General features: G+C 33.5%; 1 protein-coding gene and 1 pseudogene across 1 annotated transcript; both read right to left on the bottom strand.

Moving 5' to 3' along the window:
- Positions 1 to 24,189: 24,189 nt before the first annotated feature.
- On the bottom strand, positions 24,190 to 64,826 carry LOC134240214 (uncharacterized; annotated as a pseudogene).
- Positions 64,827 to 67,963: 3,137 nt separating this feature from the next.
- Positions 67,964 to 91,005, bottom strand: LOC134240215 (uncharacterized). Its single transcript, XM_062722314.1, has 7 exons — positions 90,990 to 91,005; positions 85,043 to 85,295; positions 81,227 to 81,519; positions 80,929 to 81,019; positions 78,113 to 78,274; positions 70,837 to 70,935; positions 67,964 to 70,118 (listed from the first exon to the last, which is right to left on the bottom strand). The coding sequence occupies exons 2-7, from the start codon at positions 85,281 to 85,283 to the stop codon at positions 69,874 to 69,876; spliced, it is 1,131 nt and encodes a 376-aa protein (XP_062578298.1). The 5' UTR covers positions 85,284 to 85,295; positions 90,990 to 91,005; the 3' UTR covers positions 67,964 to 69,873.
- Positions 91,006 to 111,110: the final 20,105 nt, after the last annotated feature.

The raw sequence follows: 111,110 nt of genomic DNA, 5'->3' as shown, positions 1-111,110 counted from the left end.
CACAGTATCAATGACAGTATTGTGAGTTATATGTTTAGAGTAGAGATAAAAGCTTGAGCATTTCCTGTCCAGAGAATTCTGTAGAAATTTATGTCAACCATTCTTTCCTTTGATGTTACATTTGAGTTTCATTGGATATCTTTATAAATAGGGGCGGAGTTTAGGGGAAAGAGATGAGATGTGAGTTGTGTATCAGAAGAGTCTTAGTTTTGATAGTTTAGCGATTAGATGTAACCTTTGAAATTCTTTGAATAAAAAGTGAAAACGAAAACATGTAGTGACGAGTAATATTTTGAAGGACAATTCATCATCGTCACAAAAGCATTTTATTGTTTAAATATTCAATGCACAATGTTACATGAAGGAAAACCCTATTATTGACATTATCAATCCTACAAGTATTAGAACTGCTAGGAGAGTTTGTAACTTTTTGAAAAAGTGCTTTGATATTAGGAAAGAAAACCTTCAACAAACCTGATATGCTTTCTTTGATATTTTATTTCATGTATGTTAATTGTTGTATTCATGACTATATGCCAATGTATGATGCTGTTGTCAATAAATGAATTGAATTGAAATTCAGGTAGACCCCCCTTTCCACACACACTCGAGGAAAAAAAAATCTAGATTCACGCTTCTTATTATAGGGTCTCATCCGAAGGACTGATATTTTTTTATGTATAGAAATAAGAAAAGCATTAAATAAAATCATTAAATACTGTAATATTAAGCATAAGTGCTCTAATTTCAATGATATTTTCTTTCTGCCTTCTTTATTCTACTGAATTCTTTTATTTTGCGCTTGACGTAACAGTATAAATGACGTAACAATAAAGATGACATCATAATAACTTAGCGTGATATAACAACAAAGTCAGAATAAACACAATGGGTTGCTACTGTATTAAAGCTGCGACTTTTCCAACTCCTTTTCGCACCAAAAAACAGCAAAAGAGGCTGCGAAAGATACTGAAGAAGAACGGAATCAAAGCCAAAGTGAGCGGGGGAGGCGTTGCCTTTGATATTCCTGTAACTGGTGGAGGAGAGCCAATGTGGCCTAGCGTGTCATTTCCGAAAACAAGACTCCAGAGAAAAGAGAATGAGGATGAAGTTGCTTTAAACCGTAAGAACAACGTAAAAGTATCTGTAATTTACCACCACAACAAGTTCTAACAATTAAGGAAACTTTTTACTTATCTATAATTCATTAAAGTATGTATAGATAAAGAATAAATACTTACTTGATGTTCAACATCTGATTTTTTTTTACAGGTAAAATGGAGCTTGCGATGATAGAGAAGCAAGAGAGAGACAGAGAACGAAGGGAGGAAATAGAGAGGAGGAGGAAGGAAAAGTTGAGGAGACAATCGCTACATCGCCAGACCAATGATAAACTCAGTGTCATGTTTCAGCTGCTGGAAATTTTACAGTGATTCAGTTTGGAATGTCTTTTTTTTAATGTTTCAATAAAAGGATTTTTCTTGATTCTTTTAAAACTGTGTTCCTTTTCATTTGAAGTAATTTATTTATAGCAAAGAAAGATAAACTGCAACCAAATAATGTGACATAAAAACATTACCATTTTAAACAAAAAAAACTTCAACCGTAAAAAATAACTAACACAAATTATAAACTGTACTAATCTACCTCTTTTTCGCAAAATTTACAACACGCGAAAAAAACCGGATATACGGTATATTGACCCATTTTTAAATGAAAGATTACTGTCATGGTCAGTAGTTATACTGGTATACTACATAATGTAATTACAGTCTCGGTAGTAGTAAAAAATACGTTCTCATAAAAATATTATTAATCTCATTAGGCTACTTTCTATACTTTATTTTTTGCGCAATTTACCGGGGGGGGGGGGGGCACGTTTTGTATACCAAGTGCAATCATTCTTTAGAATCAAACTGCACCTCTACAGGACATGCCCAGACTCACTCAAAAATATGATCGTGTTGCTGTGAAGAATGTTAGATGACTAGAGTTCAGAAATCAGGTTTTGTATTAAACGAATCATTTTGACTCTGACATGGCCGCACAAGAATGACATTCAAAATTCTGAAACCTTTTTGCATAGAACTTAAAAAAGTAAGATTAACCAGGTTTTTGAAGACAAATGTCTATTATCGACGATACACCTCATCGCCTCAAAGGGTGAAATGAAATATATTGAGATACGAGGAAAAACAAAATGATTAAAAAAAAACATAGGTAATCAGAGATTACAGAGCTCATCTCAACGAATGTTGTCTTTAAGTAAGGCAAAGTCACACAATTAACCAACAAAACGTGTACATTCCAAAAATGAAAATATTTAAGCAATTTTAATCTGATACTTTGAAATAGAACTATATAAAAAATTCGAACTACATGTAGTTCTTCTTCATGAAAATGTAATTAAAATCCAGCATCTGAAGCAAAATTGGGAGTTTTTGTGCATTATTTGTGCAAGTTTGGTTTATACAATGTTATATAAACCTTAGATTTTTTTGGTAATAGACCTGCATCTAAAAACTTTTACTTGGTCCATTATCCACAAAATGTGTGTCATATTCAGCATCCGAAGCAAGCCCGGTAGTGTGCATCCTAAGATATATAGTACATGCAAGTTTGCTGATTATAGGGCTCATAGTTAATTGGAAGTGAAACTGCACCAAAACATTAACCTGATCACTCAGCTGGAAAATGTAGGTCAGATTCAGCATCCGAAGCAAACCTGGTAGTACGCATCCTTAGATGTATCATCCATGCAAGTATGGTCATTATAGTGCTCATAGTTACTTGGAAATGAGACCTGCACCAAAAGCTTAAACCTGTTCACTCAACTGGAAAATGCAGGTCAGAATCAGCATACGAAGCAAGCCTGGTAGTGTGCATCCTAAGATGTATCATCCATGCAGGTTTGGTCATTAAAGTGCTCATAGTTACTTGGAAATGAAACCTGCACCTAAAACATTAACCTGTTCACTCAACCGGAAAATGTAAGTCAGATTCAGCTTCCGAAGCAAGCCGGTAGTGTGCATCCTTAGATGTATCATCCATACAAGTTTGGTCATTATAGTGCTCATAGTTAATTGGAAGTGAGGCCTGCACCAGAAACATTAAGCTGATCACTCAACTGGAAAATGTAGGTCAGATTCAGCATCCGAAGCAAGCCCGGTAGTGTGCATCCTTAGATGTATCATCATGCAAGTTTGGTCATTATAGTGCTCATATTTACTTGGAAATGAGACCTGCACTAGAAACATTAACCTGTTCACTCAACCGGAAAATGTAGGTCAGATTCAGCATCCGAAGCAAGCCCGGTAGTGTGGATCCTTAGATGTATCATCATGCAAGTTTGGTCATTATATTGCTCATAGTTACTTGGAAATGAGACCTCCACCAAAGGCTTTAACCTGTTCATTCAACTGGAAAATGTAGGTCAGATTCAGCATCCAAAGCAAGCCTGGTAGTGTGCATCCTTAGATGTATCATCCATGTAAGTTTAGTCGACACAGGACTTATAGTTCCTCGGAAATGAGACCTACACCAAATACTGCACCAAAAATGTTAACCTGCCCCCAAAACAATAACCTGGTCATTCCTTTGCTGAAATTGCAGCATCTGAAACTTTGACTGCTACCATGAAACACACTAGAAGCATCTTCCATGCATGTCAATATAGGACATAGAAGTGCTTAAAAAACAAACTGCTCCAAAAAACTTAGCTTTAACCTGGGATGCCGACGCCGAGGGTATTATATAATCTCCTCCAACTTCGTTGAGGTGAGCTAAAAATCAGAAAAATAGCTGCAGATCTGTAGCGTTTTGGTTTTATATATTTTTCTTTGACCATAACGCTACAGATCCCGTAATGCAAAAAAGGTGCAATTTACGGTGAAATATTTTTTTACTCTTTTGGGGAGAATTTCTCCACTTAGTTTCCAGCATTGGTCAATTAACTACCTTTCACTCCCTAATTCCAGACACATTCTGTAGCCAATATGTATATTTTATCCACCTTCCAACCCTTTATAGTCGTCTCTACAGGCAAAAAACTCGCTTGAAATGAATTTTCAGCAATCTAACAAATAATTTTAATCCAGCGAGTTTATCACTTGTAGAGACGACTATAAAGGGTTGGGAGATGGATAAAATACACAGATTAGTTAAATAATGTGCCTAGAAATAGGGAGTGAAAGGTAATTAATTGATCGATGCTGGAAAGTGGAGAAATTCTGAAAAGAGCGCAAGAAATATTGCGCCGTAAATTGCACCTTTTTGCAATACGGGTTCTGTAGCGTTATGGTCAAAGAAAAATATATAAAACCATAACGCTACAGATCTGCAGCTAATTTTTTGTCATTTTGAATTTTCCCCCCGATAAAATTCACATGGCTTGGTACAATTTTCTAAAGTGTACATTATGCTTTTAGCACCAAGCTAATATGCATATTCTGGAGTCTTTGTTATTTTATTGAAGTATTACTAATATTTGCCAAGTCTATATTTGTCATTTTCCAAGTTTTAGGAGAAAAAAAGTCTAAGAATTATCAACTTTTCTAAACCTGAGACATGATATTTAGTCATCTCCATAGAAAAAAAATGTTTGCATCATCTGTCATTAATTAAACAATGCGAATCAGGAGCATCCGTCGCAAACTTGGACCTTTAAAACATCAGAAATGTGATCAGGTGCCATTGAGGAGTGAGCATCTCCTGCCGACCGGTCACAACCCTGTGTTCTCCTTGTCATGGTCGGGAAAAACATGGAAAAATCCGTCGACAATTCAGTGTGTAAATACTGGGGCCAGTCAGCATTTGACTTAATGATTATTGTATTTTAAACAAGACTGCTGGAATTCTTGTTTCATCAACTTGTTTGTGAATAACTACCTCTTAAAAGAACTTTCATACGTAGAGCATACTCTCCAGTATCGAACCAGTCATAAAGGTATCATACTACTTATAAGTAATAGGAGTTGAAAAGTTTAAGTCACCAGTCGGTTGGGAAAGGGCAACCAAACAATATTTAAAGAATTGCTGTCTACTTAGAAAAATATGCCAGGGCATCAACAATAGTTGGAGACGGAATAATTTGCATAAAGAATGAAGCCCGTCGTGCATAAATTATCTAATTTTCCCTCTATCAGTGATGTCCCTGGCATACTTGACTAACTAAACAGTGATTTATTATATTTCCATTTCATTTTGAAATAAAATTGTAAATTTAAAAGTTTAAATTTAAATTACTGAGGCGGCCCGTGTCAATTTCAATAGTCCCTGGCTCCCTGCCCACTATCGTCAAAGCCACACAAGATTTAGTTTACATGCATATTAGGCCTCCTTAGCTCCTGACCTAGATTGCATATGAAATTTACATTCCAGTAGAATGATAAAGAAATCAACTGCACTAACTTTAAAAGAGTTATCACAGATCGAGAGAAAAGAAATAGAAATGTTTCATCATCTGTAAACTAGATAAATTCATAGCAAGAAATACAAAATTTATTGATTATTGATTAACATAAACACACTAGATTTACAGCAAATTAATTTATAAAAATAAAGAATTCTGAATACATATAATATATGACAAAGTTATTCATCTTTAATCCTAAAGCGTAATACAAGACATGGATATGTCAATCTAAAATGATTATCACATAAATTGTTGATGGACAGGGAGAATGAATATAAGCATCAGGATTGAATTTTTCTGATGACCGCCTTCAAAATAAAAGAAAACCAAACATACCTTGTATAATATCACACAGCTACAGACTAAGTATAACTGAACATACAATATCTAATATCGCACAGCTACTGATAGAGTAAAACTAAACATACAATGTATAATATCACACAGTTACTGATAGAGTAAAACTAAACATACAATGTATAATATCACACAGCTACTGATAGTGTAAAATTAAACATACAATGTATAATATCACACAGCTACTGATAGAGTATAAGGACAAAATTAAATTCTTTGACTTAAGACAAACATGTTAAAACAGACAGCATCAGTTTTGTTTGGGCGTCCAACAGGCGCTACAAATAGCAATACTGCATCAAGTTCTACATATGCTGAATGATATGTATGGTTGCATTTTGTTGCCAAAATTTTATTTTCTTTCAAACTTGTTGAGACCCAAGAGAAAACTTAAACAAATACAAAGGCAAGGGAAACCAAGGCTAAAATAATGAATTATATGTAGTTGAGATTTTTAATCACTATGATATCTGAGATACCTATGTTAAAGATAACAAAGTTCACTGTGTAACAATGCATAAATACATCAACACATATTAAGTTAAATTATAGACCTATAGAATTTCTAATTTTTCCTTTGCCAATGCCAGTCTTAAAATTAATTTAGGCATCATGTTTGGTTGAAAAGACAGTTGGCATTGACTATGGATGTGATGATGTTCATGGGCCAGTAATTTTGATGTTGAATTTACAAAGGTGTCATAGCAAGTTCAATATCAAAATTTTAACATGTACTGCTCTTCCCTTGTTTAGCCTTATATATATCTGTAAAAACATTGTCTTTCACAAAAAATAAAACATTTCAATGTGGGAATATATACATAAAACTACATTTTTTTTTAAATTTCACAAAAAGCACGTGTGTGTGTGTTTTTTAAATCAGCTGTCTTAAAACACAATGTGTCTTGTAAGTGTATGGCAGATACTAAGCAATGGTTTATATACAACAATATCTCCTTTTATGCTGACAGTGTTCTGAGATTGAGATAGCTGCCAGTTGGTTTCTCTCAATAAGTCCAGAAGGTTTACAGGCATCTGATCCCCTCTTAATTCTTTAAATTTTTTGGAAAGATCACTCCAAACATGGCTTCCCCACACAGAATTAAATCCTGCTGCATAGCCTGAAAAAAATATGGACTGTTCTTAAACAGGTTGGTACCAATCGCCCAAATGGGATATAATAGTCCGTTTGGGATATAATATCCCAAATGGGCTATAAAATTACAGTGCAAAAATTGAAAATTTTTATTTTGGCAATAAATGTCATAAATCCGCATCAATACACTTAAAAAGGAATAACTTTTGGATAGCAAGTTTTATTGCAACCCTACAGTTTGTAAGATTGATCCCCAAGAAGTTAAGGAACTTCCGAGGGATCAATCTCCTAAACATGGGACATACAGGAAAACTTGTCAACCAAAAGTTATTCATTTTTAAGTGTTTTCATGCGGATTTATGATATTTATTGCCAAAATAAAAATTTTCAATTTTTGCACTGTAATTTTATAGCCGATTTGGGATATTATATCCCAAACGGACTATTATATCCCATTTGGGCGATTGGTCCCAACCTGTTAAATGCATACCATTTTGTACCAGGGTATAAAAAAACAACACAAGATGTGTTTGTGAAAAACTAGGCGCCCGGCAGCAACAAAGCTATTTTTAGCATATAGGTCACAGTCAAGATCACAAGGTCATTGACCTTGGTGCCATTTGAAAGAACTTAATTCGTGGAGTAAGCATACCAAATATGAAGTCTCTTTCTCCTATGGTTCAAAAATTATGGCGCAGTTCAAAGAGCTAATTTTGGCATATAGGTCACATTCAAGGTCACAAGGTCGTAATGACACTGGTGTCATTTGAAAGAGCTTTTAAAATGAATGGATTATGTTTTATTAATATACTAAATATGCAGTCTCTGTCTCTAACATTTCTTTACTACTTACCAAATGGAGTTGAGAACACTATGACACTATCATCAATGCAGGGAGGACAGTATACGATTTGGTCCTCAGAGGGAATGGGTGGAATTGTCACTGAAATATCAAAGATATGAAAGATAAGATTTCATTGAGACTGGAGAAAATCTCACAGACATACCATTAATCTGTTACAGAAGATAAATTTTAAGCAAATTTGCGCATGCATTGCATTCACCAAAATTTGTTTTCTTTCATAAAAAATGTTTTTATTTAAATGTTACTAATAATAAAGATTACATCGATTTTTTTATTTAAAGTCCATGTGTAATTTAGTAAAATGTTCTGAAAACTTTCAACAGTTTATATGTTTTATCGCTTTTCATATTTCTATCTGACAATTTATCATTGCCATCGTTTAATATTGTATACACGAGTACATGTGTAAATTTTTATGATTTGTTTCAAATGACTATTTGCAAAAATTTTAGATGTAAAAATTCATTCACAAACTTTTGACCCTGAATCGTTAGGTGGCAGCGAGGCTGAGAATACAGCATGGGATATCGCTGCAGTAAGTGGCTTATATCCACATGGGTCTTTTTATTTACGTCTCTGCTTTGTTCATTATTAATCAGAATGACCTGGAAGTCACCATTCCAAAATAAAGAGCAGAGGTATAGATTTGAAATATGTTCACTTCAGATGTTTTGGTGTATATTTTAGCATAATAAATGATTATTCAATGTTTATTTTTTTTCATACAGGGATAACTTGAAAGAAAATGTGTTACTGTGCCCATTTTGAGGCAATACAACAAATTAAGATGTGATTACTTTTCAGAACACCTCTGCTCAGCTGAACATGTAGGAGAATATGTGATTTTTAAATTTTAGCTCCTCCCACTTCTTTTACACTCCAGACCTGGGTTTAAAACATTGACTAAGATTAAACAAAATGACATGCAGAATTATGTATCTTAATGTAGTCTAATTGATACCAGGTTCAAATAAAACGGGAAATAATTCATTTGAGCTATGGTTGAATTTTGAAAACTTGGTTACAGACAGACAGACTGACAACCCTTACCAAACAAAAGATGTTTGTAAAACACTTAATATGCCATACTCCCCCAAATAATTTTAATTTTTCCAAGTTAAGGTAGGATTCTTCTCATATTTCTAATATTTAAAAATTGATGAAATTTTCACAGAATCAAGAAGACAATATCAGCAAGTGATAGTATCAGTGAAATTAAATTTGACCGTTTTATATTAGAGGCAAGGTCAGGTCAAGGTCATTATCTTTTTCTTTGATATTAAGAATAAAAAATAACTGTTGCCCATCATGTGATACCTACTTCTATTTCAAAAGTTTAATGATTGTTCTTTTTGCATAAAAACATATTATCATATCGGGGCTATAGCATGATATTACCAAATTTACATGAATAATTTAACTTAATCGGATATTGGCTAATCCGAATTTTCTCTGTTTTTCTTAATTTTTTAGAATATATAATTTATTTTCATATGCTTCCTATATTTAACTTTTTCTTATTTTTACATATAATAAAGTGGTCTTATAAATGTACAAAATGATACAAAAACAAAAAGTTTTGATTGTTTACTAAGAGAGAAAAAATGCTTTTTATGGATTTTTAGCTCAAATCTGCACTTTGATAGGAAGCGTTTAAAAGCTAACAAACTTCTAGTTTGTTTGAAAAATTATATTTATTTGATATATTTTGAAAGTTTAGTCCCTCATTATTAATTTAACTTACATTTGAAATTTTCTCCAAGTCTTTGATTGTGTAAAAATTATAACTGAATTCATTGTTCTATTATAATTTTGAGAGGCAGAAAATAAGATATTTTCATACGCCACCATTACGCCAAAAATATAGTCCCTGCTAGTTTTCAAACACAGTTTCCCATTTCTATTTAAAGTTGTACAATTGTGATCAGGAAAGAAAAGCATGGTTTTTAAAATTCCTTACACCTCAATATATAAGACATATAAGCAAATATACGTTGAATGTTTCATCTAGTCAGAAACCAGAGAAGAATCCTACCTTAAAGGGGTATAACTCAAAAAAAATGACTCCATCATATCAACAGTGGACAGACAGACAGAATGACTAACTGACAGACAGCAAATCAATGTGTCTCACCTTCTTTGAAGGGGGTATAAATATAAGCTCTTTTTGTCTTTGGCCAGTCAATCCAAATTTAAAACTACAGAAAACCATGATATCATCATATTAAAACTTGCCCGACACACTGTCTAAATCTTCTCCAACAAAAAGTTGTACACCTACATCCACCCCTGGATTTTCCGTATTATGTTTTGATTCATCTCTACATGCCTACAAAGAAATTTTTGCTCTCTATAATAATGTAAAAACAACAAATCATATAGAACACTAGCAATAATAACTTTAATTGGAGGAAATTTTGCCTTGCCTTTCTTTAACAACATTCCGACCCACAAAATTATGGTGTCACAGAAATTTGGTGTTTTACAATACTTACAAATTTATTTTTTTTAAAGTACAGTTGTACCTGAATAAAGAATATTTTTGGTATTCCTTTTAATTTTTGATCTCTGAAGATTTCAACTATTTCCTGCACCGAGACGCGTTCATCTTCAAAATTTGGTGAGAAATTGTTTTTGCCTGGTTCTGGGTGTGTCAAAACGTAATCCTCGTATGTTATCACATTGCCTGTCTGTCCGTTTTGCGGTAGAATGACTCCATGGGTAGATACTGTCACCAAGAGACATCCACACGATTCTTCACAGCAAAGTTTTTTTTAACTTCAACATGTTAAACAAACATATAAGAACTTTTAATATCACATTATCAAAGCACAAAGCCATGAATTCATTTAAATCAGTCTTAAAAAAAAACAAAAAAGTTAACACCATGTTTACATTAATTTTCCTCGATCAATATCTTTTATCAAGTTAAATAACCAATCAGTCATTTTAGTATTTATAGTGAAAAATAACCGAATTGATTATCATTAATGAAACCACCACCACCATCCTTGAACAAAAACTATTCAACACTAATCTACACTAGGTTTTTGGGGAAACTACCCTTTCTGGAGAAATTGGGAAAATTAGCCAGGGTCTGGGAACCACTCGAGTGAGTGCAGGGCAAGCCCTGCTTGGGGAACAATTGAATTTCAGCATTTTTATGATATTTTTCTCATATACTGAAAAAATTTACTCTAAATTTTCAATTTTTATGGAGGAAAAAAAATTTTTTTTATTGGTTTTTATAATTGAAAGGGTAATATTTCACTCATCAAATGGGGAAAATTAGATCTTATGGGGAAATTTCCTCTAGGGGGAAAACACTGAATATCATAAGTAAATATGCCCTAGATTAACCCCTGCCTGTCAAAATTACACTACCAGGTGACCTTGAGTTACAGTCCCTGAAACGTTCTACTTTTCCACCTGAACGGCAAAAGAACGCTGAATGAACGGTGAACGAACGCAGAGTGAACAGTGAGTGAACGATGTGAGAACGCTGAACGCAACTTGGTGAACAATGTGTGAACGGTGAACAATGAGTGAATGCAGAACGCCAATGGAGCGTGAGCGCAAAGTGAACGGTGAACGAACGGTGATTGCAAGATAAATGATTTATTCAGAATGCCTCCGATCTTTTCCTTGCCTTGAAATTATTCTATTATTCTATAATACTAAATTCAGGTGCTAAAAACTAAAATAAACAATAGATAAATAAATAAATTATAATAAAAACAATTTTTTCTGCACAGACCTATGTTTTAAATTGATATTTTAATAACATGATTTTAATTGCCGTAAAACATGTGTATATTTGTTACAGAATGCGTGTAGTTGAAATATAAAATTAATTTACTTATATAGTAAATATGCTTATTCTTTTAACTAATAAAATAATGTGGACTTTAGAAGATAAAACTGGTACTTATAGAATTGATGAATTATATTGTACCCGGTTCAAACAACCATACATGCATTTCCGTGCCAAGGCGATTCTGAGCAAAATAACGGATTTTTTTTTTTAAAATTCACAATTGTCTGTTAACGTATTGCATAAAAACACTAGTATTTTGTATTTTAAATATTCTATTTATGTGTCATTCTAATGCAAAGTATTCTATATTTATGTGTCATTTTTATTCTTTTATGATGATTATTTTAGCTAACTTCTACATGTATCTGTAGACATTAATTTCCCGGCCTTGATTATCCTCGGACAAGATGATGGAAAGAGGCATTCCAACTATTATTAATAGAATAAATTTTTAAATTAAACTGAATACGTAATGTGCTGTAATAGTTTTTATTGAACAGAGAGAGAGAGAGAGAGAGACCCAATGTGTATTGTAACACAAGAAAATCAGTCTCGTAAAACAAGCATCAAACAGTCATTAAACACTAGTATTTCAAAATACACGTATACATGTGTCGACAGTAGTCATGGTAGTATTTTAAATTTGGCAGGGAATATGTTTCAAATTCAATTTCAAACTTAATCCTTCCAAGTATATATATTCCCATCATTTATTTATTTTTTTCTGCAGGAATGCAAAAATCAGATCCCTCCACCCCCCCCCCCCCGGCGCCTTTTCTCCCGAAATCAAATTCTTAGTTAGTATATCCAGAATATTAGACGTTGCGCACGGTGTTGGTACTATAATATCTAACTCTTTATGTCGCAAAGAAATTCAATTTGGCGGTTTCACAATGTCGTATTAATATTAAAAATGAAATTATTCGTGTTATCCAAAGTAATAAATAATTCTTAAAATTTTCTTTTAAAAAGTTTAAAAATATTTCAACTATAATGCAACATTATTCAGTATACCGATATACGTTTTCACTTTTAAGCAACCTCGGATGTAAAGCATGCTATACACAGAGAGAATCGTTTGGTGTAATTATTGTTAGTCCATCTTGTATTTTTTTTGTAATCTCAACTTTGCTACAGACTTTCAGCAATTAATAATTAATAACATTATGTAAATGTGATGTTTTTAAATGAATTTTTAGTCAGTTTTATTTGATGAACTACACAACTATTTGTAAACAACTTGATAATAGAAATTTGGTAATAATAAAACAAAATATTTTATTTCTGTTTTAGAGACAAAACAAATTTTGTAAAGTTTTAGTCCATGAAATTGATGAACTGCAAGTATTAATTTCAAAGCACACATGATTTGATATAGAAAAATTGTTGATTTAATTAATGTTAATACAAAAAATGAAATAAAATACTAATTTTTTTTAATAGTTGTATAATTTATCATAATATCGAGATACGTACGTAATGTATCATGCTAATATATCTAGATATTACGTATCGTATCGCAAGATCTCCTTCTTTACATATTCTTTTCATTATTTAGAGAAAATTCTTGCTTTTAAAAAATTAAATATTTAAAGTTAATTAAGGTTCATAAACCCTCTGCCAACTCATATAAAATGTTTCTATAAATCTTATGATTTTCCAAAAGAAATGTATAGCCTTAGTAAAATACAAACAATTATAGCATGGCTTGAGGGACAAAATTGGACAACAAAAGCACTCAACTTGACAAATTTATAAAGGAATAATAGACATTAATGCCAGTAAGAGTTATCTCTCTTATCAAAGTATCAATATACCTTAAAAGATTAAAGTACACATATATGGCACACCGATACAAAATGAGGTGGGGATAATAGTAATTTGTGTATGCATGACTTCTCATCGGCCTTTCCCCAAAATATTTTAGTTTTACCAACAAATCCCTCTGTTTTGTGTAAAATATCAAAGATTTCCAACTTCATGAAAATTTGATCGTTCTTGAGACTTAATGTGTTCAACATTAATATAGGTCATGTTAAATTTTGCAAAATCTATAAAAATATTCTAATAAATTATTCTACTGGTCTGAAAAACCTAGGCCTGAACAGTTTTAAGATTAACATTTCCTCAGCACATAACATTCTCTAAACTGTGCCAACGATGTTTTTTTTTCTTCAAAGTAAAATAACACACAGCTGGAGATCATTAAAACTTGACCAGGTGTCATTTTCCTCGTCTATTTTAGTTAGTTAAAATCCCTCCCAAAAACTTGCTCATGCCAGTGATGGTATCTAGATGTGTTTATGCAATTTTTTTCTTCTTTGTCTTCTCTATACTGAAAAATTATCTCTTCCTTTCAAATTTAAATTGCTTTTATTGTCGATTTTTCTCTAATTCTTCACATGGCTCGTTTGCTATAAATAGCGACACGCGACTTTTAATACAGACGGGAGATAACTCTTAAACTTTGACTCAAATTTTTGTTGAGTAAAAATACATGAAAATACATTTATTAACACCCAAAAATCAAAATAAAAAACACCGGGGCTGGACATTTTGAGCGGGGCGGTCGGGGATGAGAATCTAAAGATTAATTTTATCTGGCCTTACCATCAAAAAGATAAGTCTTTTCACTTCGGAGTTCCGAATGACAATGAAGACTGAACGATAAGTGAACGGTGAACGCAAGGTGATTGCAAAGTAAACAGAATGAAAAGCGAACGGTGAACGGTGAACGTTTTGTGAAGGGTGAACGCGAGCGCACAGTGAACACAGAACTGTGAACAGAGAGTGAACGGTGCACGCAAGCTGAACGAACGGTGAAAGAACGCTGAACGAACAGTGAGCGAACGGAAAAATGGGAAAGTAGAACTTTTCAGGGACTCTATGACCTTGACTCTAATTCCAAATATATCCTTTGGAATAGAATAGAATTATATTCCAGCTATTCTGCAAACAAAGGTTCCAAAAACATGTCCATGAACATATGGCCTTGAGATACTGTATACAAGGTTATTTTTGCCCCGCTTTATTTTTGCTCTTTCACACTTCAAACAATTTTGCCCCATTTTAGATTTGCCCAGTTGCAGTTTACTGTATTCTTTGAATTTACCCCCTTTTAAATTGGCTCAACCAAGGTTAGGGCAAAAATAAAATGGGGCAAAAATTTCCCTGTATACTTTGTAAGATATATCTCTGGCTGAAACGTTTCCACTTTGATGTTTGGATACATGTTTGATATAATCAGTGTATAGTGAATTAAGACAAACAGTGAAACATTGACGTACATTTTTTTAATTCCTCCAAAAATTGGGTCCTGGATAAATTTCTTGTCAACTTCACATTTTTTTGGCCAAATGGATAAATTTCAAACTTTAAATCTTCCAACATTCTAACAAAACTTTGCCTCTGCTGTATAATTGCGATTCCTCTTCTGAGTCCATTATCACCGACTGAAAAATCCCAATCAAAGTTAATAGCTTTCCATGGTTTTCCCTTCATCACTTCATAAGCACCAGAATTCATCCTGAACTGAAAATAAAATTTTAAAAATATGTAACATACAATATACATGTATCATTGTAAAAAGATAAAAGCAATGAATAATTATTTTTTTAAAGATATAGTCTCATAACTGAAACGGAGTGTGCAAACAAATTGTCACATGAGTTATGAAATTTTTTTTACACACAATGTTGCAGTTATGAGACTAAATCTTTCAAAAATAATGATTCATGGCTTATATTTACATTTTTTAGCTCTCTACCTTGACTACAAATGTGATTTATATTTTAAAAAACGAAATAATTATATATTATATCCTTCATGTAAGCTACAGTTAATGGAAGAGCCAAAGTAACAGCTTCTGGTCAATGTGAGTGTGATTTTCACTGATGACTTTGCACATCATAGGGAAGTCAAACTAAAACACATGCTTGAACCTTTTGGCACCCTGTCAGTGTAATGGTGTTCTGAATGCAATAGATTACCTTTCACTTTAAATGCAGAAAAAGTGTAATGTAAATATCATGGTTTTGACATGGATATTTAAAATGTAACGTTATGTCTTAATATCGTGGCACAGGTCCGTACATGAACAGGCCCCTATTTTGAGATTCATTATTATCATTATCTTGTCATGATTTAAATATGATTTTATTCTGATAGTGTAGTATTATATTTCTGTATTCAAATAATCCTTCTTACGAGAAACATAACTATAAAGCTTAGATTAATAATTTTGAAAAAAGTACAAATATTGTTTTTAACAAAGCAAAATTCTACTTTCGGTTTACCTGAAAACAGTTTGAAATAAAAAAAAATATGTGTAGAATCTATAAACATGATAAATAATAGCCAGTCTCTATTTTCGCAGTTATGATAAGGCTGTCCGAAGGCTAAAAATGTCTTAAAAATATACATTTTATTTTGAGCTAGATTTTAATTTCAGTATGTTATCCTTGTTTGAAATTGCAGTCAACTTGAGATAACAGTTTAATCAGGTATTATAATAAAGCATTTCTGTGATGTCAGGTGACTGTGTTGATCACGTGACGGACATTTTTGATATTCTTAAATGTTGCACACAAATCGCATCGGCACAAGTGCATAACACAATTATTGTGCAAAGTTTTTTACATAGATCAATTCATCGTGATCCATGGTACTTAAAAAGTGCTGGGGGCAGGTTTAATTTTTTTTTCTTAAGAAAATATTTTACGATAAATTAAAATTACCAACGTAAGAAGGGGTATTTTCCACTCTTTATAACGATTTATACAAAAACGGATAAACTACAAACGACCCCCCAGCAAAATTCAGTTAGAAGACATAATTCTCTTTTAGATTCACGCAGAATATCTTCAATTTATCCTTGTCTTTCACTTGTGCCAGTCCAATATAAACACGAGTTATAAATTCTAACTCTGTCTACGGATGTGAAAGGGGAGCTTTTCAAACATAACTGTTTGCTATTGCTTGAATATATGCATATCGGACATCCAAAAGGAATAGAGATATTTAAATAGCAAATGTTAATCATTATAACAGTACACACAAGCTGAAAAAAACAAACCTTACTCTTGAATTAAACACAAATCCTCATAATAAATCTACATGCCGTGTAATAATTATGACACTTCCCCCGTCATGTCAGCTCAAGTATGCAGTGACTTGACGTCATATTCTATTATGACGTCATATCTAGGTAGTTCAGAGAAGTTACTACAGTTTGAACAGTTTGATATTTTACGGGCAGCCTTATCCTAGCTGCGTTTTTCACAAACTCACATTGAGCATGTTGAGATAGATAAATAAAAAAAGAAATCTACAATATAAATGCTCAGTTTCGTGAGTCTTTACTTACAGATGATATTGCTAAGTACTGAGTGGTAAGCGGTACTTGAGTGGACTTACCGCTTTTAGCACTGACGGTGTAATAATATTTCGCATCCTGTCCCTTCGAGACCTTATAACAGACATAGAATACTCCAACAAGGATACGTACAATTGGAGAAACTACGATAGTTCTATATTTACAATGAAGTCCATTTTCAGACTCTATACATCACAGCCCGTTTGATTAATCTTTAATTTTTGTTTTAAAAGATATTAAATTAAACACTTTTAAATGCTTTCAAAGGATTTACCCCCCCCCCCAACCCAACACGTTTTAAAACGTTTGGGAAAGATGTCTTTCTGGGGGATTTTATTAAATTCAGGTAGACCCCCCCCCCCCACTCGGGGAAAAAATTCTACGCCTCTTATTATATGGGCTCATCTGAAGGACCGGTTACCGGTATTATTATAAATAAATAATATAAGTTTAAAATAAAACCAGTAAATACTGTAATATTAAGTGATATAATTTCAATGCATATTTTCTTCTGTCTTCTTTATTCTATCATAGACCAAAAGCGCTTTAGGTCTATGATTCTATTGATTTATGCTTATTTTGCGCTTGACGTAACAGTATAAATGACGTAACAATTAAGATGACCTCATAATGACTGAGCGTGATATAGCAACAAAGTCAGAATAAACACAATGGGTTGCTTCTGTAGTAAAGTTGCGCCTTTTCCAACTTCTTTTCGCACCAAAAAACAGTAAAAGAGGCTGCGAAAGATACTGAAGAAGAATGGAATCAAAGCCAAAGTGAGCGGGGGAGGCGTTGCCTTTGATATTCCTGTAACTGGTGGAGGAGAGTCAATGTGGCCAAATGTATCGTTTCTGAAAGAAAGGCTCCAGAGAAATGAGGATGAAAATGAAGTTGATTTAAAATGTAAGAAGAACGTAAAAGTATCTGTTATTTACCACCACATTAAGGGTCTAAGAATTTAGGAAACTTTTTACTGATCTATAATTAATTAAAATACGTATAGAAAATGAATAAATACTTAAGCTTGTGTTCAATATAAGATTTTTTTTACAGGTAAAAGAGAACTTGCAATGATAGAGAAGCAAGAGAGAGCCAGAGAACGAAGGGAGGAAATAGAGAGGAGGAGGAAGGAAAAGTTGAGGAGACAATCGCTACATCGCCAGATCAATTATAAACTCAGTGTGATGTTTCAGCTGCTGGAGATTTTACAGTGATTAAGAGATCGACTGCAGAGAATGTCGTTTTTTCTATTGATGTTTTAATAAAATGATTTTTTTACTCATTTAACAGAATGTTTATTCTTTTTTGTCTGGAAGGATTGCATGATTGATTTATATTGCTTAATGTTCACTTCGAGAATTTTTCATACATATGCAGGGAGACACCACCAATTGCCAGTGGAGAGCTACAAATTTTGCCCTATACTTCAATCGGAGTTCCTCGGATGACTCGTACCTCGCACATAACCTCGGACGTCAACGGTGATCTTCCATCTTGCTGATTCAGTCATGTGATCATATTTGAATTTCATTCAAATATTATACTTTTGAAATCCGAGTTACTTTGATGCACGCCCAACACTGTGTTCTTGCCTTCAAAGAATACTAACATTTGGTTGTAATTAACACGAGGAATTACACAAATCAAGAAACCTTTTCTAAGAACTTTAGGCAGAGCGAAATATTAAATGAGTGACAAGGCAGTTTCCGGCGGAGAAATGTAGCGACCTGATGCGTATTCCTCCACCTATCACATCCGAGGTTTGAATGGAGCGTAGCGGAGTCAGCCGAGGATTGCCGATTGCCTATACTTGGCACTGAGGGCCATTGAGCAGAGAGGGATCTTTTTCGTGCCAGCAACTACTGCGACACGCAACTCCTTACTCCGCGAGCAGACGCTCTATATATTGCGCCACTGGCAAGAAGGCGAAATTTAGAATCAAATCTACAGGACATTTCCTGACTCAGTCTACAATAGCATTATGTTACTGTGAAGAATGTACATGTAAGATGAATTCAGAAAAGAATCATTTTGACTCAGACATGGCCGCGCAAGAATGACATTCAAAATTCTGAACCTTATTGCACTGAATATCAAAAAGTAAGATTAACCAGGTTTTCGTAGAAAAAAATGTTTTTTATCAACTATACACCTCATCACCCCATAAGGTTAAAATGAAATATATCGAGATAAATATAAGGAAAAACAAAATGATAAAAAATTAGGAAAATAACATGGACTGGTTATTTTTCTTAAGTTTATATTATACTTTTAGCACCAAGCTAAACATGCATATTCTGGAAATTGTTTCATCTGTAAACCTTTACTGAGTTTGATTTGTCCATATTTGTTATTTTATTGAAGTATTTCTCATATTTTCCAAGTCTATTTCATTTTCCAAGTCTTAGGAGAAAAAATTCTAAGAATTATCCACTTTTCTAAACCCGTGAAATGATAATATGTCTCCTCCATAGAACATGTTTTTGTATCATCTGTCCTTAAACAATACGAATCAAGAGAATCCGGCGCAAAGGAGTGAGCATCACCTGCCGACCGGTCACAACCCTGTGTGCTCCTTGTCATGATCGGGAAAATACACGGAAAAATCCGTCCACAATTCAATGTGTAAATACTGACTTAATGATGATTGTATTCTAAACGAGACTGTCGTAATTCTTGTTTCATCAGCTTGTTTGTGAATAACTACCTCTTAACAAAACTTTTATACGTAGAGCATGCTCATGCGTATCGAACCAGTCATAAATGTATAATGCTGCATATAAGTAATAGGAGTTGAAAAGTTTAAGTCATCACGTTTTTCATAGAGCTTTGTTGTTAGATTACCATTATCGTCTTTTTATGGTAAAATATATAAATTGTAAACAGATGTGTCAGATTCTGTGGTATTTTATACTTCAAGCTCACCGGGTCATATCGTATCGACATGAGAATGGAAATATCCATTTAGAATTGACGATACGTAGTCGATTTATCTAACTGTCATGCAAATGACCAAAATAAGGTAAGTAAAAATACAAGTTTAATTTTTATTGAAAAAGCAGCTGTCAATGATGTCAAAAAGCCTAGACATTAATTTATTGTCGAGAATGGTCATACATGTATATATAAAGTTGTAAAGTCGTACGTTTTAATGTTGTTGATTTTGGTTAAATTTTGTGATTTCAAATTTTCCAAAAGTTCCTTGAAACTTTTAGGTAGTCAATAATTCACCTCGTATTAGAAAATGTTCATACATACAACATACTCTTGCGTATCGAATCAACTGAGATGTACCCCGTATGTAATGAAGGTATATTGCTGCATAAGGGAAGCTGAAGGCTTATTTATTAAATTATATTGTACAGGAACTGAGATTTAATTTTACAGTCCAAATGCAACTTGTACTTACCTGGTATATATAGCACCGTGTCTAAGTCTTGAATATATTCCTAACAACCAATTTATGAATTTGATTTACTTGAATATCTTGTTGGTTTCCGAAATTCCATTAAAAAATCCTTACAAACAACTAAGATATACAAGTTAATGTTAATTCCTCACTAAGATACCAGTTTTAACAGAAGTGAACCATATGGAGAAACTTCATGAGTACTATTATTAATGTGCAACTATTTATTCGAGATGTGGTGTAAATCAGATGTGGATACCTGGTTTTGCTGAAAATTTTCATTCATTATACCAACTTGTAAAAACATAAAAAAGTCAAAATTTGAATGGTCAGAAGAACATCGAAATGCACTTGAAATGATCAAACAATGCATCATTCAAGCTTTGACATTAGCGTACCCAAATGCACAAGATACCTTTATTTTACATACAGATGCATCAGATAATTCAATTGGTGCTGAATTATGTCAAATACAAAATGGTAAAGAACAAATTGTAAGTCTTGCTAGCAAGGTATTAACACCAGCTCAAAGAAAATATTGTACCACTCGAAAAGAACTCTTGGCAATTATTAAATTTACAAGACAGTTCAGACATTTTTTGTCGGGTAATACCTTTATTCTAAGAACCGACCACAATGGTTTGATATGGCTCTTAAATTTAAAAAGTATTGAAAGTCAACTAGTAAAATGGATTGAGGAATTCTCACAATATAACATCATTTTACAACATAGACCAGGGAAAAACCACAGTAATGCAGATGCCCTTTCCAGAATACCAGATAGTGTAGATATTTGTAATGAATATAGACCTGGAATAAAACTGAGTCAATTACCTTGTGCTGGGTGCCATTTTTGTACTCGAGCAAAACAACAGTGGACCACTTTCGAGAATGATATAGATTATGTTACTCCTTTAACAATAAGATCAGTTGACAGTGTTGATAAAATTGCTCTCGGGTTGTCAGATATTTTTGACCGAGAGGAATTAAACAAAAATCAAAATGAAATACTGTAGAAGTACTTTTTTCCGCGTGGTATAAATTTACGCTAGGTACGCGGTCACAAAATTTCCGCGGAAATTTGTCCAAGTGTACTTAATATAAATGTAAGGCATATAGTGACAATCTAGAAAATCCGCGTAATTTTCTATCCGCCGTGCGCGGATTAAATAGAAATTGAGATTCCGCGGAATTATGACCCCGTGGAAAAAAGTACGTCTACAGTAGTGATATTTACAAGGTCAAGGCCTGGATAGAGTCTTGGATAAAACCATCTCAGAAAGAGTTGTCATTAAGTAGTCCCAGTGTTAGATATCTTTGGTTAGGTGAATCTCAGTTACACCAAAAAGATGGTCTTCTATATTACTTATTGGAAGATCAAATTAATCCAAGATATTTGTTTGTAGCTCCAAAAAATATGCAATCGGAAATATTTAAACATTGTCATGACTGCAAAACAGCACAGCATTTAGGTCATACCAAGACTTATGAAAAATTGAAACAATGCTCAATTTGGTATGGTATGTCACAAAACTCTAAACTTTATGTTGAAAGTTGTAGTGTATGTAACAAAAATAAAAAGTCCAACATCAAAGCTAAGGCTGCTCTAGGTCAATATCATGCAGGTCATCCTCTTCATCGTGTACACATTGACATACTGGGGCCTCTTCCTGTAACCAAAAATGGAAATAAATACATTTTGATGATCATTGATCAATTTACTACAGTATATGGTTAGAAATTGTCCCATTACCAAACCAAAATTCTGAAACAGTAGCTGAAGCTGTAGTTGATAATTTAATATCTCGGTTGCCCTACAGAGTTTCATTCTGACCAGGGTAAAAATGTTGATGTTGTACTCGTGCAAAAATAGCTAAAACTAGGACAACACCCTACCATCCCCAGTCTAACGGTCAAGTTGAAAGATACAACCGTGTAATACTACAGAGTATTCGATGTTATTTAAAAGACAAACAACATGAATGGGACCTCAATTTACAACAAATTGCAGGTGCTATTAGAGCTACTGAAAATAGACAAACTCAGTTTACACAAAACTTTATGTTTTTAGGAAGGGAGACAACCCAACCTATAGATTTGATACTAGGTACATACAACTTGAACAACTCTGAGAAAGAAATTCCTGAATACTTACAAGATTTGAGGTCTAATATTACAGAATGTCATCAAATTGCAAGAGAAAATATTTGTAAAGCCCAAAATAGACAAAAGCGATACTTTGATACCAATTTATACCAAAGTACATACAATTTAGGAGATGTGCTGAAAATTGATTCAGCTACAAAACTGGGTCAAAGTTCAAAATTAAAATTTCCTTGGAAGGGTCCATATATCATTACTGAGGTCAAATCTCCTGTTTTATTTAAGATCATTGATAAGAAAAACAGAGAATCTGTAATACACCATGACCGTATTAAGCTCTGTAGAGATCTAGATCATCCCGGCTGGGTAAAAAGATTCAGGAATAAATTTTTCAATCTGAGTGATGAGTGTTTGAAGCAGACAAATTGTCCATCCTCAGCCACAACATCTGAATCTGATGATGTGATCTCAGATGTTGCAAACCTTTTTGCTAGGGATGATGCGTCGGATGTTCTGATGCATCATCAAAACCTCAATACCGCTTCAAGTTCTCTTTCTACAGAAAAAGAACAGGTTAAAAGAGGTCAAAGGACAAGACAAACACCCCGTTACCTATCTGACTATGTTCAAGATTAAATTAGCAGAAGTGCATGTGAATTAATACTAGTAACTAACATGTTTTATCAACTTTATTCACTGTTTTTAATGTTTTATATATAAATAAAAATTAAAGCAAAAACAAAACAAAGAAACAAAATAATAGATAAATTAATTAACATTAAATTTAGTTTTTTTAAAGTGTATGTTTATTTCATTTTACTATTTTATGAGATATGAGACTATGAAAGACTTAGTCTGTGTAGGTGTGTGCTTTGCTTTTTTAAACACGTTACCTGAAGTTAGACCGAATTAAAAATAATGCTTGTTTGTCCTCTTCTGACTTAGGATGAAAACATTAGGTCAGTAAAGAGGTAAAGAGATGAGATTTTTTTTCAAACCATAAAATAGCTTCAATGCTAAAATTGCAAAATCTATTTCTATAGAATGCTAAAAAAATGCTTCCTGGTTCCTGAACCATTTTTTGCCAGTCGGTCAGGAAAGGGCAACCAAACAATATTTAAGGATCACTGTCTAGTTAGCAGAGTATGCAAAGGACATCAACGATAGTTGGAAACGTGGGATAATTTGCATAACGGGTGAAGCCTGTTATGCATAAATCATTTCACGTTTCCATCTATCGATTATGTCCCTGACATACGCTACTAAACAGTGATTCCTTATTTTACCATTTCATTTTGAAAATTTAAAAATGTAGACTGATAGATTTAAAGTAATTAAAAAATGAAATTAAATTTTAATAGACACCGCCCGCTGACATCAAACACAAAGACAGCCTCACAAGATTTCCGTGCATATTAGGCCTCCTTGGTTAGGTTTCCATACAGGTAAAAATTTGACCACCATTTTGAATCTAGCTATCCTCCAAAAAAGGAGGCCGACCAGACCTATTAGCATCACACATAAAGACACACACGATTTATATCCACATTAGGCCTCCTTATCTGCCCTTGATGAAAATAACATTCCAGTAAAATGATAAAAATCAACTCCACTAACCTTCAAAGAGTTATCACAAAGAAATCAACTAGAAATAAAATTATTTCATCATACCGGTATATACACGAAGTTATATCATAGTATGAAATAAAAAAAATTACTGATTAACATAGGTACACTAGATTTTCAGCAAATTTATTTATAAACATAAAGAATTCTGAATGCATATAATATATGACAAAGTTAATCAACTTCAATTAAAAAGCATGATATATGACATGTATAAAATGTCAATCTAAAATGGTTATCACATTAATTGTGGATGGACAAGGAGTATGAATTTAAGCATCAGGACATTACCGCCTTTAAAATAAAAGAAAACAAAACAATGGGAAACATACCAGTTGTATAATATCACACAGCATCTGACTAAGTATAACTGAACATACACATGGCTACTGACATAGTATATGTGCAAATTTTGAATTTTTTTTATCTCAAGACATTGAAACTTAATCAGTTTTGTTTTTGGGTGTCAAACAGGTGCTACAAATATATGCTGCCAAAATATCAAGCCAATGATTACTGTAACTCTGTTACATCTTTCCATTACACTTGACCAATAACATTCGAACCCCAATATCTGTCATACCTTGAGGAACCCCAATATCTGTCATACCTTGAGGAACCCCAATATCTGTCATACCTTGTGGTAGGTACTTTGGGTGTCCTGTCAGTTTCCATATTAATAAAAAAAAGTCATAAAACATCAATGATGGTAAAAGTCACCCACACAGTGCAAGACATAAAGTTCTACATTTCAATGCTAAATGATTTTGTATGGTTGCATTTTGTGCTGCCAAAATTTTCTTTTCTTTCAAACTTGTTAAGACCAAGAGAAAACTTAAGCATATACAAAGATAAGGGAAATAAAGGCTAAACAATGAAAATGTAGTTTGGACGTTTTAATCACTACGACGTGTCCGTGATATTTGAGATGCCTATGTAACTTATAGTAACATAGTATGTTCAAGATAACAAAGTTTAACTGTATTACAATGCATGAATAACACCAACATTTGTTCAGTTAACATTTAGACCTAAAGAATTTCTTATTTTTCCTTTGCCAATGCCAGTCTTACAAATTTAGGCATCATGTTTAGTTGAAAAGACAGTTGGCATTGACTCTGGATGTGATGTACATGGGCCAGTAATTTTGATGTTGAATTAACATAGGTGTCATAGCCAGTTCTGTGATATCAAAATAGAAAAAAATGCTCCCCCCTTTGTTTGGTCCTATATCTGTAAAAACATTGTCTTTTACCAAAAAAAATCTATGTGGGAATATACAAAACTATCAGTTTTTAAATTTTTTTTCACAAAAAACATTTCTGTGTGGGAATATAGAGAAAACTATGTTTTTTTAATCAGCTGTCCTGTCAAACACAATGTGTCTTGTAAGTGTGTGACAGATACTGAGCAATGGTTTATATACAACACCCTCGATAGTGTTCTCAGATTGAGAGAGCTGCCAGTTGGTTTCTCTCAAGAAGTCCAAAAGTTTTACAGGCCTTCCTGCTTCTTTAAATCCCTCAAATTTTTTGGAAAGATCACTCCAAACATGGCTTCCCCTTCTAGAATTAAATCCTGCTGCATAACCTGCAAAAAACATGGACTGCTGTTAAATGCATACAATTTGGTCCCAATTAAGGTATAAAAAAACATCTATATATTAAAATCATATAGGGAAACCGTAAACTAGAGAAGATCTTACATGTATACAAATATTAAACTTTCCCCACAAGATGCGTTTGTGAAACCCTGATGCCCCCTTATGGCAGGTTTTACGCAGGATTAAAGTTTTTTAAATGCCAGTCAAATTACAAGGTCAAGGTCAAAGGGTCAAAATTGTTGGTATCCTAGCTAAGGAAGGTCTTGTTATATAGAAGTTACCTGTGAAATATGAACATCCTATTACTAACTGTTCAAAAGTTATGGCAAAGGTCAGAGTTTTTAAAAGTGGGTCAGATTCTTACATTAAGGTTAAAAGGTAAAAAATATTTGGTCTTGTCACAATGAATATACATGAAGTATGAAAGCCCTAGCAATAACTGCTCAAAATTTATGTCCAAAGTTAATGTTTGTAAATTTTCAGTAAAAGTGCAACAAACTCCAAGGTCAAGAGGTCAAATTTGCGGTACCCAAAAGAAAGAGGTCTTGTCACAAGAAATACACCTGTGAAATATAAAAGCCAAAGTCTATCAACTGAAAAGTTATGGGCAGTGTTAAAGTTTTTGCAAACAAACAGATGGACAGGACAAAAACTGCATACCCTTAAATCATTGATTTATACAGGGGCATAAAAATAAGCCCTTTTTGACAAAACACATTTCTTTGCTACTTACCAAATGGTGTTGAGAACACTATGACACTATCATCAATGCAGGGAGGCGAGTATACAATTTGGCTCTCAGGTGGAATGGGTTCAATTTTAGCTGAAATACCTGAAAGATTAGATTTCAATGAGACTGGACTGGAGAAAATATCATCGACATACATAATATTGATCTGAGAAACCCGAAATAAGACTCAGATCAAACTTAAAACAGGATATGTCATTGTCACCATGGCATTATGTAACAAAGAATCTGTCATGGATATATGCATCTAAACAAAAATTAAATAAGAGATCAGAATGGCACTATATAACAAATATTCTGTGAAAGTCTCATTAAATTTAACTTATTGGTGTAAGAGGAGCTGGGGATAAGAGATGGGTAACAGATGGACAGAAGAATGGAAACCAAACCACTACACAGTGGAGCCTTATTTATCTGGACGCTTTGGTTCTTAGTCAATTTGTCCGAATATGTTATTGTTAAATCGTACAAATACGGAAGCGTCCAGATATCTGAAGGTCCACTGTATATACTCCCACCCCTCTGCTTTTCAAGCAGGCAGCAGTTGTTTAATATTAAAGCAAATACCCGGTATTAAAAATAAAGACATGTACAATTCTGTATCTTGATGTCGTCTAATTGATTACCAGATTCAAATAAAACTGGAAATAATTTGAATGAGCTATGGGTTGAGTTTTAAAAAAATCCATAAAATTTCAGTATGTGCAACAGTTGTGAACATGGCGAAGAAAATGAACAGAAACTGCAAATAATTTTTTAAGTCCATGGGGCATAACTCAGTCAAAAATGGCTTGCTTGTATCCAACACAGAACGTAACCTAGATATTCTAATGATAAATCTGTATACTAAATTTCATTTCAGTATGTGCAACCACTTTGAAGAAAATGAACAGAAACTTGAGGGACCGACAGACAGACTGACTGACAGACAACAGTAAAGCATTGTGTCCTCCCTTCTTCAAAGGGAAGCATAAATATATAAGCTTTTTTTTCTTTGACTACTTGATCCATGAATTTAAAACTACAGAAAAACATGATATAATGAAAATTAAAACTTGCCAGACACACTGTTTTCTTCTCCAACAAAAAGCTCTACATCATTATTATCTGATTCCTGATTTTCTGTTTCATGTTTTGATTCATCAATGTCGGGAGGTTGGTGTACGGTTTGGTTTTCTGGTGGGGTTGATGAAAATTCAACTGTAGTACCTGAAAGATTAGATTTCAGTGAGACAGGAGAAAATCTCAGACATACCCTAAATCTGGAAATTTTAACTGTAACAGTTACGCAAGTAGATAAATTTTAAGCAAAAACTTTAATATTTTTCTAAAATAATAAATCAACAACAAGCAAGAGATATTTGTAAGACACTTATGCCCCCCTCCCCAAAATAATTGGAATTTTAATATAAGCAACTCCTGCAAAGAAAATGGCTCAATCATACTTAGAAGAGAACTCGATCTACATATCCTTATAATAATTCTGTATACCAAATTTCATTTCAATATAAGCTAACTCTGCAAAGTAAAAGAAACAGAAACTGCAAATTATTGGAATTTTTCTAAGTCCAAGGGGCATAACTCTATCCAAAATGGCTAGCTCGCACCCAAACCAGAATTTGGCCTAAGAATTCTTATGATAAATCTGTATAAAAAATTTTATTTTAATATAAAGAACCTCTGGAAAGAAAATGAGCAAAAACTTCAAGTATAATCGTATTTTTTAAGTCCAAGGGGCATAACACTGTCCAAAATGGCCCAATTGTACCCAAAATAAAACTTGACCTAGATATTCTCATGATAAATCTGTATACCAAATTCCAATTCAATATAAGCAACCTCTGCAAAGAAAATGAACGGAAACAGCAAATAATTGGAATCTAAGTGAAAAAAGATATAGAGAGATTACATATGATCAGTGCCGACAAAGCAGATAAAAACATTGTCTTTATTTGTAAGGCTCATTATATAAATTGTACATGTATTTTAAAAGAATTTGGATTTAATTCTACAAGTGGTAATCTGACTTATACTCATAGTTCCCTTTCTTACAAGGAAATTCTTCAAAATCATATGTCAGTTTTGAATATTTTTAATATCCCAATGATTTTGAATATTTGCGGAGATTATTTATTCTTTAATGTACTTATTTATGAGTAAATGTGCGCTTAACAAATACCATATATATATTGGATTCCAACACTTCTGAAGAATCTTACAAAGATACATAGCGGGTTCCAGTAATTAGTCAACCAAGTCTGTTTCTTTACTCCTCACAAAGATATTAACAGTAGTGCAGGGGCAATTTCAAGAGTACTGTGCAACAATATGTTCAAGAAGTGGTGTGAATCAGATGTGGATACTATTAAAAATTCCAGGAACTTTTGGACCATTTGAAATCACAAGATTTTACCAAAATCAACAGCTTAAAAACTTACGACTTTTCAAGCAGTCCCCATTGGTCATTTGCAAAATCATTTTATTCAAAAACATTCTGATTGTACAAACAAGTACTCTGAAGTTGACATCAAACATTCTGATTGTACATACAAGTACTCTGAAGTTGACGTCAAAAAGGTGCTTGAGTTTCTAATTGACAAACATGTGTATCTATGTTGTGTTTGGAGACCAGGTCTTCCAACAATCTATTGGAACTCCCATGGGTACCAATTGCGCCCCATTATTAGCAGACCAACTTTTGTATTCAAATGAAGCAGAATTTGTGCAAAGTCTTATGGGTGAAAAGAAGAATTGCTGTAGCCTTCGACTTGACATTTAGATATATCAACGACGTATCGTAAGTTAACAATAATTTATTGTAATTTACATTCTTATGTTGATATAAATGATACCGTAGAGTCTGACACATCTGTTTCATATTTGGATATTTTACTTGAAAAAGACATTAATGGTAATCTAACAACCAAGCTATATGATAAACGTGATGACTTTAACTTTTCTATCATCAACTTCCCTTACTTATGCTGCAATGTACCTTCGTCACCTGCATACAGATTTTATTTATCTCAGTTAATTTAAAATGCAAGAGCATGGTCTACATATGGGAAATTTCAAAAATGAGGTAAATTATTGACAAACAAGTTGATGAAACAAGAATATCAACAGTCTCATTTAAAGTCACCATTTTGTATGTTCAATGGTCTACACAATGACCTTGTCAGCAAGTAATCATTGAGTCAAATGCTGATGGACATTTTTAATACTAATTGTTAGTCCGTTATTTATACACTAAATTGATGACAGATTTTTCCGTTATTTCCTGATCATGACAAGGAGCACACGGCGGGTGTGACCAGTCGGCAGGGGATGCTTACTCCTCAACAACACCTGATCCCACCTCTGATGTTTTGAGATCAGTGTTTGCTCTTCTCCAATTTTGTATTGTTTTATGGACTATTGATCATGAATACTATTTGCTATCTCAATATGTTTCATTCTAAGTACAAGGGGCATAACTCTGTCAGAAATGGCTCAATCATACCCAATATTTCACTTGACCTAGATATTCTTATTATGAATCTGTATAACTAAAACTTATGTCAATATGTGCAACCTCTGCGAAGAAAATGAAAGGAAACTTGGTGGACCGATAAACAGACTGACCGATTGAATGAATGACCGACAGACAGCAGCAAAGCAATATGTCCTCCCTTCTTCAAAGGGAGGCATAAATATATTAAGCTCTTTCCATTTTTGACCAATCGATTCATGAATTTAAAACTACAGATAAACATTATGCAATGAAATTAAAACTTGCCGGACAAACTTTCATCTTCTTCTACCACAACAACCTGTACACCTACATCTACCCCTGGATTTCCCGCAATTTGTTTTGAGTCATCTCTACATGCCTACAAAGAAATGTTTGCACTCTAAAGTAAAAACAAACCAGAAGTCTCTGTCGAGACTGTAGCTCTACTGGTTTGTACTTATAACAAAGGATGAGAAAAGAAGCCACTGCCGTCAGACCAAAACTGTAGAAAGAGTAGCGTTTTAAAGGAATTTCACAGACATTTCTATTTTTAGTAACAATGGCAACACTGTTCATCAAAATCAAAAACCGATGCACTATTTTATATATCTTAGTGTAGTCTACTTGTGTGCCAAGTTATATTGCAATCAGACCAAAACTGTAAGAGGAGTAGTGTTTTAAAGGAATTTCACAGAAAATTCTATTTTTAGTAACCATGGCAAAACCGTTCATCGAAATAAAAAAGAAAACGTTACACTATTTTATGTATATTTGTTAAGTCTCCTTGTGTGCCAAGTTATATTAAAATCAGACCAAAACTGTAGGAGGAGTAGCGTTTTGAAAAATTGTTTACAGACAGACGGACAGCTAGACAGAAAGTAAGGGTGGGACGATATACCGATACAACGATACAAACCGATATTTTCCTCTAAGATACAGTTTATGATACAAGCATTCAAATATCGGTACGAAACGATACACGAACAACTTATTAAAAAATTGAAAATGAAAGTACCTGTCCTTTGAAAATGGCGGCTTGTACGAAGTGAAGAGATTATTTTGATATTGAAGACACACTTTAGAACTAATAAGTCGTTGATTAGGGGTAAAACGTTTTCACTTTTAAGCAGGCTCGGGAGATTGGACAAGAAAAGTTCAGTATGAAATGCGTTCTATACACAGAAAATATCGTTTCCAGAACAATTGATGTTATAAATTGTTAATCTATCTCATACTTTTTTTGTAATCTCAACTTGGCGACACACTTTCAGCAATGATTTAATAATAATGTAAATATGATCGATGTTTTTAAATGCATTTTTGGTCCGTGTTCTCTGATGAAATACACAACTATTTGTAAACAAATTCTGAAGAGTAATAATAGTATGTACATGTATCATTGTTTTGTAGAGTTTTAGTCAATGAAATTGATGAACTTCAAGTATTAATTTCAAAGCAAAGTTAACATGATTTGATGTAGAATAATTTGTTGATTTATTATGTCTAGACAAAAAAAAACTTATTATTTGGAATAGTTTTATAATTTATCATAATATCGAGATACGTATCGTATCGTGCCAATATATCGAGATACGTATCGTATCGCAAGATGTGTGTATCGTCCCACCCCTAACAGAAAGACGGACGACGGACACCTTACTATCACATAAGCTCTTCTGGTCTCTGACCAATAGAGCTAACAAGAGGCCCATGGGCCACATCGCTCACCTGAGTAACTTGGGTGATGCAGATCTTTTTTTAAAGATTTGTTCTATATATATTTCTATGTAAAACTTGGATTCCCTATTGTGGCCCCGCCCTACCCCAGGGGTCATGATTTTAACAATTTAATATCTACACTACCCAAGGATGCTTCCACATAAGTTTCAGGCATCCTGGCCCAGTGGTTCTTGAGAAGAAGATTTTTAAAGATTTGTTCTATATATTTCTATGTAAAACTTGGATTTCCTATTGTGGCCCCGCCCTACCCCAGGGGGTCATGATTTTAACAATTTAATATCCACACTACCCCAGGATGATTTCATATAAGTTTCAGCTTTTCTGGCCCAGTGGTTCTTGAGAAGAAGATTTTTTAATGACCCAACCATATTTTTGTATTTTCTTGATTATCTCCCCTTGGAAGGTATCTTGGCCCTTGATTTTAACAATTTAAATTTCCCTTTACCAAAGAATGCTTTGTACCAAGTTTGGTTAAAATTGTCCCGGTGGTTCTTGAGAAGAAGTTGAAAATGTGAAAAGTTAACAGACGGACGGACGGACAGCTAGACAGACAGACGGACAACAGGTGATCAGAAAAGCTCACTTGAGCTTTCAGCTCAGGTGAGCTAAAAATCAAAAACAGAACGCAGACAATAATAACTTTAATTATAGGAAATATAGCCTTGCTTATAGCAATTAAACAACATTCCCCCCAAATTATGATGTCACAGAAATTTGGTGTTTTACAATACTTACAAGTTAAATATTTTCAGTGCAGCTGTACCTGAATAAAAAATATTTTTGGTATTCCTTTTAATACGTTTAAATCTGAATCTTTGAATATTTCAACTATTTCTCGCACCGAGACACGCTCATCTTCAAAATCTTGTGAGAATGCATTTTTGTTTGGTTCTGGATGTGTCAAGACATAGTCCTCAGATGTTGCCACATTGCCTGTCTGTCCGTTTTGCGGTAGAATGACTCCATGGGAAGATACTGTCACCAGAAGGCATCCACACGATTTTTCACAGTCTTTCTTAACTTCAACATGTTAAACAAACATATAAGAACATCTAATAGATATCACATTATCAAAGCACAAAGGCATGAATTTATTTATATCAGTCTTAAAGAAACAAAAAAAGTTAACAACATGTTTACATTAATTTTTCTCAATATCTTTTATCAAGTTAAATAACCAATCAGTCATTTTAGCATTTATAGTGAAAAATAACTTTAGGCTAATTGATTATCATAAATGAAACCCCCACCCCCACCCTGGAACAATACCGATCAACACTAATCTACACTCGGTTTTTGGGGAAACTACCCCTTCTGGAGAAATTGGGAAAATTAGCCAGGGTCTGGGAATCACTCGATTGAGTGCAGGGCAAGCCCTGCTTCGGGGTCAATTGAATTCAGCATTTTTATGACCATTTAAAGTGCATAAAGTAGCAAAGTAAAACCATATTTCTCATACACTGAAAAAATTTACTTAAAATTTTCATTTTTTATGAAGGAAAAAATATTTAGGTTTTTATTATTGTAAGGGGAATATTTTACTCATCAAAAGGGGAAAATTACATCTTATGGGAAATTTTCTCTAGGGGGAAAACACAGAATATAAGTAGTAAGTATGCCCTAGATTAATCCCTGCCTGTCAAAATTACACTACCAGGTGACCTTGAGTTATGACCTTGACTCTAAATCCAAATGTATCCTTTGATCATGAATAGAATTATATTCCAGCTATTCAGCTAACAAAGGTTCCAAAAATATGTCCACAAGCACATGGCTTCGAAATACTATATACATATACAGGGTTATTTTTGTCCCACTTTATTTTCGCCCTTTCACCCTTCAAACATTATTGCCCCATTTTAATTCGACCAGTAGCAGTTTTGTTTAAGAAATTATACATATTCTATGAAATTTGCTTATTTTAAATTTGTTCAACCGAGGTTAGTGAGAAAGGTAAAAAAAAAAACAGGAGCAAAATTTCCCTGCTTACTTACAGCAGATAATTATATCTCTGGCTGAAACAATTCTACTTTGATGTTTGGATACTTGTTTGATATAATCAGTGTGTAGTGAATTAAGACAAACAGTGAAACATTATGACTTACATTCTTTCAATTCCTTCAAAAATTGGGACTTGGATAAATTTCTTGTCAACTTTACATTTTTTTGTTCATAAATTTGAAACTCTAACTTTTCCAACATTCTGATAAAACTTTTCCTCTCGTCTATAATTGCAGCTCCTCTTCTGAGTCCATTATTACCGACTGAAAAATCCCAATCAAAGTTAACAGCTTTCCATGGTTTTCCCTTCATCACTTCATAAGCACCAGAATTCATTCTGAACTGAACCTAAAATTTAAAAATATGTAATGTACATTGTATCATTGTACAGTGCTTACAAAAGCAATGAATCATTATTTTCGAAAGATTTAGTATCATAACTGCAACATTGTGTGCAAACAAATTGTCATGAGTTATGAAAAGAATGGGTGGACTTAACTGCCCAGAAAAAATGCTGTAAATTTAAGTTCCATAAAAAGTTTATTTTTCCTATCATATAAACCCCCAACATCTTAACTGTGTATTTATGGTACGGATGTGAATTTAAAATGCTCTTTTCGAGGTAAACTAAATAAATATCGAAGGCATGATGCCTGAAGATTTCTTGAATATCAATAGATAATCAGGGTCACGCATTTTTCATCGTCTGAATACATAGTCAGCGCATGTTTGTCGGCTGTTCTTACGAAAACTGTAGTTGTATATTAATAAAAATAATGACATATTAAAAGGAGAAGAGCCGACAAACGTGCGCTCACACCTAATTTAACAAAAATCCTTGCTCAAAACAAACTTCTCTCTTCCATTGTTACGACTTCCATTGACCTGTAGGCTGTTAAATATTACTCGTGGAAACAGTTACATAGTATTCTTCAACCTGACCTAGATATAAATCACTATGTTTGGTGCCGTTTTTAGAATTTAGCACATTAAATGTTGTTTTAATTTTGCGTGTCCTCACATTTTTGAAAATCATAATGACAGCGCCAAAAATATGCCAAACACGTATTCGAATTTCTAGAGAGAGAGAGAGAAATGTCAACAATGACAACGATCGATAGCCCCGCCTCCTATTAATATTGATAGCGTGACCTAAAAACCACTCCGGGTACATGTCAAATTCTGGAAGACGTCACTAATGTATCGTTGCTTCAATTTTGATTCATGGCAACAAGGCATTGCTTTTGTACATATGTTCTAGCTAAAATAACCATGTATACGTTGCTCTTTCTATTGGTTGTAATATATTTTGGATTCACTTTATTTTCAACTTGTTAGAGTAGTCACAAAAAGATCCAAAATAGGGCGTTAAGTCCACCCATTCTTTGTTTGCACACACCATTGCAGTTATGAGACTAAATCTTTAAAAAATTATGATTCATTGCTTATATTTATATTTTTTTTAGCTTTCTACCTTTACTGCAAATGTGATTTATATTTAAAAAACTAAATAATTATGTATTATCCTTCATGTAAGCTACAGTTTATGGATGAGCCAAAATAACCGCTTCTGGTCAATGTGAGTGTGATTTTCGCTTATGACTTTGCACTTCATAGGTGTTCAACGATTGTGAAGTCAAACTAAAACATATGCTTGAACCTTTTGGCACCCTGTCCATGTAATATGGTGTTCTGAATGCATTGGATTACATTTCACTTGATATGCAGAAAACGTGTAATGTAAATATTATGGTTTTGACACGGATATTTAAAATTGATGCCCTGATAACGTGACACATGTCCGTACATGAACAGGCCCCTATTTTGAGATTCATTATTATCATCATGATCATTATCTTGTCATGATTTAAATATAATTTTATTCTGATAGTGTAATATATATTTCTGTATTAAAAAAATCCTTCTTACGATAAACATTACCATAAAGATTAAATCAATAATTTTAAAAAAGTAAAACTATTTTTTTTAACAAAGCTAAACATTCTACTTTCGGTTTAACGTTACATGAAAACTTTTCGAAAAATATGTGTAGACTCTATAAACATGATAAATAAAAGCCAGTATCTATTATTTTTCACAAATTCACAGTGAACATATTGAGATTTAAAAAAATCTACCGCATAAATGCTCAGTTTCATGAATGTTTACTTACTAATGATATTGCTACTGAGTGGACTTACCGCTTTTATCACCAACGGTAATAATATTTCGCACCCTGACCGTTCGAGACCGTATACCACCACACACTAAAAAGAAGACATGAATACCACAAACAAGGATAACAATGTGAGAAGCTACAGTAGCTCTATACTTAACAATAAAGTCCATTTTCAGACTCCATAAATCACAGCCCGTTTGATTATTCTTTAATTTTTGTTTAAACACGAAGTAAAAGTGACCATACGTATAGGGAAACTTCCCCTTTGAAAACAGAGACCTTCCTGAAATCTTTGTTATGTTGGTATGAACAGTCCTAGGTATATATGCTTTGAAAGTATTTAAACGAACCCCAAGTTTTCCAATGGGAAAGAAGTCTTTTTTTTATTATTATTTTTTTGAAATTCTGTTAGACCCCCCTTTCCACACTCACTCGAGGATAAAAAATCTAGATTCACGCCTCTTATTATAGGGTCTCATCCGAAGGACTAGTATTTTTTTAGGTATAGAAATAAGAAAATTATAAAATAAAATCATTGAATACTGTAATATTAAGTGCTCTAATTTCAATGATATTTTCTTTCTGCCTTCTTTATTCTACTGATTTCTTTTATTTTGCGCTTGACGTAACAGTATAAAGGACGTAACAATAAAGATGACGTCATAGTAACTTAGCGTGATATAGCAACAAAGTCAGAATAAACACAATGGGTTGCTTCCATAGTAAAGTTGCGCCTTTTCCAACTCCTTTTCGCACTAAAAAAACAGCAAAAGAGGTTGCGAAAGATACTGAAGAAGAACGGAATCAAAGCCAAAGTGAGCGGGGGAGGCGTTGCCTTTGATATTCCTGTAACTGTTGGAGGAGAGAAAATGTGGCCTAACGTATCATTTCTGAAAACAAAACTCCAAAGAAAAGAGAATGAGGATGAAGTTGCATTAAAACGTAAGAACAACGTAGAAGTTTATGTAATTTACCACCATAACAAGAGTCTAACAATGAAGGAATTAAAGTATGTACGATAAAGAATAAATACTTAGTTTGTGTTTAATATATGAATTCTTTTTTTACAGGTAAAAGGGAGCTTGCAATGATAGAGAAGCAAGAGAGAGCCAGAGAACGAAGGGAGGAAATAGAGAGGAGGAGGAGGAAGGAAAAGTTGAGGAGACAATCACTACATCGCCAGACCAATTATAAACTCAGTGTTATGCTTCAGCTGCTGGAGATTTTACGGTGATTCAGTTTTAAATGTCGTTCTTTCAATGTTTCAATAAAAGGATTTTTCTTCATTCTTTAAAAATGTGTTCCTTTTCATTTGAAGAAATTTATTTATAGCAAAGAAAGATGAGCAGCAACCACACTATATTGATCCATTTTTAAATGAAAGATTACTGTCATGGGTAGTAACTAGTATACTAATTACAGTCTCCGTAGTAGTAAAAAAAAATACGTTCTCATTGTTTAAAAATATTATTAATCTCATAAGGCTACTTTCTATACTTTATTTTTTGCGCAATTTACCGGGGGCCACGTTTTATACACTAAGTGCAATCATTCTTTAGAATCAAGTTGCACCTCTACAGGAAATGCTCAGAATCACTCCAAAATATGAGTGTGTTACTATGAAGAATGTAAGATGAGTTCAGAAATCAGGTTTTGTATTAAACGAATCATTTTGACTCTGACATGGCCGCGCAAGAATGACATTATTCAAAATTCTGAAATCTTATTGCACAGATTGAGAACATAAAAAAGTAAGAGTCTAAACAGTTTTTTGAAGACAAATGTCTTTTATTGAGTACACACCTCATCGCCCCAAAAGGTGAAATGAAATAATATTGAGATATGAGGAAAAACAAAATGATAAAAAAAATCTGAAACATTACAATGGCTGTTTTTTATCATTTTGAATTTTTTCCCGATAAAATTCACATGGCTAGGTACAATTTTCTAAAGTGTATATTATACTTTTAGCACCAAGATAACATGAATATTCTGTAGCATTTGTTATTTTATTAAAGTATTACTAATATTTGCCAAGTCTATATTTCATATTCCAAGTCTTAGGAGAAAAAAGTCTAAGAATTATCAACTTTTCTAAACCTGTTACATCATATTTAGTCATCTCCATAAAAAAAATGTTTGTATCATCTGCCATTAAACAATGCGAGTCAGGAGCATCCGTCGCAAACTTGGACCTTTAAAACATCAGAAATGTGATCAGGTGCCATTGAGGAGTGAGCATCTCCTACCGACCGGTCACAACCCTGTGTTCTCGTTGTCATGATAGGGAAAAACATGGAAAAATCCGTCGACAATTCAGTGTGTAAATACTGGCGCCAGTCAGCATTTGACTTAATGATAATTGTATTTTAAACAAGACTGCTGGAATTCTTGTTTCATCAACTTGTTTGTGAATAACTACCTCTTAAAAAAACTTTCATACGTAGAGCATACTCTTCCGTATCGAACCAGTCATAAAGGTATCATGCTACTTATAAGTAATAGGAGTTGAACAGTTTAAGTCACCAGTCGGTTGGGAAAGGGCAACCCAAACGATATTTAAAGAAGCACTGTCTACTTAGAAAAGTATGCCAGGGCATCAACAATAGTTGGAGACAGAATAATTTGCATTAAGAGTGAAGTCCGTCGTGCATAAATTATCCAATGTTTCCCTCTATCAGTGATGTCCCTGACATACTATACTAACTAAACAGTGAATCATTATATTTCCATTTCATTGTGAAATAAAATTGTAAATTTAAAAGTCTAAATTTAAATTACTGAGGCAGCCCGTGTCAATTTCAATACTGGTAGTCCCTGGCCTCCTGCCCACTATCGTCAAAGCCACACAAGATTTAGTTTACATGCATATTAGGCCTCCTTAGCTCCTGACCCAGATTGCATATGAAATTTACATTCCAGTAGAATGATAAAGAAATCAACTGCACTAACTTTCAAAGAGTTATCACAGAGAGAAAAGAAATAGAAATGTTGAGACCAAGAAAAAACTTAAGCATATACAAAGATTAGGAAAAAAAAGGCTAAAAAAATGAGTATGTAGTTGGGAATTTTTAATCATTAGGACATGTCCATGATATCTGAGATTCCTGGTCAACATAACAAAGTTCAACTGTTAGTATAACAATGCATGAATAACACCAACACTTATTCAGTTAAATTTGAGACCTAATGAATTTCTTATTTTTCCTTTAATTTATTTAGGCATCATGTTTAGTTGCAAAGACAGTTGGCATTGACTTTGGATGTGATGATCGATGTACATGGGCCAATATTTTGATGTTTAATTAACAAAGGTGTCATAGCCAGTTCTACAATATTAAAATAGCACTGCTCCCCCTTTGTTAGGCCTTATATCTGTAAAACATTGTCTTTTACAATAAAAACTCATTTCTATGTGGGTATATACAGAAAACTATATATGGATTTTAAAAAAAAATCACAAAAAGCATTTCTATGTGAAACATAGAGAAAACTATGTTTTAAAAAAAAACACAAAAAGCATTTCTATAAGGGAATATAGAGAAAACTATGTTTTTTTTAAATCAGCTGTCCAGTCAAACACGATGTGTCTTGTAAGTGTATGACAGATACTGAGCAATGGTTTATATACAATAACTTTTCCATTGCCATCGATAGTGTTCTCAGTTTGAGATAGCTGCCAGTTGGTTTCTCTCAATAAATCCAGAAGGTTTACAGGCCTTCCTGCCTCTTTAAATTCTTTAAATTTCTTGGAAAGATCACTCCAAACATGGCTTCCCCTTCTAGAATTAAATCCTGCTGCATAACCTGCAAAAAATATGGACAGTTGTTAAATGCATACAATTTGGTCCCAAGGTATAAAAAACATCTATATAAAATCATATAGGGAAACCGTAAACTAGAGAAGATCCTACATGTATACGAATAAACTTTCCCCACAAGATGCATTTGTGAAACCCTGATGCCCCCTTATGGCAGGTTTTAGGCAGGATTAAAGTTTTTAAATGCCAGTCAAATTACAAGGTCAAGAGGTCAAAATTATTGGTATCCTAAGGAAGGTCTTGTTATATAGAATACACCTGTGAAATATGAACACCCTATTACTAACTGTTCAAAAGTTAACTTATTGCAAAGGTCAGAGTTTTTAAAAGTGGGTCAGATTCTAACATTAAGGCCAAAAGGTACAAAATATTTGGTCTTGTCACAATGATTATACATGATGTATGAAAGCCCTAGCACTAACTGCTCAAAATCTATGTCCAAAGTTAACATTTGTAAATTTTCAGTAAAAGTGCATCAAACTACAAGGTCAAGAGGTCAAATTTGCGGTACCCAAAAGAAAGAGGTCTTGTCACAAGAAATACACCTGTGAAATATAAAAGCCATAGTCTATCCACTGAAAAGTTATAGGCAGTGTTAAAGTTTTTGCAAACAAACAGATGGACAGGACAAAAATCACATACCCCCAAATCTTTGATTTATACAGAGGCATAAATATAAGCCCTTTTTGACAAAAACACATTTGTTTGCTACTTACCAAATGGTGTTGAGAACACTATGACACTATCATCAATGCAGGGAGGTGAGTATACAATTTGGCTCTCAGGTGGAATGGGTTGAAGTTCAACTGAAATACCTGAAAGATTAGATTTCAGTGAGACTAGACTGGAGAAAATACCATCGACATACATATATTGATCTGAAAAACCCGAAATAAGACTTGGATCAAAAAGTAAAATAGGTTGTCATTGTCACAATGGCATTATGTAACAAAGAATCTGTCATGGATACATGTGTCTAATAAAAAATTAAACAAGAGGTCAAAATGGCACTACATGTATATAACAAATATTCTGTGAAAGTCTCGTTAAATTTAAATACTCATTGGTGTAAGAGGAGTTGGGGATAAGAGATGGGTAACAGACGAACAAATGGATGGAAGGATAGATAGATGAATGGAAACCAAATCACTATACACCCCCATCCCCTCCACTTTTTAAGCAGGGTTTTTAATTATAATAAAAAATACCCAGTATTAACTTCGATTAAAGATAATAACATGCAGAATGATGTATCTTGATGTTGTCTAATTAGATACCAGGTTCAAATAAAACTGGAAATAATTTGTATGAGCTAGGGTTGAGTTCTAAAAAAATCGATTACAGACAGACTGACAACTCTCTCACAAATAATTTTAATTTCTCTTAGTCCAAGGGACATAACCCTGTCAAAAATTTCTCAATCAAACCTTAAACAGAGCTTGACCTATTACTTTCATTTCAGTATGTGCAACTGCTGTGAAGAAAATGAACAGAAACTGCAAATAATTGAAATTCACTAAGTCCACATAACTCTGTCAAAAATGACTCGATTGTATCCAAATCACAACTTAACCTAGATATTCTAATGTTAAATCTGTATACCAAAATTCATTTCAGTGTGTGCAACCACTGTGAAGAAAATGAACAGAAACTTGGTGGACCGACAGACAGACTGACTGACAGTCAACAGAAGAGCAATATGTCCTCCCTTCTTTATAAATATAAGGTGTTTTTGTCTTTGCATAACCAGTCAATCCATGAATTTAACAGTAAAAGAAAAACTTGCCTGACACACTTTTTTCATCTCCAACTAATAACTGTACACCTTCGTCTGATCCCAGATTTTCCGATTTATGTTTTGATTCATCAGTGCCAGGAGGTGGGTTTGTGGTTTGGTTTTCTGGTGGGGTTGGTGGGAATTCAACTGTAGTACCTGAAAGATTATATTTCCGTGAGAATGGAGTAGAAAATTTTAAACAAAGGAGTATATATATATATATATATATATATATATATATATATATATATATATATATATATATATATATATATATATATATATATATATATTTAAGGAATCACTGTCTAGTTAGGAGGGTATGTCAGGGCATCAACAATAGTTGGAAACATGGGATAATTTGCATAACGGGCGAAGCCCGTTATGCTTAAATTATCCCATGTTTCCCACTATTGTTGATGTCCCTGACATACCCTCCTAACTAGACAGTGATTCCTTATATTTCCATTTCACTGTGAAATAAAATTGTAGATTTAGACTTTAAAAATGTAGATAAATAGATTTAAATCACATGATGACTTCCATGCCAATTTCAATAAGTACTCGCCAACCGACGTCAAACACAAAGGCAGCCGCACGAGATTTACATGCATATTTGGCCTCCTTAGCGTCAGACACAGAGACAGATGCGCACGAGAATTGCATGCGTATTAGGCCTCCTTAGCTCCCGACCTATCGACCTGCCTAATTTACATTCCGGCAGAATTATCAAGAAATAAACTACCCCTAACTTTCAAAGAGTTATCACAGAGAAAAAAATTAGAAATGGAAATATATATATATATATATATATGATAAGAGCCAATTCTGGCCCCCTAAAAATCAACATTTTAGAATGACATTCAAATATGTTTAATTATGTTCCCCAAACGAAGTTGGGGAACATATTGTTTTTACTCTGTTTCTTATTATTATTATTATTATTTTTCTTCTTCCTGGGAAAATCTTTTCCGCGAATGATCTTGTAAACTACACGTCCGACCTAGGTGAAACCTTTTTAGGATCAGTAGGCATGTTATGTAGATTTGCGGAACGAAGGTCATTTTGCGCGCACGTGCTTGCAAGAGCGCGCACGTGCAATGCGTGAAATGACCAAAATAATAGAAACAGCCGTAACTTTTTTATTTTTTGATTATATGCTTTGATACTCATAATATAAGTATATATTAGTAGTATAGACGTGTTGACATAGTCAAAATAGCAAGATCTCACGCGCATGCACGTGCGCTTCGCTCTGATTGGCTGAAACTAAAGTCTCAATATCTTTCTTGTTTTTCGTCACAATACTTTGAAATTTTGAACTTAGTCACACAATTTGAAGATCTACAGCATGGTATATAATAATTTTCATGAAAGCACGTACATGCGCATGTGTTGCCAAGAGCGCGCACGTGCAACATGTGAAATAACCAAGACCATGGATGAAGCCGTAACTTTACTTTTTCTTGATGGAATTTTTTGAAACTCACAATGCATGAATATTGTAGTAGTATGGACAAGATGACATGGTCAAAATTGCAAGATCTTACGCGCATGCACGTGCGCTTTGCTCTGATTGGCTGAAACTAAAGTCTCAAAATCTTTCTTGTTTTACGTCGTAATCCTTTGAAATTTTGAACTTAGTCACATATAATGAAGATCTACCGCATGATATATAAGAATTATCATGAAAGCACATAAATCCACGTGTGCTGCAATCTGATTGGCTGAAACTTTACATGCCTATATCTTTCTTGTTTCTCAACAAAAGAGGATGAAGTTTAGAATATGAATAAGTATTATGGATTCCTACATGATATTGATATCAAAATTGAATGCAAAGGACGTGCTTGCATGCACATGCGCACACGCAATGCGTAAAAATGAACAATATGTTTAAAAAACGCTAAAATTTATATTTTTATGACTTTTAATTGATTTGTGGAATATAAAGATATGTTATTGGTTTAGACACCTGTCATGATCACCTTGCATGTGCATGCACGTGCGTTTGCGAACAATGCGTGAAATGACAAAAAGTTGATATCATGGTAGCTTTTAAATTTTTTTTATGAAATCCTGCGATACTAAGCATATTGAAAAAAGTTTTAAATTAAATTTGCACAAAAAGGGAGTTGGGAAGCGTTTGGGGAACATCTGTAACGGTCCCCGTTACAATTAGAACTAGTTGATATTTGTTTTGAAGAAGAGATCATATTAGAAATATTTCTAATATATTTTTCACATTTATATGCACTCTCTAGCTGTAAATGACATGAGAAATAATGCTATTTTTGCTATCTAACAAAAAAACCAAAAATATGCCTTAAAATTTTTCTTGATATTTTTTTCTTTAATATGGGAAACATAGAGCGCAGTGTAGAACATACATATTTTTTCTGTCACTTATCAGTATTGGATAGATACATCTTTGGTAAAAATATAAGGCTTGTTCTAGGCTGTGCTCTATATTTTCTGGAAGAAAAACTGCTTGAAAATAAGCAGTTTTATACAAAATATACTAAAATAGCGGGAAAACATGACATTTATGATGTCATATATATTTCTAAAATAACGGCATTTTAATCAAAATGAAAATGACCAATAAAGGTCGCATATATATAGCTGTACAAATTAAAGCTATATACATGTATAAAGTAAAGTTAAGATATTCATTTTTAGGGGCCAATTGAGACACTTACCATATATTGCTCTTCGAAATTGCATTGCATTCGCAAAAAATATAATAATTTGCTTGTAAGGCTCATATATAAATCATTATAGTACTACGTGTATTTTAGAAGAACTTGGATTTAATTCTACAAGTGGTAATCCAGGGAGTAAATTCTTCAAAATCATATGTCAGTTCAGAATATTTTTAATATCCCAAAGAACAAGAATGATTTTGAACTACCATATTTTATTGGATTACGAAACTTTATAAGAATCCTTACAATCAAAGATACATAGCATGTTCCAGTAAATGTTTAACCAAGCCACTTTCTTTACTCCTCACTAAGATATTAACAGTAGTGAAGGAGAAACTTCAAGAGTACTGTACAACATTTTCAAGAAGTGAGGTAAAGCAGATGTGGATACTTAAAAATTCTAATTGAAGGAACTTTTGGACCATTTGATTGATTGTATATACTGTTTAACGTCCCTCTTCAGAATATTTCACTGATATGGAGACGTCACCATTGCCGGTGAAGGGCTGCAAATTTGGGCCTATGCTCGGCACTTAGGGCCATTGAGCAGGGAGGGATCTTTATCGTGCCACACCTGCTGTGACACGGGGCCTCGGTTTATACGGTCTCATCCGAAGGACCGCCCCATTTAGTCGCCTTTTACGACAAGCAAGGGGGTACTGAGAACCTATTCTAACCCGGATCCCCACGGGACTGGACATTTGAAATCACAAGATTTTGTAATATTCCGGAAATTTATATTGTAATCATTCGGTGATTAGGATGTGAACGTAAACATCCGCTTTAAAAAGTATATAAAGCCTGAATCGCAGTATCAAGCGTTCATTTTTCGAGTTCCAGCTGTGAGACAAACAAGATCGTGTGCGAACATAACTGTGGTAAGTGAGACTTGCAAGAAATAAAGTCAGCTTACATAAGAGGTCGACCTGAAAGAAGTAAGGTCTAGTCTACAAAGATTATTATTAAAAAGGCTGTTGTGTTTTCTGAGTGGCAAGCCACTCAAAGGCTGGCTAACCAGGAACGGAGGTTAGCCACCACACTTGTAATTAAGCTTGTTGACCCGTCTGGCAACCAGGCTGTTGTGTGCAGTTTGTCTGCCTGAATAAGGCTAGCAGTGTGCACAGCAGTTGAAGGACTGTCACTTGTACTGATTGTGTCCTGAATAAGGCTGCAGTACAAGCGTCAGTCCGAGGTTGGCCAGTGTAAGGGATAGCCTACCCACTGCCATTTGCTTATTATCATCTGTAATTATTTGATTCAACTTTAAATATTGTCGTCGTGATTATTAACCTAGATAAGGTTGGCCATTTATTTGTGTATTTTGAAGGCCTTTGTAATCAATCATTTGTCAATCATTTATTAAGAAAAATTATATCATATTGGAAATCATCCCCCAAAACCTTGAATTGACAAGGTACGACCCCGATTGCTATTATTATTCCGCTCGACACATTACAATTTTACCAAAAGCAATAGCTTAAAGACTTCTGACTTTTCAACTTTATACACTACCATTTCCCATGATAAATTACAGTCCAGGCTTTTCAATATCATTGACAGCTGTTTTTCAATAAAACTGAAACTCATAAATTTACTTACCTTGTCATTGGTCACTTGCAAAATTATTTAGTTAAACAAGAGATGTTTGTAAAACACTTATGCCCCCCCCCTCCCCCACAAATTGGAATTTTTCTAAGTCCAAAAGGGCATAACTCTGTCAATTATGGTATGATCATACCCAAAACATAATTTGACCTTGATATTCATCTGAATAATTTGTATACTAAATTCCATTTCAATACGTGCAACCTCTCATTAGAAAATGAACAGAATTGCAAATATTTGGAATTTTTCTAAGTCCAAGGGGCATAACTCTGTCAATTATGGTGCGATTGTATCCAAAACAGAACTTGACCTAGATATTCATCTGACTAATCTGTATACTAAATTTCATTTCAATATGTGCAACCTCTCCAAAGAAAATGAACGGAAACTGCAAATAATTGGAATTTTTCTAAGTCCAAGGGGCATAACTCTGTCAATTATGGTGCGATCCTACCCAAAACAAAACTTGACCTAGATATTCATCTGACTAATCTGTATACTAAATTCCATTTCAATATGTGCAACCTCTCCAAAGAAAATGAACGGAAACTGCAAATAATTGGAATTTTTCTAAGTCCAAGAGGCATAACTCTGTCAATTATGGTGCGATTGTACCCAAAACAGAACTTGACCTAGATATTCATCTGATATACTTGTATACCAAATTTCATATCAGTATGTGCAAGGGTTAAGAAGAAAATGAATGGAAACTATATGGACCTACCGACCGACAGACCTACCGACCGACAGACAGCAGCAAAGCAATATGCCCTCCCTTCTTCGAAGGGGGGCATAAAAACATTCTTATTGTACACACAAGTACTCTAAAATTGACATCAAAAAGATGCACAAGTTTCTGATTTACAATATCTATGCTGTGTTAGGTGACCAGGTCTTCAAACAATCTATTGGGATTCCCATTGGTACCAATCATGTCCCATTATTAACACTTTAACAGACCTCTTTTGTATTCATACGAAGCAGACTTTTATGCAAACAAAAGGGACTGATAATTGTATAATTAGGGCCTGTTATGAAGATATGGTTTTACGTAACGATAAGTGGATTATGTGTATTAAAGAAGAGTTGGAGAGACTAGGTTTGAGCTATTTATGGGAATCTAACATTGTTGATAATTGTACATATAAAATAATTGAACAAAGGATGACTGATATTTATAGACAAAATATTTTTTCATTTGTATCTTCATCTTCAAAAGGACAATTGTACCAATATGTTGTGAATGATTTTGTCTTACAAAGATATTTAACAAAACCTATTGATGATAGATATAGGAGAATGCTTACCAAGATTAGATTATCAAACCACCAATTAAAAAATGAAACTGGTAGATATAAATAATACACTTAGATCTCAAAGAATTTGCACACTTTGCGCCTGTAATGATATTGAAGATGAATTTCATTTCATATTAAAATGTCCATTTTTTGAAAATTTGAGAAGTATGTACATTAAGAAATATTATTATGTCAAACCAAGTGTTTTTAAAGTTGTATGTTTAATGAGTAGCGAAAATGTTAAAGAATTGTCTAATTTGGGGAAATTTTTATATAAAGCTACTGCTCTATGAAAGTCGAATTTGTAACTACTATTGATATCTATATCCTTTGTGTATTTTTAGCTCACCTGAGCCGAAGGCACAAGTGAGCTTTTCTGATCACATTTTGTCCGGCGTCCGTCTGTCCGTCTGTCTGTCTGTCCATCTGTCTGTAAACTTTTCACATTTTCATCTTCTTCTCAAGAACCACTGGGCCAATTTCAACCAAACTTGCCACAAAGTATCCTTAGGTGTAGGGGATTAAAGTTTGTTCAAATGAAGGGCCACGCCCTCTTCAAAGGGGAGACAATTATGAATTAGTGAGAAAATAATGGAATTTTAAAAAAATCTTCTTCTCAAGAACCACTGGGCCAGGAAAGATGAAACTCAGGTGAAATCATCCTCAGGTAGTGTAGATTCAAATTTGTTCAAATCATGACCCCCGGGGGTAGGGCGGGGCCACAATGGCCGACCCAAGTTTTACACAGAAATATATGGGAAAATTCTTTTAAAATCTTCTTCTCAAGAATAACAAAGCCATGATTAGTCATATTTATATGGAAGCATCCTCAGGTAGTGTGGATTCAAGTTTGTTCAAATCATGACCCCCGGGGTTAGGGCGGGGCCACAATGGCCGACCCAAGTTTTACATAGAAATATATGGGAAAATTCTTTAAAAATCTTCTTCTCAAGAATAGCAAAGCCATGATTGGTTATATTTATATGGAAGCATCCTCAGTAGTGTAGATTCAAGTTTGTTCAAATCATGACCCCGGGGATAGGGCGGGGCCACAATGGCCCACCCAAGTTTTACATAGAAATATATGGGAAAATTCTTTTAAAATCTTCTTCTCAAGAATAACAAAGCCTTGATTGGTCATATTAATATGGAAGCATCCTCAGGTAGTGTGGATTCAAGTTTGTTCAAATCATGACCCCCAGGGCGTTGTGAGGGGCCACAATGGCTGACAAAAGTTTTACATAGAAATATAGCGGAAAATTCTTTTAAAATCTTCTTCTCAAGAATAACAAAGCCATGATTGGTCATATTTATTTGGAAGCATCCTCAGTAGTGTAGATTCAAGTTTGTTCAAATCATGACCCCCGGGGGTAGGGCGGGGCCACAATGGCCGACCCAAGTTTTACATAGAAATATATGGGAAAATTCTTTAAAAATCTTTTTCTCAAGAATAACAAAGTCATGATTGGTCATATTTATTTGGAATTATCCTCAGGTAGTGTAGATTTGGGTTTAAACTTTTCAGTAATAAACTAATTTCTGCTTTTATGCTAGCCACAGTGTTCAGGTGAGCGATGTGGCCCATGGGCCTCTTGTTGTATATATAATATTTATTCTGTTCTCTTTATTGTGTTTATATGTTGTACATGTAAATCTGATGAGCCTTTGGCTTAAAGAATAAAAGAAAGAAAGTGTTAATCAAAAAAAAAAAAAGAGGCCCATGGGCTTTATAGGTCACCTGAGTATCATGCGACAACTTTCCAACAATTGAATTTTATTCAAGTTTTGAAGTTTCATGTTTGTCTGGAGGCCATGAAATTCACAATTTTGAAAGAGGCACCATTGCTTATCATAATTATACATTCAGCATGCTTATTTTGGTTACTTAAAATCCAGAAGTAGATCAAAGTAACAAAGAGAAAATGCATTTTAACTTTTAGTGAATTTCAGGGCCCCTGTGCCCCTGCTTCTTCTGTTAGGGTTGGTCCACAGTTGAACTCCCCATCCCACTGAACCACTGACCCTGGGGCCACATCTTTCAAAATTTTGGAAATTTAAAAAAATTATTTCATCATGCTGTTAATACCAAAGTGCAGACTTCAAAGCATTAAATTATTTCAGACTATGTTATCTCCTCCCCAAAGTACCTCTGTCCCAGGGGACAGGAAATTAACCATTTTTGGAAGAAGCAGGTTTTTTTTCATAAATATATACTAAGATCATTGGCATTATACCCAAAAACAAAGGAAAAGATTTTCAAAGAATTCAAGCATTTTCACTATATAAACATTAGAGCCCCCCCCCCCCCAACACAAGAATCTCTTACCCAGGGACCCTGAAATTCAAAAATCTCAAAGAGGCATCCTTCCTCCTCATAACTATGTACATAGTTCATTGGAAAAATACTCAGGTGCAGAAAAGAAGAGTTTTAAAGAATTTATGCATTTTCAATATATACCGGTATTCAATAAAGCCCCGCCCTAACACCAGAACCCCCAACCCAGGGGCCATGAAATTCACAATTCTGGCAGAGGTAGCCTTATTCAACATAATTATGTACTTGGTTAGTTTATTTAATACTCAGGAGCAAAAAATAAGATTTTCAAAGAAATAATTCATTTTTACTATTAATCTATATAGCCCCACCATAGCACTAGAACCCCTGACCCTGGGGCCATGAAATTCACAATTTTGGAAGAGGCAGCTTTATTCAACATAGCCATGCACTTGGTTAGTTTACTTAATGCCCATCAACAGAGAAGAAGAATTTCAAAGAATTTATGCATTTTCACTATATAATCTATATAGTCCCGCCCTAGCACTAGAACCACTACCCTGGGGTCATGAAATTCACACTTTTGGAAAAGGCAATCATTTTCAACTTACCTATGCACTTGGTTAGTTTATTTAATGCCCACAAACAGAAAAGAAGAATTTCAAAGAAATAATGCATTTTCACTACATAACCTGTTTAGCCCCGCCCTAGCACTAGAACCCCTGACCCTGGGGTCATGAATTTCATAATTTTGGTAGAGGACTCAATGCTGATTACAATTATACCAACAGTTTAACTGCTTTAGACCCAGAAGTAAAGAAGAAGATTTTTAAAGATTGCACTAATTTTAGTGGTATTTGCCCCTCCCCCAGGCCCCAGGGGGGCAGGGACCATGAAATTTACAATTTTTGTTCCCCTTCACCCATAGATGCTCTATGCCAAATTTGGTTGAAATAGGTCCAGTGGTTTCAGAGAAGAAGCTAAAAATGTTCAAATGTTAACGCACGACGCACAACGACGGACGAAAACAGATAGCAATAGGTCACCTGACTAAACTCAGGTGACCTAAAAAAGAAGAAGACACTTGCTGTAGCCTTCAACTCAATATTTAGATATTTACCGATGTATTGTAAACTAACAATTGTAATTTCGATTCTTATGTCGATATAAAAGATACCACAGAGTCTGACAAATCTGTTTCATACTTGGATATTTTACTTGAAAAAGATGTTGAAGGTAATCTAACAAACAAGCTTAATGATAAACGTGATAACTTTAACTTTTCTATTTAACATCCCATACTTATGTAGCAATATACCTTCATCACCTGCATATGGATTTTATGTATCTCTAATGATTCGAAAAATAAGTGCATGCACTACGTATGAACAATTTCTAAAATGAGATAAATTATTGACAAACAAGTTGATGAAACAAGAATATCAAAGTATCATTTAAAGTCATCATTTCGAAAGTTCTATGGTCTATACAATGACCTTGTCAGCAAATACAATTTATCAATGAGTCAAATGCTGACTGACGTTTTTCAACTAACTAATGGTCAGTCTATTATTTATACAATGAATTGAAGATGATTTTTCTGTTATTTCCCATTCATTACAAGGAGCATATGGCGAATGTGACCGGTCAGCAGGGGATGCATACTCCTCCATGGCACCTGATCCCACCTCTGATGTTTTGGAGGTCCGTCTTTGCTCTGCTCCTATTTTGTATTGTTATATGGATGTTTGATCTTGAATACTGTTTATTACCTCCATATGTTTCACTCTAAGCCCAAGGGGCATAACTCAATGGTACTTAAAACTTAACTTGACCTGGATATTCTTTTGAAAAATCTGTGTAACCAAAATTCATTTCAATATGTGCAACCTCCACGAAAATTGAGAAGAAACAATGTGGACCAACAGAAAGACCAACTGATTGGCTGACCGACTCACAGACGGCAGCAAAGCAATATGTCCACCCTTCTTCAAATGAAGTTATAAATATAAGCTCTTTTCGTTTTTGACCAATTGATCCACAAATTTAACACTACAGATAAATTTGTTATGAAATTAAAACTTGCCAGACACACTGTCTTCCTCAACAATAACCTGTACACCTACATCGACCCCTGGATTTCCTGCAATTTGTTTTGAGTCATCTCTACATGCCTACAAAGAAATGTTTGCTCTCTAAAGTAAAAACAAAAAATCATATAATAACAGAACACAGACAATAATAACTTTAATTATAGGAAATTTTGCCTTGTTTATAGTAATTAAACAACATTCCCCCAAAATTATGTTGTCACAGAAATTTGGTGTTTTACAATACTTACAAGTTAAATTTTTTAAGTGCAGCTGTACCTGAATAAAGAATATTTTTGGTATTCCTTTTAATTTGTTTAAATCTGATTCAGAATCTCTGAATATTTCAACTATTTCCCGCACTGAGACACGTTCATCTTTAAAATTAGGTGAGAATTCGGTTTTGTCTTCTTCTGGATGAGTCAAGACATAATCCTCGTATGTTGCCACATTGCCTGTCTGTCCGTTATGTGGTAGAATGACTCCATGGGAAGATACTGTCACCAAAAGGCATCCACATTGGTCTTCACAGCAATGTATTTTAACTTCAACATGTTAAACAAACATTTAAGAACTTCTAATATCACATTATCAAAGCACAAAAGCATGAATTCCTTTATACATGTGTCAAATAAAAAACAAACAAACAAACAAATAACTTAAGAAGTTAATACCATGTTTACATCAATTTTCCCCAATATCTTTTATCAAGTTATATAACCAATGGATCATTTTAGCATTTATAGTGAACAATAACCTAATTGATAATCATTAATGAAACCACCACCCTGGAACAATACCGATCAACAATAATCTACACTAGGTTTTTGGGGAATCTGCCCTTTCTGGAGAAATTGGGAAAATTAGCCAGGGTCTGGGAACTACTCAAGTGAGTGCAGGGCAAGCCCTTCTTTGGGGTCAATTGAATTTCAGCATTTTTATGACCAAATTTAAAGTGCATAATGTAGCAAAGTAAAACCATATTTCTCATACACTGAAAAAATTTACTTAAAATTTTCAATTTTCATGAAGGAAAAAATATTTAGGTTTTTATTATTGTAAGGGGAATATTTTACTCATCAAAAGGGGAAAATTACATCTTACAGGAAATTTTCTCTAGGGGGAAAACACCGAATATCGGTAGTAAATATGCCCTAGATTAATCCCTGCCTGTCTAATTTACACTACCAGGTGACCTTGAGTTATGACCTTGACTCTAAATCCAAATGTACCCTCTGATCATGAATAGAATTATATTCCAGCTATTCAGCTAACAAAGGTTCCAAAAATATGTCCACAAGCATATGGCTTTGAGATACTATATACATATACAGGGTTATTTTTGTCCCACTTTAATTATTTTCGCCCTTTCACACTTGCAAACATTTTTGCCCTGTTTTAAATTTGACCAGTAGCAGTTTTGTTTAAGAAGTTATACATATTCTATGAAATTTGCCTATTTTAAATTGGTTCAACCGAGGTTAGTGGGAAAGGAAACAAGAGGCCCATGGGCCTTATAGGCAGGGTAGAGGAGCAAAAAATGAATGTCAACTAATCAGTAGTGCCCCTTTCACACATGAACCCCTGACCCTTAGGCCTAGATCCAAACATTGCATAATTTTTAAAAAGGCATCCTTGCTTTTCAAAAATATTTGATTAATAACAAGGAGCAGATTTCAAACAATTCATTCATTTTTAGTATATAAGTACCCCCCCTCCCCTTCCCCTGTCTATGGCCTTGAAATTCACAATTCTGGAAGATTAGGACCCTTGCTCATTATAACTATATAGGTATGTTCACCTGCTTAATACCTAGAAAGGAAAATTTTCAAAGAATTTATTAGAATTTCACTATAAAATCAATAGAGCTCCGCCCTAACACCAGAAACCCGACCCTGGGGCCATAAAATTCATAATTTTGGAAGAGGCATTCTTATTCATCATTACTACATGTATATACTTAGTTAGTTTATCTAATACCTAGGAGCAGAGAAAAAAAAATCTAAGAATCCATGTATTTTCACTATATAATCAATAGAGCCCCGCCCTAACACCAGAACCCCTGACCCTGGGGCCATAAAATTCACAATTTTGGTAGAGGCACTCTTGCTCATCATAACTATGCACTTAGTTAGTTTATTTAATACCTAGGGGCAGAGAAGAAGATTTTCAAAGAATTCATGTATTTTCACTATATAATCAATAGAGGCCCGCCCTAACACCAGAACCGCTGACCCTGGGGCCATAAAATTCACAATTTTGGTAGGGGCACTCTTGCTCATCATAACTATGCACTTAGTTAGTTTATTTAATACCTAGGAACAAAGAAAAAGATTTTCAAAAAAATCATGTATTTTCACTATATAATCTATAGAGCCCCACCCTAACACTAGAACCCCTGACCCTGGGGCCATAAATTTCACAATTTTGGTAGAGGCGCTCTTGCTCATCATAACTATCCACTTAGTTTATTCATTTAATACCTAGGAGCAGAAAAGAAGATTTTCAAAGAATTCATGTATTTTCTCTATATAATCCATAGAGCCCCGCCCTAACACCAGAACCCCTGACCCTGGGGCCATAAAATTCACAATTTTGGTAGAGGCACCCTTGCTCATCATAACTATGCACTTAGTTTATTTATTAAATACCTAGGAGCAGAGAAGAAGATTTTCAAAGAATTCATGTATTTTCACTATATAATCTATAGAGCCCCACCCTAACACTAGAACCCCTGACCCTGGGGCTATGAAATTCACAATTTTGGTAGAGGCACTATTGCTCATTATACCTATGCACTTAGTTGGTTTATTTAATAACCAGGAGCAGAGAAGTAGATTTTTTAAAGAAAAAATGCATTTTCCCTATATACTTATTTAGCCCCGCCCTAGCACTAGAACCCCTGACCCCAGGGCCATGAATTTCATAATTTTGGTAGAGGACTCAATGCTAATTACAATCATGCCAACAGTTTGACTGCTTGATGTCTAGGAGTAAAGAAGAAGATTTTCAAAGATTGCACTAATTTTGGTGGTTTTGGCCCCACCCCTCAGGCCCCAGGGGGGCAGGGATCATGAAATTCACAATTTTTGTTCCCCTTCACCCATAGATGCTTTGTGCCAAATTTGGTTGAAATTGGTTCAGTGGTTGCAGAGAAGAAGATGAAAATGTTCAAATGTTAACACACAATGCACGACGACGGACGAAAACAGATGGCAATAGGTCACCTGAGTTTACTCAGGTGACCTAAAAAATTAAACAGAAGTAAAATTTCCCTGCTTAGGCCAAAGTTATTTTATCTTTAGGTTTACGGATTTTTTCAACCAAAATGTCCATTGGGTGGCGACAAAATAAAAATAAAAATAATTTGAAACTTCTTTCAAATGGAACATCGCTGATTTCAAAAAACACCACCACCCTTGTTTTGAATTGGTACAGAAAACATTTCCTGAAATTGGAAAAATATTTGTGGTAAAATGAGAATCAAATAAAAGGAACTACAAATGATTTTACTGAAGGTTTACTTCAGATCTTATATGAAATTATTTAAAAAATATATTTTTTTAAATATTAAAGATGTTGATCATAGAATATTGGGAACATATGACACATTTATTTTTTTTAAACAAAAAACCAACTAATTTATTTTGATTTAGATTCATAATCTTGTAAACTATATTATATTAATTATATATTAATTATCAAATCACATATTATCTTTCCTTCTTTTAGTGAACCCTAAACTGTTGTCTATTTCCTTTTATTAGCATGACCTTATATCTACCAATGGCGGTCAAAGTAAAATGTCAACAACAACTTGAACAAGGCATGTACCTGGGACCTATAACCATGAAAACGATCTATTTTATCTGGTTATATATTTTTTTTCAATGTTTCATACACTTATCACACAAAATTTAGAATGTGTCTGGGTTTGGTAAATAAAATTCAAGTTAAAAAAAACGTACATAATTTTTGTCCATGCAGTTTCAACCTATCAATTTTTTACTTTTGAATTGGAAGAAAAATATTACATAACTGTTTTCCTTTTTTAGATATCTGTAATACTTTTTCAAGAAGAGAATTGACAGTATGGCATTGTTTTGAATGAAATTTACATGAGGGACGTCATTTTTAACGTAACGTCATAACATCGTAAAAAGTCCTTTGCTATGGAACTTTCTACAGTACTGCTTACTTTTGTACACCCGAGCGTTACAATAGTTCTTTTGCTATACATGTAATTTAGAAGTATTCAATACTCTAGACATAATATGACACAATTATTATCTGATATACATGTAATAAATTCTGAAAAGTTTTCAAATTTTGTGACTGGATAAATATAAACTGAAGCCCGGCGCATTAATAGTTTAAAAATCTTTTTTCTACACAATAATCTGGGTCTATTATAAAGAAATAGAATTATCAAAGTGAGTACATGTAAGTATGTTTTTGTGTAGTGACGAACCACGATTAATTCGTGCATTTTGACAATGAAATATATGTCTTGCAGAATTCGTGAAGTTTTAAAGAAAAAAAGGGGCGGGTGGGGGGGGTAGCTAACATGAATTTGATTTCAAAGATAAGTATATATAGATTGTAGCCCTAAATTCGAGTTTTTCTAGTTATATTACCTGCTATATCATAGTCCGCTAGATAATTTTGATATCACACGAATTTGGATTTAGATTTTTTTTTCTTTCAGGTATGTATCTTGTCATTTAAGCAAAGTTATACAGTGTATTTATGTAATTATCTATTTTTAATTCTCATATTCTATATCGCTATCACTTCTATTTTGTCTTGGGGGGGGGGGGGGGGGTGGTAAGACATGCGTTTTAATCCTTTAATCTTAAATTATATCATTGTGTACTGCATTAAAAAAATCTGCGCCTATGTTTATTGTTGAAAAAATCAAGCATTTTAATCAGCAAAGGATTGTTGCTTGTCTCCAATATTACACTCGTGTGTATATAAAAATATTTAAAATCGCCATGCACACTCAGCATGGTTAGTACTATGTACCCGGGAATGGGACGAATTATAATATATTTCGACCACTTCCTCTACTTTTTCAGAAGATATTTTATCGCCGTTTTTTTCCCTTCCTGCACCTTTATCCGTGAAAATCACTACACTGCCACAGTTCTTTTTTTATATTTGAAGCGAAACCAACCTAACTACCAGTCATAGTGGAGGGGCATCCTAAGAAACAAAGTTACATGTCCCAATTTGCGTTCACTGTACTGAGATATGTAGGTGCTTTGTATATAAAATAGAGTGAAAATGAAAGCTTAATTTTTTATCACTCATTTTTAATAATTGCCATCCCCAAGTAACACTTTCACATCACTTCTGCAGATTTTTCTTTTATCTGTAGATAATTCAGTGATATGTCCGATCCATGTTATGTCTGATCACTAGATGTGATTGAGAAAGCCGCAAGGCAAACCAATTACTACTAAAAGTGAATTAGGGTTCAAAATCCATGTTTATTTTTATTCATTAAATGTGTGCAAATCGTGAGTCTGACACCTTTTTATTTTAATCGTATAACCTCGGTATTTCCCTGAAAATGTATTCAGATGTTACATAATTTAGGACGCATTTGACACCTTTTTATTTTAATCGGGTAACCTCGGTATTTACCTCAAAATGCATTCAGATGTTACAGAATTTCGGACACATTTGACCAGTTTCTATAGTAGTTACGAGACGTACTTCTTCTATAATGTTTACGTGTATGGATAGATCATCTCGAGTTATTCAATTTCAGAGTTATTAGATTACCAATAGATTTTTCTATTTTTTTTTCGTTCCGGAAAAAAATCTGCGTCTTATTATTTTTTAGAGGTACATGTATGCCCTCCCACTCCCCCTTCTGCACAAACTTAAAATAACGTAAAAACTGCCTCTATAAATAAGCTCATTTCAAAATTGTATAATACTTTTAATTCATGAAATGGTTCTAATACTTCATAAAGGACATCGTCAAATATGTAAGTTGATCCTGTAAATTAGGAAGTCCAAAGAAAAAAGTTCTAAGACATCGTAAAAGGTTAATAAAGAAGGGAAAAGCTACGGAGAGAGAGATGGCGAGAGAGAGAGAGAGGAAGAGAGCGCAAGCGTTTTAGAGCTTAGAGTTTTAAAATGGAAATGGAATCAGCCGAGGTTTGCCGAAAGCTCTCGGTCAGTCAAAGTTAACGGAGATGACCGAGCGACAACCGTGGTAGGGCTAATGCCAGTAAAAAGCTAATGTAGAAATACAAAATTGAAAAGAATTATACGGCCTGATAGGTGTAGATCAGTTAACTGTTTAAGATTGTTGCTAAAGACGATGAGCTTTTTAGAAAAGCTCTACTTGTGTACTTTGTGAATAAATAAAGGTTTTTGACAGGAACTATTTTTTTCATGGCATAAGAGGCTACTTCCTGTAGTGCACTCGAGGTGTTTATAAACACAGTGAAAACACGTGGATTTGAGGGTAGCCGTGTTTGCAGATGGAAAAAGTCCCAAAATGCCGTGTGGGTACCCTGTTTTTTGGTGTCAGCTAATGTGACAGGTAATGTTTAACACCTCCTGCTAAATATTTTTTCATGTAAACAAATACCCGATTTATAACGATTTTTTATTCTATATAGAATTATATAGTGAAAACAATTACCGGTGTGATACCTTTAAAATAAAGACATTTGCCGCCATGTTTACACGTTTCTGTTTATAGTCACTGAAACGTTTGAAAGAATGGGGAGTTTTATTACATGTTTGGGAATCAGACGCATTATAAATACTAAAACCCTGATGATCAGTCTTTAATTTTCCAGAAAATTATCGAAAGTGGTGATGAAATCCATTATTTTTATTTTCTAGACCCTGAAAAAATCGGGTCGGCGGATCCGTAAACCGAAAGATATAACAAGAGGCCCACGGGACTTATAGGTCACCTGAGTATTGTGTAACAACTTTCAAACAATTAAATTTGGTTCGTGTTTTAAACCAGAGGCCATGAAATTCACAATTTTGAAAGAGACACCATTGCTAATCATAATTAAAAATACTCTACTTACTCAATACCCAGAGGTAGATCAGAGTTACAAAGAGAAAATGTTCTTCCACTTTATAACCAGTTGTGCACCTCACCCAAAAAGAACCACTGACCTTGGGGCCACATATTTCAAAATTTTGCAAATTTTATCATAAAATGGTTGATTAATACCAAAGAGCAGGTTTCAAAGCATTATTTTTTTTTCAGATTATGTACCCCCTCCCACCCACCCCCCCTCGGGGCATAAAAAAAACCATTTTGCTAGATGCACCTTTCTTCATCATAAATATATATACTTGGATCATTGGCATAAAATTCACAATTATGGAAAAGGCACTCTTGCTTTTCATAACTATATGCTTAGTTAGTTTATTTAATACTCAGAAGCAGAGAAGAAGATTTTCAAAGAATAAATGCATTTTCACTATATAATCTATAGAGCCCCGCCCTAACACCAGAACCCCTGACCCTGGGGCCATAAAATTCACAAATCTGGAAGAGACACTCTTGCTCATCATAACTATGTACTTAGTTTATTTAATACCCAGGAGCAGAGAAGAAGATTTTCAAAGAAATAATGCATTTTCACTATATAATCTATATAGCCCCGCCCTAGCACTAGAACCCCTGACCCTGGGGCCATGAATTTCACAATTTTGGTAGAGGACTCAATGCTTATTACATTCATGCTAACAGTTTGCCTGCTTGATGTCCAGGAGTAAAGAAGAAGATTTTTAAAGATTGCAATAATTTTAGTGGTTTTGGCCCCACCCCTCAGGCCCCAGGGGGGCGGGGACCATGAAATTCACAATTTTTGTTCCCCTTCACCCATAGATGCTGTATACCAAATTTGGTTGAAATTGGTTCAGTGGATTCAGAGAAGAAGCTGAAAATGTTCAAATGTTAACACACGACACACGACGCACGACGACGGACGAAAACAGATAGCAATAGGTCACCTGAGTTACTCAGGTGACCTAAAAACTGTGGCCTTACTTACAGCAGATAATTATATCTCTGGCTGAAACTATTGTACTTTGATGTTTGGATACACGTTTGATATACTCAGTGTATAGTGAATTAAGACAAACAGTGAGACATTGACTTACATTCTTTCAATTCCTTCAAAAATTTGGACTTGGATAAATTTCTCGTCAACTTTACATTTTTTGTTCATAAATTTCAAAATTTAAATCTTCCAACATTGTAATAAAACTTTGCCTCTCCGGTATAATTGCGATTCCTCTTCTGAGTCCATTATCACCGACTGAAAAATCCCAATCAAAGTTAATAGCTTTCCATTCTTTTCCCTTCATCACTTCATAAGCACCAGAATTCATCCTGAACTGAACCTAAAATTTAAAAATATGTAACATACATGATTGCGCCCATGACAAAAGGATCCTTATGGCATTTATGCTAAAACAGAGAAATAACGTCATAAAGATGTGACGTTGCAGACTGACGGTGAACTTGTACGCAGATTTTTTTAACTACGTGTTTTGACGTTTGACGCATCCAGAGTTTATATCGCTGTTTCCAACATGTGGAATTTATTTTCATGTATAAATTAATTTAATCAATATCTGAATCTCCTAATCCACTGATTTTAATAGATATAAATTAAAACATTTAGAACTGGTTTCTTAACAAACATTATTAATTAAATACGTCTCTATAATACCATTAGTTTTCCTAAATGCGTAATTAAATGTATAGAAGCTGTAGACAAGGTGTTTTCTGATAGCATATTAAACCTTTATACTCTAGATAGATTTTATTTACATATTTATACCATTTTTAGAATACATCTTAGACAGGATATATCGTAAAAAATATTGCAAAGGAAAATTATCTTCCTACTTCTTTGAGATCCGCTCCACCACTCTCAAATACAAATCGCTTCGATCACATGTAAACATTGATTCATCGGTGCATACTGCTTAAACTGTTGTTAAATTGTTTGTTCAAATGTTGAAACTAAACATACATCTTCCACGTTTTTTTTACAAATCTATCAAGAATGTGTAAGGACGATAGTTAAGATTATTTGTATTTTCTATAAATAAAAATAGGAGAGATAACTCTGATGTCAACAATCGATGTAACAGGGGTACCAGACAGGGACATTCATTATTTTAACTGCGTACTTTTTCACATTTCAGCTGCATGTTCGCATGAATTTTCTCCCGGATTATAAAAGAGATATTATATGACCAAATAAAAAAAAACTTTTAATCGTCATCATAATTATGAATTTTTAAATAAAAAAATATTGTTGTACTTTGGGAATAAGGTTATTGTAGAAAAAGGAAAAACAAAGAAGAAAAGAAAAAGAAAACTCCAAAATTGAACAGACTTTATTTTTTATTTTCAAATCTCTTATATATAGCTTTTTTCATGAAATAATTTCATGACGAATTTCATTTTTTAAAAAATAATAAACATGTAAAGCGTCTACCTTATAATCATGATTAAATTAATTAAAATTTAAAAATGTTGTTTTGTCTTATATTCTTGTTGCACAAAGACACTTCAATTTACAAAAATTAAAACAAGCAAAAACAACCGAATGAAAAAAAAATCTTAATGTTCTAACTTTAATAGAGCTGGTCAAGTAAATCTGATGAGAGAGAGAGAGAGAGAGAGAGAGAGAGAGAGAGAGAGAGAGAGAGAGAGGATGTAGGGTAGATAAAAATATTTATATTGAATCTATTTATCTAATATTGAGAAATGTGAAACTCTATTGAAAAAGATGAGTATTCAAAACAAATGAAATAATAAATGAAAGAAAAAATCATTTTTGTTCTCTAAAATATATATACATGTATAGCTATTTATTTTCAAGATCTCTAAGTTTAATATATATGTAACTCTTTTACACGTAAGTGTTGTTGTTGTTTTTTTCATACGGAGTTCAAATGTTTTAAGCATTATCTGCAAATTAATTCTTTAAGCCATGCCGAACTTTGTTTTTCATAAAAGCTCGATCACCATTGAATGTCTCTTAACAGATCAATTATCATGCTAAAAACTCAATCATCACTGAACTTATAATCTTATTGCAGTTATCAGTGTGGAATAATATATTGTTTAACCTGCCATCAAATTATGGATAAATATTATTTAATATGCTCAAAAATTATTTATTTGTTTTGGTTGATAAAAAAATCTATATAAGTTCAGGGTCTGATTTTATTTCTACATGTAAATGCTAACAGAAAATAAAATTCAATGCTGAAAATACATGACATAAAACAGCAAATATGCTTGCATTTTGTTTTATTTTGGCTGCAGTGCAGGGGATGGGTGTGGGGGTGTCCTTATATATTTCCGTAACATGTAGGCTTTACAAGGCTTAGCATATCCAAGCTTCTGGCACCAGGCACGTAGCATCGTTTTTGAAAGTGGGGGGGGGGGGGGGGGCAGAGATTTTTTTTTTACTTCTCTGAAAAAGTTGACAAGCAAAAAAAAAAAGGGTTAATGTTGCACAAGGTCGAAAATCCTAGTTAGAGGCCAACTTTTTTTTCAGTACCAATTTTTATACTACGTTTTCCGTACATAACTAATAGTGTGTGTGTGTGTGTGTGTGTGGAGGGGGGGGCAGACTTTCAATTATCAATTCCTATAGTATAAGTGAGGTTGGGGAAAAAAGTGAAGGGCCAGGCCCCCTGTCCCCCCCCCCTTGTTGCTACGTCCCTGGGCACGGGACCAGAATAGAATTCATACTCTTTTAAACTCACTTTATAGAATAAAAATTAGAAAACATTGGAATGAAGGGGATTTTTTATTAATTAAGTCATAAATAATATGATGATTTTCTAAGATGTTTACATCCCTACAAAAATCTGACATTTCAAAGCTCAGCCAGTTCACAGACAATTGTCAGGAAATATATTAAACAAAACAGTCATATTCGACTGACTGTATATTTAGGCATAAACAATTACATTTATTAATCTTTTACCCACCCGTACCCCCCAAAAAATTATATATATAAACCGTAAATGGCATCTTTAATTTAATTCTATGGGTGTGCTTCTAAAACCATCCAATTCATGAAATAAAACCAGATTTTTTTTTATTTTAGGGTATCATTATATACATGATTAACAATACTGAATTCATAGCAATTCAGTTCCAGGTGCATAGTGTTTATAATCGCTGTGCGATTTTGAAAATGGCAATGCTCAGAATTAAAGGTACAAATATAAGTAATGAAAAATAATAGGCAGCATTATTTCAAACCTAAATAAAAAAAGTGAATCTGCAAGTTGTAGGGTTAATGGTACTGGGTGCACCTAAAACTTTTGAAGTAAAAAAAAATATTTTTTTTTATTTATTTTAACTCGTGTTCACAAGAATTGTAAGTTTCTGCCATTTAGATTCCCCCCCCCACATAATTCTACAAATGTTAATCCTGGGTTTATCTATTGTGTAAATGATTGCGGATTATAACTGATTCATTTGTTTGTAAAATTTCCACCTTTTGATTGCTTAATATTAAAATATTTTTACTGCTAGACCGAAAAATATTTCGTGTATCATTTATATTTTCAAAAAAGCAGTGTCATTATTGACCCAATGCAGACAGAACCTTATAGATGCAGTGAAGTAACCGAATTTCCTTTTTATTTACTGTCTATTGTGTATCGTAATTACATGTTACATGTACCACACTTCACAATTTTCCTGTCTTTATATAAAATTTAGAAAGAAAGAACAATCAAATAAATTTTCACTTCGCAGTAGCATTTAGGTAGCGTAATGTTGTAATTAAAAAAAAATAATTTTCACATATATGGTAACCAAAGATATCTCGTTTATGCTGAAATCTTGACCTATCGAGAGCAATGTTTAAATTAAAATAATTTTCAAATGAATTCTACAGGCTTATCAAATGACTCTTGCATGGATTACCAGTAAATATTTTGTTTGAGAAAATAATTGTTTCAAAACAAAAATGAATGGATGTTGCCCGCTGTTCAGGTTTCCCCCTGGTGTCATAGAAAAGTGAAATCTAAAACAAACACTCACTCATAATACATGTATTATACACCACTGATGAATCCATAATATATATAACTATTAAATAATTATTAATAATTAAAAGAGACAATGAGATAAACATAATGTGCATGGAAAAATATTAAATGTTATACAACTATTAATCACTGTAGTAAAATTACAGAAGACAATCATTTAACGTTCACTCTGAAAACGTTTGACGTTGTTGAAAAACACGACGTCATTATTAACCTGTTAAAATATATTTGATAAAAATGAAGAAAAAAACCCACTTAGAGTATACGTAGGACTATAGAAATTCATATTTGACAACTTCTAACTTTACTCTATCAGAACCCGTGAAAAACTCAAAATGCATGAACATTGCCATAAGGATCCTTTTCACATGGGCGCAATCACATTATATCATTGTACAGTGCTGATAAAAGCAATGAATCATTATTTTTTGAAAGATATAGTCTCATAACTGAAACGGTGTGTGCAAACAAATTGTCACGAGTTATGAAAATTTGTTTACACACACTGTTGCAGTTATGAGACTAAATCTTTCAAAAATAATGATTCATTTCTTAAATTTACATTTTTTGGCTCTCTACCTGTCTACCTTGATTGCAAATTTGATTTTTATTTAAAAACCTAAATAATTATGTATTATCATTCATGTAAGCTACAGTTAATGGAAGAGCCAAAGTAACAGCTTCTGGTCAATGTAAGCTTTTCGCTTATGACTTTGCACTTCATACAATAGGTTCAACGATTGTGAAGTCAAACTAAAACATATACTTGAAACTTTTGGCACCCTGTCCATGTAATATGGTGTTCTGAATGCAATAGACTACATTTCACTTTATATGCAGAAAACGTGTAATGTAAATATACTGGTTATGACACGGATATTTAAAATTGATGCCCTGATAAGTGACACAAGTCCGTACATGAACAGGCCCCTATTTTGAGATTCATTATTATCATCATGATCATTATCTTGTCATGATTTAAATATAATTTTATTCTGATAGTGTAATATATATTTCTGTATTCAAATAATCCTTCTTACGATAAACATAACCATAAAGATTAAATCAATAATTTTAAAAAAGTAAAACTATTTTTTAAATTAACAAAGCTAAACATTCTACTTTCGGTTTAACGTTACATGAAAACTTTTCGAAAAATACGCGTAGACTCTATAAACATGATAAATAAAAGCCAGTATCTATTATTTTTCACAAATTCACATTGAACATGTTGAGATAAAAAAAAATCTACCGCATAAATGCTCAGTTTCATGAATGTTTACTTACTGATGATATTGCTACTGAGTGGACTTACAAGTTACCGCTTTTAGCACTAACGGTGTAATAATATTTCGCACCCTGTCCCTTCGAGATCGTATACCACCACACACTAAAAAAAGAAGACATGAATACCACAAAAAAGGATAACAAAGGGATAAGCTACAGTAGTTCTATATTTTACAATGAAGTCCATTTTCAGACTCCATACATCACAGCCCGTTTGATTCTCCTTTAATTTTTGTTTAAACACGAAGTAAAAGTGACCATACGTATAGGGAAACTTCCCCTTTGAAAACACAGACCCCTCCTGAAATCTTTGTTATGTTGGTATGAACAGTCCTAGGTATATATGCTTTGAAAGTATTTAAACGAACCCCAAGTTTTCCAATGGGAAAGAAGTCTTTTTATTTATTTTTTTTTTTTTTGAAATTCTGTTACACCCCCCTTTCCACACACACTCGAGGATAAAAAATCTAGATTCACGCCTCTTATTATAAGGTCTCATCCGAAGGACTAGTATTTTTTTTAGGTATAGAAATAAGAAAATTATAAAATAAAATCATTGAATACTGTAATATTAAGTGCTCTAATTTCAATGATATTTTCTTTCTGCCTTCTTTATTCTACTGATTTCTTTTATTTTGCGCTTGACGTAACAGTATAAAGGACGTAACAATAAAGATGACGTCATAGTAACTTAGCGTGATATAGCAACAAAGTCAGAATAAACACAATGGGTTGCTTCCATAGTAAAGTTGCGCCTTTTCCAACTCCTTTTCGCACTAAAAAAACAGCAAAAGAGGTTGCGAAAGATACTGAAGAAGAACGGAATCAAAGCCAAAGTGAGCGGGGGAGGCGTTGCCTTTGATATTCCTGTAACTGTTGGAGGAGAGAAAATGTGGCCTAACGTATCATTTCTGAAAACAAGACTCCAAAGAAAAGAGAATGAGGATGAAGTTGCATTAAAACGTAAGAACAACGTAGAAGTTTATGTAATTTACCACCATAACAAGGGTCTAACAATGAAGGAATTAAAGTATGTACGATAAAGAATAAATACTTAGTTTGTGTTTAATATATGAATTCTTTTTTTACAGGTAAAAGGGAGCTTGCAATGATAGAGAAGCAAGAGAGAGCCAGAGAACGAAGGGAGGAAATAGAAAGGAGGAGGAAGGAAAAGTTGAGGAGACAATCACTACATCGCCAGACCAATTATAAACTCAGTGTTATGCTTCAGCTGCTGGAGATTTTACGGTGATTCAGTTTTAAATGTCGTTCTTTCAATGTTTCAATAAAAGGATTTTTCTTCATTCTTTAAAAATGTGTTCCTTTTCATTTGAAGAAATTTATTTATAGCAAAGAAAGATGAGCAGCAACCACACTATATTGATCCATTTTTAAATGAAAGATTACTGTCATGGGTAGTAACTAGTATACCAATTACAGTCTCCGTAGTAGTAAAAAAAAATACGTTCTCATTGTTTAAAAATATTATTAATCTCATAAGGCTACTTTCTATACTTTATTTTTTGCGCAATTTACCGGGGGCCACGTTTTATACACTAAGTGCAATCATTCTTTAGAATCAAGTTGCACCTCTACAGGACATGCTCAGAATCACTCCAAAATATGAGTGTGTTACTATGAAGAATGTAAGATGAGTTCAGAAATCAGGTTTTGTATTAAACGAATCATTTTGACTCTGACATGGCCGCGCAAGAATGACATTATTCAAAATTCTGAAATCTTATTGCACAGATTGAGAACATAAAAAAGTAAGAGTCTAAACAGATTTTTGAAGACAAATGTCTTTTATTGAGTACACACCTCATCGCCCCAAAAGGTGAAATGAAATAATATTGAGATATGAGGAAAAACAAAATGATAAAAAAATCTGAAACATTACAATGGCTGTTTTTTATCATTTTGAATTTTTTCCCGATAAAATTCACATGGCTAGGTACAATTTTCTAAAGTGTATATTATACTTTTAGCACCAAGATAACATGAATATTCTGTAGCATTTGTTATTTTATTAAAGTATTACTAATATTTGCCAAGTCTATATTTCATATTCCAAGTCTTAGGAGAAAAAAGTCTAAGAATTATCAACTTTTCTAAACCTGTTACATCATATTTAGTCATCTCCATAAAAAAAAATGTTTGTATCATCTGCCATTAAACAATGCGAGTCAGGAGCATCCGTCGCAAACTTGGACCTTTAAAACATCAGAAATGTGATCAGGTGCCATTGAGGAGTGAGCATCTCCTACAGACCGGTCACAACCCTGTGTTCTCGTTGTCATGATAGGGGAAAAGACATGGAAAAATCCATCGACAATTCAGTGAATAACTACTTCTTAAAAAAACTTCCATACGTAGAGCATACTCTTCCGTATCGAACCAGTCATAAACGTATTTAATGCTACTTATAAGTAATAGAAGTTGAAAAGTTTAAGTCACCAGTCGGTTGGGAAAGGGCAACCAAACAATATTTAAAGAATCACTGTCTACTTAGAAAAGTATGCCAGGGCATCAACAATAGTTGGAGACAGAATAATTTGCATAAAGAGTGAATCCCGTCGTGCATAAATTATCCAATGTTTCCCTCTATCAGTGATGTCCCTGGCATACTTGACTAACTAAACAGTGATTCATTATATCATTTTGAAATAAAAATGTAAATTTAAGTCTAAAAATGTGGACTAATAGATTTAAATTACTGCAATTCCGTGTCAATTTCAATATTACTAGTAGTCCCTGGATCCCTGCCCACTATCGTCAAAGCCAGACAAGATTTACATGCATTTTAGGCCTCCTTAGCTCCTGGCCTATATTGCATATGAAATTTACACTCCAGTAGAATGATAAAGAAATCAACTGCCTAACTTTCAGACTTATCACAGAGAGAAAAGAAATAGAAATGTTTCATCATATGTACATGCACTAGATAATTTCATAATAAGAAATACAAAATTTATTGATTATTGATTAACATAAACACACTAGATTTACAGCAAATTTATTTATAAAAATAAAGAATTCTTGATGCATGTAATATATGACAAAGTTATTCAACTTTAATCCTGAAGCGTGATACAAGACATGGATATGATGTCAATCTAAAAAGATTATCACAAAAATTGTTGAACAGGGAGAATAAGCATCAGGATTGAAACAAAATAAAAGAAAACCAATATACCATGTATAATATCACACAGCTACAGACTAAGTAAAACTGAACGTACAATGTATATCACACAGCTACTGATAGAGTAAAACTAAACATACAATGTATAATATCACACAGCTACTGATAGAGTAAAACAAAACATACAATGTAAAATATCACACAGCTACAGACTAAGTATAACTGAACTTACAATGTATAATATCACACAGCTACTGATAGAGTAAAACTAAACATACAATATCTAATATCACACAGCTACTGATAGAGTAAAACTAAACATACAATGTATAATATCACACAACTACTGATAGAGTAAAACAAAACATACAATGTAAAATATCACACAGCTACAGACTAAGTATAACTGAACTTACAATGTATAATATCACACAGCTACTGATAGAGTAAAACTAAACATACCATGTATAATATCACACAGCTACTGATAGAGTAAAACTAAACATACAATGTATTATATCACACAGCTACTGATAGAGTAAAACTAAACATACAATGTATAATATCACACAGCTACTGATAGAGTAAAACTAAACATACAATGTATAATATCACACAGCTACTGATAGAGTAAAACTAAACATACCATGTATAATATCACACAGCTACTGATAGAGTAAAACTAAACATACCATGTATAATATCACACAGCTACTGATAGAGTAAAACTAAACATACAATGTATAATATCACACAGCTACTGATAGAGTAAAACTAAACATACAATATCTAATATCACACAGCTACTGATAGAGTAAAACTAAACATACAATGTATAATATCATACAGCTACTGATAGAGTAAAACTAAACATACAATGTATAATATCACACAGCTACAGATAAGAGTAATACTGTAAACCAACTATTATCTGCAATGATTAATTTCCGCGACTGAGGAAACATTCTCTACAAATCCTTAGCAAAATAAATGGTTTGTGGCGATTAATATTCACTTCAGGTCGCGGAACTTGCAGATATTTCTCGCGTGTGAATAAAAGTTGGTTTACAGTAACTAAACATACAATGTCAAATGTATAATATCACACAGCTAGTGACAGAATTTAAGGGCAAATTTTGAATTCTTTGACCTAATGACATGTTGAAACTGAGAACATCAGTTTTGTTTGGATGTACATTAGGTGCTAACAAATACCTGCATATTGCATAAAGTTCTCCATTTGCTGAGTGATTTTGTATGGTTGCATTGCCTAAATTTTATTTTCTTTCATATTTGTTGAGACCAAGAAAAAACTTAAGCATATACAAAGATTAGGGAAAAAAGGCTAAAAAAAAAATATGTAGTTGGGAATTTTTAATCACTAGAATATGTCCATGATATCTGAGATTCCTATTCAACATACCAAAGTTTAACTGTTGGCATAACAATGCATGAATAACGCCAACACTTAGTCAGTTAAATTTTAGACCTATAGAATTTCTTATTTTTCCTTTAATTTATTAAGGCATCATGTTTAGTTGAAAAGACAGTTGACATTGACTCTGGATGTGATGTACAATGGGACAGTAATTTTGATGTTGAATTAACAAAGGTGTCATAGCCAGTTCACTATTCTACAATATCAAATTGTAGCACTGCTCCCCCTTTAATTGTTAGGCCTTATATCTGTAAAAACATTGTCTTTTACAATAAAAAATCATTTCTATGTGGGTATATACAGAAAACTACATATGGCTTTAAAAAAAAAAATCACAAAAAGCATTTCTATGTGAAATATAGAGAAAACTATGTTTTTTTTTTAAAAAAAAAATCACAAAAAGCATTTCTATGTGAAATATAGAGAAAACTATGTTTTTTTTTTAAAAAAATCACAAAAAGCATTTCTATGTGGGAATTCATCGTATAGAAAACAACATGTTTTTTTAATCAGCTGTCCTTGTCAAACACAATGTGTCTTGTAAGTGTATGACAGATACTGAGCAATGGTTTATATACAACAACTTTTCCATTGCCATCAATGGTGTTCTCAGATTTAGATAGCTGCCAGTTGGTTTCTCTCAGTAAGTCCAGAAGTTTTACAGGCCTTACTACTGCTTTAAATTCTTTAAATTTCTTGGATAGATCACTCCAAACATGACTTCCCTTCACAGTATTAAATCCTGCTGCATAACCTGAAAAATAGTTAAATGCGTATGATTTGGTCCGAGGGTATAAAAAAAAACATTTATATAAAATCATATAGGGTAACCTAAAGTAGAGGAGATCTTATATGAATATCATGTATAAACTTTCCCCACAAGATGCGTTTGTGAAACCCTGATACCCCTTTGTGGCAGCTATTAGGGAGGTTTGAAGTTTCTCAAATGCCAGTCAAACTACAAGGTCAAATTTGTTGGTATCCCAAGAAATGTCTTATCATAAAGAATACACCTGTGAAATATAAAAGCCATATTCCTAACTGTTCAAAAGTTATGGCAAAGAATAAAGTTTTTAAAAGTGGGTCACTCTAATGTTAAGGTCAAACGGTAAAATATATTTGGGCTTGTCACAATGAATGTACATAAAGTATGAAAGCCCTATTACTAACTGTTCAAAAGTTATGTTCAAAGTTAAAGCTAGTTTGTAAATTTTCAGTAAAAGTTCATCAAACTCCAGAGTAAATTAAAGGTCAAGAGGTCAAATTTGCAGTACTCAAAAGAAAGGTCTTGTCACAAGAAATACACCTGTGAAATATGAACGTCATAGCCTATTCACTGAAAAGTTATGGGTAAATTAAAATTTTTGCAAACAAACAGATGGACAGGGCAAAAACTACAAACCTTTGAATCTTAGATTACTGGGGCATAAAAATATGCCCTTTTTGACAAAGCACATTTCTTTACTACTCACCAAATGGAGTTGAGAACACTATGACACTATCGTCAATGCAGGGAGGTGAGTATACGATTTGGCTCTCAGGTGGAATCTGTGGAATTTTAGCTGAAATACCTGAAAGATTAGAATTCAGTGAGACTAGACTGGAGAAAACATAACAGACATTCATATATTGATCTGTTAAACCCGAAATAAGACTCGGATCAAAAAGTAAAATAGGATGTCACAATGGCATCACATAACAAAGAATCTGTCATGGATATATGCCGGATAAGGTTCCATATGTAAAATTATCAGACTGTTTGACATATAGAAGTGATGTCCAAAAGTTAGAACAGTAATGTCCAAAAGTTACCTGTAGGAATCCGATAATTACACAGTGAGAGCTCAGTCATCCATTGTTTTCTACCCATCTGATAAGTAGATAGAAGAAATGAGACTATCACAGTAAAAACCATGAAAACAAAATGACACCGTCACAGTAAAACCATGAAAACAGTGCGTGAACTCGTTTCATTTCATTCATTCAATGGCAGTTGTTCAGCTAAGCAGGACAGGGGGCAGTGGTGAAGGATTTTATTTTTTATTGAATTTTTATTTATAACATGTATGTGCATAAATTGACATTGCTACAGACATAATTTATGGTGATATTTTAACTACACCATGGAAAGTAAAAATGTGCATTTTTATCCTGAAGTTTGAGTTTATATAGTGGAAATTCTAAGGTTTAAAAAGTGAGGCCATCGGGGAACAAAATTATACTAAGATTTGCAGATGCTTTTTCAGAAATGGATAAAGATTCACTTATTCAAAGTGCTGTATCAAAAAGACTTTTTAAAAAATGGATAGTATTAATGTTGAGGAATGTTTAAACTGGAATTTTTTTTCATGGATTTGCTTTTTTGTAGCAACTTAATTTTCTTGTGTTTGCTTTCCATCAATTTTTTTTCTTACATTTTTTTTTGGTTTCTGGACATATTTTACTTTTATTTCATACTTCTTTTTTGTTTATTTGTTTATTTAAATACCGTCCTATTTTGTTTTCATTGCCGTCCGATTATATATTTATTGGACAAGTAATTATTATCTGATGGCTTCAGGTAAATATTTTTATAATGCAAGAACAAAGGCATGACATCACAGAAATGTTTTAAGTGAAAGTACATGTATATGATTAAATTTTATTCAGTGGTATAAGAGAAATTGCAGATAAGAGATGGATACCCTTCAATATTATAGAAAGAATGGCAGATCAATGTTCCACTATGGGAAACCGAAAATATGTGTCCAGTCAAAATATAAAATAAAAGGTGTCTAATGGCACTATGTAACAAATATTCTGTGAAAGTTTCATTAAATTTCATTTAGTGGTATAGGTCCTGGAGGAGTTGCAAGATAGGAGATAGGTACCCGAAAACGTAACAGACAGACGGATGTACAGCTAGACAGGTGGACGGACACCCCGATCACTAACCTCCTACTTTTCAAGCAGGGGGTATTAACAAGAGGCTCACGGGCCTTATAGGTCACCTGAGTATCGTGTAACAACTTTCAAACAATTAAAATTGGTTCGTGTTTTACCCCAGAGGCCATGAAATTCACAATTCACAATTTTGAAAGAGGCACCATTGCTTATAATATCATAATTATAAACTTAGCATGCTTACTCTATTTACTTAATACCCAGAGGTAGATCAGAGTAACAAAGAGAAAATGCACTTCCACTTTCTAACCAGTTATGCATCTCAACCCAGGAGAACCACTTACCCTGGGGCCACATATTTCAAAATTTTGCAAATTTTATCATTAAATTGTTGATTAATACGGAAGAGCAGATTTCAAAGCATCAATTTATTTTCAGACTATGTAACCCCCCCCCCACTCCCCTGACCCAGGGGTGCATAAAAAATAACCATTTTGCTAGATGCACCTTTCTTCATCATAAATAAATATATACTTGGGTCATTGGCATATAACCCAGGAGCAAATTTGAGGAAAAGATTTTCAAAGAATTAATGCATTTTTCACTATATAATCAATAGAGCCCCGCCCTAATACCAGAACCCTTGACCCTGGGGCCATAAAATTCACAATTTTGGAAGTGGCACTCTTGCTCATCATAACTATGTACTTAGTTAGTTTATTTAATACCCAGAAGCAGAGAAGAAGATTTTCAAAGAATAATGCATTTTCACTTTATAATCCATAGAGCCATGCCCTAATACCAGATCCCCTGACCCTGAAGCCATAAAATTTACAATTTTGGAAGAGGCACTCTTGCTCATCATAACTATGTGCTTAGTTAGTTTATTTTATACCCTGAAGCAGAAAAGAAGATTTTCAAAGAATAAATGCATTTTCACCATGTAATCAATAGAGCCCTGCCCTAACACCAGAACCCCTGACCCTGGGGCCATAAAATTCACAATTTTGGAAGAGGCACTCTTGCTCATCATAACTATGTACTTAGTTAGTTTATTTAATACCCAGGAGCAGAGAAGAAGATTTTCAAAGAATTCACACATTTTCACTATATGATCAATAGAGCCCCGCCCTAACACCAGAACCCCTGACCCTTGGGCAATAAAATTCACAATTTTGGAAGAGGCACTCTTTCTCAACATAAGTATGTACTTAATAAGTTTATTTAATACCCAGGAGCAGAGAAGATGATTTTCAAAGAATTCATGCATTTTCACTATATGATCAATAGAGCCCCGCCCTAACACCAGAACCCCTGACCCTGGGGCTATAAAATTCACAATTTTGGAAGAGGCACTCTTGCTCAACATAACTATGTACTTACTTAGTTTACTTAATACCCAAGAGCAGAGAAGAAGATCTTCAAAGAAATAATGCATTTTCACTTTATAATCTATATAGCCCCGCCCTAGCACAAGAACCCCTAACCCTGGGGCCATAAATTTCATAATTTTGGTAGAGGACTCAATGCTCATTACATTCATGCCAACAGTTTGCCTGCATGATGTCCAGGAGTAAAGAAGAAGATTTTTAAAGATTGCACTAATTTTAGTGGTTTTGGCCCCACCCCTCAGGCCCCAGGGGGGCAGGGACCGTGAAATTCACAATTTTTGTTCCCCTTTATCCATAGATGCTATGTGCCAAAATTGGTTGAAATTGGTTGAGAGGTTGCAGAGAAGAAGCTGAAAATGTTCAAATGTTAACGCACGGCGCACAGTGCACGGCGCACGACGCACGACGACGGACAACAACGGATAGCAATAGGTCACCTGAGTTTACTCAGGTGACCTAAAAATATACATGCAGAATTATGAATCTTGGACAGTTTGTAATTATATGATTTAAATCATACGAAAGCTAAAAGAGAACTAAGATCTTAAAAGAACTTGACAATAATTTCTGTTTTAAAATTTAATTAATTATACCCCCGGTTTGAAAAGTGGGAGGGTATACAGTAATCGGGATCCGGGATGTCCATCTGTCTGATATGCTTTGGGGTACCCATCTCTTATCCATATTTTCTCTCATACCACTAAATGAAATTTGATGAGACTTTCACAGAATCTTTATCACATATTGCCATTGGGCATCTTCTATTTTACTTTTTGATCCGAGACATATTTTGGGTTTCTCATGGCAAAACATGGACACTGCAATTATATTCATATGGGAGATGGGGGTATAATTTAGTGAGCTCATTGCTCACAGTACCTCTTGGTTGATAGTAAGAAAAACTAGAGGTACTTGTGAGTATTGAGCTCACTAAATATGCATTCAATCAAAGGATGATGTGACATAACTGCTATCTGGGGCCCCTTTTTCCACGACGAATTATATTTAATCTACAACGATGTTGTTAGTTTTCAAACATGAGTGAATCAATACGACTCCTTTTGAATAGTTTCAATAGTTCAGACACATTTTCATTATAAGGAATACTGCATTATCTTTGATTTTTTATACCCTATCACATCTAAATTTGGCCAGGTTTGTGAGAATATTTTCTTTTATGGCAAGAGAATGGGCGGGTCTTAGTACAATAGATGGATATGCGTGTCCGAGAAGACCTTATATGGCTATTGTTATTATTTCGCACTTAGTCGTTGTCCAATCCGATGATAGAACAAGAAAACATGCTGGTTTACTACGTGTACATTTTATCGCAGACACGTGGTTTAAGTAAATTTACCTGTTGTCCTTTTCTACATTTCAAACTTTTATAATGGTCACCCAATGCTGTTTACACTTGAAAATACGCATGGATTCTCATCACTTACGGTTTTTAGGACAAGAAATTCATATGAAACTTGTATTCACCGATACTCGGGAATACGTGTAGACCCAGCGAAGTGCTCACCAAACACGCTACAAAACTTTTAAATGTATATCATGTATATTCTATCAATTGTTTGTATCTGTATATTAATTTTACCGTGGTCTCGGAAAAGGTACATATGTAGATCCGTGTCTAATGTGTGACTCAAATGCATAAAAAAAATGTCGGAAAGCAGTAAAATTCCAAGCATGATTCCATAGTATTTTTGAGGTACTCACTCGTAACGAATTTCATTTAGCTGATTGGTCAGTTAGAAAGTATCGCTTGTGCCTCGATTAACATATGAATTCATTCTTGCGTCAGAAAATCTAGTTCCGTCGATCTGGTTATAATGGGAAAGGCCAACTAGATTTTACAAATTTTTAAAAAATAGCATGTGAGCGCAGTTAGGTACAATTTTCTCCTTTCACATATAGGTAGATTTCAATAAAATACAGTGACAAGCCAAAGGAGAAAATTGTACCTATCTGCGCTCGTATATTTTAAGGGCTTCAAAGAGTGGGGCGGGGTTAAAATGCAATGGGAATTGAATGTAAACATGACACCCCTACCCCAATAAAAGATTTATACCTTTCAAATCACGTTGCTATTTTTGTTAAAAATAGTATTCTATAAAAGTACACATATCAGTGATTAGTTACATACAAAAAATTGAGTAAAATTCTGACATTAAATTTTTTGTCAGTATACGAGGGGCCGCAAGTCACCTCATCCTTTAAACAGAAGGTGTACAATGGTACTATTACTAAATATAACAAATATTCTGTGAAAGTCTCCTTAAATTTCACTTATTGGTGTAAGAGGAGTTTTGGATAACTTGAGAGATGGGTACAGGATAGACAGATGAATGGAAACCAAATCACTACAGTGGAACCTCATTTATCACTATACATTGGTACCTAGTCAATTTGTCCTGATTTGTGAAGCGTCCGGATACCTGAATTACCAGTTAAACAAGACAAAATAACATTAAAAAATTCTGTTCCCATGAAAAATCCTACAGATACTGAAGCGTCCGCTATCTGGTGTCTGGATATCTGAAGGTCCACTGTATATACCCCCATCCCCTCTGCCTTTCATGCATGGTGTTTAATAATAAAGAGAATATCCAGTATAAGATTAGATTAAAAATAATGACATGCAGAATTATGTATCTTGATGTTGTCTAATTGGGTGCTAGGTTCAAATAAAAATGGAAATAATTTATATGAGCTAGGGATGAGTTTTAAACTAGAAATATGTCCATAGGAAATGAATGCCCCGCCGAGGATATATTAGTAAAGCAACATGAAAATTCGTATGTGTATGAAATTTGATCAGTTTGGTTCAGGTAGGGGTTATAGTTATTTGGGAATGAAAATATAGGTCAGATCCAGCACCCAAAGCAAGTCTGGTAGTGTCCATCCCTAGATGCATCATCCATGCAAGTTTGGTTTAGGCAGGGCTTATAGTTACTTGGGAATGAAAATATAGGTCAGATCCAGACCCAAAGCAAGTCTGGTAGTGTCCATCTCTAAATGCATCATCCATGCAAGTTTGGTTCACGCAGGGCTTAAAGTTACTTGGGAATGAAAATATAGGTCAGATCCAGCATCCGAAGCAAGTTTGGTAGTGTCAATCCCTAGATGCATCATCCATGCAAGTTTGGTTCAGGTAGGGCTTGAAGTTACTTGGGAATAAAAATGTAGGTCAGATTCAGCATCCGTAGAAAGTTTGGTAGTGTCAATCCCTAGATGCATCATCCATGCAAGTTTGGTTTAGGCAGTGCTTATAGTTACTTGGGAATGAAAATATAGGTCAGATCCAGCATCCTCAGCAAGTCTGGTAGTGTCCATCCCTAGATGCATCATCCATGCAAGTTTGGTTCAGGCAGGGCTTACAGTTACTTGGGAATGAAAATATAGGTCAGATCCAGCATCCGAAGCAAGTCTGGTAGTGTTCATCCCTAGATGCATCATCCATGAAAATTTAAATTGGATAGGGCTTATAGTTCCTTGGAAGTGGACCTGCTCCAAAACATTAACCTGGTCACTTATCTGGAAAATGTAGGTCAGAGCCAGCATCCGAAGCAAGTCTGGCAGTGTTCATCCCTAGATGCATCATCCGTGCAAGTTTGTATCAACATGTGAAGTTTGATAACACCATCTTGAATGGTATGTTCAAATCTGAGCAAAACACTAATTTAAGAAAAGTGAGGTCAAAGTCAAAGGAAATGTCAGGGTCAAAAAATGTTGATGCAGTTGCATAGTTCTCATCAATATCTATCAGCCTATGAAGTTTGATGAAAATATCTTGGATAGTTTCTTTGAAACTTAGCTTTGAACAGAGCTAAACGCAAAGTGTGACGAAAGACGGAAGGACAGAAGGACGGAAAGACGGAAGGACGGAAGATGGACATGACAAACACTATATGCCCCGGCTATATTCATGGCGGGGCATAAAAATCAGTTACAGACAGACTGAAAACCCTTACCAAACAAGAGATGTTTGTATAAACACTTATGCCCCTCTCTTTTTTTAGTCCAAGGGACATAACTCTGTCAAAAATTTCTTGATCAAACCTTAAACAAAACCTGACTTAAATATTTCTAAGATAAATCTGTATACTAAATTTCATTTCAGTATGTGGAACTGCTGTGAAGAAAATGTCGAACAGAAACTGCAAATAATTGATATTTTTTAAGTCCAAGGAGCATAAATCTGTCTAAAATGGCTTGATTGTACCCAAAACAGAACTTATCCTAGTAGATATTCTAATGATAAATCTGTATGTGCAACCATAGTGAAGAAAATGAATAGAAACTTGGTAGACCGACAGACTTACTGACAGACAACAGAAAAGCAATATGTCCTCCCTTCTTCAAAAGGAGGCATAAATATAAGCTCTTTTCTTCTTTGACTATAGTCGACCCACGAATTTAAAACTACAGAAAAACATGATGTAATGAAATTAAAACTTGCCTGACTTACTTTCTTCTTCTCCAACAAATAACATCACACCTTCATCTGATCCCGGATTTTCAGTTTTATGTTTTGATTCATCAATGCCGGGAGGCGGGTTTACGGTTTGGTTTTCTAGTGGGGTCGGTAGAAATTCAACTGAAGTACCTGAAAGATTAGATTTCAGTGAGACTGGAGAAAATATAGACAAACCATAAATTGGGAAATTTTAACTGTTACAATGATAAATTTTAAGCTTGCATTGCAATTGCTTAAAATATAATTATTTGCTTGTATAAGGCTCAGTATATCAATTGTACATGTATTTTAGAAGAACTTGGATTTAATTCTACAAGTGGTACTGGGGTAATCCAACTTATACTCATAGTTCCCTTTCTAAGGAGAAAATTCTTTAAAATCATATGTCAATTTTGAAAATTTTTAATATCCCAAAGAACAAAAATGATTTTGAACTATCACATACATATTGGATTCTGAAACTTCATATGAATCCTTACAAACAAAGATACATTGCGGATTTCAGTAAATGTTCAACCAAGCCTGTTTCTTATCTCCTCACTAAGATATTTGCAGTAGTGAAGGAACAATATATTCAAGAAGTGGTGTAAGTCAGTTGTGGATACCTAAAAATTCCAAGGAACTTTCGGACCATTTGAAATCACAAGATTTTACCAAAATCAACAGCTTAAAAACTTTTGACTTTTCAACTTTATTCATAACCATTCCCCACGATAAATTAAAGTCCAGGCTTCTCGATCTCATTGACATAAAGCTTAGACGAGTCGCTTTTGAGCTCAGACTAGATCTCACTTTTCCACTACAATATTCCTTTGGTATAAGTGAGATTGAGACCAAAACTGAGTTTGTCTAAGTTTTATGGCCCCCAGGCCTGCTTTTCAATGAAAATGAAACTCATAAATTAAAGATATATATGCCGTATTAGTGTTTTATTTTTAAAGAAATAAATAAATGTGGTATCTCATCAAGTTATATAAGTTACATACTTTCTGCAAACAAAACAATCCCACTCAATCACATCAAAAAGTGTAAATGAAATATTATTTAGTAAAAATTATTTTCTCTCCGAGTCGGATATTAAACTTATTGAAATATTCATGCTCACAGCAAACAATGGTCCAATCTCATGAATGAGCCGAAAGGTATGATTGGCTACTGTATGTGGATTTTTACTACAAACACGTGCGTTAGGGAAATTTAGGATGCGATTTCAAATGAATGCTGGAAAGCCAATTTACAATTTTTTGAACATGTTTGAGAAAAATACGAAGAATAGATACTAATTAAGAATTCCCATGCTCACATTAACAAACAAATTCAGTTTTCCTTCTTAAAAAGTATTTTGAAATACCGCTCCCAATGTCTCTTCAAGTAAACAAGACTCCAGTTTTTAAATTCGATATTCGTAAATTTGCAATGTAACTGGTTGAGTTAACTGTTGCTTAGTTATTTGTTACTAAAAATTTAAAGTTCATTCATTTATAAAAAGAAGAAAAGACTTAAGTTGCACGTTTTTTAAAAAAAAAAATCCCTCTGTATTAATTTCATGTGCATTGATCGTAGAACGTGTGTTGAGTAGCATACTCGTCTGTGTGTTTCGAAGTTGTATACATGTACTTTGTAAACATTTTCAACACATGAGCACATCTCAGAGTTAGTTGCTTTTTGTACCATGGAATGATCACGTGAAATTGACTTTTCACTGAAATCACAGCAAGGAGAAAGCTGTAAATAAACAGACTTGTACAATGGGGCGAGGAAAACCCTAATTTTTATCATTGTTAATCATTTGTATGTATATGTGAGCATGGTAGATATAATAATGTACATAATGCATAAGCATGTAAAATGCTTGGAAAAACGATCACGTCAATTCTTCATAAATATGCATTAGAATATCATGTTCTTTTCCTGACCAGTACTTTGTTAATAACAAATAATATTTCGTCGAATTTGCAAGAATGCTTCATTTTTTATAGCTTATCATACTTCAGGAATTTTTGTTTGGTTTCAGTTGTGCAAAAATACGGCATATACATCTTTAAACAAATAAGTTGATGAAACAAGAATTTCAACAGTTTTTTCAATAAAAATGAAACTTGTGATACATGTATTAAACAATCAAGTTAATGAAACAAGAATATCTACAGTCTCGTTTAAAGTAATCATTTCATAAGTTCTATGGTCTATACAATGACCTTGTTAGGAAATATAATATATCATTGAGTCAAATTCTGACTGACGTTTTTCATACGAAATGTTAGACTAGTCCATTATTTATACATTGAATTGTCGATGTATTTTTTCATTTCCCTATCATGACAAGGAGCACACGGCGGGTGTAACTGGCCTGCAGGGGATGCTCTCTCATCCATGGCACCTCATCCCACCTCTGATGTTTCAAGGGGTTGTATTTGCTCTGTTCCTATTTTGTATTGTTTTACGGACTTTTAAGCTTGAATACTGTTGGTATCTCCATATGTTTCATTCTAAGTGCAAGGGGCATAACTCTGTCAAATCTCTCAATTGTACCCAAAATTTTACTTGACCTAGATATTCTTATGATAAATCTGTATAACACTGAAATTCATTTCAATATGTGCAACCTCTGCAAAGAAAATGAAAAGAAACTTGATGGACTGATAGACAGACTGATCAACTGGCTGACCGACCGACAGACAGCAGCAAACCAATATGTCCTCCAATCTTCAAAGGGAGGCATAAATATAAGCTCTTTCCGTTTTTGACAAGCCAATCCACAAATTTAATACTACAGATAAACATGATGTAAAGAAATTAAAACTTGCCGGACAAACTTTCATCTTCTACAACAATAACCTGTACACCTACATCAACCCCAGGATCTCCAGAAATTCGTTTTGAGTCATCTCTACATGCCTACAAAGAAATGTTTATTCTCTAGAGTAAAAAAAAAACCAAATCATACAGAACACAGACAATTATAACTTTATTTGGAAGAAATTTTGCTTTGACTTAATTTAGCAATTGAACAACTATGATTCCCCCAAAATCATGGTGTCACAGAAATTTGTGTTTTACAATATTATATTTACAAGTTTTATTTTTTTTAAAATGGAGCTGTACCTGAATAAAGAATATTTTTGGTATGCCTTTTAATTCTGGATCTTTGAATATTTCAACTATTTCCCTCACTGAGACTCGTTCATCTTTAAAGTCTGTTGAGAATCCGTTTTTGTCTGGTTCTGGATGTGTCAAAACGTAATCCTCGTATGTTTCCACCTTGTCTGTCTGTCTGTCTTGGGTTTCCACATTGTCTGTCTGTCCGTCTCTTTGTTCATTTTGTGGCAGAATCACTCCATGGGAGGACACTGTCACCCAAAGGCATCCACACGAGCCACCACAGCAAAGTCCTTTAACTTCAACATGTTAAACAAACATTTAAGATCATCTTACATCACATTATCAAAGCACAAAACATGAATTCATTGAGATCATTTAAAACATTCATGAAACTTTTTGTAATTCTGTCCACCACCATCACTCTCTTTCAAACCAGAAGTCTGTGTCGAGACTGTAGCTCTACTGGTTTGTACTTTAAACAAAGAAAGGTGGCAATTGGGACTTGAGACTTCACAACAGCAATAAATAGAATAATGATCATGTATCTCAGTGTACAATACTTGCATGCCACATTATACATGTACTATAATCAGACTAAAACTGTATTTGGAATTGCATTTTTTAAGTATTTCACAGAAATTTCTTATTTCTAGTAACCACGGTAACACCATTCATCGAAATCAAAAACCGATAAACAGAATTTGTATCTCAGTGTAGTCTACTTGTGTGTCAAGTTATATTGAAATCAGACCAAAACTGTAGGAGGAGTAGCATTTTGAATGTTTTTCACAGAAATGTCTATTTTTAGTAACCACGGCAACACCGTTCATCGAAATCAAAAACTGATACACAGAATTTTGTATCTTAGTGTAGTCTACTTGTGTGCTAAGTATATCGAAATCAGACCAAAACTGTAGGAGGAGTAGCATTTTGAATGTTTTTCACAGAATTTTTTATTAGTAACCACGGCAACATCATTCATCAAAATCAAAAACCGATAAAAAGAAATAGGTATCTTAGTGTAGCCTACTTGCGTGCCAAGTTATATTGAAATCAGACTAAAATTATAGGAGGAGAAGCATTTTAAAAGTATTTCACAAAAATGTCTATTTTTAGTTACCACGGCAACACCATTCATCGAAATCAAAAACCGATATATAGAATCATGTATCTAAGTGTAGTCTACTTTTGTGCCAAGTTATATGGAAATCAGACTAGAACTGTAGGAGGAATAGCAATTTTTTTGAAAAATTGTTTACAGACAGACAGACGGACACATTACTAATCAAATAAGCTCTTCTGGTCTCTGACTAGTAGAGCTAGCTAAAACAATAGCGATCTATTTACCTACAGTATACACATATTGTGGCTCATTGTCTACTTGACAATTGTTGCAAATTTTAATGTCATTATTTTTTTTATTTAATACATCTTTTCCCCATATAATGACCATAAATTAATGTTTTGATCAAAATTCAAGCAACATTACCCAAAGATGCTTGTGATTTCTTCTGATCTATAATGTCATCATTTCATTGACCTTACCAGTGCCAGTGACCTAACATGACCTTGAGATATGACCTTGGGTCATGATCAGGATACAACTTTAGATCATTAATGACAAGAGGCCCATGGGCAACAATGCTCAGTTACTTTGGCCCTTCTGTTTTTCACTAGATTTACCCCTTTCCTTGTAATACTTATTGTGGCCCCATGTTTTTATTACATTAAAATTTAAACTACCCTTGAATATTTCCCTATATGTTTCAACTTTTCTGGCCTAGTGGTTCTTCAGACAAGAGGCCCATGGGCCACATCGCTCACCTGAGAAACTTTGGCCATGCTGTTCTTTAACAGATTTCCTTCCAACAGGGGTCATGATTTGGACAATTTATAATCTACACTACCCCAAGATGCTTTCACATAAGTTTCAGCTTTTCTGGACCAAGGGTTCTTGAGAAGAAGATTTTCAAAGATTTTTCCTATATATTTCTATGTAAAAATTGGATTCCCTATTGTGGCCCCACCCTACCACCAGGGGTCATGATTTGAAAAATTTAGAATCTACACTATCCCAAGATCCTTCCACATAAGTTTCAGCTTTTCTGACCCCGTGGTTCTTGAGAAGAAGATTTTAAAAGTTTTTTCCCTTTATATTTCTATGTAAAACTTGGATTCCTTATTGTGGCCCCGCCCTACCCCGGGGGTCATGATTTGATCAATTTAGAATCTACACTACCCCAGGATGCTTCCACATAAGTTTCAGCTTTTCTGGCCAAGTGGTTCTTGAGAAAAAGATTTTTAATGTTTTTTCATATATATTTCTATGTAAAACTTGGATTCCCTATTGTGACACTGCCTTCCCCAGGGGTCATTATTTGATCAATTAGAATTTACACTACCCAAGGATGCTTCCACATAAGTTTCAGTTTTTCTTGCCCAGTGCTTCTTGAGAAGAAGATTTTTAAAGGTTTTTTCCTTTATATTTCTATGTAAAACTTGGATTCCCTATTGTGGCCCCGCCCTACCCCCGGGGGTCATGACTTGAACAATTTAGAATCTACACTACCCCAGGATGCTTTCATATAAGTTTCAGCTTTTCTGGCCCAGTGGTTCTTGAGAAGAAGATTTTTTAATGACCCCACCCTATTTTTCTGTTTTCTTGATTATCTCCCCTTGGAAGGGGTCTTGGTCCTTGATTTCAAGGATGCTTTGTACCAAGTTTGGTTAAAATTGGCCCAGTGGTTCTTGAGAAGAAGTTGAAAATGTGAAAAGTTTACAGACGGACGGACGGACGACGGACAACGGGTGATCAGAAAAGCTCACTTGAGCTTTCAGCTAAGGTGAGCTAAAAAAGATTTTCAAGGGATTTGCTTGTGTATTTTAATTTGAAAAATTTGGTTCCCTATTTTGGCCCCATTCTACCCCTGGGGACCATGATTTGAACAATTTAGAATCGACACTACCCCAGGTTGCTTCCACTCAAGTTTTCAATTTATTAACTTTTCTTGTCCATTGTTTCCTCAAAAGAAGATTTTTTAAAAAAAGATTTTCATGGATATTTTTACTTGAAACTTTGATTCCTCATAGTGGCCTCGTCCTACCCCAGGGGTCATGATTTGAAGAATTTAGAATCCACACTACCCCAAAACACTTTTCACATATGTTTCAGCTTTTCTAGCCCAGTGGTTCTTGGAAAGATTTAGAATATTTGGAGATTACCCCAACCTATCTTTGTCTTTTCTTGATTATCTCTCCTTGTGAGGGGAGGGGGCTTAATTTTTACAAATTTATTTCAAATGGTACATCTTCAGGTTCCAAGTTGATAGCCTGTCAACATTGCACTACCTGGTGACCTTGACTCTTAACTCAAACATATCCTCATAAATAGCAATATACTCCAGCTATTCAGTTGACACAGATTTTAAAAAAATATATCCACATTGAAGCATATGGTTTTTAGATACTACATGTACATGTTTCAGGTATATATACATATACAGGGTTATTTTTGTCCCACTTTATTTTCACCCTTTCACACTTGCAAACATTTTTGCCCCATTTTAAATTCGACCAGTAACAGTTTTGTTTAAGAAATCAAATACATATTCTATGAAATTCGCCCATTTTAAATTTGTTCAACTGAGGTTAATACTAAACGTCAAAAATAAAACAGGAGCAAAATTTCCCATGCATGCATAAAGTACATATATGTAGATATATATCTCTGGCTGAAACAATTCTAATTTGAAGTTTGGATACATGTTTGATATACTCAGTATATAGTGAATTAAGACAAACAGTGAAAAATTGACGTACATTTTTTCAATTCTTCCAAAAATTGGGTCTTGGATAAATTTCTTGTGGACTTCACATTTTTTTGGTTATCAAATGGATAAATTTCAAACTTTAAATCTACCAACATTCTAGTAAAAATCTGCCTCTGTTGTATAATTGCGATTCCTCTTCTGAGTCTATTATCACCGACTGAAAAATCCCAATCAAAGTTGATAGCTTTCCATGGTTTTCCCTTCATCACTTCATAAGCACCAGAATTCATCCTGAACTGAACCTAAAATTTAAAAATATGTAATGTAAATTGTATCATTGTACAGTGCTTATAAAAGCAATGAATTATTATTTTTTGAAAGATTTAGTCTCGTAACTGCAACGAAGTGTGCAAACAAATTGTCATGGGTTATTAAAATTTGTTTGCACACACCGTTGCAGTTATGAGACTTTATTTAAAAAAAAAATGATTCATTGCTTATATTTATATTTTTAACTCTCTACATTGACTGCCAATGTGATTTATATTTAAAAACCTATTTATTGTCCTTCGTGTAAGCTACAGTTAATGGAAGAGCCAAAATAACAGCTTCTGGTCAATGTGAGTGTGATTTTGGATTATGACTTTGCACTTCATAGGTGTTCAACAATTGTGAAGTCAAACTTAAACACATGCTTGAAACTTTTGGCACCCTGTCCGTGTAATGTAATGGTGTTCTGAATGCAATAGATTACATTTCATTTGATATGCAGAAAACGTGTGATGTAAATGTTATGGTTTTGACATGGATATTTAAAATTTATGTCCTGATAATGTGACACATGTCCATACATGAACAGGCCCCTATTTTGAGATTCATTATTATCATTATCTTGTCATGATTTAAATATGATTTTATTCTGATAGTGTAATATATATTTCTGTATTCAGATAATCCTTTTTACGATAAATATAACCATAAAGATTAAATCAATAATTTCAAAAAAAGTAAAACAATTTTTTTAACAAAGATAAACATTCTACTTTCGGTTTAACGTTACATGAAAACTTTTCGAAAAATATGTGTAGACTCTGAAAAACAAGTCTTAATCAATTTTTATCAACTTTTTTCATTGTAAACATAACAAGTCTTTTCTCTTATTGACCAATCACCCCCAGCTAGCATTTTTCCCACAACCTTGGGTGTCCAAAATGTCTGGCCCATGTATTTGTTTATGTAGGGGTTTTTCCTATAGAGTAAAAGAAACATTTATAAAAAGTGGTCAATTTAGTAAATTTAGAACACATATCCATTGCTTATCTCACCTCTTGAATATTGGGACTGATAGTCTTAGCTTAAGTACACCATTGGCTGTTACATTTCACACCCCCGTAATAGACCCACATCTGTGAAAAAGAAAAAATGTCTATAAATTGAAGCATTTCTCTATTTTTTTTTCAAACTTTTAAAATAAAATGATTAATTTCCTTTTGTTTGCTTGTTTTTCTTTTATCTCTAATAATTTCTGAAGGTAGATCATGTTAATCATTCAGGGTAGCAGGTACCCGTTATTAATGAAAAATGAAGAAAATCAGCAGGTTTTGTAAGAAAAAGCTGGGTTATGGGAAAAGTAAAACTAATGTAGATAAAATAATCAGTGGAAAGAAAGAGAATTATATCTAGTTTAAATGTACTTAAGATTTTAAAAAAATCTATAGCAGTGGGTTGCTCATAGAGAATCAAATACATCCCCATTGAAAATTTTGTAATTTTGAAGGGGGGTGACCTACATTTTAGCCAATTTTCATGATCATTTCATGTAATTGATGTTAAATATGTATATTTCATAAAAGGAAAATTTTTTATTAGCAATTTTTTTTATAATACATAATTAATAAATTGATTAAATGCCAAGGGAAGATAAATCATATTGTCTGACTGAATATAGTGCTCAATTGTAAGCAAAGTGCTTAATAACTGCAGTTCTGAGGAAATTTATTTTCTAATAATCTATAAAAATTCTTAATAACTTAAATATTAAGAGATTAACTAGATTTTCTAAGAAAACCATACCTTGAAACTCTGAATGAAAGCAAAAGGATCATCCCGAGTGTGTCCATGTTTTGTTCATTGTAAGGGGTAGGGTTATTAATCTCTTCCTTCTTGATAATGCATTGCTAAAATACATTTTATTTTATTAAAACATACTGATAAATGCATATAGCAGCTTATATCTTAATTTTTTATTATTTACACCATATTTTGAATTTCTTTTAAGCATTTTTGATGTAATACCTTTAAAAAAATCATGTTAAATAGAATTTACTCAGATAATTATTTTTAAAAATATCAAAGAAATTGGAAAAAAATAACTGCAGATAAACATGACTCTTGTTATTCAAATAAAACCCAAAATTTTAAAAAAAATTCCTTCATTTTTCAGCATGATTTAAGCAAAAATTACCCCCCCCCCTTTAGCAGAATATCAAGATTGGATATGGCAAGGAGGAGGGATATTTAAACCTTTTTTATAATTTTTTCAGTTATAATTTTGCATATTTATTGCATTTTCAATGTATTTTCAGCAAGAATATATTGTGCTGTAATTTAAATTAAATTTCCTACTTAATCTCTAAGTTTCACCAATAGTATAACTCTTTTTTCAAGCCAGCACTGATTACATCTGAAACTGGCTTTTCTGCTGGATTATGCCCCTTATGTAAAAACAAAGTACCCTAATTAGCTAACAGCAGTCAAATTTTGTTATAAATTATTAATCAACTCTGATTAACACAAATTTGAAAGAGGATTATTCAATCTGTTCCAATGTCTACACTCATAAAATACATGGATTTAAATGAATTTTTCAAACTGCGAGGGGGATATTCATATGTTTTGTGTATTGATGATGCCCATAAATATTGATATTGTATTAATTACAATATTCACAGTAAATTTCGGTATAAATATTTATTTAAAATTATTTACATGTACATTTATTGAAAATATGAGAGCTAGGGCAAAAAGTTTGGCATTTTTTCACTATGTGCAGTCCCCCTTGTGAGCCCCTTTTCCCAGACCCTCTAATTTTTAAACAAATAGTCAAAACTAACTAAAATATAATCCCAACGCCGAAAAAATAGGAACTGATTGATTTTTTGGCTGTAATAATTTTTATCCATAAATCATACCTTTTCTATAGGACAAACACCACCAAATGTTTTCCCCTAGACTTCCATACAAACTTTAGCACCTCTCACTGATACATATATTGAATTTCGGGAAAATGGTCTTTTTGTGTGAAAGTTGAGATATTAACACAAAAAATGCCAAAAAAAAATACCGTGCCGTTGCACTTTTACTTTTAATTTCCCCCTTTTTTTACAAATAGGTGGTTTGACACCAAATGAAAATCTCTAACCAAAGTGTCCCCCCTTTTAAAATTTTTTCCTGTAACTCCTATATACCTCAAAGAAAAACAAGTCTTGATATCAGATTTTTTTAACTTTTTTTCCCTTTTAAAAACATAACAAGTCTTTTCTCTTATTGACCAATCACGCGCCAGCTAGCATTTTTTCCTCCGCACAACCTTGGGTGTCCAAAAAGTCTGCGCCCATGTATTTGTTTATGTAGGGGTTTTTCCCATAAGTAAAAGAAACATTTATAAAAAGTGGGAATTTATAAAATTTTTGCACATATCCATTGCTTATCTCACCTCTTGAATATTGGGACTGACAGTCTTAGCTTAAGTACACATTGGCTGTTACATTTCACACCCCCGTCAATCAGACCCCCATCTGTGAAACAAAAAATGTCTATAAATTGAAGCATTTTCTATTTTTCTTTTAAACTTTTAAAATAAAATGATTAATTTCGCTTATGTATTGCTTGTTTTTCTTTTATCTCTAATAATTTCTGAAGGTAATCATGTTAATCATTCAGGGGGCAGGTACCCGTTATTAATGAAAAATGAAGAAAATCAGCAGGTTTTGTAAGAAAAAGCTGGGTTATGGAAAGAGTGAAAACTAATTTAAAAAAATAATCAGTGGAAAGAAAGGAATTATATCTAGTTCAAATGTACTTAAATTTTTTAAAAAAAAGCGTGGGTTGCTGGCATAGAGAATCAAATACATCCCCATTGAAAATTTTTTAATTTTGAAGGGGGGTACCTACATTTTAGCCAATTTTCATGATCATTTCATGTAATTGATGTTAAATTTATATTCTATAAAAGGCAAATATATTTATTAGCATATTATTTCTTATAAAGACATAATTAATAAATTGATTAAATCCAAGGGAAGATAAATCATATTGTCTGACTGAATATATGCTAATTGTAAGCAAAATTTGAATAACTGCAGTTTAGGAAATTTTTTTCAATAATCTATAAAAAGTTCTTAATAACTTTAAAAATTAAGAGATTAAAATTTTTAAGAAAACCATACCTTAAATCTAATGAAACAAAAGGGTATCCCATTGTCCATGTTTTTTTATTTAAAGGGTAGGGTTATTAATCTCTTCCTTCTTGATAATGCATTGCTAAAATACATTTTATTTTATTAAAACTACTGATAAATGCATATAGCAGCTTATATCTTAATTTTTTATTATTTCCCCTATTTTGAATTTCTTTTTAAACATTTTTGATGTAATACCTTTAAAAAAATCATGTTAAATAAATTTTCTCAGATAATTATTTTTTAAAAAAAACAAAGAAATTGGAAAAAAATAACTGTAGATAAGCATGACTCTTTTATTTAAATAAACCAAATTTAAACAAAATTCCTTCATTTTTCAGCATGATTTAAGCACAAAATTACCCCCCCCCTTTTAGCAGAATATCAAGATTGGATATGGCAAGGAGGGGGGAATTTTTTAAACCTTTTTCATAATTTTTTCAGTTATAATTTTGCATTTTTTGCATTTTAATGTATTTTCAGCAAGAATATATTGTGTGTAAATTTAAATTAAATTTCCTACTGTAATCCTAAGTTTCACCAATAGTAACTCTTTTTTCAAGCCCGCACTGATTACATGACTGAAACTGGCTTTTCTGCTGGATTTTGCCCCTTATGTAAAAAAAAAGTACCCCAATTAGCTAACAGCAGTCAAATTTTGTTATAAATTATTCAATCAACTCTGATTAACACAAATTTAAAAGGATTATTAATTTTCCAATGTCTACACTATAAAATACATGGATTTAAATGAATTTTTCAAACTGCGAGGGGGATATTCATATGTTTTGTGTATTGATGATGCCCATAAATATTGATATTGTATTAATTAAAAATTCACAGTAAATTTCGGTATAAATATTTATTTAAAATTATTTACATGTACATTTATTAAAATATGAGAGCTAGGGCAAAAAATTTCATTTTTTTACTATGTGCAGTCCCCATTGTGAGCCCCAATTTACCCCAAACCCCCTAATTTTTAAACAAATAGTCAAAACTAACTAAAATATAATCCCAAGCCAAAAAATAGGAACTGATTGATTTTTTGGCTTAATCAATTTTTATCCATGAAATCATACCTTTTCTATAGGACAAACACCACCAAATGTTTTCCCATAGACTTTTCCCTACAAACTTTAGCACCTCTACGATACATATATTGAATTTCGGGAAAATGGTCTTTTTGTGTGAAAGTTCGAGATATTGGAACACAAAAAATGCCAGAAAAAATATACCGTGCCGTTGCACTTTTACTTTCAATTTCCATTTGTTTACAACTAGGTGCGTTTGACACCAAATGAAAAAATTAACCAAAGTGCATCCCTCCATTCAAATTTTTACCTGTAACTCCTATATACCTCAAAGAAAAACAAGTCTTGATATCAGATTTTTATAAATTTATTTTATTGTCAAATACATAACAAGTCTTTTCTCTTATTGACCAATCACCCCCGCTGCTTTTTTTCCGCACAACCTTGGGTGTCCAAAATGTCTGCGCCCATGTATTTGTTTATGTAGGGGTTTTTCCTTTACTGATGTTATTGCAACTGAGTGATGGACTTTCCGCTTTTAGCACTAACGGGGAATAAAACGCACCCGTCCCTTCGAAACCGTATAACACCACTGTGGCAAAATTACGCACTTTGAAAAAAATTTAGAAATTTTACATGTTTTGGAATTAAACATATAAAAAAGAAGGTGACAAAAAAGTGTTTAGAAAAGTGTTTGAATTTTAAACACATATTCTAATTATGTGCTTAGAAATTAAACATATCTAGATTTAACATATTAAAACAAGTGTACATGTAACTACAGAAAAATATAAACACTTGTAAATTTCAGCACAAAGAGCATATTATTTAAAACACATAATATTATTGTCAAAATTTTCAAAATATTAACCGATATAAGTTAATTATTCATCATAAGGCTTCTGAATGTTAAATATGTAGATACTTTAGAATTGTGGGATGTTTTTTCACACAAATTAATTTTTTTGGTCTTTATAAATTCAATCAGCATGACATAATTTTATAACGCAGTGATGAGCAACAAAAATAAAAAAAGCTAGCAATTTTATATCAAAACTTCCTTTAATCATTTTAATAATGCTTTATCAAAGATATTTCAATCAAAATTATAAAATATTTATTTTACATAGTATTTTGTATATGATTAAATACAGTTTAATGGTTGCAGAGTGTTCCATATGTAGTCATCAAAATGTCAAACTTGATTCACTTTCAGCAGTCCTAAAGCACTACATAGCACCACATGATATAATATCCCATCAGTAACTGCCAAAAGTAATTAATCCATTTCAAATGCCAAGGATAATCACAAAATGATAATTTTAGGTACATGTTATTAAAATTCCAACTTTTGGAATTGGGGTAACCCAATGCACTTCATAAAAATACATTTCTTAGTGTTGATCATGAAACAACAATTAGCACTTGAAGATGAGCCATGCAGGTACTTTGATACATGCATGCTTTATTAAACCCGACTAGTTACTCACATAACCTGTTGGAAAAAAGTAGATTTAAGTGAAAGTATTGTATGTCCCATTTAAATGACATCAATTTTTTAAGTGCATTGAAACTATATTTATATAAAAATAGTTATTTTTAATTAAATTCAATATAAACTTCTCTCCTACAAGTCTATAAACAACCTCAAGGCACTGTTTACATTGCTCATCGTGGTTTAAATTAATAATGCAAATCGTAATAAAAAAGAAAATATACCTTTAATATATTGCATTAAGAGATGCCTTTCGAATGGTTTTCAATATTTCTTCAGGGTTATCCGTTGGGTTGTCAGTATCTCTCCTTGAAAATCCCTAAAGCCTCTTGTGATTCACTTTGTTTCGATGGCCGTTAAATTAACGTTCAAATATTCAGATTTATGTCTTTTCCCGGGAAGATAACTCTGCATTTTACAGCTGAACGTTTTTAATTTCTAAACACGTTTAGATATAAAACATGTTAAGACATAAGTGTTTAGTAGTTAAACATATTTCTATACATGTTTTTTAAACACGTCATGGAAGTGTTTAAACTCTAAACACAATTTTTACAGTGTATTTGGGCACAAGGGCCACTGAGCAGTGGGGGATCTTTTTCGTGCTAGCACCTACTGCAAAAGGGGACCTAATGTATACGGTCTCATCCGAAGAATGGCCCTCACGGTCCACGGGGGGTTTGAGCCCGCGACGAAAAATCAACTCCACACTCCGAGAAAAGACGCTCTATATATCTACTTCGCCACTGGCCAAATTTAGAATCAAATCTTCAGGACATGCCCTGACTCAGTCTAAAATAGGATTGTGTTTTGTGAAGAATGTGCATGTAAGATATTCAGAGATCTAAAAGAATCATTTTGACTCTACATGGCCGCGCAAGAATGACATTAAAATTCTGAAACCTTAGTCCACTGAACATAAAAAAGTAAGATTAGCCAGGTTTTCGTAAAAAAAAAATGTTTTTTATCAACTATACACCTCATCACCCCAAAAGGTTAAAATGAAATATATTGAGATATAAGGAAAAACAAAATGAAAAAAAAAAAAACCCAGAAAAATTACAATGCTGAATTTTAGTATTTTGATTTTCCCGATAAAATTCACATGGCTAGGTATATTTTTCTAAAGTTTATATAAGTTTATATAATACTGTTAGCACCAAGCTAAACATGCATATTCTGAAAGTTGTTTTCATCTGTAAACCTTAACCATGTTAATTGAGTGTGATTTGTCCATATTTGTTATTTTATTAAAGTAGTACTATTATTTTCCAAGTATATTTCTTTTAAGTCTTAGGAAAAAAAAAAAAAAGAATTATCCACTTTTCTAAACCTGTAACAAATAATCTCCCTCCTCAAGAATTATAATTAAGGCCTGGACAGAATGCATTGACAATCTTTAAAGTTACCATACAAAATAAACAAATAACATTAATAAAATAAATAAATAAATAATTCTGAACTCCATCTGGGAATCGTTAAATAGGGTAAAAAAAAACTCATTCCATTTTATTGAAGAAACACTTAAAATGATAAAAACTTGAGAAACACTTTCATGCTTTTTAGGTAAAATCTTCAACAATAATAGATCTAATATAGTTACGATAAAGTCAAAGCATTTACTTTTCGAATTATTATAAATTATTAATATTTATCGAATATGATTAAATCTTAGAAATCATATGATGCAGTGTAATTTCAAAAATAGGAAGTTCATATTTAATGGGGGCTTTTTATGACTACGAAACCAAATAACAAACAAAAACATTACATATCATTAATTGCTCGATTCTGGGAGAAATATTTCAGCATTTCTGTGTTACGTGGATAATTTTGATCTTGAGAAAATTAGATCACATGTTTTTCTCAGCCCGCCTCTGTTCAACAACCGACTCCAACACAAGCCAATCAGTGATCAGCATTTCACAAATTCTTGTCATTTTAAAAGAAATCACAAAATACAAAAAAATCTTCAATGCGACAGTCTGTTGAATAAGACAAATATTATAAAAGGGCATTAATAAAATTTTAGCGAAAGAAGCAAAAAGAAAGACTCGACATTAAGTGATGCAATATTCATATGGCAGTGCAGGCACTAAACAAAGCATGGAAGGGTTAACCGAGTTAATTTGTGTCCAAATCTTTTGTCAAATACAATATGTAAGACTCTTAAGTGCGATGGTGACGCCAAATCCGATTCTGCCAAACCCGTGGCTCGGTGTCTTTACGGACGCCAAAGTCCGATGGTCACGCCGAAGTCCTATGGCTCGTTTCCTATAGACAAGTTGCGCTAAAGTGCGATGGTCTGACACACCAAAGTCCATGGTGTGGATAACAATCAACGTTTATGACGTCACACTAGCCCGACGTCATGACTTTTTCCATTCAAGATGACATTTAAAAAAAGGATATCTTATTTCTCAATTGATTTAGTATTTGTCTCGCATACATTTGTACTGATTTTGCTTATTGTTTTCGCCAACCATAGCTATTAGGGTTAGTCCTTGTACACCATTCGACTGATAAGGGTTAGTTCTTGAACACTAATGTTTTTTTCAACTCACCCGAGAGATTTTCTGGTTAGTCCTCGCACACTATTGGACTGATTTGGGTTAGTCCTGCACCCATCCAAGTTTCTTATAGCTTATGGTTGTTACATTTTTTCACTGATGTGTTAATTTCACCTATATCCAAAATATAAGGGTTAATCTTTGCTCAAATAATATTCATTTGTATTTATTTAAAACAATCAGGCCTTAGCATGGCACAGCATCGCATTTTTGCGCAGTGGTACTATGACGTCATAAACGTTAATAGTTTTTCCCCATGGATTTGGCTTCTTACAATGAACTTTTTGAAACCCTCAAACCCAAATCAAAATTAAGTAAGAAAATAACTTTGAAAGGGGCAGGTAAACATTACATCACCGCCAAAATAGCAGAAAAGGTTTAGTTGAGAGTAGGGCCAATGTACAACGGTGGGATGTGTGGTTGGAGTGATAGCAGACTCATTATTACTTGGACTTGATTTTTTGAAGGCACACAATAGCATTATCAATATGCAAAACTTGACTCTTACTTTGATAAACATCAGTACCAACCACTAAGATCAAAACAGAGAGTTCAAAGAATGATGTTCGGTATACGGTTTTTTAAGAAAATAACAGTTATACCACCTCATACAGTTAAAATTACAAAAAAAATTGACAGATCATTCAAGGTTCATTTTGTATTGAGAGGGACAAGAATTCTTCTGAGGGTTTTATGCCTCCAAATTCTGTAATTAATTAGAACATACAAGCATTTCCTTTAAAAGCCAACAGATAGATTTGTCACTTTGAAAATGGTGAAAATATGGTTTTGGAATGAAAATAGATGAAGTGGTTGATTGGAAGATGACAACAAATATCTGTCAATAAAATTAAAATTAATCACCCCATTACTAAACCATGTCAGAAAATTAAAATCTCAGTTACCACCTCACTAACAAGACCTATATGATAGATTAATTACTAACCGAAATAAAGAAGACCTTTATAAAGCTTTCTCTTTGCCAAACAGATTTCAACATGTTTTTGTCAAAGATGATTTTGTTTTGGGTTTTTTTAATGGGGAGATAACTCATAAAATTAACACTTTTGGAGAAAGCCAATCAAATAGAAGTAGCGTAGAACTCGAGTAGGGTTTAAAAATGAAAAAAAAACATATTGAACAAATGCTTGAAAAAGATATAATTCAACCCTCTCTTCAGAGTGGGCCTCTCCTCCCGTATTGATTGATTGGTTATTGTTTAACGTCCCTCTAAAGAATTTTTCACTCACATAGAGACGTTCCTCCCGTATTAATGCGAAAGAAAGATGAGAAAATGAGATTTTGTATAGATTAAAGGCCCTTTAACAAAGTTTCAACAAAAGATGTTTTTCCCATACCAAATATACAAGATTGCATTGACATTTTAGGGGGAAATATTTTTTCAATTCACTAGATATGGCTTCAGGTTACTGGCGGGCTAGTAGATGAAGAAGACAGAAGCAAAACAGCATTTACAACTAAGTATGGCTTGTATGAACATGTTAGATTACCCTTCAGTTTATGCAACAGCCCTGCCACATTTAGTAGAGTTATCCAATAAGTTCTAAGGGGATTAACATGGCAAAAATGCTTAGCATACTTTAATGATGTTATCATTTTAAGTAGTGATATGCTGCCCATACTAGAAATCTTACTGCAGTTATTTCCAGTTTTAAAAATACAACCTGAAACTCAAACCCCCAAAGTGTAATTATACCAAAGAGAAATCAAAAGTCAACCCTGAAAGTATAGATATTATCAAAAGTGGCCACCCCCAAAAGATAAAAAAATTTGAATCATTCTTTTTGCAAACTACCACAGAAATCATGTTAAGGGTTTTGCTAAAATTTCTCATCATTATACAAACTTGTAAAAACATCAAAAAAGTCAAAAATTGAATGGTCAGAAGAACATCAAAATGCATTTGAAATGATCAAACAATGCATCATTCAAGCTTTGACATTAGCATATCCAAATTCATAAGATACCTTTATTTTAGAACAGATGCATCAGATAATTCAATTGGTGCTGAAATTTTTCAAAAACAAAATGGTAAAGAACAAATTGTAAGTCTTGCTAGCAAGGTATTAACACCAGCTCAAAGAAAATATTGTACCACACGAAAAGAACTCTTGGCAATCATTACATTTACAAGACAGTTCAGACATTTTTTGTTGGGTAATACCTTTATTCTAAGAACCGACCACAATAGTTTGGTATGGCTCTTAAATTTCAAAAATATTGAAGGTCAACTAGCAAAATGGATTAGGGAATTTTCACAATATAACATCATTTTACAACACAACCAGGGAAAAACTACAGTAATGCAGATGCCCTCTCCAGAATACCAGATAGTGTAGATCTTTGTAATGAATTAAACCTAGAATAGAACTGAGTCAATTACCTTGTGCTGGGTGCCATTTTTGCACTCGAGTAAAACAACTATGGGCCAATTTCGAGAATGATATAGATTATTTTACTCCTTTAACAATAAAATCATTGACAGTGTTGATAAATTCTTGGGTTGTCAGTTTTTTTACCGAGGGGAATTAAACAAAAATCAAAATGAAGATAGTGATATTTACAAGGTCAAAACCCGGATAGAGTCTAGGATAAAACCATCTCAGAAAGAGTTATCATTAAGTAGTCCCCGTGTTAGATATCTTTTGGGCAGGGGAATCTCAGTTACACCTAAAAGATGGTCTTTTTTCTTACGGAGGATCAAATTAATCCAAGATATTTGTTTGTAGCTCCCAAAAAAAAAAAGCAACCGGAAATAAAAACATTGTCATAACCAAAAAAGCACAGCATTTTGGGGGAATAAGACTTTTGAGAAATTAAAACAATGCTCAATTTGGTATGGTATACACAAAACTCTAAATTTATGTTGAAAGTTGTAGTGTAGTAACAAAAACAACAAGGCCCACGGGCCACAGCCTACCTGAGAATTTTTACTAATTTACTCCACCCCCCCTCCAGGGGTTTATCATTTGAACAAACTGAATCTACACTACCTGAGGATGATTCCATATAAATATCACTAATCATAGCTTTGAAGTACTTGAAAAGAAGATTTTAAAAAGGTTTTCCCATATATTCCTATGAAAACTTGGGGGGCCATTTTTGGGCCCCCCCCTAGCCCCGGGGGGCATGATTTAACAAACTTAAATTCTCTACCTGAGGATGATTACATGAGTTTCATCTTTCCTGGCATAGTGGTTCTTGAGAAAAAATTTTTAAAAATGTTTCCTATATATTTCTATGAAGAACTTGGGTGGCATTTTTGGGCCCCCCCCTACCCCGGAGGTTATTTGAACAAACTTAAATTTTCTCCCGAGGATGATTCCACATGAGTTTCATCTTTCCTGGCCTAGTGGTTCTTGAGAAGAAGACTTTTAAAAATTTTTCCTATATATTCCTATGTAAAACTTGGGTCAGCCATTTTGGCCCCCCCTTCCCCCGGGGGGCATGATTTGAACAAACTTGAATTGCACACCAGGATGATTCCACATATTTCATCTTTCCTGGCCCAGTGGTTAATGAGAAGAAGTTTTAAAGATTTTTCCTACATATTCCTATGTAAAACTTGGGTGGCCATTTTGGCCCCCCCTTGGGGGGTCATGTTTGAACAAATTTGAATCTACACTACCTAGAATGCTTCCACATGAGTTTCATCTTTCCTGGCCCAGTGGTTCTAAGAAGAAGATTTTTTAAATATGCCATTAATTTTTAACAAATTATGATTATCTCCCCTTAAAAGAGCGTGGCCCTTATTTAACAAACTTGAATCCCCTTCACCCAAGAATACTTTGTGCTAATTTGGTTGAAATTGGCCCAGTGGTTCTTAAAGAAGATGAAAATGTGAAAAGTTTACGACGACGACACACCACACACAGACGACGGACAAAATTTTTATCAGAAAAGCTCACTTGAGCCTTCGGCTGGGAGCTTAAAAAGCCTAACATCAAAGATAAGGCTGCTCTAGGTCAATATCATGCAGGTTATCCTCTTCATCATGTACACATTGACATACCGGTGCCTCTTCCTGTAACCAAGAATGGAAATAAATACATCTTGATGATCACTGATCAATTTACTAAATGGGAGAAATTGTCCGAATACCAAACCAAAATTCTGAAACAGTAGCTAAAACGTAGTTATAATTTTATATCTCGGTTGCCCTACAGAGTAACATTCTACCATGGTAAAAATGTTGATGTTGTACTTATTCAAAAATTGAGTCAGCTTTCAAATACTAAAAATTGGCAAAACCCTATCATCCTCAGCCTAACGATCAAGTTGAAAGATACAACCGTTTAATACTACAGAGTTTTTGATGTTATTTAAAAGACAACAACATGAATGGGACCTCAATTTACAACAAATTGCAGGTGCTAAAAGAGCTACTGAAAAAGACAAACTCAGTTTACACCAATCTTTATGTTTTTCGGAAAGGGGGGCAACCCCAAACCCACCGGTATTAAAATTTGATACTAGGTACATACAACTTGAACAACTCTGAGAAAGAATTCCAATACTTCTTACAAGATTTGAGGTTAAATTACAGAATGTCATCAAATTGCAAGAGAAAATATTTGTAAACCCCAAAAAAGACAAAAGCGATACTTTAATACATGTACCAATCTATACCAAAGTACTTACAATGTAGGAGATGTCCAAAATTGATTCAGCTACAAAACTGGGTCAGAGTTTAAAATTAAAGTTCCTTTGAAGGGTCCCATATCATAACTGAGGTCAAATCTCCTGTTTTTTTTAAGATCATTGACAAGAAAAACAGAGAATTTAAACCATGACCGCATTAAGCTCTGTAAAGATCTAGATCATCCCGGCTGGGTAAAAAGATTCAGGAATAAATTTTTCAATCAGAGTGATGGGTCTTTAAAGCAGAATAGTTGTCCTTCTCCAGCTACAACATCTGAATCTGATGATGTGATCTCAGATGTTGCAAACCTTTTTGCTAGGGATGACCGTCGGATGTTCTGATGCATCTCAAAACCCAAAAACCGCTTCAAGTTTCTTTTTACAGAAAAAGAACAGGTTAAAAAAAAGGGGGAAAGGACAAGACAAAACCCCTTCCTATTCTATGTTCAAAATTAAATTAGCAGAAGTGCATGTGAATTAATACTAGTAACTAACATGTTTTTTCAACTTTATTTGTTTTTTAAAGTTTCATATATAAATAAAAATTAAAGCAAAAACAAAACAAAGAAAAAAAATAATAGATAAATTAACATATTTAGTTTTTTTAAGTGTATATTTATTTCATTTTACTATTTTATGTATGTATACTTATATCAAAAACCTACAAGCATCAGGAACATGAAAATTTTCACAAATTTATATATATTAAAAGTAACTTTCCAAACAAAAGTAAGAATTTTCCAGATACGATTTTTATTTATTCTGAACTGTTGTCAAGAAGAGTCTGGGGCAAAATTAATCTGGGAGGGAGAAAAAACGAAAACAATAATTAATAAAGAATTAGGATCATTGATGGAAAGAAGGGGAGGGAGAGCGATATTTCATCATAAAATTCATTGGAAAAACAGAACACTATTTAAAAGAGATGGGGTACATTTGACAGGAATTGGAAATGACATTTTACTATCACATATGCAGACTTCAAAGGTGCTTTAAAAATGTTATGTTGATTTTATAGTGTAATTTTTTTTAAAACTGTATATACATGTATTTGTACAGTATACAGCTTTTATATTTAAGTGGCATTAAGTCGGATGTTCTGATTTGTGCCATATCATGGGGCTTATTAAAATGGGGAGGAATGTAGTGATAAAGGCTTTATAAAATAGTTCGGGTTCGGGATTCATATATTTGATACGTCACAGTCAGCTGATTTACTACCATATTAAGCCAGTTTTGATTATACCCTGGATTGACACAGACGTCTGACGACACTGTCCCGTCCGGAGTTCACAGCTCGGGTGGGTTGTAACCTATTGTTACCCCTCACCATTTTCACGAGTTGTACTAACTATATATTGTACTTCTTTATACTAACGCACTTCACAACATTACATCAAATATATGGAGACAACAACTTGGAATCACACTACTAATCATCAATCATAATACTATGATGACAAAAAAGTTTATTAAAACTGTTAATAAGACAAATCGTGAGAAGAGTAAGCGCCTTTAAAATATCAGAGCTAAGTGAGATCAGGTGCCATTGCGCATGACCGTTTGCGTCAGCAATATTTACATTTGTTGTGTTTTTCTAGTAAGCCAACTGTGAAATTGATTTGAATACCATTTTCGTGTATACTCATGCGAAGAAATATACATGGAGAAAAGTGCGTTAACGTGACGTCACAGTGAGGCTACAGCGACGTTAGTAAAAGTATAACGAAATAGGGCAGCGAGAAACTCAAATATTGAGTACATTTTTTGTGCTTCCAAACTTGTAAAATGTAAATATAAAGAATGTTTTTAAGTTTAGTGTGAATTATTGGTGTGAGAATCACACAGACTTGCACGCTTCGCGGTTTATAAAGCGTAAACTGCCCCAAGTTATATTACATCGTATAACATAAGTTGAAATAAGCTTCATTCCTTAATTAGAGTAAAAAATGACAAGGCAACAATGTTAGTAAAATGTAAGCGCTTTCTTTATTATTTCTTCAGACGTTTTACATTTCAAAACAATTCAAACATGTGACATTATAACGTTACTTGATATAAACGTCAACAACAATGCAATGACGTCACAATGCTAATAGAGGAAGTAAAATAACGTCATTCATAGCGTAATAAATAATTTTGTCATGAGGCATGAATTAAGTCATGAGACAGTCTAATATTTTAAACTTTTTAAGGACGGTTTAAAAATCTTGATAAAATGTTTTTTCTCTTCCCCGTCTTTCTAAAATATTCTCTGTTTTGAGTCTATGAAAGCCATAAACTGAGAATTGTCCCTCTCCATAAACAGAAAGATGTTCGCCGAGTTTTATTTTCCTGTACTCCGACGGGTTGGTTGATTTGTTGTCTGTGTATTTTAGGCATTTAAAAGAAACCGGGACCGCACTTCGCACTCGTATGCGTATACGGTTTCTTTGCACTGCATTGTTGTTGACGTTATCAGGTAACGTTATAACGTCACATGTTTGAGATGAGGGGGATAATTTTGTAAAGGATAAATTCCTAGATAATCTCCATAGAATCTCTTGCGATGTGGTACCGGTAAAAGGCAGCTGTAATGTTAATCGTCAAACCACACATTACACACTTATTTTCCCTTCTTCTGGTCAGATAATTTGTCGTAATAATTGCCTTAAGCTTTTCTAGCCAAAGTTCAGTACTTAAAAGTTTTCAGAAGATCATAGAAATGACTGCAATATTACTGATGTCATTTTTTTTTTTTTGCATTTTTAGGGGGGAGGTTGTAGGATTTTATTAAATGGCAAATTATTGTTTAATATATTTGAAAGTAGTTTTTTTTAATGGAAGCAAAACATAAATTTTACTATATTGTTGACGATGTGTAGATAATTGAAATTTATATTTAGTTAATTATTCTCTATTTATGGCTGGAGTTAAAGGTTTGCTCATATGTTTTCTTTACACTTATATACTTTTGTGTAATTTACAATATTATTTTACTATTAGCTGCTTTAGATAATTTTACAGCCTTGCTGTAGATAATTTATTTTACAGTCTGTTGTAGATAATTTCCAATCCTACTGTAGATGATAAAAATTTACGAACGCGTTAGTAAAACAAAAGCATCGTTTCTTAATTTAAAAGTTACGAACTTCGTAACTTAGACTTTTTTCTTAAGATAAGAAGTTTAGTAAAACTAAAGCCTGCAGTTAATATTTTTACAGTTTTTTGTAGATAATCTATATAATACAGTCTTGTAATTCATGTTTTTAAATGATCTAAACACTGTCAGTTGTATATTTATTTAAAGATTTGAACCTGTTACAAGATAATGGACTTGAATGAAAGGGAATTTCAGCCTAATTTTTGTTGTTGTGAAAGTATATACTTGTTTGTATTCTAGTGTAACACTCAGTGTACATAAAGTCAATATTTATCATTTTATTTTAATAAAGATATGGGACTATGACAGACTTAGTCTATGTAGGTGTAAGCTTTTTTAAACACTTTACCTGAAGTAAGGCTAACTTTTATATAAATCTTTGTTTGTCCTCTCCTGACTCAGGATGAAAACACCAGGTCAGTAAAAAGGTGAGATTTTTCTTCAAACCTTAAAATTTTAGCTTCAATACTAAAATTGCAAAATCTATTTCTATAGAATACTAAAAACTGCTTCCTGGATGTTAAAAAGTTCTGAACCATTTTTTGCCAGTCGGTCAGGAAAGTACGACGGCGTATTCGTGCCATATTGACAACGTAGATGAACGATTTAAGAAAACGTTTGTACGATTTGTTAAATCGTTTGTACAATTTGTGAAACGTTTGTACAATTTGTTAAATCGTTTGTACAATTTGTGATACATGTATCGTTTATACAATTAAATCCTTTGTACGATTTTTAAAAATAGTTTGTACGATTTAGGAAATTGTTTGTACGATTTTTTTCTTCTGATGCGGAACAGAAGCGTACTGGATAAGAAACCTGGTAAAGCTATAGTACAGAGAAGTCCATTCGCTGCTGACTATAACAGGTACAGAAACAATAAATTGTATCTTGTTACTTAAACTGTATGAATATTATTGTAATTTTATAATTAGTAAACCATTATTTCACGATTACATTCACAATTTTCATTAAATTTTGTCATGTTTGTTAGCCCCACATGAATGACCATAATACTATGATAAGTCGCATGTTCATAAAACTTCATAGACCATTAGACATGACGAGATAAAGCATCTACTCAAGGTCAATCTGACATCCACTTCTTTTTACTACTTTAAGACTTTAGTTTTAAAGAAAGATGTTGCAGCAACCTTCATTTGATAATGATCAACAGAAATGATGTATACATGCAGTTATTATCACATACCAGGCAGATGCCAGACAAAATAGCTTTAAAAGTGCAAACAATACAGTAGGGGTTTAAACAAAAAAAAGTAAAACCCGTGTATAAGGTAACTTTCAGATCTAAGTCCACCTTAACCTTGCCTTGACCTTAGTCATAGGTCCTTGGTCAAGATTATGACAAACCCTTTGGGTCATGGAATTTACTGAAAGAAGTACTGGCAACATCCAATATACCAGTAAGAAGTTCCCTTTCCCAAAACGATTGAAATGATGGACAGAGACAGTTTAATTCCAATAACCCCCATGTTTTTCGAGGGGGTATAAATCGTACAAACATTTTACAAATCGTAAAAACGATTTTCTTACTTCAAAGGATTTTTTTTTAATCGTTTAATCGTTTTTTAAATGTTAAACAATAAAAAATCGTTCAAACAATTTAAACAAGAGCCCCATCGCTCACATGAGAAGCTTTGACCATTCTGTTCTTTACCAAATTTCCCCTTTGTAATACTAATGCATTCCCACCCTACCCCACTGATCATAATTAAGACATTTTGAAATCTACACTACCCCCGGATCCTTCCATGTGCACATAAGTTTTAGCTTTTCTGGCCCAGTGGTTCTTGAGAAGAAGATTTTCAAAGATTTTTCCTATATATTTCTATGTAAAACTTTGATTATAATTGTGGCCCTCCCCTTCCCCCTAGGGGATCATGATTTGAATAATTTAGAATCTTCACTTCCCCAGGATGCTTCCACATAAGTTTCAGCTTTTCTGGTCCAGTTGTTCGGGGGTTTTCAAAGATTTTTCCTATATACTTCTATGGAAAACTTTTTTCCCCATTGGGGCCCCCCCCTTCCCCCGGGGTATATTTGAATATTTAAAATCTTCACTATACCAGGATGCCTCCACATAAGTTTCAGCTTTTCTAGCCAAGTGGTTTTTGGAAGAAGATTTTCAAAGTTTTTTCCTATATATTTCTATATAAAAATTTTGATTCCCCATTGTGGCCCCCCCCTTTCCCCCTAAGGGTCATGATTTGAATAATTTAGAATCTACACTATCCGGGATGTTCCCAAAAGTTTGCTCTTCTGGCCCAGTGGTTCTTGAGAAAAGACTTTAAAGATTTTTCCTATATATTTCTATGTAAAACTTGGATTCCCAATTGTGGCCCCGCCCAACCCCCGGGGGTCATGATTTGAACAATTTAAAATCTACACTACCCCAGGATGCTTCCACATAAGTTTCAGCTTTTCTGGCCAAGTGGTTCTTGAGAAGAAGATTTTCAAAGATTTTTCCTATATATTTCTATGTAAAACTTTGATTCCCCATTGTGGCCCCGCCCTTCCCCTAGGGGTATATTTGAATAATTTAAAATTACACTATCCAGGATGCTTCCACAAAAGCATTTTCTGGCCCAGTGGTTCTTGAAAGAAGACTTTCAAAGATTTTTCCTATATATTTCTATGGAAAACTTTATTCCCCTTGTGGCCCCCCCCTTTCCCCCCGGGGGTCATGAATTGAACAATTTAGAATTTTAATACCCTAAATCTTCCACATAAGTTTCAACTTTTCTGGCCCATGGTTTTTGAGAAGAAGATTTTCAAAGTTTTTTCCTTTATATTTCTATTTTAAAATTTGGTTCCCAATTGTGGCCCCGCCCCCCCCCCAGGGGTCATGATTTGAACAAAAATCTACACTACCCTAGGATGCTTCTACATAAGTTTCAGCTTTTCTGGCCCAGTGGTTCTTAAAAGAAGATTTTTAATGATCCCACCCTATTTTTGTTTTTTCTTGATTATCTCCTCTTGTGAGGGGACTTGGCCCTTTATTATAAGAATTTGAATTTCCCTTTACCCGAGGATGCTTTGTCCAAGTTTGGTAAAATTGGCCCAGGGGTTTTTGAAAGAAGTTGAAAATGTGAAAAGTTTACAGACGGACAGACAAACGGACGGACACGGACAAAATGTGATCAGAAAAGCTCACTTGAGCCTTCGGCTTTTTTTTACATTATCAATTTGACACGAATACGCCGTCGTAGGAAAAGGGCAACCAAACAATATTTACTGTCTAGTTAGCAGAGTATGCAAAGGACATGATAGTTGGAAACGTGGGATAATTTGCATAACGGGCAAACGCTACTAACTAAAGCAGTGATTCCTTATTTTTCATTTCATTTTGAAATAGAATTGTAAATTTAAATATCTAACAAGAGGCCCGGGGGCCCCAAGCCTCACCGGGGCACATGGGGGATTTCCCCCCCCCCCCCCTCCAGGCATTCATCATTTGAACAAACTAGAATCTCACTACCTGAGGATGATTCCATATAAATATCACTAATCATAGCTTTGAAACTTGAAAAGAAGTTTTTAAAAAAATTTATTTCCCTATGAAAACTTGGGTCGGCCTTTTGGCCCCCCCTACCCCCGGGGGTCATGATTGGAACAAATTTGAATCTACACTACCTGAGGATGAGTCCACATGAGTTTCATTTTTTCCTGGCCCAGTGGTTCTGGAGAAGGATTTTAAAGATATTTCCTATATATTCCTACGTAAAACTTGGGTCGGCCATTTTTGGCCCCATCCTTGCCCCCAGTGCTCGAGCTGTGATTCCCATTTCCCAATTGCAATTTTTTTTTCAAAAGTGGCGAAAAGAAATTCATAAGTGGCGAAAATGATTTTTTTTAGATGTACCATGTACAAAATTTGTGTAGAGCTGATTAGTTTCTTTGTTTATTCAATGTATACAGATAAGTCCCATTGTTTATTTAATGCAGCAGAGGTGTGAAAACTGAAACCTACATGTAGGAAATCACGTCTCGCTTGAACGAACACAGCTGACTAGGTAACTAGCCTCGAGCAATAAAGGGTTACAAAATTGCTCGAAATAATATTATTTGGATTAAAAAAGGGGGGGATAAATGTTTTAGAAGATGAATTTTTAAAAAATTAAAGATTTTTATCAACAAAATATGAATCTATGTAGATCGTTTTTTTTAAAACCCAAAGTACACTGTAAAAAAAGTTTTAGAATCTAAAAACAAATCTAAACACATTTTTTGTATCACTTTTTTTACACGTTTAGCTCTAAACGTGTCTCATTTCTAAAAACGTAAGATTTTGTCTTAGTTGCTAAACATGTTTAACCCCTAAACACTTATATCTAAACACATTTTTTTTTCACTTTTTTTTTTACACGTTTAGCCCTAAAAGGTCTCATTTCTAAACACATCAATATTAAGTGTTAAGATGCTAAACATGTTTAGTTCCACAACATTAGATCCAACAGAATAGTTTAAATTATAAACTATCCAGGAAAACATATTTTTGGAAGAAAAACTTCTTAAATAAGTTTCCTAGAAATACCATAACATTATTGAACATTCAAACATGGATTTATTTTTAAGAATTTAAAATTCAAAATACATATGATTAAAAATTATAAAAAAAAACATTTGGTTCGTGTCAATATTTTCAGCTCACAAGCATGCACTTATTTTCATGTCTGTAACAAAAATTAATCAAGCTTATTAATTTTCTGTTATCTTTCACTAGAAAAAAACATCATATGTTTTCGTCCATAACTGCCAGAAAAGGAAACCATTCCCATCATAGGAATGTTTTGGAGCTGTTTAAAAATATACCGAACAGTAGACTTCACGAAATTCAGTTTCCTCTTAAATGCAAGAAGTGTTGAAGATGTACCAACAATTGCGTGGACTTAAATGACACCAGCTACTGAGACGGTTTTTTTTGCTTCGATTACCCTATCCTGTAAGAAAGAAATGAAATTATACACAAATATGCCCTTTTCTACCAATGGCTAAACTAATAATATTATGCAACTTTTATTGAAATCCATTTAACAATTATGTATATATAATATGATATGGATATAGATATTTTCAATGACATTCTATAATATAAATATATTCTAGCTTTCATGAATGCAAAGATAAAAGAAGGAAATCTTGATCTAAAATTGTGTAATTGCAACGTTTCTCATTTAGTCAATTTATGTAAAATACTAAAAGTAAACAGACCTTTTATTGTAGCGTTTCCTTTCAAATGCATTTCACAATCCCTTCATGGTTATCACTTTGGTTATAATTCGCTTCCTTTAATCCATTTCTTTAGCTTACACTGGAATTTTTTTTGTTTCGATAACCGCTCTATTAAGGTTCAAATATATTACGCGTCATTTCCGGGAAGATAACTCTGTTTGTCACAGAAAGTGTTCAATTTTAAAAACTTAAATCTAAACACGTCTTAAATCTAAACACGTTTAGATACAATAAGTTAACGTAAGTGTTTACCGTTAAACACAATCTTAAACATGTTTAGGTCTAAACACGTAATGGAAGTGTTTATTTTCTAAACGCAGTTTTTAAATGTAGGGAAACGTGACAAAATTGTGAAGAATGGCTTCAAATTTTATCTAATGAAAATTTAAAATTGTGTACATTAATAATGTAATAATAAGAAAGAAAAAGAAATTGGATTGGAAACAGAACTAGAAAACTGACCAGTCAGCAAAGGGCCCCGCCATGGGGTGAATTAAAATGGTGCCTTACAGAATGATTAATAAATGTACGAAGAATAAGCAACAGCAACTGTATTTTAAAATTTCAAGATAATTCCTGAATATTCAAAAACCTGAAAATAATGTCCTTGTATTCACATTAGGCAGTAAAGAACAACTTAACATTGAATGTATATTTAAACAATTAATATGAAGCTTGTGTTATATAAAATGCCAGCCTTCAATCAATGCAAATATCATGAAGGCTTGACCTTAACTTCAAACCAAAGCAATTGCAGACAAAGGTTTTCATCAATCTTAAAATGACAGATAAAGAAAAGCCTACTAAATTTTTTGGCGGCTAGATAATTAATCCCAAGGGTTAAATTTACTCTCATCATTTTCTTCTAAATTTACAATAAGAACTTTTTAGTATTAATGATAGAATGGGGTTTTTATACAACTACATTAAAAATTAATCATATTCTTGAATTAATATATTTTTTAAAAAGTGAAAAAATGAAAAAAATAAATAAAAAAATCTTCTTTAATCTATTTCTTTTTTTTAGAATTCAATGGAATCATAAATTCCAAAAATAAATAATAAAAATTTATATTTAAATCCACATTTCAGAGTGTTCATAGCATTCCAAATTGATTTAACTTCAAAACAAACTTCATTTGCAGACAGAGGTGGTAATTAATCTCAATGTGATGGGTAAAGATAATGCTCTGGATTTTCTTCAGGAGGAAAACAATTAAACCCAAGGGACCCCAGCAGCATTCAGTTTACAATGGGAACATCTTTAGCAGTTATCTCTCTTTGCCAATCATTCTTATATAAAGTTAAGGAATCTACCCCCCCACCCCCGCTCCCAAACCATGGGACATAGGAACCAAACTAAGCATCAAAATATGTATTTCTGCCTACTGAACTACCGTACCAAAATTTTTACTTGATTGGGCAACCATAAAAAAAGTTGCTTGTTCATTCTTATGCATAGTTAAGGTTCCCCCACCACCCCAGCTCCAAACCAGAAGACATAGAGAACCAAATTAGCATCAAAATATTATTTCTGCCTACTGAACTACCGTACCAAATTTGAACTTGATTGGGCACCATAAAAAAAGTTATTAAAAAAAAAAAGAAAATTTGTGGACGGAAGAGTGACAGACGGACAGACAGACAGACAGACGGACGGACAGAGTGATTACTATAGGGCACCCGCAAATCCTTGCGGGGCCTTAATTATTTTTGTAAATTTCTCTGAATTATGTACATTTACATGAGCTTGCATATTAAACCCTGGAGTCTCCAAGTTGATAAAATAAAGTTTTTTAACCTATTTTTCATCAGGGGGCTACCTTTAAATTACTTCTTTTCACAATTAATTAATGAAATGAAAATTTTCGTTTTTAAAAAATTTCATATATTTTTACTAGGTCTATAGCCCCCCCCCCCCAACTTTCCAGGCGAAAAAAATTATAATCAAGAGGACATTTTCCGTCAAGAGTTGCCTGATATCAATTCAAAATCAATTAATTGTATTTTTTCAACATTATTTCTTTTTTTTTAAATGGATACTATTATAAGCTTTAAACATAATAATTTAAAAACAAATGCCTGTGATAAATATAATTTAAAAAATTGAATAAGAGAAAGTGCATTGCATTGTTGAGAAATCAGATGTAAGTATGTCTTTCCTTTTGTCGCGAAAAGTGGCGAAAAATAATTTTGGTCCAGTGGGAGCCCTGGGCAACTTGCCCCGGGGGTCATGATTAGAACAAACTTGAATCTACACTACCTGAGGATGATTCCACATGAGTTTCATCTTTCCTAGCCCAGCGGTTGTAGAGAAAAAGATTTTTAAAGATTTTTCCTATATATTCCTATATAAAACTTGGGTCGGCCATTTTGGCCCCACCCTTGCCCCGGGGGTCATGATTTGAACAAACTTGAATCTACACTACCTGAGAATGATTCCACATGAGTTTCATCTTTCCTGGCCCAGTGGTTCTTGAGAAGAAGATTTTTAAAGATTTTTCCTATATATTCCTATGTAAAACTTGGGTCGGCCATTTTGGCCCCACCCTAGCCCCGGGGGTCAAGATTTGAATAAACTTGAATATACACTACCTGAGGATGATTCCACAGTTTCATCTTTCCTGGCCCAGTGGTTCTGGAGAAGTAGATTTTTAAAGATTTTTCCTATATATTCCTATGTAAAACTTGGGTCGGTCATTTTGGCCCCACCCTTGCCCCGGGGGTCATGATTTGAACAAACTTGAATCTTCACTACCTGAGGATGATTCCACATGAGTTTCATCTTTCTTGGCCCAGTGGTTCTTGAGAAGAAGATTTTTAAAGATTTTTCCTATACATTCCCATGTAAAACTTTGGTCGGCCATTTTGGCCCCACCTTTGCCCCGGGGGTCATGATTTGAACAAACTTGAATCTACACTACCTGAGGATGATTCCACATGAATTTCATCTTTCCTGGCCTAGTGGTTCTGGAGAAAAAGATTTTTAAAGATTTTTCCTATACATTCCTATGTAAAACTAGGGTCGGCCATTTTGGCCCCACCCTTGCCCCGGGGGTCATGATTTGAATAAACTTGAATATACACTACCTGAGGATGATTCCACAGTTTCATCTTTCATGGCCCAGAGGTTCTGGAGAAGTAGATTTTTAAAGATTTTTCCTATACATTCCTATGTAAAACTTGGGTCGGTCATTTTGGCCCCACCCTTGCCCCGGGGGTCATGATTTGAGCAAACTTGAATCATCACTACCTGAGGATGATTCCACATGAGTTTCATCTTTCTTGGCCCAGTGGTTCTTGAGAAGTAGATTTTTAAAGATTTTTCCTATACATTCCTATGTAAAACTTTGGTCGGTCATTTTGGCCCCACCTTTGCCCCGGGGGTCATGATTTGAATAAACTTAAATCTACACTAACTGAGGATGATTCCACATGAATTTCAATTTTCCTGGCCCAGTGGTTCTGGAGAAGAAGATTTTTAAAGATTTTTCCTATACA

This window comes from Saccostrea cucullata, unplaced genomic scaffold (genome assembly GCF_032062105.1).
Source record: "Saccostrea cucullata isolate Sc308-1 unplaced genomic scaffold, CSIRO_AGI_Scuc_v1 ctg5061, whole genome shotgun sequence".
In the NCBI taxonomy this organism is placed as follows: Eukaryota; Metazoa; Mollusca; class Bivalvia; order Ostreida; family Ostreidae; genus Saccostrea; species Saccostrea cuccullata.
The sequence above is the reverse complement of the archived record's forward strand: the minus strand, read 5'-3'. Positions and strand labels throughout refer to the sequence as shown.

Excerpts from the sequence above, each read along its gene's own strand:
- LOC134240215 (XM_062722314.1), bottom strand. The coding sequence starts at position 85,283 with ATGAATTCTGGTGCTTATGAAGTGATGAAGGGAAAACCATGGAAAGCT. Across the intron at positions 81,020-81,226 it reads CAAAAATATTCTTTATTCAG|GCATGTAGAGATGACTCAAA; the intron begins GTACAGCTCCAT and ends ATTTCTTTGTAG. Across the intron at positions 78,275-80,928 it reads AGAAGATGAAAGTTTGTCCG|TCTCACTGAAATCTAATCTT; the intron begins GCAAGTTTTAAT and ends TATTTTCTCCAG.